Source organism: Peromyscus maniculatus, chromosome 12 (genome assembly GCF_049852395.1).
Source record: "Peromyscus maniculatus bairdii isolate BWxNUB_F1_BW_parent chromosome 12, HU_Pman_BW_mat_3.1, whole genome shotgun sequence".
Taxonomy (NCBI): Eukaryota; Metazoa; Chordata; class Mammalia; order Rodentia; family Cricetidae; genus Peromyscus; species Peromyscus maniculatus.
In genome coordinates this window covers 41831838-41976016 of record NC_134863.1, presented here as the reverse complement: position 1 = coordinate 41976016, position 144179 = coordinate 41831838, and the positions used below count along the sequence as shown (strand labels likewise).

Here is a 144179-nt window from a genome sequence, read left to right as displayed (position 1 = left end):
TCAATAGGACTCCCATGCATTAACTGTACAAGTATTCAATGGACACAGAGGATCACTAAAAGAAATGTTACAGGGAGTCCTTATGAAAATGGAAATTGCAATGGATGGGCACAAGATCTACACAACGAAATGGACGCTACTGAAAACAACTGGGTAAACATAAGATAAAATCCCTTATTATTTAAGGACCTTAAACAGTATCTGTTAAAAAGCAAAACAAAATATAATGTAGAGTTTATAGCAAAAAGTAGAATATGTGAAAGAAGCATACCACTGTTTAAGAGGATGGATCTATAAATATAGCTTGGAAAGTCCTTATCCTCTACCTGAGTTGATATGTAAACCATTGAAGCTGACCATCATTTGAAGATATTTATTATAAAGCTTAAACAATAACTAATATAATAAAATAACAAGTTATAGCTGATGAGCTAACAGAAAGAAAAATAAAATACTATGCTCGCCCAAAAGGGGAAGAAATAATAGGAGCAAAGACAGATAGAACAAATGAAAAGCAAGAGACGAGATGACAGATAAAAATATACAAGATAAGTCATTGTAGACCACCGCCTCCAGAGAGTGAGCCAGCTGCTGTGTCCAACATTCTTAATGACTCATTTCCTGTATTACTCAAAACAAGCCTGTCAGGAGATGGCTCTGTTTTCACATTTTATAAACATTTAATGAAATGATATTATTTTTATTTCTTTTTGTGGGAAGTAATTGGCAAACCTAGCTCTAGATTCAGAAAAACAGCTGTCAGATGCTGTTAAACACTGCTGAGTCAGTTTCTCTGAGAAAATGGATTTTTGCCCCACTGTACACATGAATAGTATATTTCAATAAATGCAAACCCTGTGGGAAACCATTTACTCTTACTGCTCCATCTACTTGACGTAATTTCAAAATGATATGGCTAAATGTTTAACTCTAAATTTGTTATCTACACACTCATTACATCCCTTGATTCAGGTTTTCACATTGAATATAGTTTCCCAAATAGCTGAGGTCAAAAACAACAAACTCAGAAAGATCATCTACTATCAGACTACTATCAGTGGTCACATTCCAATCACAACCTGCTCATGCATAACACATATCAATCCCTATTATTCGTTGTAAAAACTGAAGCTGATCTGGAAAACAGAATTGAGTTTAAAAGTATGTGGTTTAGGTAAACAGACACATCATTAAGTGAAGACAAAAAGATAGCACACAGATCATCAGGAAAGATGAAGATGTAAACCGTGACACAAGTACAGACTTGACCAACAACCCAGTTAGAGCATTGGGGTTTGCTTTGGAATAAATACTTTGTTAAGGTTCATACTAGTCCTTTGTGGGAAGAAATTTCTCTTATTGACCAGTTGCAGATGTACCCACAGTTCCTGAAATACACACACACACACACACACACACACACACACACACACACACACACACCACACACTATATTTATTTATTTATTTATTATTTATACTATATATTTATTAACATACAAATAACATTTTAATACAAATAAAATATCACCATGTTTTCCCTTTTCTATTTTAATAAAAAGATAAAAGGAAAAAGCTTATAACAAACATAAGCAAAACTATATACAAAAGTACAATAACTATATACAATATATACAAGTAATAAATGCCTAAACAATGCCTAGTTCATTTGCATTTGACAAATTCAGAGAAAATAATTTCATTATCTATCCTATTGTATCTAATTCACTTTCTATCCTAATTAATCTTCAACTATAACTAACTAATCTCCAACTCCCTCAGTGACCCAAGAAGGAAATAGTATTAGCTAACAAAAATAAAAACAGAAAGTACATGCAAGCAATATATATATATATATATATATATATATATATATATATATATATATAAGCAAACCAAACTTCTAAGCAATTCATAGAAAGAATAAGCAAAATTGATTGATTGGAAAAGATAGAGGATGTCATGAAGTACTACCAGAGAAACCTTGTGCACTATACATCATGAAAGAAAGCAAATATGGAACTAATGTGCTTGAAATTTGTATTAGTTGGATAGTTTTACACAGCACACAATTTCTCAAATAATTTTAAAAGTAATTAGGTCATGAATTGGGAAAATTTTATTGTGAAAAGCTAAGTAATAATACTTGAGCTTTCTAGACCTTACACTTCCTGTCCCATTTAATTAATTTTGCTATTGTATCATGGAATCAGTCATCTATATACAATGTGTTAAGAAAATCAGTGTGTCCACCCCCTTTTCATAATAAACTTTAGGTGCAAAACCAGATCCTGAGTTAGATTGGAACTTTAAGTCCCAATATTGTAAACTATTAAGTAAAGAATAGCTTTCATAAATACTGAACAACACTCAAGGATGTGTTCTATGTATAAGGCCTACTTTCATGGTATTCTCTTAAATATTTTTTTTTATTATTTTGGTTGACTAAATACATTCTCAACAGAATGACATCAACAGACATGCCAACAAGAAAGGGAGGCCTCAGCCCTAGACCAAGCACTACAGAAAGCTAAGGGATCCTGACAGCAGACACAGTCTCCTGTAGGTTATTTTAAAAGTTAATTTCCCTAGTCCTGAGAGTGGACTCTACTGTTTTAATAAAAGAGAAGATTGTGAGATCCAATGTTACTTTATGTTAATAAAAACTTTACATCAAAAGTACATAAAATAGTCTGAAATTGAAGTTGATCTGTAATCATCCATTTACAAATGAATATTCCAAATAACCAAGGGTCTGACACATATTAAAAAGGGGGTGTAGCATAATCAAAATGAGTTCATTCACAAGGATGCGGAGATTAAATTGGAAACTCATGGGAAAATGTCAAAGTGCAGAAAAAGAAATCTGTGATAAGAAAAATCTTACCAAACCTAGAATATAAACACGGTAAAATATTAACTTAATAAAAATAATAAGCAAGATCCCATGAAAAGTTTATAGTTAATAACAGAAGTATAAGGTCTTCCAAATAACAATAAATCAGAAATACAATAGAGTTGTTACATATGTATTTTACTGGAAAGTCTGGCTAAAACAATGATGCAAGAAGAAATGGAGAGATAAAGATTTGAAGGAAGGAAACAAATTATCATAACACCCCAAGTATGTGCAGTCAACAAAGAGAATCCAAGAGAATCTGTAGATGAATCTTGAAGAAGGGAGACAGTTCAGTAAATTGGCATGATGTAATCTCAACCCACACAAGTGATTAGCATTTATTATATCAAAAACATCTAACTTGAAAATGTAACAGCACTTTTTAAAAAGCACCTCATTTGTAATGACCTAAGACTACAGGGATCCTTGGGATGAATGCGAAAATATTAATAAAAGACAATTTTTGAGAATATTATAAAACTTCACTGAGAAGTAAAAACAGTTTGCATGGAAAGAGATTTCATTTTCAACATGAAATAATGGAATCTTTTAAAACAGCCAAATATATAAATATACAAAAGTAGATCTGAATGTATTTTAATGGTGTGGAATGCTCATAGATTTATTAGTAAAATTTACATATTTACGATTTGTGTTTAAAAAACCCGAAAAAGAATGTTTTTTCTCTATGTGTGTTTCAAGAAGGCCACAACATCATATGAACAGTATTAAGATACGATTCTCCAAATGGAGCTCAAATTTCTTAATATTTAATTCAAAAGGCATTGATGGCACTGTCAATCTGAACATTCAGTATTTTTCCAATTATGAAGTGATACATGCTTATCATAAAGTACAAAAATAAAAACAAGAATAAAGATTTGAAAATTCAGAAAAAAAGCCAATAGCAAAAAATGTTAAAGAAAGAGAATGCATAATTTTGTCATTATTAGAAGCAGTGTTACTATTTGGTGCATATATTTTGAATATTATTCTAGGTGCATTTATCAGGTAATTTTTCCTCATTTTAATTTCATATTCTGTAGATAATATCTTTGGATATTCTCCTCCTTTAATGTGTTTACTACAGAGGCATTAAAACATTTTTGTGCATTTTTGCTAAGAATGTCAGCAGTGTATGCCCAGCCTTCTTGCAAAGCATGAAATGAGGAATCTGAAAAACAAAATCTAATACTAAAGCCAGGTCTGGTGGTGCACACCTGTAGTCCTAGCACTCAAATAGACAAGAAAGGAGAATTGTGACCTGAGGCCCTAATGGGCTACATATGGAAACCTCATCTTCTAAAAAAACAAAACTCAAAAACCAACTGTCAGAGTGAGATGCACACTGAGCATTCATGTATGGCCAGCTCTGGCTATGCAGGCATATTTCTTTATTTTGTTCTAGCTTGATTCTTATTAGCAGCTTCCTGTTTGCCACTGACTTGGTAGAAAAGAATTTGTCTTCTGTATAACATGAAAATACAGCTAGCTCACTAAATTCATTACTTTTTTATTTTTCAAGTTAAAAAACAATTCCCTGTTATCACCCATTTAAGCAGAAAAGGCCAAGTTCTACAATCTGTCTTGTAAACAAGTGACTAAGCCTTCCATTTAATAATGCATCCAGGAGAAATGGTTTGTCATAAATAATAGCTTAAGGGAACTAATACCACCTGAGTGCACTTCAGAAAACAATACTGCTATCTTGTGCTCAACCATGAATTTTACCCATCATGAAAGGACCAGAAGTATGTACAACTTTACAGCATGGTCTCAGTCTAATTCCCTCTGGCCATTTTATTACTTGTGGCAGCAGAGGTAATTTATGATGTGTAGTTGACAGATTATGATAAAGGATATTGGTGCTACCCTAATATCTTCAGACTCCTCACATTTCCCTACACCAAGGCTTCTAGATGGGATGAGAATATGCCACTTATCCTCAGTCAGCTAAAATGGAACAGTTCCCCAAGCTCACTACACATCACACTCCACCTCCACAGTCCAGTTCAAAAAACAGTTCACATGCTTCTAAGCAGAAGGAAGTCAATTCTCTAATTACTGAAGGACAATTGCCTTACAGACCCTTCTGTTCTGCATATGAGAATGAGCATGATTAGCAAATAAGCCTTCGTTTTTGACCAATCATCAAAAGATTGTGTTTCTAAACCAGCATGATTTTAAAAAATTAAAAAGCATCCTTTCCTTTGTTGAGTTTTATGTATTCTGACCCGTAAAAACACGAAATGAGAAGCTCTGCTAGAAACCATTGTGGCCACATTTTTAATTTACTTTTAAATTTTTATTACTTCTTTGAGAATTTCATACAGAACGTTTTGATTGTATGTACCTGACCTTGATCAATAGGTCATTCTTCTGTGTTAGAGTTCTACACAGGATGGCCAGGAGATGGGAAGATAAAGGGGAGAGACAGGAAAGTTGGGGTCAGTAGGTCTTGCACCAGTTGTGTCTTATGCCAAGCAAGCTTATTAAGAAGTGTAGCATCTTCTATGCTATTTCCAAGGGAGAAACAGAAGGAAGTAAGCAGAAATTATCATAGAAGGGGATGAAGTCAGTGGAAAGCTAATCAAACAATGTTGCCCAAGGGGAAAACTAGATAACTTAAAAACATTAATGATGTAGCACACAATGGCTTTGGGACTGATAACCAAAGCCCCATACAGTTAGAAGAGTTGGGTTCTCAGGATCCAGAGCCATAGCTTCCCCAAGGCCCTGGCCCCAGGCCATTAGCAGCTCTGTCAAATATATACCTGATATAGAGAATGAGCATCAGGGCCTGGGGGAAAACCATGGAGCAACCCAATCTTCAACATTTATCCCCTCATTTTAATCAAAATGAAAAGCATACAAATTCAATTCATTTTGATAGTTAAAACAATGGAATTTTTTAAAACTATGTTTCATAAGGGTATATTTTCTTATTATACTATAAAATATATTTCAAATATATTTGCTTCTTTTCATAATTTTTTTGGGGGGTTTTTCGAGACAGGGTTTCTCTGTGTAGCTTTGTGCCTTTCCTGGAACTCACTTGGTAGCCCATGCTGGTCTCAAACTCACAGAAATTCACCTGGCTCTGCCTCCCAAGTGCTGCGATTAAAGGCGTGTGCCACCACCACCCAGCTCTTTTCATAATTTTGTCCATTGCTGAACTTCATGGTCATGTTTATGCTTCAATATTGTGTGTACTGTGTGGTCATCTTCTATGATTCGGGATGTCAATAATATCCATGTTACAGTTACCATCAGAGTAATGATTCCTGTCCTCATGAGTTGACATCTTGGATAAGAGTCAAGAAGTGAACAATGGTAGTTATGATGTACAATGACCAAAGCCACAGTAATATGAAGTTCCCTGGAGGTTAAGGGGTGAACAGTTGAATACCATACTAATAAATGTATAAGTTAAAGACAAGACTATAGACAGAAAGACAAGCTGAAATCCAGAGAGGAATAAGCAACATCTATGTGACAGTGGCTAGTTGGAGTGACAGTGGAGAAGATGAATGTTACTACAAGTAAATTCCTGAAAACAGATACTGCTTCTACAGAAGACCCAAGGTTGGTTCCCAGCACCCATGCCAAGGGTGGCTCACACCCTCCACTAACCCCAGCTCCAGAGCATCTGAAACCCTCTTCTGGCCTCCTCTACTACACACAAGACACAAACTAATTCGTGTACATGAATATTTAAACAAATACATGGTTCATTTAATACATAAATACAAAATTTAAAAACTTAATTTGAAAAAGAAATACTGAGTATCTAGTATAAAATAAGTGATCCCTAAAGACTCAAAGATGGAGCTAAATCATCTATTTTTAGCTGTTTTTAATTTTACTCTCAAATACTCATTAGTCTAAGGGGCTGTCATTTTGAAATTTTCTATTTCTAAAGAAGAAATTTACATGCTTCGTTTTAAAGTATGTAAAATTAAAATGAATATTGGTTTTCTCCAGTGTCTTTGCTTTGATGCATTTGTGTACATGATTATAAATATATAATATAATATAATATAATATAATATATATATATGAATTTAATTTGCAAAATATTGAGAATTTTCTTTTCCTTTCTCCTGCTTAACAGGGAAGAGCCTTTCCCCATTCAGAAATTGGGCCTACACATAGGCAAAGGCTGCATTTCTGCTGAATCAGAATTGTGCTCAGTCTTCTTACTAACAAGTATGGACTCACTGATTATATGCAGTCTTCATTATTTAAATTCTTTTTTTTCCAGACCAGATTTTTATTTTCATATTTACCAAACGCCACCACTGTTTCTTTTATTATAGAAGCCTGTGACTTCAATTATCATTACACATGGGTCATTATCATCTCCCTGATGTTAATGTTTAATGTTGAACATTCTTAGCCAAATTATATACATTTAATCTGGAGACAATGATTACAAAAATCATTACTAAAATGGCCTTTCATCTTTCTTGTCCCTGAGTCTATAACCTTTACAATGTGATGCACTAGGTGAAGCTTATTTCTCCACAGTTGAGTCTGGATGGGAATTTTCATTTGCTTTGGCTAATAACATTTTATGCCAGTTCTGAGCCAAGAACTCATGTAGGCTTGCATGCTTGCACTGAAAGTCAGTACCATTTCAACAATCTCAGGCTTGCCTGCTCTACTGTGTAGGACAAAGTGAGATGATGAAGAATATACCAGTTGAAGTCTGGATCTTCCAGTCCTTAGCCAACTTGAGAACTGAATGCTATCACATGAGCCCATCTGAGACCAGAAAAACCACATGGTTGAACACTGCTCAACAACTGTTCAAACATACAGTGAGACAAATAATAGGCTTTCTTTTAAGTTATTAAATTTGGAATGGATTGCACGCAACCAAAGACAATTGGTATATCTAATCTATGCTTCCATAATGTTGTCTCTTAGAATATTGCAGTGTTTGGTGTACTATAATAACTTTATTCATTTAGCTCACATTAAGACCCATGTTCTGATTTAAATGTCTAACAAATAAATTGTATTTATATTTTAAAGTAAAGACATGTTGTGGAACAAATATCAGCAAATATATCTATCCAGATGACTATCTAAACATCTATTCAACTTGTTTGAGACTTCTTTTTCATTCACAAACATACCCAACCACCCTAAATAGCTATTCTAGTTTTACCAGTAATACTAAAACATACTAAAGACCCTATTAGAAACTATGAGAAACAATTTACAAATATTTTATAAGGTGAAATTTAGAATGCTCTTTATGGTGTAATTGATAGTATTACTATTTTTTCTTTCACAGGAAAGTGAGTCTTGAGATATTTTACTGATGTCTTCCAAGAAGAAAAGGGGATATTAAATGAAGACTGTCTTTATTACTCCAGAGCCGAAATTTAATCATAAAATATATGGAAGAGGCAGGTTTTCATGTAGTATTAAATGTTATTAATTCATCAAGTTCAGTTGAAAAAAGACACACTACTTAAAGGGCATGATTCTAAGCTAATGCCCTCAATCAACACAACTCACTATGCTAACCTATGCAGGGATATTCTCACAATAGAGACAAATTTAAATGCTGAACTATGGATAAACACAATAATGGAAATTGTTCATCTTTGGTTTACTAACTTTGAAAAACTAATGTGCTCCATTGGAGAAAATGAAAAAAAGAATGTAATTCAAGGTATAAAAGAGAAAAATAATCAGTAGAGAAATTAGTGTGAATAAATTTGTAAGATAGTAAACTATCTCTATGCAATGCTGCATATCAAGTGTCTACAGCTCCAGATTTCAAGGATTCTGAAAAGGGGGGAAAAGGTTCGAAAGTTGATATGTACTCCAGGACAGCAAAATCCCATTAACCTAATATGAACCTATTTATCTTATTTTTTCACACAACTTAGTGTAATTATTTGTACATTTATTGAAGAAATATATCTGAGCATACAGTTCTGCCTGAATCATTGTCAGTAGCAAAAGAGAATAATTTGTAATATATGATGTATTTACTGAGTAAGTTTTCAAAACTGTATGAACAGACTAATGGTGAGTAGGAAGAGACGAATCAGTAATAAAAATCCTCCGATTGAAGAAAAACCCAGGACTAAATGCATTATGACTGAATTGTGCCCATACTTATGTAGAATTTATATCAAATTCTCTCAAACTCTTCTAAAACATTGAAAAGAATAGAATACTTTCAAGTTTATTGAATGAAGCCAGTAATTCCCTGATATGACATCCAGAGAAGAAACTACAAGAAAGACAGTGACAGGGCACTATTCCTAATGAACAAATATGTTAAAATTCTTAACAAAATGCTAATAAACCAAAAAATTTAACATCACAGGCTTTATAACAAATTAGTAAACATGGTTTTCCCAAATCTTCAATGAAGAAATTACATTAATTCCTTATTATATTTTGGAGTCTAAAAACAGAAACCGTAGTTCAGAGTTCATTCTATGAACCAAGCATTACCAAAATACTGTCTTAATGAAGACATTACAGGAAAGATAGAGTCTGGTGTCTCTCAGGAACATAGCTGTGATAATATTAATTAAAATATCAGAGAAACAAATCTAGCAATTTATAAACACATACTGTCCTACTGGTAGGTGGAATTTAAGTATACAAGACTATTTTAATATTTAAAATTCAGTTAATACCAACATCATATCGACAGATTGAAAGAGAAGTCAGCCCCTGGAATTGGTAAAGGACACTCTCAGACATCAAATTCTCAGCACAAAGGAGATGTATTACCCTGAAGGAGCAAGTGGCAAGGGGACTACCATGGCTGTGGCTCCAGCAGCAAACAAAGAAAGCAAAAGAGGCAAGAGACGCAAGAGAGTGTAAAATTAGCGCCCAATGTGGGGCAAGAATTTCCACATAAAACCTGAGAGTTTTATTTAAAAAAAAAAAAAGGTTCTAAAATGGAGCCAAGGGCAGCTTCCTAGTTCATGTCACTCATTGCAGCCTCAGTACAGAGATGTGCCCCTACCAGCCATGCAAACGGCTTCAGTGGCAACATGGTGGACTCCAGTGATCTCTCATGGGAGGTGATACAGAGGGGCTCTCCCAGCAAGCTTGGTAGCACAGCTGTGGGCTTGAAAACACCGTTCACTCTACTTAATACTGCTTCCCAGAATTGGGAAGGTAAGCGTGACTCATTGGTACCTGTGACTAATTGGTACCAGCGACATGTTGGAAAGCCAAGTGGGACAGAGCCAGCTACCAAGGCTGTGTGCTTCAACCCTAGCCATGCAGTTCAGCAGTTTAAAAACTCCCTGGTCAAAAAGGATGACAGATACACAATAAAACAGATTCACATAGAAAAAACAAAAACAAAAACAAAATATCCTCTAAACAGGTTACAGTGTGTGTAAAAATATAGATAGGCTTGGAAGAGAGAGGAAAAGGAGTACACACAGTTATATAAAGAAATCGTTTTAAAAAATAAAGGCTTTAAGAGAGTAAAAGTAACACAAGAGAAATAAGCCATGTAAAGATGGAAAATATACAGATAGTCTATATTATTGTGTTTTCTTTGAAATTTTTGACTGTTAATGAGCTAACTGCAGAGAGACATTTGATTGCAAAGGTTGCTAAGTTAAACCAACAAATATATTTTAAAGGTATCTTGACTTCTAAATTTGGGTTTAAGGATATGTTGTTTTGGAAAAGGGGTTCTGCTTTTTTTTTCCACAGAAGATGAGAACCTGTGAATGGCTTTCAGACTAATATGGTTCCATCAAGGAAGATCCCCTGAGAGGTCTCCAATGAAAGTAATGGCCCAGATGATCCAACATGCAGAACAGCTTCAAGGCAACTCACTGAGATGATACAGCCTTACAGACTATTACAGTCAAGACTTAACCATAATTCTAAAATTTCTCAGGATCCCCATAAGATTGTCAGCACTCCCAATCAGCAGGAAGTAGTATGAAAAAGCTATGCCTAAATTCCCTAAATATTGTCTGTGAATGTTTGTTTTTATTTAAATGGGGTTGGTTATAATAGTTAATGGTCAGAGTCAATCTCTTTCTAATGAAAAAAAAGGTGGATATGTTATGGAAATGATAAAAAGGGTAGATAATTGAATCTACTTTAATCCAAAAAAAAAAAACTGTTAATCTCAAAATACTTTACAATGGTATGGATTTTGGTTTATTGATACAAATTTAAGATCAATTTTGTTATATTGTATGTACATTTCTACTCTTGTTTAAGATATCATGTTTATGCAACTCATTTAAATATGTAATATATTATCAAGATATAAAGATTAATAATTCAATTAGGTAGGTAATCATCAAACACTTCAAAGACCTACAGAATATGGCATTTAAAATGTTTTAAGAACGTATACTTTTCTGGACAGTGAGATACATCTGCTCCTCGCAGCACCAGTTCACTTCCAAGAAGAAGATGGACATCGAAGACACTCCATAAGGTGTTTATCATCTTGTTGACAAAACTAGCTATTTGGGCAAGAAACTGCTCTTGCCTTGACTGCTTGATAGTATATTGTATAAAATGGACATACAAAACCCACAGTAAAGCGACCAATGAACTTTGCCAAATCAAGGCAAGATTATTCTTCAAGTTCCTGCTTCACAGAGGGAGCTGCCAGCATTCTGCAGGACACTGACGAACGTGACTGATGAACTTTGACAAAACAGGCAAACAGTTCTTCAAATTTCCTGCTTCACTGAAAAAAATCTGCCAGATACTCTAGGCCTGTAGGCTGAAGATGGATGCCCCAATGTTACAAAAGAACTTTGAGTGTAATAGAGAGGAGCTCATGATGTGCAGCAAGAGAGGGAGAGGTGACATCTTTACAATGGGTTGACTAAAGATGTAAGCAGAGTGCAAGAAAGGTTTTGGGGTTTTGGAGGAGGACATTTACAAATAGAGGCTGAGGAAAGGATGAGGACGGATGCAAGAATGTCATCTGTGTAAAAAGTAAAAACAAATTATTTGACTTACTGAAACAAAGTTGTGTTAGTGGTTACAGGGCTGGGATATTAAACAAGTGGGTTATTGATCTATGGAGCAGCATGAAGAGGTATAATTTACATTGAAAATACATGTTACAAAATTAAATACATAGGCATAAGTGTAGCTAAATATGTACAGGATTTAAATTAGAAAAACACAAATCTGATGAAAGAAATCAAGCAAACTAAATAATGCAAAGAGTATCCATTGACCTATAGGTTCAGTATATTGTCTGTCAAATCAGCAATCTATTTTGTGAATATTGACCAATAGATTCTAATCAAAACGTGAGACCCAGCATAGCAAATACAAAAATGAAAAACAACAAAGCTGGAACATTGAAAGGAATAAATTCCAATACATTCTACAAAACATACTAATCAAGGAAATTAGGTATTAGCAAAGCAATAGACAAATAGAGTACTAAGGCAGGATAAAGAGTCCAGAAAGGAATCCATATGAATATTCTCAGCTTGTCTTTAACAAGTAGTAAAGGCCATACAATGGAGAAAAGAAGATTTTTTTTAAAAAAATGATGCTGGAATTTAACTATGCAAGACTGATTTAATATTTTAAATTCAATTAATATAAATCATTATATCACCAGATTACAGGAGAAAACTAACATGATATCAATAAAAGCAGATAAAAGTCACTTGACAATACTATGACACCATTTAAGACAAAATCAGTAAAGTAGCAATAAAGGGAAACTTCCTCCCTTGATAAAGAATATCTATAAACCCCCACAATTCATTAGAAGCAATAATTAAAACTTATCGCCCTGGATAATACAGTCAACTATGTAAAAAATTAAAAAAAAAAATATATTGCATCCTACTGAAAGTTACTTTAGTGGTTACAGAACTAGGCTATAAAACATCTCCATGTAAAAAAAAATTTAAAAGGAATCAAAATTGGTTTCATTTGCTTCTTAAAATTAAGTCAAAATAGATCACAGGTGTAAGTGTAAAGCAGAAAACTATAAAATTGCTGTGTCTGGAGACATGGCTCCGCAGTAAGGAGATTGGCTACTCTTCTGGAGAAACTAAGCTCCATTCCCAACACCCATGTTCCTGTTCACTACATTCTGAAAATGCCAGTCCCAGCCGATCTTAGAACTTCTTCTAACCCCCATGAGTATTGTATGCACACAGTGCACAGACATACATACAAAACACTCATACATATAAAATAAAAATGAAATTAAAGCCTGTAAAATTTTTGGAATATGGAAGCAAACATAGATGACTTAGTGTGCATAATGATCTTCTGGATACAATGTTGCAAACATGATACATGAGATAAATTTTGACTCTGTGAAATACACTAATCTTCAGAGATGCTGCTCTTGCCAGGCTTCCCATGCTCCAGAGGACAGACACACAACAAGGCATATCCTGCCACCACCAAGTAGACTCAGTACATTAAAAAAAAAGTAGTTCATAAAGCTGCAGAGGAAAGTGGTGTAGGGTATGGTAGGAGTTGGAAAGGGGAGGATATGGGGTAGGTTTGATACAGTATGATATGACTGTATGAATTACTGAACAGTACATTTCAAAAAGAGAAAATCAAAATAGTCAAGTTCTGAGAGATAATACTTATAAAGTTTATAACTGATAGGGACTTTTGTCCAAAATATACAAAGAAAACAAATGACCCACAAAAGGAAAGATGTTTGTGTGACAAAAATCACAATGCAGCTAATAGATGTATAAAGAAGAGCCAAGAGGCCAATATCTTCCATATATCACAGGACTCCAAGGGAAAGGCCACTGAGAATATTGCATCTTATATAATATTTTAATGCAAACAATAGAAGCATGTATTAAAATTATTAGCTTTGCGGGAATAGAGGGAAAATAAAAATACAAGTTAACTAAGGTTTCACCTTCCAAAGTGGGTTGTAAATAGATATGACTAAAGGTGATAAATAAAGAGATAAACATATCATTTGTGGTTAAAGAATAATAAAAAGAAAGTATACTTTTTGAAATGTTTATGTATGGAGACTAAGATTAACATAAAGAAAGTTGGTCAGAAGCTGATTTTAAAATAATCTTGACGACGATTTTAAAAATGAAAAGTAAATAAAACAAAACTACTATGATGACAGTAGATTCAAGTAAACTTTTGTCCAGAAAATTATTGTCACTTCAGATCTGAGAGTGGCCTGGGAGTGGCTTGATTTACATCCAGGTGGAGGCTTGAAGAGATCCAGAGTCCCTGTGCTCTAGACAGACAATCTGCCCCATGCTCAGATGCTCATAGCGGCCAACTTGTCTTAATAGAAGCCTTCATGATCCTAGGAAAGTGGATTACATGAGAACAGGAGTATGGGGCAATTCCACAGAGCCTTATAGGTCACAGCATGAAGTCTGACTTATTTTATGATGAAAAAAGGAGATAAGGGATTTAAACCAGTGGAAAGACACTCAGCTTGGGGTTTAATAAGCCAACACCATACATAGAAGTCTGAAGGGGTAAGAAGAATGAAGCAGAAACATTGGGTTCCTATCATGAGTAATGGATTCAATTTTGAAATTCTGTACTTACTGTAACTAAATTAAGTATGATTGTGATGATTTGTATTGTCTACTTGATAGAATGTAGACTCACTTGGGTACATCTGTGAGGGATTATCTCGATTATGGTAATTGAAATGGGAAGACCCAACCACTGTGGGTGGGACCCCAGACTGGATCCATTGAGAAAGAGAACTCGGCAACAGAATTCATTTTTTCTCTCTGCTTCCAGATTTATAGATGCATGAAGTATGACCACTTGCTTCAACCAAGGTCATGCCTACTTGATTTCTCTAGATAGATTGTGTCCGTGACCTGTGATCCAGAATAAACCCTTCACCGCTCAAATTGTGCTTTGTCAGGGTGTTAATCACAGCAACAGGAAATGTAACTAAGAAGTTGATATTTAGAAATGAAGGCACTGTTGTGACAAGACAAACCTGACCATGTGACTAGTAGACTTTCAGAACTGGTTTGTAGGAAAAATAGAGAAGACTTGGAATTTCATTTTGGAAAAGCCCTCGAATGACATCAAAATGGCACAATGGGCCATTCTTGTGAGAGCTTGTAAAACAAGAATGCTGAGAGAAGCATTCATGACATTTCAAAGGGGAACGATGACTAAATCAGGAACTAATCAAGGGGTGATGTGTGCAATATTTTGGCCAAGAATCTGTCCTCATTCCACCTATGCCCTGAGACCTAGAGTGGAGTGGAATTTAAAGACAATGGGATGATTTGCTTATCAGAGGAGAGGTACATAAGCAAGCTGAGAGTTTCCACAAGGTTGCTACAGTCAAGAATTACAAGAGTGGCCCTAACGAAGTCCCCTAGTAATGGGGGACACAGAGATTAACCTGGCCATCTTCAATCCCAGGCAAGTCTCCTACCAGGGGGACTGGGGCATCAACCCAGCCACAAAACCTTCGACCTATAATCTGTTCTTCTGCAAAATGTGCTAAGAAAATGGTGGCATGGAACTCGTGGGGATGGCCAACCAATGACTGGTCCAACTTTAGGCCCATACCACTGAGAGGGAGCCCACACATGACAATTTCTGGATGACTAGGAACGAGAGGCAGAACAGCCCAGAGATACAGGATAGAATCAAACTGTTGGGGGAAAAGATAGTGAGTTAAATTATTTCTTGTTCCTATTGATATTCTGCTATACTCTTGGGTCAGTATCTAGTCCGTTGTCATCAGACATGGGTCATCTAGTAACGGATGGGAGCAGATGCAGAGACACACAGCCAAACACTAGGCAGAGCCAGGGAAACCCTGCAGAAGAGCGGGGGATAAGGTTTGTAAGAGCCAGAGGGGTCAAAGACTCCACAAGAACACAACCCACATAAAATCAACTAAGCAGGATTCATATGGGATCACAGAGACTGGAGTAACAGACATGGACCCTGTATGGGTCTGAGCTAGGCCTTTGCATATGTCTTATGGTTATGTAGCTTTCTTGTGGGACTTGCCACCATGGGAGTGGGGATGTCTCTGACTCTTTTGCCTGTGCTTGAGAGCCTTCTCCTCCTACTGGGTTGCCTCATCCAGCCTTGATAAGAGGGTTTGTGCCCAGTATTATTGTAACTTATTAGTCCATGTTCAGTGATTATCCTGGGGAGGCCTGTTTATTTGTTTGTTTGTTTTTTAAAGGTAAATGGAGGAGGAATGGATCTGGGGGAGAGAGCTATAGAGGAGGAACTTCGGGAGGAGTGGAGGGAGGGAAAACTGGTTGGGATGTAATGTATTAGGCAAGAGTAAAAGAAAATAAAGATAAAAAGAAGAAAGTGAAAGTGATGAAGCTCCTGTAGTTTTAAGGGGATTGGTACCATTAACGAGTAACCTAATTCTAAGCACTGAGGCAGTGAGAAGGGTGCCTTGAGGACAAGACGACCCATCAAATCCTCCAATTTGTAAAGTTTCACATGAAAGGAAAAAATAGGAACTGAAAATGTAGCTGTGGAGTTCCCCACTCCTCAAAAATAATCACTGGGGTAAGCACAAAGGATCTGAACTTGAACTATGTTCCAGTAAGGGCAGACTCCATCCCAAGCTGGCAGCTGAACCTGTCAGTGCCATGCATTTGGTACCAGGGTTTGGAGACATGAAGCATGTAAAACAGACGAGACCATGCTCTGTAGTTTCAGAGAGCAGTTGAGGACAGGAAATGTAGAGCAGGGTCAGAATCATTTCAAGGAGCCCCTCAGAGGCTATTAAATGAAGACCCCAATATGTTTCAGGATATAAACCATCCTCCAAGAATGACAGCTATAAGCACGGAGTAAAGCTGGCCCAAGGGATGGTCTACATAAGCAGCAGATAGCAGCGCTGGAAAGGTGTAACTTCTCAGACCCATTTGAGACCATTCAATTTCTTATTTATTTTCATTCATTCATTCTTTCATTCTTTCATTCATGCATGCATTCATGCATGCATATGCTTCTGTGTCAGGGTATATGTGTAGATGTCAGAAGACAACTTGCAGGAGTTGGTTTTCTCCTACTATGTGGCTTTCAGGGATTGAACTTGACATTTCTTGATTACATGAATTGAAGTGGGAAGACCCACCCAGCAAGGAGAGCATTATGCCCTGGTTGAGACACTAGTGTATAAACAAAACTGAGTAGCATTCTATATTCTTTTTTTTTTTTTTTTTTTTGATTTTCTGGTAGCCAATGTGATAAGCTATGACAACCTGTTTCAAATTTCTACTGCTGTGGCTTCCCCACCATGATAGATGTTCCATTCAACTGTGATCCAGAATAAACCCTTTTCCCCTTAAGTTTCTTTGGTCAGATTATTTTATCACAGTAATAGAAAAAGGTGGCCAAGACAACACTTACTCCTAAATTAGACATTGAAGATGAGGAAAAGGAAGAAACATCAGAGTCCAAATAGCTGGGTGATTATGACAATATTAACTAATCTCACAAAGACCAGTGACACTATATATTTTATTTTATTATTTTTGCAGCATAAACTCTGAATTCTCTTTTATTCATTCTCAGTGTGAAATAGCCATTAGAAACTTAAGTACAGTTGTCATACATGATACTGAGTAAATGAATCTAGAGTTGAGAAAAATGATAAAATTCAGGGTGTACTTGGTACTCATCAGTGTAGAAGTGATTCTTAAAGCTGGAAGGAGTTCACTTCAGGGGACAAATGTGTAACAAATCCTGTTGATGCTCATTAATGCTTGTGTGCATGGTATTTACCTAAAAACTCTTCGCATGTTTATGCTGGGTGTTCTCAGATCAGCCCTGCTTCTAAGCCTTGCTAGAAAGCCTCAAGAACTCAGCACATAGCCATATTCATGGTTATGATTCATTGCAACAAAAATACAAAACAAAGTTAGCAAAGGAAAAGGGCACATAAGGCATTGTTAAAGAAGTGTGTCTAGCCTTTTGATGCTACAATACTATGCTGTCATCTACAAAGTTCATACTTAAGAATCACACAATCAATTTATGAAAAACAAATCATCCAAAAGAATGTCATAAAATTTATAGCTATCGTCATCCTCCCCTACCAGGTAAAATGGGCGAGGGTAACCTCTCTCAGAAGGATGAGAGAACATGTCTAATTACTTCATCAGTGAGTTGTGATAGCAAGTGATGTGTTGGCATCCAGAGCCTAACTGTTAGATACCCAGTGCTGAAGGCTTCCACTGGAGTGAGAGACATGAACCAGCAGCTTCTGCTTGGCTTCTGCCAAATATCCAGCTGTGCTGTGTTCAGCACAGACCATGCTGTTTTCATAAATAGTATGGGCACATAGCTCTTGTTTAGGAGCCTGAGATGCTTCAGAAAGAAGCATCTCCATGGAGAACAGGAAGTATCTGGTTGTAAGAACCAAACCCAGGGAAAACTAGTATTTAATGGTCTAATGGACAATCCCTTACACATACTAACCTTACTCTAGTCTGATCTCTTCTTCCTCTATCTTGTAAATAAAAATTTCAAAAGCTGTTTTCTTTATAAAATACTATTACTTCTCCTAGATGGCATCACCTATTGTTTTCTGGAATGCTTTTCTTCATATGGGTGTTGCATTCTCCTTCTTACTAGTTTTATTGTGTGCTCGCCAAGCTTCCAGCTGCTGAAAGGCTGAAGGTGCACCTCATTAGCATCTAGCTCAGTCTCCAAAATACAGTAGTTGCTCAAGAGAGAGGGAGAAGAGAAGGAGAGGAGGAGAGAAGGAAGGGAAAGCTGGAGAAAGGGGAGAAATTCATTTGAGAAAAAGCAAAATGAAACTGAAAAAAATTTGGAGTGAATGTGTATAAACATTCCTTGTAACTTAAGGCACCCATGACCTCCTCAGATTGAAAAGATTTAAATCCTAGAGTGTACATATTTAATTTGCCTTGCCTGACTGGTGTTATGCAAGCAAATCTATAAATCCTGCTTTCTGTATCCAGAAGTACCTGAGAGCTGGAGAATGAAATCTCTAGATATTGTTTTGTTCCTCTCTCCACTGAAGGCTGTGTTGTACTAACTAAAATGCAAGATTTCCTGAGGGGAGAGTGAGAAAAACATTTTAAGGGAATAATGTCATTGTTTTTTATATAAAATCTTTATTTTTAATCTTTTCTTCATCAAATTGTCTTATTGAGTTGAGGGAAAAATTGATATAGAGATCTTGAGAATCTAATTTTATGTAACTAAGTGGGAGGGTTATTTCTATAACATGTGATTGTTAACTACACTTGCAAGAGAAATGTTGTATGCAAGATTCACCCAACCATTCTCAAAATTCTCATAAGACTCCAGATGAACTCTGGGTGAGAGGATTAATTAGGACCTGCCTAGAAAACATAGCAGAACTATTGAAGCTAGGTATCTGGCTAGGCTGGAGAGAGCCTCCTCTACTCACTCCATGTAAAGTGGTGTCTGGTAAAGAATCTTCCTCGGGCTGTGGTGAATGAGACATCGTGGAAAGTGGACAGAGTCACTCAACCTCAGCTCACAGTCCTCCTGTGCTCCCAGATGTTTCCTGCCTTCTGTACCACATACAGCCTGCACTGAAGCCTCTCTGTTTTCTTGTAAATGCATCTGCTGTAGTTGGATCCTGTTTCAGAATCAGTTTCTCCATCATTAAAAAAAAAAAAAGAAGAAGCCATGAAGAATTTATTAGAGAAAACACTGAACATAATTTAGTGGCTACATATGTCTCTATTGCTATTTTTTTCTAGACATTATTTTTATCATTGATAAATTGATTTTGCCTAACTGGCAGGAAAACAAGGATGGGACAGGGAGGAAAGTGGGAGGGATTCTTCACATCAGTAGGCTCCTGGGTATCTTTGCCAAGCTCTCCCCTTGTCACTGTGAAGTTACAAGCTGAAGAGACTTGTGCCAGACACAATATGCTCTTTCTTCACAGTCACCCTGAACTTCCTGCTCACTTTAGAGAACTGACTCTATCTGAGATCACACCACTTCTTTATTTTTTTTCATTGTTGGAGAATGTAAACCGACTCAGGTCTTCCTCAGATTAAGAGGCACTGTATTAGTTACAATTTTTTTTTTACTGTGTTAAAACACCATGACCAAAGCAACTTATAAAATATGGAATTTAATTGGGTTTACTATTTTAATAGGTCAGAGTTCATGATGGCAGAGTGAAGGTAGGAGAACTGGAACAGCTGGGAGATCATATCAACACCACAGCAGGAGACAGGGAACACCCCTCCTCCAACAAAGCTAGCTACACCTCCTCCAACAAGGCCACACCTCCCAATCCTTCCCAAAATGTTTCACCAACTGGAAACCAAGTCAAAGACATGAGTCTATAGGGGCCACTCTTATTCAAACCACTACAGGCATATACAAGCAGGCTCTGTTATTACCTTATCAAACTACTGAAAAGAAAGGGTTTCTGAACTCTATCTGTGTTGCCATGTCAGAGCCCTTGTTTGTGCTGAGCATTTCCTAATGGCCCAACATGCCTTCATAGGCCCTAAATGCCATTTCTCTGTCTCATGTCCTTAATAATATTAAAACCATATTTTATTACATTTATTAAGTCATAGTACAGTCTGGATATGGATGCATTGTGCCATGATACTGTTTGTCTACTTAAAGGAATTTGTCTTCTTTATCTGCGTACTTACTTAGACCAATTCTAAACCCTCACCTCTGAATGTGTCACTCTGGTTGAGTAAAAATTGAAATGTGATACTTTCAAAGGCCTTTTGTGGCTGAGGATGCTGCTAGTTAATCATTCTATGTTCAACATCCTATTGACTACAATGAAAGATGGGGGAAAGGCCTGGATCAGGTTCTTTAAGCACTATGAGTCTTAGGACTGGCCTAGACTTCTGTTTGGTCCTCCACAGATGACGTAGGAAATATTTTCAGTTTCTTTTTTTTTTTAGTCTAGAAAGCAAAGATCTTTCACATAAAGCTCAACATTTCACTTTTTTTCCTTAAAAAGTGAATAATCAAAGTAGCCGTATATTCTCACACACTACCAGCACACTTGAGCTGGTTGTACGTGCCCTCTTCAGAACCTCACAGCTGCTCATCTTGCCTTCTTCTCTGTGACTGTTCCCAAGCTGAAGTAAATCATCTCCTCCTGTCATCATCGGACATCTGTGTCCTTTCACTTACTTTGACTACTTGAGTTCTGTCTGGAAGGTCCAAATTTCAGGTCATATCACCCTAAACCCTCCGAAGCTAATATACTATTTCTTCTACTAAGATGGCTATTGTAAGTTCTCCTCCCAGATCCATGACTTCATTCGCCCTAGGATGTAGGCTAGGTTACCAGTATCAGCAGGATTTCTCTGCTTTTGAGTGAGCCTTAAATATACCATATAATCAAGCTATACCACTTCTTGGTTTATGTCATTCTATTTGTCATTAAAAAGGAAAGAACAAAAGGAGAGGGCCCAAGGAATGGAGGGGAGAATAAGAAGACAGGGGTCTATACAACCTACTTTCTACATTGCTCTGTTGCTCATTAGACCTGGATTCCAATAGGAGGTCTCATGGGACTGGAGGATAGTTGTTTTCTGGTCATAAAATGCATATCTCATAGAATATATAATATGAAACACACTGATAATATTTATTTGTTGGGATCATGTTTGTCTACAGCAAAAATTCTGAAGCCAAAAATAAGTGAATTTGCAGGATGCAATCCTGCTGCTAATAAGACGGCATGTATCCACTTTACACGCCTGTGTCTTCTTAGCACATTTTTAAGAGGATCTAATGATTCTTTCCTGAGGATGCTCATTTTGGCCTCTTGAGCTGTGAAAATCAGACGAAAATGCTTTGCAGTTTAGCAACTTGATTTTTTACCTTTCTTTGAAAGAGAAGTGTCGGGCCTGGTACAGGCACTGCTGATGGAAAAGTAAGGGGTAGCTTCTCCCTAAGGAAACTCTCAGTTGGATGTCCATCACCAACAGGCAGGGTAACAAGGATAATGGTACAGGAATACTAAAGGAACACAACATCAAAGCAGACAGTGCTCTGTGATCTCCTTTCCACTTTTAAAATATGTACCTTATTATTATGTGTGCACTGTGTGCGTGTATGTATGCGTGTATGTGTACCTATGTATCTCTCTGTGTGCTTCTGTGTGTTTTTCCATGCGTACACATGTGTGCATGTGTGTTTGTATATCTGTGTGTGTGCTTATGGTTCTCTCTGTGTGAATGAATGCATTTGTTCCTGATTGTGTGTGTGTGTATGTGTGTAGTGTGTGTGTGTGTGTGTGTGTGTGTGTGTGTGTGTATGTATGTACAAGCACCAGTGTGTACAGGTGCCCACTGAGACCAAAAGAGATCAGAGCCCCTGTAATTGGAATTACAGGTAGTTGTGGGCCTCTGAATATGGGCGCTGGAAACTAAATCCAAGACTCCAACAAGGATATGTACAACATTCAGTTATTACTGAGGATGATTCACAATAAAACCAGAAAGTTACCTAAGTTTCCTCCTACTTATATTCCTCATTCTACACTTTAAGATGTTCTTCCTACAAAGCTTTGTAAACTTAGGTCATCATAAATATTTTGGGGACAGATACGAACAATGCATCAACAGGTCAAGAAGGCTGCAATAGTCACTTGAGCTCCCAGTGAGTAAATAGATGTGGAATGTGTACTTCTAATCAATAAACAGCAAGAATGAGCAGTTCTTCAAGACTGCCAAGCATGGGACTGTCAGTGGGAACTACAAAAGCCCAGGCCCAGTGTCTTCAGCTTTCTGGTTTCCATGAACATTCTTATACTTCTGATGACCATTAGAAATTAGTGTCATTTTTTTGGAACCTAGTGCCTATGCTGAGACACTTTGCTCAGCCTTGGCGCAGGAAGGAGGGGATTGGACCTGCCTCAACTGAATGTACCAGGCTCTGCTGACTCCCCAGGGGAGACCTTGCCTTGGAGGAGGTGGGAATAGGGGGTGTGATGGGGGAAGAAGGCTGAGAGGTGGGAAGAGGCAAAACAGGGGAATCCATGGTTGATATGTAAAATGAATAGAAAAATCTCTTAATATAAAGAAAAGAAAAAGAGGAAATTAGTGCCAACTACATGGAATTTGAGGTTTAAACACTAAATAATGAACACGTAATGTACCTCCTTAAACATCCCTCATATTTCCTTTACCTTACCTCAGACATCTACACATTCTTGAAAATATCTTTTCTTGCTTCCTAAAATAGCCTCCTGAGTCTCACTTGAGATAAAGGTGTGTAGTGAGGAGAGTCAGAGGTCTTCCATACATGTCACAGCCTGCTGAAGGGCTATAGTGGCATGAACCACTAAATAGCCTGAGTGTCTGCATGCCTGTGTTTGTATTTAGTCAGCTTTCTGCTCTTGAAAACACATGTACCATGTGAGCCATAAAAAGGAAAGGGTAAAGGGAAATGGTAAAGACCCCTAAAGTTAATATACAATGGCTTATGAGACACCAAGATCTGACCTGCCTCAATGACAGCCCATTCTCATTTCCTCTCTCATGCTCCACTGCTCAGCATCAGGGCAGGGACCGAAACTGAAAAGCAGCTGCTTGCCCAGCCTCTGCTCATTAATTTCATCTTCCTGAAATGTATCTACTCATCAACTATTGTATCATACCTGCCCATTCAGAGAATGCTCCAGCTCCAAACCCACTCTATCCTTTCCTTTGGACAGAACCGATTTTATCTTAAATATTTTTTGAACTTCTGCATAATTTATTAATACCTATAGATGTGGCTTTACAAAGACAAGACATCTGTAAAAGGTAAGAATTTAGAAGCTAAAATAATGCTGAAGCTAACTGTATACTCTCCTAGCTAGCTTCAGCTATTAGCTGAACACAGCCCAGAATTGTATGAGGGAGTCTTAAGTGGGGTATTTATTGCCTAGATCAGTGTGACCTCTGTGTATGTCTGTACAGCCTTTTTTGTTATTAAGACATTGTTTATTCATTTTACATACCAACTACAGATCCCCTTCTCATCCCTCCTCCTGCTCCCCCCAGCCTTCCCCTAAAAAAGTCCCCTTGCCATAATAATCAAACCACTAAACATGCAGAATAAAGAAAGAATATTAAGATCAGCAAAGAAAAAAGGCCAAGTGACTTATAAAGGCAGACCCATCAAAATAACACCGGACTGCTCAGTGGAGACTCTGATATATCTTAAATATTTTTAAGACAGCATATCAGTGAAGGGGAGTGAACATGGTATGAAGGAAAGCTGCCCACCTCACAGCCAGGGAACAAAGGAGCATGCTCCCTCAATGAACTGAAGACCTCTGAGTTACAAGCTAGAGACCAAGCATGGGAGCTTTTGGAGAAGGTTCAAGATCTAACGTATAACACTGTGTAAAAATATTCTGATCCTGAGGACTATTAAAAGCAAAAATTCTAGACAGACTGATTTTACCAATTTTAAAAGAAATGACAGTTATATATTATTTTCATGCAAAAATCTATGTCAAATCAATTACCACGTAAAATGGTTACAGGAATAATTCTTCTAACATAGTAGAAATATTTCAATGATGAAACAGTCATACACACACACACACACACACACACACACAAAGAGACAAAAATCCTTCGGACTGTTTGGAATTTGGAATTCAGATCTTTAGTAGAGCTTTGAAGGCTTTGTGCAGAAAGCATTTGTTCCCTTCTCACCTAAGCTGTACTGAATGAACTATTTTATTGACAAATAATAACTATGTACTTATGGAATATGATATCACATTTTATACATGTTTACCTTGTATAATAATTAAATCGAACTCGTTATTACACCCATTACCTCTTAAACTCATTTTTTATTGATGAGGGATGTTTAAAATCTACTCTTGTGGGAATTTTGAAATAAATGAATGGTGATTAACTACAATCACTGTGCCGTGGAAGGGATATTGAATGCTTGCTGCCATCTAGCTGGAGCGTTTTTCCTCAGAGCCACCTGTTTTGCTGCCCAGCCACAGCCCTCATCCCCTGATGTTGGTGGTTGTGGTATTTTCATCTGTGACTCTGACATGCCTCAGATAACACATAACTTTACAGCAGGGATTTTATTCCGGTCTTCTGAGCATCATCAACAGAGAGGAGCGGATAAGCCAAAAGGTATTTCTCATGTCATCCAGATCTAACTAAAATTCAGCATTTCTCCCATTACAAATGTCAGCATCTACCACCCTTTTACCAACAGTATCCACCACTTCATAGTAAGGGAATCACAGAAAGTTGTATAGCACATTAACATTGTCACTTACATTTCAAAATATTATGTATGTGCATTAGTGCTTTAAAATTATGGTGGTTGTTAATATTTGCTGCTAGGATCTACGATTTTGTGCTATAATAAAGCAGCACACATTTTCTTTGAAAAATATTTTGACATGTGCGTTTTCTTATTCTTTGAGTCCCTTAAAATTATTCTGAGGAATCTAGGGGCTTCACTATTTTGCCAAACAAGTTGAAGACCAAGAGCCCTGAATGTTTTCTGTATGTTTGGGCTGTCAAGTCTCTTTAGATGCCTTTCTGTGTTTCCACGTGCCCTATGGGCAACTCCACTCAAGCTCTAACATGAGTTGCCAATGATTTCTTGTCTGCTCCCCTAATATCCAGGATGGTCACTGGAGTGAAAGTCACACACATGAAAACCATTTTGCAAATGAAAAGAAATGACAGAAGAAACGGGGTGCCTGAGGTAGACAGCAAACCAGGAAGTGGCCCCACTTTTTACTGGACTCAGTCCTCATCAACACCATTCAAGGGAGTGAATTCTGATAAGTTAGGTAGTTTTGAGGCCCAGAAAATTACATCAGAGTGTAAAAATTTCATATTTCCCCAATATTTTATATTTACATTATTATTATATTTGACTCACTCTACCTTTTATCAGAAGTGTTAGTTATATGTATACAAATATATACATGCAACCATATAGCATATACTAAGCCATTCTTCAGTATTCACAGGAATTGGTTCCCAGACCCACTAGGCACAACTAATTCCACTGATGCTCTTATCCATTATTGAAATATTGCAATATTTGCAGGTATGGCTTGCTAGATATAGCTGAAAATTCTTCCTCCCCATTATGGGGTCTTCATACCATAAAATAGATTATATAAAGCTATCAAAAGAAAAACACTTTGGGAAACTAAATGAAAAGGGTACATTTGCAAAGAGGCCAAATGTTTATTTCTATTTTTAAAGTAAAGGAATAGACTATTCAAAGGAGGTGGGGAACATTAACATTGTGAAGCTTTTTCAAAAGTGTTTACTTTTTTTAGTTGCATTTTAATGTAGACATTCTGTTGATGGGAAAGCTGATTTCCTCAAAAGAATTATGTCTTTAAAAAAATTTCCTAGCCATTGAACCCATCATAGTGCTTGTTAAAGCATTTTACATGTAGGAGATATTTAACTTTTGCTGAAATGAGCTAGTGGTTTGGTGGGTGAACCCACTTCTCATCACCAATGGACTGACATAGGATCAGATGCTAAACATAGAGGCCTCTGAGAAGCATGATTAATATTTCACATTCATCCCAATAATAAAACTAGTAGTAAAGGGTACTGGGATTGACCGAATTGACATGTTCCATGACTCATATCTTTGGCTTCAAGTGATCTTTTATCTGGAAAGTCATTTTGTTAGCTCTGTGTTTCCCCAGCCATTTGAATCTTATTTTACAATAAACTTTCCTTAAATACCACCATTGATGAAAGAAAAAAAAAAAACCTGCAGTTATCTTATACACTGAAAAGTGAACAGTTTCCTGGACCAGAAGCACCATGTCTTAGACTCTAATGTTGACTAATAAGTAACAACATTTGCACTGTTACAGACCTCCAAGACTCTCTAAACTTCTCCAACTCTATGAACTTGTGAAGTCAGAAGTAACAGATGAATTCTGACATCAACATGACTGTAGCAGACTGTTCTCTGACCTGGAATGGCCACAAGCATTGCTTCCATCTTCTTGAAGAGACCTACTTCAAAGGTTGCTTTTGACATCAAGTGGCAAGATGAATTCACTGAAATTCCAGATTACAACCAGCCAAGCATTCCTGGAGTATTGTTCCTTGCTGCATAAATAGTTGATGAGAGGAAGGAAGCATCAGTAACAATCTAAAAACATTATTTACATCTACTTATGTTGTATTGTTTTCTGTGTGTGGCATATGTGTGAGTGTGTACACGTGTTCATAGGTGTGCACACGCGATGGAGGTTGGAGGTTAGAGTGAGGTGTTTTCAATTGCTTCTCTACCTTATGTTTTAAGATAATGGCACTCACTGAACCTGGAATTCACTGGCCTGAATTGCTGGCCAGCAAGCCCAAGTGTTCTCCTGTCTCTGCCTCCCCAGCAACGAGATCACAGGCACCTGCTTCTGCGATTGGCTTTTTACACAGGAGATGGTAATCTATATTCAAGTCCTCATGCTTATGCAACTAAAACTGGCCGACCGAGTCATGTCTCCAGCTTTTTCTTTTTTGTTTGTTTGTCTGTTTATTTTGAGACAAGGGAGGTCTGATGTATCCTGGTATGGCCTCATACTCACTCCACAGCCAAGGATGAGTTTGAACTTCTGATCTTGCCACTTCTAGAATGCTGGCACAACAGGTGTGAGCCTGCATGCCTCATTAATGGAGTGCAAGGATCAAAACTAGGAGTTGTGCATACTAGGCCAGTATCCTACCGACTGCACTACATCTCCAGGCAATTGTTTTTACTTCATGTTATTGCTTGAAATTCTCCTGAATGCATTTTGAGCAAATCTTCCCCCTCCTCTTCCCTCCAACTCCCCCCACCCAAACTTATAACCATATACACACTTAGCCCTCCCAATTTCATGTACTGTTGTGTGAGTCCATTTATAGCTGTCTGTGCATGGGTGGAGGACCATACTAGGGCATGGGTAGCTTTTCAAGGGCTGCATATTTGAATTAATCTGACTTGTCCTCCCCAGCAGCTATCAGTGGCCCTAGCTAGGGGTGGAACTTAGGAGCTCCTCCCCCATCCATGCTGGGAATTTGGATTTATCTTGTGTAGGTCTTGCAGCTCAGGGTCTTGAAATAAAGCTGGAAATCAAACATCACTGTTGTGTTGATCATGTGAACATGGAATCCAGCCAAGGGTCTGAAAGTGATCATACTCGCACACATCAACACAACAGAGCCAGAAGCAGTATCTTCTCTCCTTGGCAGGGTACAATAACCTGATATTTCTCATATCGATGTGTGCATAAAAATCAAGTTGGGAGTTCATTTTAAGTGTTTATTTCAACAAGTCCTCAGTAGAGATTCTGATTTGAGAAATCTGAGCTAAATGTCAGAATCTTCATATTTTAAAAGTTCCCTGGGTAGCTAGTCACAGAAACCAGGTGCCCTCTTTTAAGAAATGCCACACCATTCATTATTTGGTTCAAGGAGGGCTGTCATGGATCATTTATATTGTTGTGCTCCTCCACATCAATATCATCTGTTTTTTGTTTTTTTTTTTTTTTTGGTGGTAATTATTCTGGACATCATCTACCAGTTCTATTTCTAGATAGACAGTGTGCCATGCAGATGTACCAGGAGAGAGCAAACATTTTTCAAAACCAAATTTACCTCTTTGCCTCATCACTTTATCCATAACAGGCCCCTCATAAGGCCCTGCAGTTCTTGGGGAGCTAATGAAAGAACAGTAACATAGGTAACATTGACAGAGAATGGGTGGAATAAATTTCATTTGAAAGTGTCCACATCCAAGAGAAAAGTTCATGAGACTGACAAAACCTTCAGAGTGACTCTATTTTAGACACACCTAGGCAAGGATTTCCTTTCTTCTTCTTCATGATTGCCTTGTCCAAGTATACAGGTGTGCCTCTTAGAGAAGCCATGCCGCAAGCCCCCACCTCCTCATCTTGATGACAGGATAGTGCAGTCTGAGAGTCTAATTTCCAAAATCCAAATTCTGACATTAATGGCCACTGTGTCTGGAGTCTTTCCATGTATTAGATTAAATAACTTTCTCAAAATGTTGAAACCTCTTTGAGAAACCAAGCCTAATCCTTTCTAATTTAAACTCTTGTTTCTTAGGCCCATTTCCAGTAGTAGATAACCAGGAAAGCCAGGATCATTGATGTACTGCTCTCGTTGTTATTGTGGTGTTTCTGAAATCAAGAGCACTCTGTAAATGATTAGCTCTAGGAGCTAAATGAGTCAGAGCCCTTACCATTTCCACAGCTCACTCCAATAGAATAGATAATGCTCCAGAATCAGCTGATACAAAATGACAAACATATCTCAGGTTTGGGCCAAGTGGTGAAAGTCATCTAATGGGTTCAAAGTGATGTGGGGATGTCACATAGTCCACTGACATTCACAGGGAGTATCTGATAAATGCAAGTGCAGGAAGGTGATGTGCTTTCTCACACACACTGAATTCTCAGACGCCAGAGAAGATGCTAGTCTCAGCACACTGCTATCCACTCTGGCAGTGTTTACAGCACTGGCCATGCTCACACAGAAGAAAAATAATGCAAGTATTTTACAGCGATGTCCAGCCATGGTGAGTCCATTTGATGAGAAGAGTGCTGGAAAGTAGAAAATTAATATAATAATAAGGAATATATGATAGAGAATAATTCACAAAATATTGGAATTAAATGTTTTATGGTCAAGTAGGATTAGATTCAAAATAAGGGTTCTCTGACTCTAGTAGTATGAGCAAAAAAAATCTTAATAATAATAGACTCTATTGAGCAGTTTTTGGATAGACCATATGGCAAATGCTTTGAATTATGAGCTGGGCGGTTCTGCTTGCTAAAGTCAGCTCTCTTTTGGCTAAAAAATTTCTCAAAGTATTTAAATGAAACCGCAAGTTGGAAAGTGCTAAATACAATGTTTGAAATTCAGTAGTTCACACTATCAATTCTAGGTCCTCAAATACATTGTATAATTCTTTTTTCTATTTTCTTTCAGTGGTTTTTATATTGGTAAGCCATGTGGAATACGAAGTATTCATGAAGTCATTTCCAAAAGAAAAAATAAAAAACACCTAAGTATCTTGTTTTAGTCAATTTAATGAGGATGCATGACTGTATTTCATGTAGCAAGTCCAGCAGGGCAGGGTTTTAGAAGCAGAATGAATGCACAGAAATTTATAACATGTCTGAAGAGGAACCAAAATGCTTCAATTTTTCCTTGTAGTTCCACTATCACTCTATCCCTGTTGGTCGTCTTTATGTTACTGTAACAAAATAGCTGAGGTAATCAACTTTAAAAAGGGAAGGCTCATTTTCAACTACAGTTCATGAGATTTGTGTCCATGATACTGACTGTGCACCCCATTGCTCTGTATGGAACATAATGTTGGGAGTGTGTGAGGATCCAGTCATCCTTCAAGGACAAACTCTCAATGAATAGAAGGTCTCCAATATGTCCCAACTTTCAGTTTTCATTTCTTCCCAGCAATGGCTAGCTGGAGACTAGGCCTTCTGCATGTGGTTCTTGGAAGCCATTCAAGACTCAAATTTCAGAGCTATATAAAATAAACAAAATCACACCCATGCATATATTGAATTCACATTTACCAACTCTTCCTCCTTTACATATCATGTTACTCTCTTTCTCTTCCCTTCTCTTTCTCTTGTTGTTTTATTTCTTTGAGTAAGGGTTTCAAATGTTTCATCCTTAAAAACAAGTATATTTAGAAGAGTTTCAATAGCACATTCCTTGAATTACCTAAAATAATTTTTAAGAACTGATAATCAAAAACAATTTGTTCCTAGTATTCTGAAATGTACATGTAATCTTTAGCTATGTAGAACCAGATATATGTATTTTAAAATGTGTGTTAAAATATAGTGTCTGTGGGATTTGTCTTAATTTGTTTCATTTGTGTATGATTTTCCTCTTAAAAAATTCATACATTTCTTAATCTATATCATAAAATACTGTTATGATGTTTTTAGCCTTTTTTGCTTTAGAAAAATTTAAAGAATACGGCAATTAAAGAAAAGTTGATAAAACACCAGTCAAATGCAAAAACTACATTAGTGTAGATAATCATACATAGGAAATAAATGTATTACTGGTGACAAATCTAAACAAGTTTTTTTTTTTTTCAATTGACAAATGACTGTAGAGACTTTTGTTTTTCTCAGTAGCATTTACATACACTAAGTGTGTTCTCTTTCAAATCAGCTGAAAGTGACCGAGGAATGAACGGCAGGGAGCAAGCACATAGTGCCTTGCAGGAAGGGGTATGATGTTGCTTCTGTGGTGCAGTCTACCTTGTCAATCAATTGCTGGGCAGCCCACCATGCCTTCTTCCTTCTAGTGATGAACCAATTCTACTGATTTCATTGAGAAGTTCTACAACTATTGACTATATGGACTCAGCCTGGCATGGCATTACCATCTATTTCCCAGTGCTGAGGTGATCATATGGGCCATATATGTCTACTGAACTTCAAGGATTAAAAGTGAATACTTATTAGAGAGAAATGTAGGAGCCATTTAAAATTGCAGATGAGGACCAAAGAGATCTCAGTGGTAAATGACAGCAGAAGATATTAGTGACTACACATAGGTAAAATGCATAATCTTACTGACTTTTATTCTCTCCCTTATATGACATCAATATTGTTTAATTTTTTGCAGGTCTCCATTTATTTCGAGTTGTTTATGGAAAATGAGCAAGTTTAGCCTCATAGGTAGAATCTAACAATTTAAGGCAGCAGTTACCCATTCCATCTTTCATGCCAAGGCCAAGTCTAATCAGAATACAGATTACTGTGGTAAGTGATTTTACCCACTATGCACCTGGCTTCAGCTACAAGGTAAGAAGGGGAAAAATCAATATTTCACCTAGCTGAGAGTTGATAGTATACAAAAATAGATGAAAAAGTATGCTTGGTCTCCCAGCTGCTGCTAGTAATCATTGCCATAAATGGAGGAAAACATCTAAAGACCAAACTAAGATAGAAGCAGGACAGAACTGAAGGATGTTTGAGCAGATAGAATCACATACCACCATTGATTGTATGGTAATCTATTGGTTTTTTTTTCCTTTGAGACTCAAAGTTAAGGATCAATCTAATTAACCCCCAAAATGTATAGAAAAATAGCTAAAATTCAAATTATCTAACATATTTTTTAAAAAAATTTGTTTATGGAAGTCCATTTACACATAAGCATGCCATTAAAATAGAAATAGGTGGATATTCTTCTTGGTAAATAGAGATAGATGAGAGGTGAGCAAAGAAATAAATGAGAAAATGGGAAGTCAGAGGAGTCCACACACAAGCTGTGGCGAGCTGACTGGAGGATCAAAGAACAGATAGAAAGAGAGTAATTCAGATAGATAGATTGTCTCCTTAATAAGTAGATAATTATGTTCTAAAGGTAGATACATAGTAATTAATGGAAAAAGCCAGGCAGGAAGAGATGACCCCAAGAAGAAAGACTAAAACTAGGCATGGTTCTTTAAGGCAATGTCTGCATGGATGTACAAAAACACTTGGTGGTATGTATTTGAGTTTCCTTCATACATCTAGAATGGAGGCAAAGTAGTCTGCAAGAGTTTACAGAGTCAGCAGTGGTAGAACAGAAAGGTGAGCCGAGTGTGCGGACCAAGGCCATAACCAGATGATTCTGCCTTTCATTGGACATAATAACAACACAAGGAGATTCATATGGTGATATCACAGCTGTGCAAGGGTAATACAACAGTGAAATCCAAATGACAGCACACACAACAGAGCAACTGGGCAATAGTCAAATGTTTTATTAGTACTTTTTAAAATTTATTTTTAATTTTAGAGATTGTAATATAAAATGACAGCATTCTCTTCTTGGCTTTCCTCCTAAACCCTCCCATACAATATATGATTTTATATATGTTCCCATATATGTGATATATATTATATAGAATATATTAATATATATTTCATATATATTATATATAAATATATATTTCATATTATATATATATATATATTTTATGTGGCTAGCTGACTGGAGGATCAAAGAACAGATAGAGATTAATCTGTATATATGAAAATGGCCATGCAGACAGCTATGACAAGGACCAAGATCAAATAAGAAAATGAAGCACCTGTGTATTTCACTCTTGTAAGTAATTTCATTAATGCTATGATATAGTTAAACAATGGAATTTCATTTTAAGAACGATGGGATAGCTAACACATTCAGTTATATACCATATCAGAAGAATTTCTATCCTAGTATTACTTTCTCTAATAACATTGCTGCATACGGTCCATGCTGTTAGAAGCAAATTAACCTGTGGTTTAAATAAGCATTGCATAAGCTAATTACCGAAAGTACACATTTGATTATACACCATGAAACAACGCGGAGCTGAAATGCAATTGGAAGAAATAGTTGCTCTGCATCCTGTGGTTTCCACTCTATCTAATGATTCTCCCAGGTTTCATATCAACATTTTCCCCTCAGTGGCCAACAATACGTGGATTACCATCAGTTTAGCTATGAGCCAATTGCCATAGAAAGCCACTGGCTGTTACAAATACAGAGCCGGGCCTCTCATTACAGAGCCACGGAATCCATTCTACAGACCTTTTGCCCTGCTGTTTGAAAACCTAATAAAAGGGGGCTTATTACTGATATTCCATACCTTTAAGCAAAATTCTAAGAAAACATGTTGAGAAGTTAGATTGGGGAACCATGCAGATGTGGATGGTGATGTCCTTCCAAACAATCCTTTCTGAGATTTTCAATGCTTTTGAGGATTCAGCATATACAGCAGAATACCTGGGAATGAATGTAGCATTGCCTGTACACACCAGATCTTGGTGGAGTCATTTCCTCCAATACTGGAAAAGTACTGGGGCCTGAGGGGTATTGTTGGGGGGGGGTTGGTCGTTTGGGGGGCCCTCTACTCAGCTCCAAATAAATCATTCACAGGGGCTTATTCTTACTTATAAGTACCCGGCCTTGCCTTGTCTTAGTTTCTAGACACCTTTCCTTAAATTAACTCATCTACTTTTAACCTCTGGGTTTTTCCCATTCTCTTCTGTAAATCTTATTCTTACTCTGTTGCTGGTTGTGTAGCTGGGTGGCTGATTCCTGGAGTCCTCCTCCTTCTCTGGCTCCTTGATCTCTCCTCCTAGATTCCCCCTCTATATATCTGCTCTGCCTGCCAGCCCCTCCTATCCTTTCTCCTGCCTTGCTATTGGCCATTCAGCTCTTTATTAGACCATCAGGTGTTTTAGACAGGCACAGTAACACAGCTACACAGAGCTAAACAATATAAACAAAAGTAACACACCTTAAAATAATATTCTACTACAAGGGGAACTGAAGTATAAGGTAGCCAGAAAGTAGCATGGAAGTCAATTTGCTTCTATCTTTTGTTATATTTATTATCTACTTCCTATAACAGTACAGGACCATAAACAGTGGTACGGCCCAGATATGGTGCTTATATACAATTTCTTCCCTGTGGTCAAAGTTCAATCATTCTGTTTTCCAGAAAAATAAACAAACATACAAACAACAACAACAAAAATGTAACACTATGCAAAGAGTGAGAGTCATGTGCATTTTCACAATAAGAATACTTTCAAAGCTTTAGTTCTATAACCAAGGTTACTTCTGTGTGTATGTGTGTGCCTGTGCGTGTTTCAATGTGTTTTTAATCCCCTCCCCCAATTGATCTATACTTAATCTCTCATTTTCATCTAGTCCCAGGACTTTACATCTATTCCAATGGTTTCCAAATTTCTGCCTGTAGCATAGGGCTCTTCCAAATGGGTGATTTGAACAGGCAGTTGCCTAACCACTCTCTCCACTTGGATATCTGTTCCACACATCAAACTTAACACAACCAAATAAGATTTGATGTATCATTCTGGAGGAAGTATCTGCTGTAGGTGCCAGGAGTATCTTCACTTCAAAGTAAACAGGAGCACTGTTTCCCAATGGTTCGTGTCCAAAATGCAGAAAACATTTTTGTTCCTCAAACCCTGTTCTCTTTTATGTCCTACATTTGGCTGCAAATCTTGTAGTCTGCACTTGCAAAATTCAGAAGCTAATTTTTCACCCCAACTATTACTGCTACTTTGTTGCACCATCATTTATTTTTCTTTTTCTTTCTTTCTTTCTCTTTCTTTCTTTTTTTTCTTTCTTTCTTTCTTTCTTTCTTTCTTTCTTTCTTTCTTTCTTTCTTTCTTGTTTCTTTCTTTCTTCCTTCCCTCATTTCTTTTTCCTTCCTTCCTTCCTTCCTTCCTTCCTTCCTTCCTTCCTTTCTTTCTTTCTTCCTTTCTTTCTTTCTTTTTTCTTCGAGACAGAATTTCTCTGTGTAATAGCTCTAGCTGTCCTGGAACTCACTCTGTAGACCAGGCTGGCCTTGAACTCAGAGATCCACCTGTCTCTGCCTCCCAAGTGCTGGAATTAAAGGCTTGCACCACCACTGCCCCACATTTACCATCGTTTCTTTCTGTTGTGTATCATTAAATTGATAAATACAAAATGTATACATCTATAACACAAAACATCTTGTCTTACAATAAGTAAATATTACAGAATTATTGAATTGATACAATTAACACATGTTACTCACACATACTTACTTGTGTGTGTGTGTGTGCGTGTGTGCGTGTGTGCGTGCGTGCGTGCGTGCGTGCGTGTGTGTGTATGAGAGAGAGAGAGAGAGAGAGAGAGAGAGAGAGAGAGAGAGAGAGAGAGAAAGAGAGATTACAACACAAAATGAACTTTTTTAGCAATTCTTAGGAAGCCATCATCATTTCTTCCCAGAGCTTTCTAAAAGTTATTTCTATTGTAGATACAATTTTGTCTTCTTCAACAAAGGTACAGAAAGAATATTTAAAAATGAAAGTTTGGTTATGAGACTGCTGTATTCCGGTATCTCTGAAAGCTTCTCCTAGCATCCAAAGGGAAAAAGCAAAGCTCCTGTGGCTTACACGTCCCCATACACTAAAGTTCTGTCTGAACTTTCTGACCCCGTACACTATGAGCTTCAGTCAGCACCATCATGTTTTTGTCACCCAGTGTGCCAGGCTGACATGGAGAAGATTTGGGGCATGTTGCTGCTTATTGGTTTATTTCTCCATGCCTTGCAGACATTTGCATAGCTAAGTCCTGTCACATCTCTCAAGGTTTCACGCAAATGTCACGTTCTCAGTTGGAGCCACCCTTATCCCCTATGGTCAGTCCAATATTCCGTCCCTGACAGGCATAACCTCCACTGCAGTCCCTCCACTCTCCCTTCATGCGTATTTCCATCCCCTGACCTGCCATGTTATTTGTCTTGTTGTATAGTCATCAGTTTTTCAAAATGACCAATGGCGTCTGGGGGGAACACGGACATTTCTGTTTTGATCTCTGTCACCTTTAACTTCAAAGGTGTCTGGTGTATGATGACAGATCAAGATCCCTCAGAGGACAAAATCAGCTGATGACTTCTTATGTCCCAACTGTTGATGGAAAACCCTGTCCTATAAAGAACCACGTGTTCTATTTCTACCATCAATTCTGTATAGTTTTCCATCATACACCAGTTTTATGAAATCTAAAAGCACTTCCTATTACTAGTGATATTATAAGTCATAATGTAAAACTTATCTCAAATTATCATTGCTAGCATACAAATAAAAGTTTTGTTTTCTGCATTTACTTTGCCTTTCACAGCCTTGTTAAACTCATTTATTAGTTTTACAACTACACCCAGCATTTAATTTCAAATCTGTATTTTTTCTCTCCAATTGCCCTCTTTTAAACATAAGTAATAAAAAAATACCTTTCTCTTTTTAGATGTTAGAGGAAGAAAATTTGGTCCACTGATAACAACCAAAGATAGGCTTTGCTTTCATAATGAGCCATTCTTGGTTAAATAAGTTTCATTCCACTCTTAATTTTCTGTTTATTGTAAGTAGATGAATGGGAGTAACTGTTCAGCACAGGAGGTTCTTGAATTTTCTCACATACTATTCCAGGCATCAACGGAGATGATCCCGTAATTCTTCTTAGCCTGTTGGGATGAATGCCTTTGATTGACTGTTTTATATATTGAACCAGCCATGCATTTCAGGAACGAACTTTACAAGGGTGCTTATTAGCTTATTATATGATCTAGCTTTTAATTGCTAATATTTTATCAGCTCTCGTATATTAATGTCCATAAGACAAAATATTCTCAAATTTTCTTATTACTAAAAGAGAAATGCAGTATGAAGTATGCAGTTCTCAATAACTTATAGGGATATGGAATATTTTTTCTATAAAGTAGATAATTTCTGGTTATGCTAAATGTGTGTCATTAAGATGTGAAATAGAACTATGAATTAGGGAGTTTCTGTCATAATAAGTCTAAATTCATAATGACTTAGCTGAGTCCCGTGTTTCTGTCTCCATTGCATTTGATGGTTACTCTTTCAGGAACACTTGTTTTAAATGGTGACCCCACTAGAGTCTAGGCTTTTCTATCTTGTGTGTCTTCTCCTCTCCATCTATTCCTCACAGTCCTATATAGGATTTCTTCTACTTGTCTAGCAGATAAGAAAGAAGAAAATAGGATGCTAGATTTTAAGATAATTTAATAATTTTAAAATATGCCCTAAATCTTCTCTTTAAAAGAAAGAAACCATTTGCCCTCTGCCAAATGTAATCATGAACTGGTGACTGAATTTCTAACAAAGTAATAGAGAAGAAATTATTGTGAATATCTTCCAATACTAGGTCACAGAATCTCAATCCCTCTCCCCTCTCTCTGTCTCTATGTTTCTCTCTGTGTATCTCTCTGTCTCTCTGTCTCTGTCTCTGTCTCTCTCTCTCTCTCTCTCTCTCTCTCTCTCTCTCTCTCTCTCTCTCTCTCTCTCTCTCTCTCTCTCTCTCTTCCCTTTCTGAAGATGGCAGATTATGAGAATGAGGCTGGTTTCATGGTGTGAATTATATAGGCTTATATGACTCACACTTGGCTAAACATTCAGTGGATACTATCTTACTAGTTATCAATATTTCTCACAAGATGTCACACATTTTCATGTTGTATTGAGCATCTGTGTGAAGATGCTAAATATTGAAGCTGTCTTATGAAGAAGTCTATGTAGTGATGAACTAGATTCTGCCAAAAGCCAACGGAAAAGTAAGAGTTTCTCCTAAATCTCTTTTGTATGGTCCATGTTGAAATTATTCTGCCATCCTCAGTCAAGTTTGGGTTTGGTGGCAGCCTACTTAGTAAATGAGTCTGAGTAAGAAACAAGCCCCAAGCTACTTCCTGAGTTGACACACACACAAATCATGACATAATATATAAAGCCTTCTTTTATATCACTAGGTTTTATGTAGCAATAGTGAAAAAAATAATGGAAATCACATTCCCTTTAGGCCTCATTTCATTAACTAAAGTCCAGCTATGTGAATACAGCCAACGGGAAAAAGGTTGAGCCATCAAGCACTTTTATTTCTCCCTGAAGAAGGAAAGACCGATCGTTAGAGAGTCCCCTCTGATATATCATAAGAAAACAGGTAGATCTTTATCCTCACAACTCAGATATAAGGCTGATGAGACTGTGTAGAATGGGAGTGAGTCACAGCTGCAAAGTACTGGATCTAAGACAGCAAAGGAACCCAGCAACAGAATTCAAACATTAAATAGATTTTTAGCTAATATAGCTTCCCGAGAAGTAGACAAGTCTCTAGTATCAGCAGTTTTTACCCTCCACGTTTAAATGTACTCAGTGAGTTCCTATTAAAACAGCTACAGACTGCACTTCAGCATTTTGGTTCTGTCATGCTCTCCTGTGTTAGTACTTGATTTGGGACAAGCTATTTAATCATGAAGCATTTTCATCTTTAAGATGGGAAGCAAATGAACCTAATCTCAAAAGATTTTTGGTAAAATTATATATAATGACGTCTATGTTTTAGTTATCATAATTCATACACTCAACAAACATTAAGTATCACTTTATAAAAACCACTTAATCATATTCACGAAGCTAATAGTTATGGCAATGACAAGAAGGAATCAGAAAAATAGAGCTTTGCTAATAATATTAAAATCATTTTAATAAATGTTCAGACTCATATCATTCATTCATCAGATATTTTTAGTAGCTAATACATACTGGATGCACATGAGTTCAGGGACAGATGTATTGCCATTCTCTCAAGCAAATTGCTTAAATAAAATGGACACTAGTATAGATAAGACAATGTGTATGCAACTTCAAAAGTAAACATCTGTGAAAGGGAAAGAAAAGAACTTTGGTGGAGTATATAAAGGGAAGAAATAGGCCCCTAGAGTAATTTCAGAATGGATTTCTCTAAAGAAGTAATAGCTAAAACCGCATATTGCAGGGGACAAATATTTTTCTAGAATAAGAATGTGTTGGAGAGAGGTAGGGGATGTAACAAAGAGAATGGACTGGAAATGAATTTGCAAAAAAAAAAAAAGACATTTAAGCTTGTATGAGCTCTGAATACCAATCAAATAAGAAAACACAATTTATAGGTATCAGAAGCCAAACTGGTTTAGAATTGATGCCTCAATGGGGCATTGATGGGGAGATGAAAAGTTATATACTTTTAGGACTAGGTTATGGGGAAGGTGGATGAGGATGTTTGATGGAATATGTAGAAGGTCATAGAGTCGATGCAGATCAACTATATTAGAATTGAAGATGTCCAGAGGAAAAAGGAGTAAGTGTATCAGACAGAAGGATAATAGCAGTGCTGTATATGAGATGATGAAGAAATATTGCACAAGAAAAAAGTTCTGTGTCTTAGCCTCATGAAGGGCTTGAGATGGAGAACACTGGGAGTCAAGCTACGAAATATTTCCAGATAACTCTGTGGAACAGGGTTGAAAACAGTTTGGAAAGAACAGAATTTGTCTACTTTTTATTTTGTTTTGTGGTTTATAAGAGAGGAAATAGACTAGCGATTGGGAATCACAGCCTGCCTCTGGGATATACAGAGTTTAAAGAATTGAGTAGCCTTCACCAAAGAGGAATCTAAGCGTAAAATACATCCTGTAAGTCCTGTAAGTCTTTAATGTGAAACAAAATATTTTGAAGTCAAAATGTTCCCAATTATTACTAAGTTACTACCAGAGGAATAGAAAGGGTTTGTTCTGAGGAATTAGCTCTCAGCAGGTCAGAGAAACTGGAGAGGAGGCATGGAGTCTGCAAACTACTGGACAGAAACACATGCACACGCGCCCACGCACGCACACAGACTTTAACTGAGGGGCAAAGCTTAACTCTTTCTCTTGCTATTTCTACTCTACTGTCTCTGCTCTGTTTTTTCCCTGTTGTTTTTCTCCTCCTCTTCCTCTTCTTCCTCCTCTTCCTCCTTCTGTTCCTCCTCTTCCTCCTATTTCTCCCCCTCCTCTTTCTTCCCTGTTGTTCTCTTGAATCCTCTGTTATCTTTCTATTTCCCCTTTTATACATCCTAACACAAAAATTTCCACATAAGAAAAGATTACCTCACAACCATATGTTACATATTTTTCCAAAGACAAATTAAAATCTTTACACAGAAAAAAAAATCATATTATGATCACAAGTTACATGTTTTTCTTAGAAGCCCACAAGTAGTTAAACATTCTTTTTTTGTTGTTAATTTTCCCACCATAACATCTTCATCCCAAAGTAATGATTCTTTTATAACTGACTAACAAAGTTTTACCCAGTTCCTTTTGTACTATAGGTAGCTGTTTGCGGTTTCAGTTTAGCGGATTCCTATCCTGTTTCTACAAAACTTAAAACAAGTGATCAGCTAACCATCTATTTTTCTTTATGCACAATAGGGTCATTTAATTTCCCTCTACATTTTGTTTTTTCAAGGTGTATACTGGGGCCTGTGATTAATTCTATAAGCCACATGACCAAGAAAATCAGGCCTAACCTTGGGTGTAGGGACATAATTGTTTTCTTTAATTATGTGCCTGTTATTCTCCAGACAGAATTCATGGGTCTACAGTGCATGAAACTTCCTTTTTCTTATTTTCTATCCTCTGCAAATCTCACATCTAACAAAAGGGTAGGTGATGTCTAGCGTACTTTTTTTTTCTCTTCCTTTGCTTGCTTCTCTCATTAGAACAATTGGCAGAATAACCTATACCATCTCCCTAATCCTCTTAAATCTTACCCACCTGTATCTTTTCAGCTAACTCAGAGACTTCAATTAAATCATAGACTCAACTAAGCATCATTGCTCTTCTAAAAGTCATCTTTATTATGATCTGCAAGTAAACTGCCCAGTGACGATTTGGATTTTTCCCAAGAAACAATCACACTGCGCTAGATATAGCGGGATCCTTTCACTTAGTAATCACACCATGCCAAATACAGGAGGACCACCGCAAGAGCAGTAAGCATGAGGAAGCACAGCAGAACAAGGGGCATCCTGAAGACAATGCCAGGGCCTGGGGGTGGGGGGAGCTTTGCCTCTCCAGGTTTTAGCTTTGCTATTCAGTGAATCAAACCCCATGAGCTCCACTGCTGACTGCAGCTCCTCTGTCATGGCCACCAACGGGTTTGTTAGTCACCTTCCCATGACTATAACCAAATACCTGAAATAATCAACTTCGAAAGAGAGAAGTTTACTTTAGCTCACAGTTTTAGAGGTCTTGACTCATGATGTACTGTCTCCATCGCTTTGTACCTTTGGCAAGGAAGACATCACAGTAAGGAGGAATTTTGGAATGAGACAGGACACAGGAAAAAAAAAAAAAAAGAGGAAACGCCTAAAGCTGCCAAGCTGTCATCAGTGCCGGTCTGGGTCTTCGATCTTTAACATGGGCCTTTAAGAGACATTTATCTTTTCCATCTATAACAGAAGGTAAAGTACTTCAAATCTTACGTTGTAACAGCATAAAATATGTCTGTATATTATAATATTTATAATAGATATCACTTGACATATGGATAATTTCTTTCAATTGTTGTGATAAAACACCATGCCCAAGGGTGACTTGGGGACCAAAGGGTTTGTTTCAGCTTACAACTTTCAGGTCATACTCTATCACTGAAGCAAGTCTAGGCAGGATTCTGAAATCAGAAACTGAAGCAGAAACCATGGAGGAGTGCTGCTTACTGGCTTGCTCCTCTTGGCTTTCTCAGCCTACTTTCTTATAGAACCCAGGACCACCAGCCCAGATAGATGTGGCACCATTCCCAATGGGCTGGGCCCTCCCACATCCACCACTAATTAAGAAAATGAACTTCAAACTTGCCTACAGGCAAATCTTATGGAAGCATTTTCTCAATCCAGAGTTCTTCTTCCCAAATAACTCAACTGTCAAGTTGACAATAAACTAGTCAGGACTACGCAAACACATACAAAGTTAACATGTGAAGGAAACAGAGTGTAGCTACCTAGATGTGCAACTTTAACAAAATGAACTCCTCCATTGTATAAATAATAAATAAACTTGGCTCAAAAAGTAACCAACTATTGTCCAGAAAGTAATTTAAAAATTGGTGCTTGTCATAAACATTTATATTTATACATACATATGATTTGTGTGTAGAAATCTAATACACAGACAATTATAAGGAAGTTCGTTTTATAAAGGAAATAGGGAGCACTGTGACTTACAAAGTGAGAATCTTAATCTTGCTACCTACATGCACCTTTGCACCTTAGATTGCACATTGTTCAGGAGGCTGTAACATGTACGTGTGTGTACAGTCTGAGAGTACCTAAAGAAAAGGATTCAGACAAAAGCAATGTTGCAGTTTGGATTGAATTCCCTTTGCATCTTTATAACAAATACTTAATCATTTAAAATTTTAATGATATTAGACTCCTCCACGCCACTCTTCAAAGAGTAATTTGTGTGTGTGTGTATGAGTGTTTGTGTGTGTGTGTGTGTGTGTGTGTGTATGTGTGTGTGTGTGTGTGTGTGTGATAAAGTTCTATTATGTAAGCTGCTACATCTTCCTCCCCAGGTTAGGAGAAATGTGTAAACAGTTATAAACATTCCTGTCATGGAACAGCTCCGATCTCCCAAAGCTGACCTGAAAAGGCCTGAAGTCAGCAAGCAATCTAGTCATCTGCGTGGGAGTAGAAACCAGATAGCAAAGGAATGTCTTCGGGTCAAAGGAAGCTTATTGGGCTTAGGAGAAACTAATTTAGAAGAGAGCAAGAAGGTGGCGTGGGATTCGGGAGGAAACAGACCTGGAGGCAGCTCCAAAGGAGTGGTTACTATCTCCGTGAGCTCGCTGCCTACTACGGCTGTGTGTCTGTCTGCTCATCAGCTTTGCAGCCCTGTGCCTCCACGTCCTCTAGGTGTTGCATATGAGGGTGTCAGCCTGCACGGGCTATTCTATGATATCTGAGGGAAAGGGGTAGAGATCAGGCAGGCTCACAAGGCTACCATGACCCATGTTTTTCAGGGGGTCACAGAAACAAAAAAACGCAACGGACCCTGACCACTATTAGGCAGGGTTTCCTGAAGGACTTGAGACAACCCAGCCCCCTCCCGGTCGCTCGTGGTTCCACGTGCAGAGAAACCACAGCTTTATGTGGGTGGGAAGAAATTCTGATTAAAGAAGGCAGGAGACAAGAAAAAAAGGCTTTCTTCCTTTAAACTCTCTAACTATAAGCTTTGGGGAAGTGTGAAACACGTTTTTAAAAACAACCTGTGATGGGGGGGGGGGGACGGGACGGGCTAAGCAGATTGCACTATGGCCTCTGATTATTGTTGCTTTGAGTATCTTAGTCACACCTCATGGAATTATCGCCAATGCGTTTAATTGCTAGCTTCTTTTATTTCAAGCCTTCACATCAGACATCAGTGTTTCTTTACGTTTCCTTCAGTGGTTACTGCCTTTGCTGTTAATTTTTCCCTCCTCGCTCGGAGCCTCCAGAGTACATATCATACAGATAATTAGAGCTTCTCCTCTAATATTTTAAACGTCTCTGATGGAGGTCATGGGTATTTGTTCTGCCTTCCCGCCCCCCTTCTCTTTAGCTCCTTTTTTGTCTCACCTCATTAAATCTGAACGAACATATCCGGATTAGTTCCTTCTGGTGGTCTACATGTCTTTGATCATTAAAAACCGGTGTCCTCATATAATAGCAAAACAAACAAACAAGCAAACAAACAAAAATAAAAACAAAAACAGTCACCAGGAAGAACCTGGACACCCAAATGCGGTTTCAGTCTTCTCTCGTTTTACAAATTTCAGCCGGAGTCTGGCTTTAACAAAGTATTAACTTTGAACACAGTCCATCTATAGGTTGGGGTGTGTGACCTAAAATGGTGGAGATTACTCACTTCTCTCCTTCTGCTGGGTTCTGCAGAGACTCTATTTTAACCACTCTCTGTCTAAACACGAACTTCTGAGCATTTGTTTGCCACGCCATCCTGCCCATTCAAAGTAGAAGAGAGCTGCTCTAACACCGAATTTTTAAAAGCCCAAGAGCAGTGTTGACTAAATCACCAGTGCCCCCTAGTGTTTGGAATAAGCAACATCTTGGAAGCGGACGTGCGGTTGGGGTTTGCTGATGCAGTTGCTGGAATCTTACTGGTATGAAGAGAAGCAATCATTTCCAGTATGCCTGGGGACCACCAGCTTTCCCCAACAAGTCTGAGGAAACAAAATGCTACACCTTTCAGATCATATTATATTCATGTCATAGTTATAAATAGCACAATGTAATGAAAATCTGCACGTGTATAATTTTTTTAGGGGAATGAGAATAAGAAATAGTTTTTAAGACTTTTTATTTTCTCTATATTTAAATAATTATAATACCAAGGAATTTATGCAAGCCCATTCTCTGTATCAAGATGAGCATTTTTTTTATTTTAATTGTATTAAATAAATGTGAATGTGACCAGTTTTCATTAATGGGATACTTGATTCAATTTCTAAAAGTCTATGGAAAAAGAAATGAGTTATCCTTTTTGTCCTAAAGGGTAAATAAATAAGACATTTTTTGAGATATTCCACAGCCAAAGCCATCAGCTTGAGATCAGTCTGACTATAGAAGCAGATCTTTTCCAACCTGACAGGAAGCAGCTAACAGTGCATTTTTTAAGGTGATACATCTTCCCTGATGTCCCTAGAGACTTGAAAGGGAAGATGTTTCCATTCTGTGTGAGCATCCTCAGTATCTACCTCTGCACTCAAGTCTAAAGGATTGTGCATATTCCCTGAGATTCATCACCACTCATACCAGCGCTAAGAAAGCAATGGACCTTGGAATGTAAGTTAGAAGCACCACGATAACATTAATCAGACATCAGAGTGGGAGACTAAAAAACCCATATGAAAACATTGAAATTTGTTTTATTGGGGCTGAAAGAGTGATAGCAATTGTTGAATACATGAAACATGAAGTTGTTTCATAAAGGGCATGCAACAAAGAGGAAAACTGAATTGATGTACAGAATGATTTTCTGGAACTCTCTCCCAAACTGAAATTCAGGTGACTAAGGAGGTGTTTCCAAGAAGAAGGGGAAATGTAAACTCCATGTGATCCAGAAGCAAGGGTCACCATACTCATAGCCAATTCATTGCTGGAGGAGACCGTGAAGATATCCATTATGCTCTGACCTCTAGCAAGTGACCCACCCCCTTTACACATTTGTACGTATTGCACCATAACCATAGTGGAATCCCACCCCATTTCTACCTTTTCTGTCATTACCTGTTTCTGTTTTAGCCAACTTGAATGCGTCATTCACCACCATCACAGTTCTCCTGAGAATGTTCCTCCCTTGCTCGTGCTTCTGTTCCCTAGGCTGATGTTACAGTTCTTCAGTGAGTATCATACATGGCCAATGGGTCATGACACAGCCTCTGGAGCAGAGCCGCTTCAGCTTCAGTCTTTCTGAGCAGAGAGGTGAATCACTTCAGCTCCCTGAGTCTCTGTGTGTCAATGGGGAAACCACAAGGTGTTATACACATTTATGAAACTGTCAAAGAGAAAACGCAATAGAAGTTGCATTAAAATGATCAAATTACTATGATATACAATGATTTTTGTAATATTCTTTTATATTTCCATGACAAATTTTGATGACGGCCCATCTAAAATCTTTTTCTTTTTGTCTCATTAATGTTTTTTGGCCAACAATCTGAAAAGCAAATCTTAAGCTATGACATGAACCATAAAAGGTTTCTGGGACATAAGGCAATTGGTGTTCCCAGGCATCCACAGCATTTCTGACAAGCAATTGGCTCTAGCATTTGGTTTTATTATTGTAAATTCTCTGTCTAAGCACATCCTCTTCCCCCCTGGAAGGAAGATTGTTTCTCATTCATAATGGTATCATCATCAACAATGAAAAGATATAATAACAACAACAAAAAATACAAAACAAATGTAATCCTATCATCTTGTCAGTTGCCATTTTCTAAAATAATCAAGTGATGGAAGTTTCTAGAAATTTATAGGGTGTTTGGTTTTTGGGGGGCAGAGGGGGATAGCATGTGGCCCCAGTACTTGAGCAGTGACAAGAACATTTAGATTACAAATGTGCTCCATAGTTTTTTTGTGAATATAGTAACAGGCTGTCTCTCCCCTTCCCTCTACAGCATCATGGTGATCAACTATACAGAGACTTCGATGGCGGTATGTGAGTTAGTGTGCACGCAGTGTTAAAACAGAGGATACCAGTGTTCATAAATAACACTCAATGAAGCCCATTTTCTGAAATACATGTTTATATGTGTATAAGTAATGAAAGATTATTTCTTTACTTTTTAAGTGGCTTTCAAGAAGGACAAGTAGATATTAACCTCAGCTAGTGACTAAACTATGTTTTCTTTTCCATTGATTTCTCTTGTTATTTCCAAATTCATAAAAAAAATAAAGATTAAGCAATAACACTCAAAAGCAGTGGAGGCATACTGGTAGCTAACCAAGGAAGAGCCAATGTAACTATTATAATAATAAGTAATAATAACATAATAATTAATGAAAATTAGTCCTGGTGAATATGGCCACAAATGCCCTGCAGATGTTTGCAGGCAGACCACATACTGGCTTTTCTAATAGCTCGGGACAGAGACACATGGCCTTCAACCCTAGACGACAATGCTTCCTGCTCTCTCCCACACACACTGGGCTTCAGGTCTGCATAGCTCTGAATAGGAAAGAGACAAAAGCACCAGTATGAGTAACAGTTAACTATAAAATACATTCCTCAGGAACAGTTTTCATTTTCATTGTCTCATACTCAGCGTACACAAAGATAGTTTAATTCCACAGTTGAAGCTCTGCTGACTGAATACTCCACAATGACTATCATTTTCCCATCACAACGGTGTGTTTTTCTGCCCTTTCCTAGAAAGTGCAGCCCCTTCCCTCTACCTGGTATTACAGATTCCAGGAAGATAAGTGATATTTAAGAGTGACTTCAGTGGCTCTTAAAGATTGGTCTAGTGCTAATTACTGCCGTGGGCTTCAAATATCCTGCCGGTGACAGCTGCTGTTCTATTCTGCTTTATAATTATAAAGATGGCCTCCATCTTCTAACAAGTAGTCAAACAGTTTTGCTGAATGTAGCCAATTCTCAAAGCCTGAAAATGTAGCACCTCTTCAGATTCTGAACCTAGGCATGAAATGAAGTCTAAATAATGAGTGAATGAATTCACTAATGCTAAATGGGCCCTGGTGAATTCATTGTGTAATGTGGGGCATCCGACCACGTGTTTATAGCTTGGGGTAGATTATGTCACAGCAACTAATAGTTGCCAGCTCTCCCCAGCTTAACATAAGACAAGTTTGCTTGACACATGTTCCAGTTGAGTTTTCTGCTCAACAAAGTTGATTTGGAATTTATCTCAACACACATTTCCATGATTGCCATGATTGGCAGCAGGAGTTCATATCTCAAACCTTAACACCATACACGTGAAAGCAACACAGGCCACTGTGCTCAGTTCATTGGCTAAAGAAAATCATGATGTCAAATCTCACTATAGGGGGATGTGACAGCATAAAACCACTGGATACCTATAACAAGAATGGGAAATACTTAGTAAATAATAACTCTAATAAATTTTCTCACATCAATTTATTTGGTGACCAAGACCTGATCACTGATATCTCATTTCAGTTTGTGGGTTCCACCAAATTTTAGTTTATAATATTATCACTAAGTTGGTTTATAAAAGGGCCTTTCACCTGGAGTCAACAACCCCAGACTCTACAACCGAATATACCATATACTGATAAGTACGTTTAAATTTCACACCTTCAAGATTCTTCTCAAACTTATTTCTCTATCATCTATATCTTTTTTTTCAAGACAGGGTTTCTCTGTGTAGCTTTGCACCTTCCCTGGAACTCACTCTGTAGACCAGGCTGGCCTCAAACTCACAGAGATCCGCCTGCCTCTGCCTCCAGAGTGCTGGGATTAAAGGCATGCACCACCACCGCCCGGCTCTATCATCTATATCTTAATACCCACTTTTTCTTAGCCATCATAAATTTCATTTTTATATAGGTTTCTCAGCCTACACACGTCTAACCCATGCTATAGTTAAAAACATTGGGATGTATAATTTTTCTGTATATATATATATATATATATATATATATATATATATATATATATATATATCTTTTATTGCAGTTACTAATATGAAATGTCATTTTTATAATAAGAATATCCCTAAAAGTAAAAATACTGACTATAGAACCAGTGATTCAACATTTAATAAGTATGTCCTTATAGGTTCTCGTATTTAGTCCATTAACTAAAGTTTTACTAGAGGTGACATTGGTTTCTTTTTAACATTGAGATAAATTGAGTCTCATATTGTGTTTGTATATTTGACTAGCAATAGTTTTTTGGTCCCTAATGTCTAGGATAATGTCTAAGTGCATATAAAACTTATAAATTTCACTAAGAAAAATAACTAGCAGGTACTCTTAATACATAGTACATTCTAGGATGAAAAAATATTTAAAACAAGACTGATCTTTTACTTCATATAGAATGTATAAAAATGGTGCAAAAGATATTTAGTAATACTATGAAAATGTGCATTGTAGTTTCGATATTGTTCTTACTGAAGCTAAATGTGGCTATTTTTGGTGTTGTAGGATGTAGTCTGAGTTGTATTGCTCCTTAAAAATCTTCCCAGAATAGAATTTTCTTGACACTAATAATTGAAATAACCCTACATGATCCAGTTCTCCACTTTCACGGTTGATAGAATACCCAAGATTACAACTTTTATGAGTCTACTGATTTCCTTAGTTTTCTTAGGTAAGTCACTAACTCTGCAGCAATGAAGACAGAAGCCATGCTCCAACCTTCTGTGGGAATTTATTCTAAGGGGTTAGTATAGTATCAGAAACTTTGTCTGTACTGTCCAGGAGTGTATGTATTCCTGATAGACGAAGGTGTTCCTGAGAGTGTGCCTGGTTTGCACCTTATAGAATGAAGAAAGCTGTGTGTACTTGGTGTCTGGGTCCTGTTCTTAATCAGTACTTGTCTTAGCACCCCCAGGCCACTGATGTGGCCCCTGTTTTGAGCAGTGCTTACTTGTATGGCAGTAACATACCCATGAGATGTGAGGAATTTAAATATTAATATACTTCAAGAATAAAAAATGCAGGGACAGTTCCAGTTGTATGTCAAATCAATTATAGTCGCTCCACTTATTCCAAATTACAAGAAAATCCATTCTGTTCATAGAAATTGAGAATTTGGACTATATAGGAACACATTCCCTCATTCTATTTTTATTTTTTTCTTAATTACTTTGGTAGTTAGAATACAAAGTAATGGAACTTATTATGGCATCTTCATACAAATGTGTTCTCACACTTCCCCTCCCCACCTACTGTACCCTAGGCTCCATCCAGCTTAGCCATTTCCTCCCCAATTAGTCTCCCCTTTTGCTCTCTTGTTACAGGTACCCCATTGTCCTGTCTGTATCACACCCCTCTTGAACATTTTGCTCCATCAATTCTTGTATTCTGACTAAGGTCAAGTACAGATTTCTTCTTCTTCTCTCTAAGAAGCACCTTTCTAGTTTATGCACACACACACACACACACACACACACACACACACACACACACAAACACACGCTGAGCTATAAACAGGATTGTGCACGTATCCACTTGGTATGTTGACTTAGTGCCTGCCCTTCAGATGTATACACATCTGAAAGTTGTGTATAGAATTATAATGGTTTTCTTGTTTTTCTGGGTTTTTTTTGAAAAGCAGTCATACTGACTTCCGTAGTTGCTCAACCAGTTGACATCATCACCAGCCGTGTATTAGTGTTCTTATTTCCCCACATAGTCATAGCTTTTACTGCCATTAGTTTTTGGTTTTTGTGACCAGCTGTTCTTACACGGACTAGTATGACGTGAAATCTCAAAGCAGTTTGAATTCCCTTTCTCTGATGAAGATTAGAATGTTGAATCTTTTATTCAAATATTTATTGCCCATTTGTATTTCTTCTTTTAAGGATATTCTATTCAAAGATATATTACAGTTTAATCTGTAGTCCTACTTACAGTTAAAGATAACTCTTAATGATATAGTCTTTATATATTGTTTCTTAAACCACAAAATAAGAAATTTCTGAAATCATTTACTAAATTTTTCTATAGATAACACTAGCTTCTTGTTACAATAGAAGCAAATTGAGGCCCATTTAGTCTGCATTTGTATCTTTGAAATGAGATGAGAAATAACTAGCCCAGACCATTTCAAGAGGAACATGAGAATTTGCTTAGGACATCTAACTGGAGGAAATACTTGGTTTTTCCTCCCTATTCACTAAAACTATATTGTTTATGCATAAGCATGACCCTGAAATTAGTCCAACTCTTAATAGTTTCTTTCTTCCATCAGGACATACTTTAGTGAATTTAGAAACATTCAAATATTAACTCTAAAACCAGTTGTTCTATGCATTGCTAGATCTAGGTTTCTGGGAATGAGAGTATGTGAGCTGTGCCTGCCAGAGGAAACTAAAAAACAAAAACAAAAACAAAAACAAACAAAAAAAAAAAACAACGTTTTTTTTAAGTGTATTTACAGATGTCTTCCTTTCTAACAGAATCTAAGGTTTATCTTATTTTTGTTTATTTATATATATATTTATGTTGTTGTTGTTGTTGTTTTGATTTGTTTTCCAGTCTCTGTTCCCAACACGTGCCTCATGGGAAAATGATGTTGTGCCTGCCTCCGTGAGTGTATCACCATTAGATTATATACACAGTACCGTTGTTCTGGAAATGATTAACTTGTAAGAGAGGAGAAGAGAGATCCTGCAGTTCTGGGACCGAGTTTTCATAGGTTTCTGCAAAGTTTCTATTGTCCTCAGAAATTATTCTTTAATAAAACCATTTGTTTATCTTCTGCTCTGACCATTGTCACCCATTGATGTAATCTCAGACCTGTGGTAACTATCTGCACATGGGAAGGGAAGTATAGCACGAATCTTAAAAGGTCTTATTAATAAAAACAAACCCGGAGCCAGGTATTGGGGTGAACGCTGAAAGATCAGAGAAACAGAACAAGCCACAGCCACCTCACCTCGCCATTTCCTCAGCTGATCCTGTTTCCTCAGACTGGAAGTCTCTGAGTCCTCATCCGAATGGATCTCAGCTGAACTGCTGCTCAAAAACCTAAAAGCTTAACTAGCTCTAGTTCTTGGTTTTCATGCCTTGTCTTATATACCTTTTTGCTTCCCTCCATCACTTCCTGGGATTAAAGGCATGTGTCTTTACCAAGTAAGACATGAGATCTCAAGTGCTAAGATTAAAGATGTGTCACCAGGCCTGGCTCTATTTTCAGTGTGGCCTTGAACTCACAGAGATCCAGATGGATCTCTGCCTCCAGAATGCTAGGGTTAAAGGCATGTGCTACCAATGCCCAATCTCTATGTTTAATATAGTGGCTGTTCTGTTCTCTGACCACCAGATAAATTTATTGGGGTGTACAATATATTAACCACATTTCCCCCTTTTTTGTTTAAAATAAAAACATAGTCAAGAATTTCATTAACAATGTCCAATCCATTAACATTTGACAAATTCAGACAAAAAAATATTACTTATACTATTTAAAACAAGTAGTTCCTGTTTAAAAGTAGATTCAATAATCTACCTTTTTATCTTATCAGAGAAGCCTGAGAGTGATAGAACCCTGAGAAAGAGGAACTAGGCTCCTGATGCTGCTCAGGTGGACAATCAGACTGCATTTATGGTAGGTCTTAGTATTTTGACTTTTAACTGTGTGAGGAAAGAGTCTTTTTGTCATTAAAATGTTTTGAATCAAGTTCAGGACAATTTATTCTTGTCCCAGTGACCTCTAGGATTAATTTGGTTGTCCATCACATGAACAACAAAACTATTTCTCCCTGATTTTACTTTGTGTTACAACATAATACACAGAAAGTCTCTACATTTGACTTCAGAGGAGCAATTAATGATTATTTTGGATAATTATGGACTGTGTAATGTTAGAAACATACTACTATGAACAAATACTTGTCACTTACAAGAAATACAAATTCATCTGACTGTCATATATTTATATTTGTGTTGTCCAGTCTTAGCAGAATAATATTAGGGAAAGGGCTGGAGTGGTAACTCAGCAGTTAAGAACATATTTTGTTCTTGCAAATGATCCTTGTTCAGTTCCCAGGTCATGTGGCTTGCAACTGCCTGTTGCTCCAGCTCCAGAGGCATTGATGCCAGTGGTGTCCATCTATATGCATATGCATATTACCACATACATACACATAAGTAAAAGTACACTAGAACATATATTTCAAAAATAATATTAGAAAATATGTAAAGTTATTTTTCAATAGCCTTTGTGAAGTATCATAAACCTGTGAGTAAGTTGACCAGACAGTTGATGCTATTCACATGACATTTGAACACTACAGAAAAGTTCTAATTCAAATTTCCTCTAAAATTAGAGGTAGCATGTTTGTCTAAATACATGTAGAAACCCAAATATAGCTTGGTATAGCACAGAAATAAGCAAACAGAAAAGATTATTTTTTGAAACCAATTGTTCATTGCTACTTAAAGCATTCTTATGGATGGTATTAATTTTGAGCTCACTTCTGTCTTTTGTGTTCCAGATGAACAGCTTATAGCTCTTCATGTAACTCCATGGATTCAGGATTCAAGATTTGCAGATATAGTATCTTGTCTGCACTGACTGGGAGGAATTTACAAGCTGTCATATTGATGAGAGCTCTGGGCTCTCCATTACAGACTCAGAAAACAAAAGAATCTAAGAAAAGGATAGAGTAATTCCCTTGTTTTTGGAGATTTTTAATTAGCATGCTTAACTTTAAATTATTAATATATAAAACAAGGACATTACTTGTTTACAATATAGCATTTTCATGGGTTTCAAAACATTTCACAAATAATAAATCTCAGTAAAATATTAACATTATGAGTGCTCTAATTAAAATGGATCCCATAAAAATCAACTCCAAAACATCTCCATTTCTGGAAACATTCTCACTACTGCAGTCCACAAGTATTTGATTTCCACATTGCATTCCTTGCCAAGAATTCATTGCACATCATGGCTTTCCTCTAAATATGCCTCATTTTTCATACAATCTAGTTATGACATTCTCTCCTAATTCAGATGCTCTCAATAGAATGTTAGTGGTTATTATTACCTCTGAAGCTATTTTTCAATAAGCAAATTTGGACTTGATTTTTTTCTGTAGTGATCAAATGATTTGAAACTTTCTTGCAAGTTTAGCATTTGAAGATTCTTCAACTTTGAGCTTCTGGTTTGATTATTTTGACTTCTAGTATTACTCTGTAGACATGTTGCTAGATCAAAATGCCTTATTTAAAGCAATTCTCCGGCCATGAGGGAAATACGAGTAGAATGAGTTATTAAGCTCATTATAGATCTTGGATTATTTTAGAATTAAAAATACATGTCATTGAAAAGCATAGAGAAGGTAAAATGTTTTTTGAGATTTTTCTGAGAGAAGGTTTATGGGAAGAAATGTTTGTAAATTGTTAATCAGGAATAAACACATTCCAATCAAACACATAGAAATTTTAATTGTTCTTTAAAACTCTTACTTTCAAGATGTTGCCAGAGTAAATGATTATCTTCTAATTATACAATTGTTCTTGCTGTGGTGCTTCAATTTCCAATCAAGACTGCTATGGTTTGCAGATACTGAGTAGAATGAAATATTCTGATGAACACAAGCAATCTATGGGGCAACGGCCATGGTGGCTTTAGTTCCTGGACCTTTGTCGCCTTTTGCACACAGAAGAAAAGTTGATAAATTTCAAAAGTATTTGAATTGAAAGTTGATTGTCCGAATAGTACAATGTCATGCAACTTTTGGCTATAAAAACTAATACAAAACCATATAAGGTTTTGAGTGGAGGAGTTTTGAGGAGAGGTGGGGAGAGAGTGAGAGAATGGATATGTATAAAATCATTATTGGTCACATTGATGCTAATGATTGGGATAATAACTTTGCCTCATACAAGCAGAGGACCCCTAAAGCCATGCAGTATGGCTCCATGGAATTGTGATTTCCCAGATCACCAGATCTTATTAAAAATGTTTGTTTTGTGGTCTGAGGTAGGACTAAGTTTTTCTGCCTTCAAGATGGCTCTTAAAATTATTCTGCCACAGATGGAGGCAGATGCAGAGATCAACAGCCAGGCACCAGGCTGAGTTCTGGGAATCCAACTGATGAGAGAGAGGAGAGATACTGCAGGCAAGGGACATCAAGATCATGATGGGAAGATGTACAGAGATGACCGGCCACACTAGTGGAAACCCATGAACTGTGGACTGGTGGCTGTGGAGCCCCCATGGGACTGGACTAGGCCCTCGGGATACGGAAGACAGTTGTTTGGCTCGAACTTTTTTGGGGGCACCCAGGCAGGGGGATCAGGATCTGTCCCTGGAGGAGCATGGGCAGGCTTCTGGGAATCCGGTGCCTGTGGTGTGACACCTTGTACAGCCTAGGTGCAGTGAGAAGGGGCTTGGACCTGTCTAGGCTCAGTGTGCTGGGCTCTGCTGACTCCCCATGGGAGACCTCGATTTGGGGTACTTGGGGATGCGGGGTGGCTTGCGAAAGAGGGCTGGAGGGTGGGAGAAGGGAGGAGTGGGGGTCTGTGGATAGCATGAGGAGTGAGTAGAAAATTTCTTAATAAAGAAAAAAATGTAAAACCGTCTTAGTTCTTGGAATTCAGAAAAAAAAATTCTGTCACAAATTCTCTGTTTTTTTTTTTTTTTTCAAATCAACATTTGGAAACAGTGATAAAAAGGCAAGACTGTGGCTGAATTTTTAACCTCCATACATTTAATACAAGTATTTATCATTCCCTAATCAAGACATATTAATCACTCTTTAAGGATCAAATTCTCAGGGAAAAAAAAAAAAGTCAAATAGTTGGATGTGAAAAGCTACATGACTCATGACTCCGAAAAGTGTTAAAATGAGTTGATTTTGAAGTAGGAGGGAGAGGGGAAAGCTGGGAGGGAGGGAGGACCACTTTTAATTTATGAATATGAGGAAACTATTGGCTTCAGGGAGATGAGTGAAGCAGGTGGCTGTGATTACTTACAGTGCTGATTTACCAAGTATTTTTCTAGGTTGTGATTACATGGTTTTCTTACCAAGTATCTTGCTCTGCAATGAGAAAGAAGGAATAAGAAACTGAGTGTTTGCTTATTTTTACAAACACAAATTCTGGGTGGATCTATCTGAAAAGATTAGCATTGGTTATCTATGGGTAGTAGGTGAAAATGGTAGAGAAATGGGCTACAGATGTGTGATATCTGAATATACTTTTCTGAATGGTTTCTGCTCCTGTCGCTATGTTAATATAATGCAAATTTGAAGAATCGATAAAAATCAATGAGAATGCTTGAAAGATACTTGCACTCGGTTCATATATTTTGATGTGCAGGAGACCACCAAGTTGCTACAGAGGGGTGAACTGTCATAGGCCATGAAGTGACCAAGTCAAAATTCCATGTTATTAGAAATAAAAATGATGGAATATATCCAATTCATAGGGGATAGAGGATGATCATAGAAAAGTGTTTATATATATATGTAAGTATATATACATATAAATGTCATATGCACTTATAAATTCTTACATGTGGTACATGCAATATATGTAAATGCACATTCATGTGCATAAACAAGACTTTCAGGTATATGTGCATATGTATGTATATAATGTAACACAATATACACACATACCTGGAAGTTCTGTTTATTAAAAAGGCCTAGTAGTGATGATATTCCCATAACAGGGAAATTTAATACTGGCTTCTAATATTGTAAGTCATTAAAATAACCTAGGACTTCTTGAAGCAATGACTGGATCTCTTGTTAATTCGAGGGATGTATAAATGGAACTTGAACAACCTTTATGCTTTAGAAAGTGCTAGAACACTCAAAGCATTGATCAAATATTAAGGACTTAGTAATCAGCTCTAATGGGCTTCCACTGACCACATCAGGGGAAAGAGGAAACTAAAAACAGATAAATTATACAAGAGTACAATCTATATACTAAAAGGAAGGCATCCACTAACAGAAACAGAAAGTCATGTGTTTGTAAACATCACAGCAACGATGACCCAGAAAGCAACCACCATAAATACTATTAACTAGCATGTGGAAGTTGTTGCCAAGAAGTATATTTAGGTAGTCTCAGGGTATTTTCTTGTCCAGACTTTAATGGTCACAAGGGAAACAAAGTGACATTTCATTGAAAAAAAATTGGATACACAACCTTAAGGCAGTGATCAAAATAACCAATGGATTAATGATACCATACAAAGAAAAGTTAAGGATAACAATTGGTCCTTTTCATCTCTGTTTCCTCACACAGAATACTAAAGGCAGTGGGTGCCACAAAAAAAGTGCACATATCATAAAGTAAGATAAAATGATTTTAATCTGCACATCATTCCCATTGTTCAAATAAGAATAAAGCACATGCAAATGCTAGCCATTAAATATGAATTGAGTGATTTGGGTGATTATAGGAGTGGTTTAAATGCTTTTACATTTGTGTTCAAAATTAGTACCATACAATGTAAATATTTGTAACAAAAGATGCTAAAATCACAGAGGCTATTTTTCTTTGCTTAGCACATTAAATAGCAAATGTTTCTCACTTGACTAATCAAGAAAGAAACTGAGAAAGAGAGTCATCTTTTAATGTCTCCAGTAGCAATATTTTTCTTGCATTTTAGGAAAGCAGCATTATATTTTTATTTTGTACAGGACCTGAAAGTGTGCACAGTAAAACCTTCCCCAGGAGAAGCAACACTGTTGCTCTATGCAAGCATCCCAGGCTTGCTTCTCTGTCAAGGACACCATCTTCTTTTGCTCTCCTCAGAAGGCACACGTGGTCCCACAATTCTGGCTGTGGGATAACTTGATTTATTTACTTTAGCTTCAAGCATGACATGAAGGTGTAAGTATGTGGTGTTTGTAAGACGCAGAGCCAGAAGGTAAGCCTGGATCATCTTGGATTCTGAGCCTTGAGTCCTAATGTCTACACCGTGGTCTCAAGGCATTCATTTTTCAGAGCAGCTGAAGAGGCAAATTGAGAAAAATGGCTAGCAACTGTTGGCAGAAAGATTTGCGCTCAAGATAAAAACACAGATCACTTTTATGGCTCATACTTTATAGAACAACATTTAAAATCTGGATGAAATCTAAGGAAGTAAACTCAAATAGGTGAATAAAAGCACTCTTGCCGAAGGAGCTTCTAGAGCCTATGAAAGGGTCAAAGCTCTCTTAAGGATTCAGCACATAGAATATAACCTTTCTTAAGGAGACTTATTTTCACTAATGATATCAGACACCAGCTTGATTGAACTTTGAAAAAGCCATGTTAATGATAGTAATGGAGTTTAGAAGCTAATATCACAGTTACTGTAAACAAAGAAATTGGCTTGGTTTCTGGTCTAGAACTATGCCACAGTGAGACTTTAGAAAGCAACTTAGTTTCTTACAGACTTGATTTCTTCATCTACACAACAGGAATAAGTCTATCATATATGGTGGTAGAGGAGATTGAATGGCCCATATATGGGATGCCTGTCATTGTATCTTGAATAGAGAATTCTCACCAAGAAGAATCACAATTATTGTATGTACACCTCTGTGGCAGAGAGAGTGAGAGAAAGGGATATCCAGTTTAAGCTGAAGAAATCTCTAATATTAGAACTTACATTAAAGATGGATCGATACCTAAACTGTGGATTTGGCAGACACAAAAAGGCAGGAGTAAATGTAGATATAAAGATAGTAGCTGGGGTTTGAACTGAAACTTCAGACACAGATGGACACTAAAGACAAGATAGAAGTACCAAATAATATAGCTCACCTTGGGGACTCTGGTACTGTGCCTCAGGACAGGTTAAAAGTCATGTGTCATGTGTCTAACTTTGCGTCATATGGTAACCACTAGAAGAAAGTGGCTGTTTAAACTACTTAAAACTAAAGAAAACATTAAAATCAGATCCTCAAGTTACTAGCTACATTTCTAATTGTGCACCTAGTGGCTATTGTCTTTGATAGAAAGCAACACAGAACTTGTGCCACTACAGGAAGTCCCGGGGACAGTGTTACTTCCTGAAAGGGCATGCTACTCCATATTTAGTCCTGTGGTTTTAGCACTTGCAGTTCCTAGGTCATGGGGAGACAGAGCCCCCACCATCACATCTATTCATTTAATTTCCCCTCCTATAGTAAGAAGTTAGATGAGAACCAAGACCATATCAGTGGTCATCAGAATTCAAAGAGAGCTTCTGAAATCACCGTGATTCCTGAATCCTTCGTATAGTAACTACCTGCCACTGAATGGAAGTGGGACCCAATCTGCTCAAGAAGGCCTCTTTAAAAGAGAATCTAGTTGTTGTTGTTGTTTTTTAAAGGAGCTAGTGGGGAGATGAAATACAGGGAGACATTCTCATGCTGATTGGGAAGTAGAACATGGCTGTATTGTAGAGAAATACACATGACAACCAAGAGCAGCAAGTGTCTATGAACATTAATTAGCCCTGGTCAACACAAAGAAGAAGGAAGTTGACTAGATCTGATTTTCTAATGAAAGACCTATCCTATCTCACACTTGGATATTAGTCTGGCAGGATCCTGAAAAGGGAATAAAACTAACCTTGTCCAGATTTTGGACCTATGGAAATATGATAACATAAATTGCTGCTATGTGAAGCTGTTAAGTGTGTGATACAGCAGTTACACAGTAATAGGAAGCTAACATACCTCACACATATGCAGCTCGTTTGAGTTAAGGGAGAGAACATATTCTGGCACACAAGTTAGAGCTAGAGTTTATTACCTACAGATGAACAGCAATGGACAACTAATGCCTATGAGGGGAGTACTCCAAGCCCTGAAAGCTCATTAAATATGCTAGAATCACTGATATGCATCCCCATTTGCACTGCAGACTAGGGGAAACTTTTGGCAGAGTTAGGCTACCTTGGGTATATAGTCATATACCCTAGGTGCAACATAGTATGTTGGGTTTAAGATTTGAAGGACCTGATGGAGGCAGATGCAGAGATCCATGGCCAGGCACCAGGTTGAGCTCCAGGAATCCAATCAATCAGAGAGAGGAGGCAGGAGACGTCAAGATCATGATGGGAGGATGTGCAGAGATGACCAGCCACACTAGTGGAAGCCCATGAACTGTAAACTAGTGGCTGTGGAGCCCCCATGGGACTGGACAAGGCCCTCTGGATACTACAGATGGTTGTTTGGCTCGAACTGTTTGGCATCCAGGCAGGGGGATTGAGATCCATCCCTGGTACATGGGCAGGCTTTTCGGAGCCCAGTGCCTGTGGTGCGACACCTTGCACAGCCTTGGTGCAGTGGGAGGGGGCTTTGACCTGCCTAGGCTCAGTGTGCTGGGCTCTGCTGACTCCCCATGGGATACCTTGATTTGGGGGATGTGGAGATGTGGGGTGGCTTGGGAGAGAGGGCTGGGTGGTGGGAGGAGGGGAGAGGTGGGAACTGTATGTATAGTGAGTAGAAAATGTCTTAATAAAGAAAAAAAGACTTGAAGGACTTTCTGTTTCTAGGGTAGAAAGGAACAAATGAGATGATGGGTTACCCATCCAATGCCTCTTTGTCTCAGGATCTTGTGCCTCCAGTGCCCTCTACAGTTACTCATGATGATAACTGGTAAGAAAGAAGAGAAGCTATGTCAGTCTGAGGACACTTGAAGAAATGTCCTGGAACACAGAAACACATAGAGAGAAACAACCCTCACACCACCCTGACACACATCCCCTTTAAGATACAAAATAAAATCACTCTTTCCAAACGTGTTCTGTTTTACCGGGATCAAAAGTTAAGAGGTGTGTTCAGATTTCTGCTCTTACTTGTGGCAACAGAGCAGAAAGAAAGTGAAACCCTTACCTAACACGCCAACATTTTTCCTTCTTCACATAAAATCCAATTATTTTCATTCTCAAAAGCGCTGAGAAAGTGAAGAGTAAATGTTCATGTGACAGAGGCAAACCTGAAAGTTCTGGCTGATGACTGTTAGGGAATGACTCCACGTTGTAGCTGGAATTCTTTTCTAACTTTATATTAAATTTCCTGACGCTCTGAAGTGCCTGTTGAAATATCCAGTGTTGTGTGGGTAGGTGGGAGAAAGAGTGGGCGGGGGGGGAGGCGGGTCTCCTGAAAAGTTATCATTGGGCCTGCCTCTCAACTGAGTGTACCAGGCTCTGCTGACTCCCCATGGGAAGCCTTGTCTTGGAGGAGGTGGGAATGGGAGGTGGGTTGTGGAGGGAATGGGGAGGGCTGGGGGTGGGAGGAGGGAGGAGAGGGCGATCTGTGGTTGATACAAGATGAATAGAAAATTTCTTAATGATAAAAAAATAATTATGATCGTGCTTCCAGGAACTGGTCCAGGAATTTCTAATAGAGAACAGACCTGCAAAGATGGCAGGACTAATGGGTTTGATGAGGTTTGGGTATGAAGAGAGAGGACAGGAGAGATGACCTCAGCATGCAGTTTAGCGCAAACCCATGGGAAACAACTCTCATGGAGGGCGGGAGGCATGAGAGCATGCTGGGGGACCCAAGTGAAGGGATGAAGTTTCCAAAAGAGGAAGTGAAGAGGACTGAGGCGATCTGTTCCTGCTTTATAATTTTGCTCTCTACCTCCTGTTGTGTAAACATCACCTTTCAGTCACATACACATTATCTCCTCTGAGGAAGGAAGCATCACAGGCTGCCCTAAGTGGCTCTTGACAGGAATTTGAGGAATCCCTGAGGAGAGGAGACATTTTTTTTAAGAGAGCAGAAGAATCCAATTAACTTTCCCCCAATGAACTTTGTCACAGCTCTTTATCAGAAGGGAAATGGAAGGCTGGGATAAGAATTTAGACATGAAAAAATGTGGCTGGGCAAATAGGCTTCTAATGGCTTCCTGTCTCCCGCACCTTTTGGAAAGAGTAACATCGTTGAAAGAGAATAATATTTAAAGAACAATATTATTTCCATATAAGGAATAGTTTCTCAACAATGATATTATTGTTCCAAATAACTACATCAGAAGTAGCAAGGGTGAAACATTACTGTTTAGTCATCTGAGATCAACTTGGCTTTTGAAATTCTGGAATATTCACAGTTGGAAACCCTATGTTCAAATTTAGTTTGTTACGGTTTTATAAAGGTAGAACATTAGAAAACTGCTGTTCTTTAACTTTCCTGAGGTGAGTTGGCCTTGCCTGTCTATGTGCACCTTTAGATCGGGAATAATTTTTCTTTTGAATCCATTGCATGGGCAAGGTGTTAGATGGCCAGAGATTAGCTGCTGGTTATTTCGTTGTAAACGACAACATGAAGAACCAAGATCAAGGACAACAATAGGCCCATGAGATACAGCAGCTCATGTACGAACACTGACAAATACACACTTCTCAGTCATAGAGCTAAGTGGAAGGATGGATCTGAGGCAGGTCTATGTCCTTTCCTGTTCCTAGAGGATCTCAACAAGAGGCAAAGCAACACCTTCTCCCAAGCCTTCTTTTGCTCTTGCCTTCACACCATGCTGCTGTGGGATGGTCTGTATGGCAAATGTGTTGCTCTGATTGGTCAAGAAATAAAACACTGATTGGCCAGTGGTCAGGCAGGAAGTATAGGCAGGACTAACAGAGAGGAGAATTGAGAGAACAGGAAGGCGGAGAGAGACACTGCCAGTCGCCACCATGACAAGCAGCATGTGAAGATGCCGGTAAGCCACGAGCCACGTGGCAAGGTATAGATTTATGGAAATGGATTAATTTAAGATATAAGGACAGTTAGCAAGAAGCCTGCCACGGCCATACAGTTTGTAAATAATATAAGCGTCTGTGTGTTTATTTTATAAGTGGGTTGTCGAACTGCCAGGGCTTGGCAGGACCCGGAGAAAAAACTCCAGCTACACCATGCTGTGTTCAATAATGCCACCTTGGATTAGCAGAACAACTTTTTCCTTGGAGTGCAAATGCCAGCCTAAAATAGCATTTGCTTTGTAAATTAGGTGTTGCTTGTCCAACCACAGGTACCCATAGCTTCTTGGTGATGTGCCAGTCAAGGGTATCTTCAATGTTTAAAGGACATATCTCACCATACATCAGCCAAACAACTTCTGTCTGACAGTTTATCATATGTAGATTGAATATAAGATGATTAGGGGCAGAGAGATCAGGATAAAAAAGGACAGGGTTGAATTTTCAGAATCAGATGGGGAAGGAACTCATGGGTACCAATGTCACACACTGTAGGATGTAGAGACCGCAGAATGCCAGCTTAGCGATATCTATCTTGCTTGCCCCAGAACACATTTTCTTAATTTAAATAGGACAAGACTGAATTTTCTAGTGCAGCTGAACCCATGCTGGAAATGAAACATGTACAAAGCTGCTTAGTATAAGCATTTCACATACATTAAATATGGTTCTTTAAGTTTCCATAAATCAGTGTATAAAGGTCACACACACACACACACACACACACACACACACACACACACACACACGTGTGTGTGTGTGTGTGTGTGTGTGTGTGTGTGTGTGTGAGAGAGAGAGAGAGAGAGAGAGAGAGAGAGAGAGAGAGAGAGAGAGTTTTTGAGACATGGTTTCTCTTTGTAGCCCTGGCTGTTGTTCTGGAGCTAAATCAGTAGACCAGGCTGGCCTCAAACTCAAGATCCACCTGCCTCTGCCTCCTGAGTGCTGGGATTAGAGGTCTTCATCACCACCACCTAGCCATTTTAATATTTTTAAGAATACATTTAGTGCCCTTTGATGTTTAGGAAGAAAGAAAGGAAATTTGGAATGGAAGGGTTTCATCATATTCTTTCTTCAGCATGAAGTTCTCAAAATACAACACTGCCACCCCATACATACACACTTATATTTTATGGCATCTGTTTGGTTTTGTTTCAAAGCATAAAATATACCAATTCATGCTTTAGGGAAGAGTCACTGAGGAGACTCACTCTGGTGACTTGTGGAAGATTCAGCTGGATAGTTATCATGCTCTCATTAGGGTTCACTCAGATGCCTAATGAGCTGAGGGCACTTTGGTTTCAGACAGCTCCAGCTACAACATTCCTCTTTGTTCTGCATGTTCCCTTGTCTTCTGGAAGGTCCTCTTAGGCCATCCCTAGGGAAACTGGGCAGATTAAGAGGAGGCTGAGGAGAATGATTCTTCAGCCCATGTTGGGGTACAGTGCATTTCCTCTGCTACCACCAACTGTGTAAAGTAAGTAATAATGCCCTCTTGATTCAAGGAATGGTTGAATAGACTGAACCTCTCTGTAGGAAAAAATTAAAAGGCATATTGTTACCACATGACAACATATCACATAATAAGGGAAGAATAATTGCAGCTATTTTAACAATCTACCTTATGCCTCAGGTTCTATATTATACACTGGCATTCCCTTGAGTGAGTCATGCTCATTTTACTTCCATACCTTGCACATGCACAATACCCTCCTGCCTCTCCACTCCCCTTCTTCTCCTTCAGCTTTCCTGTTGGTGTCAAAATTATGACAATATTATTTCCATCAGGATGGTTTCCCTGTTCTGTGGACTAGTTAGGTTCCACTCACCTGTGAATTTCATAACCATTGGCTTATGCACCGTTACAAAAATCTGCAGCTTTCCAATGTTGCAATGGCTCCCACTCTTGAAGATAATGAAGAGATTTTCATTTATCTATTTCAATAACCCGGATCAGTTCTCATATATAGTAGATACACAGAACTGTTTGTGTCCACAGGAGGTATATTAGAAATTTGTATATAATTACCAAAAGTGGTAATAGGAATATCTTTTCTAAACATCATCTTCAAATATTGTCTCCCTCTCAGCCAACCAGAAAATACATGAGAGTTCATAAAATGATTTCAAATAGCCAATGCTTTTAAAGAGTCAGAGCAACTGAACTATTGTATCCAATAACTTTTTCTCCAAAAGATAAAATTGAATCTTTAATGTTATCAACTAATTCAGACACTATAACTTATACAGAGTGTTAAAAAAGTAATGGGCCTGGAAGTCAGTCCTGAAGGCCTCCATTTGTCACCTCCATGAGGATTTGTTACAATTTATTACTATCCTATTTTTTTTTTAGGCTACAATCAGCTTTCCACTGGTTGGCACACAGAGCAAAGTCTAGCATTTTGCTCATTAACTCTCCTATGATAGGCTGTCACAAGTCTCACCCGAACTCCTGTTAAATTGCATCAACTTCTTCACCCTCATATAATTACTTGGTTGCTGCCACACAGAGCTATAAGTTCTCTGATAAGACCCAATTTTCCTTTTAGCAACCTGAGATACCATCTCCTATTCTGTTCCTTAAATGAGCCAAATTGTCTGTTTCTTATAAAGGCTTTCAAAATCTTAGCTGTTTTAATCCCATTCCCTAGCTCCTTATCTTTCAAATGCAATACCTATACATATTTTACATGATTATTCCACTTTCCTCTCCAAATTTTCTGCCACCCATTTACTAGCAGTTTAATAACACCAATTAAAGCCATGAAGTGCTTGACAAAAGCATCATTCTTTTATGTCTCCAAATAAGTGAAATACATTCAATTGTCACATCTGGTGTATGGATTTCTACACCAAGTTTTACTGTAACAGGAAAAGCTCTCTCACTTTAAGTTTCTTAAAAGTATACTCAGTTGAGTGAGTGATAGAAAAGTCTGATGTCTACAGGAAGTTTTTGTTAGCTTCTCCTTTAGCTAAATCTATATCTTGAAAGTATTTCAGGGACATAATTTTATGTTGGGTTGATTATAAGATTTATTAATGACTTTTTCATATTGTTCATCATTTGTTGTGTAGGTTTTGATCTTTTGGTTGTGAGCCTTAGTCCACCATGCCGGGCTCTGTTGCCAGTGTGGCCTTGAACTCATGGAGTTCCAGATGGATCTCTGCCTCCTGAATGCTAGGATAAAAGGTGTGTGCTACCATTGCCTGGCTTCTATGTTTAATATAGTGGCTGGCTTTTTCCTCTGATCCTCAGATAAGCTTTATTGGGGTGCACAAAGAAAATATCACCACAATCAATATTAGTTTCCCCCCCTCATTTTAGCTTCTCTCATTGGTTTGTAGATAGTTGTAGTGTCCTCTTATCATCATACAGACTTTCCTGTGTGTATGCCCGTGTTTTAATATCTTTAGAAAAACACCATTCACATTGGATTTGCACTTATCCACATAATTTCGTTTCACATTAATTGCCATTGCAAAACCCAGGTAAGATCATATCTTAAGATTCTGGAAGTTAGAATTTCGACAAATAAATTTTATAGGCACACAATTTGGTCTGTAACCCTTTAAAAATGCAGAAAATTTGAGATGGCTATGTTGGTGCAAATTTCATGAAGTCATTGTTTTTAATAACTGAGTAATACTCCATTGTGTATATGTACCCCAATTTCTTTATCTATTCTTTGGTTGAGGGACAGCTAAGCTGTTTCCAGTTTCTGACTACTATGAATAAAGGTGAATTGAACATGACTGAGCAAGTATCCTTGTTCTAGGATACAGCATCCTTTAGGTGTACATGCTCAAGTGGTATAGCTGGGTCTTGAGGTAGATCAATTCTCAATTTTCTAAGGAACAACCATATTGATTTTCATAGTAGTTGTACAAGTTTTCATTCCTACCAGCCATGGAGGAGTTTTCCCCTTGCTCCACATCCTCACCAGCATGAGCTGCCTCTTGTGGTTTTGATCTTAGCCATTCTGACAGGCGTGAGATGGAATCTGGTCATTTTGAATTGCATTTTCCCTGAAAAATGGCTAAAAATGTTGAACATTTCTTTAAGTGTTTCTCAGCCATTTGAGAGCCCTCTGTTGATTATTCTGTTTAGATCTGTATTCCATTCTTAATTCGATTAATTGGTTTGTTGATATCTAGTTTCTTGAGTTCTTTATATAATTCGGGTATTAGCCCTCTGTTGGATGTGGACTTGGTGAAAAAATTTTCCCTTTCTATAGACTGCCAATTTGTCCTATTGATGGTGTCCTTTGCCTTACAAAGACATCTCAGTGTCATGACGTCCCATTTATTGATTGCTGTTCTTGGGGCCTGTGCTTTCAATGTTCTGACTCTTTTCCTCTTACTGATTTGCCATGTTCAGCTATGATATGAGAGTTTGTGCCCAGTCTTATTGGGTCTTGTTATGCCAGGCTTTGTGGTGGATATCCGTAGCAGGCTTGCTCTTTTTTTTTTTTTTTTTTTAAGAAGAAAAAGAGAAAAAAGAGGAGAGGAGAAGTTGGGGGAGGGAGTAGGTGGAGTGGTGAGAGGGGAAACGGCAGTCTGGAGGTAATGTATGAGAAAAGAATAAATTATTAAACAAACAAACAAACAAAAACCCTCAAAGTCTACCTGCTGTGACTCACTTGCTCTAGATAGCCTCGTATCCTAGAAATTCAATAAACTTTCCCAACAGTGTCACCTGCCAGAATCCAAATGTTCAAACACATGAGCCTATAGAAGGCATTTCATTTCATATTCAAAACATAACTCTCTGCCCTTGGCTCCCATAGGCTTATGGACATCTAACAGTGCACAATGCATTCATTCCAACTTCAAAACTACTCATAGTCTTACCAGTTCAAGCATTGTTAAAAACTCCATCATTCAAAGTCTCTTCTGAGACTATAGGCAATTTCTGAATTATGAACCCTATAACATCAATAACCAATTTCTAGCCCTGGGTAGTTGCCTAGATATTTAGTGCCAGGATGATTTTCCTCTTGCTGAAGAGGTCTTAAGTCAGTTAAAGACTTGTTAGTTACCAATAGACATGTTAATATGGACAAGGGAAACCTCACAAGGTAAAGAATTAAAAACAAATAAGGAATACTGAGATCTGTAAAAATAGTCTACCCTAGGGAAGAGCACAAAAATAGGTTATTGCGGTGATAATCTAATTGTACTGAATTATTATTTTGATTGTATGTTAATAAATAAAGTTGTCTGGGAGTCAGAGCTATTAGAGCCATAGCAAGAGTGTGGCGGTGGTGGCACACGCCTTTAATCCCATAGATATCTGTGTGTTCAGGGATACAGCCAGCATTGGAGACATATGCCTTTAAGACCTAGGGGGCTGTACATTCAGACAGTGACGAGGCAGTCATGTGTTTGGGTTTACAACCAATGAGAAGGCAGAACAACATACTTTAAAAAAAAACGAACCGACAGGAAGTAGGTCTCTCTTTTCGCGAAGCTGGGACAGCAGGAGGAAGGGTGAGATTTTAGCTCTGAGCTCTGACTTCTCAGCTTTCTCTTTTACATTGTTTCTGTGTTTCTTATTTAATAAGACGGTTGGTTACATCTACAGGTTATCCAATATCATATGGTCAGCCCTGAAAACATATATACAAATAACATGGCACAGAGGGGATAGGTTTTATTTATGTATCTAGGAATATATATGTATGTATACACACATACACACACACACACACAATTGTAACAACAGTTAATGGAATAAAAAGGCCATGAATTTGAAAGAGAGCAGGGGGGTGGGGTACATGTGAGGGTTTGTAGGGAAGAAAAGGAGAGGGAAGATAATATCGCTCATAACAAAAAATTTTAAAAATTATACAGGTAAAGTATACAATGGTATCGAGTGATCATTCTCATCGCAAAAATGATTTGGCCAAAACAAGACTGAAACTCAGGAAACACCAAACCACATAGCACCATGTCTGGCATCTGGGACTTGGAATGGAATATTCTAGGCTCTATAGAGCTTAGGTAGGTCTTGCAACTCTGTGACTTGCATCATAGGACTTGGTAACAGTTTATTTTATTTATTTATTTATCCATTCATTTATTTATTGTACATGTGTATGTGTGTTTATGTGTGCAAGTATGCATGTGTACATGTGCATGTAGAAGCCAGAGGACATCTTAAGCACCATTCTTTAGGCACTATCCACTTTTATTTTTTGACAGGATCTCTAAACAACCTAGAACTTGCAAAGAATGCTAGCCTGACTAGATAAGAAGTTCCAGGGACTCACTTGTCTCCACTTCCTTTGCATTAGGAATAAAGTGTATGGCACAACACTTGGCTTATTTTTCATTGTTGTTCTGGGAATCAAATTCATGTCCTCATGTGTGGTAGAATAATCCTCTTATCCATTGTAAAGATTTGTCACTCAAATTGGTTTAATAAAATGCTCATTGGCTGGTAGCCAGGCAGGAAGTATAGGCAGGACAACCAAACTAAGGATGCTGGAATGAAGAAGGGCAGAGTCAAGAGAGACTCCAGCCAGACACCCAGGAAACCAAACATGTAGAAATGAGGTAATAAGTCATGAGCCATGTGTCAGAGGATATATAAGAAATATAGGTTATTTTAAATGTAAGAGTTAGCTAGTAACAAACCTGATCTATGGGCTGAGCATTTACAATTAAGTCTCTGTGTTGGTTATTTGGGAAGCAGGTGGTCAGGACAAAAAACCTCTGCCTACATTTACAGATGCCAGAAAAGCACTTTGGTGACTGAGGTACCTCTCTAGCCCAATAAGTTTTAATTTACTCATGGATTATTCATGTTTCTCAATTATAACTTTGTAATCAGATTATTACTCATTTTATAGCATTCCCTTGAATTCTGCATTTATCAGCGTAATAATTTGAATAGTGCTTCTTAAAATGTATGTCCTATCTATGTCATCAGAAAATATCATTTGATTTGAAAATTGTATTTTTAAAAATATAATAAGTTAAGCAGGTTATATGAGCTCATCCTGAATTTACAGAGAGTTTTGAGTCATAAAGGAAAGAAAAGGAATATTGGTTACCCATAAAAGCTAATGCAAGGGTAGAAATAATCTTCAAGTTACATGTGGGTTCACAATTTTCTGAATAGTTGGGGAGTCTACTAATAGTCCTTAAGCATAGGGTTCTGGTTATAGTTAGAAAAAAAATATAATGTGATGAGCCTAATTCCTCATGTAGCCAGTATCTGATAACGAAGTGGCAGTTTTTCATTGTAGTTATTGTTGTTTTACATTGCTTAATATCTGGCCTCATGATATCTTTGCAATTAAATTTCTAGTAGGCCTGCCTGTTCATTGGACAAACTACATATGTTAATGTGCTTAAATATAATTAGCTCTAATGGAATATATTGCATGATGGTGAGAGAAATAAATCAGAAAGGAAGAATTAAGAGTAATCTGGAAAAATATTCCAAATATTACAATTTATGCCACATACTTCTAAGTAACCACAAGTTAAGGAAATAACAAGATAAATTGGAAAATATTTTGAGTGAAATTAAATTAAAATAAAATGCATCAAAATAAACAGAATATCACTAAAGAAGTTACAGAGATAGAAAACTACAGTTTTATTTATTAATATTAGAAAAAAGAAAAGTTTAAACAAAATAACCATATTCCAAACCTATTAAATTTTCTTACATTCTTTAAATTCAATTTATGTTACATTATAACCCCATCTCTGATTAAGCATAGAACTATAAGATTCCTAATTTATTCATCTCAATTTTAAGCATAAACAACGTAAAAATGGGCAGAATAGGTTATAGTAACATGTATCTGCACATACCCTTCTTTTCTTTCCCATAACAACTATACATCTTTGTATGTATATACATACATGTGCAAAAATACACTTACACATACGTATTTTCTGGGATAACATGGAAGAAAATTTGCTTTGCAATTATGGTTAAAAATGAAAGTCTACTCTAGCAGTCTCTCCTTTTAAGCTTGATATTCTTATGTCAGTTATAGTTTGAAATCTCACACTCTTCAGTGTCTTGTGTGTTTATAGGGAAACAGGATTTGGATATGTGGATGTAGTCTCACTCAGGCTTTCCGCTACTACTTTCTCCTCAAATAATAAAAATACAACCATAGGCATTGTCTCGGATTTTCCATGCACACTTGACTGGCTCCCGGTATTTACAAACACAGGCTAAGTTCACCCAAATCATAACAGAATAGCAATGAACTTTATAACAGAATTGCCTGTTAGCAGGACTCCCTTCAAGGATGTTGGATGAAATGCTCACTTGCTATTTCCAACATCTTTTACAAAAAAAACCAAAATTCACTTTTTAATAGTTTAAAGTTAAACAAGTGTTTTTACTTTTTAGTTTGTTTGTTTGTTTGCTTGTTCTTTGAGACAAGTTCTCTCAACATAGCCTTGGCTGTCCTGGAACTCACTATGTAAACCAAACTGGCCTCCAACTCAAAGATCTACCTTCCTCTACTTCCCACATGCTAGGATTAAAGGGGTGTGCCACCACCACGCCTTGGTCTACAAGTTTGTTTTTTTTTTAATGAGTAAACTGAGTTGTCCTGAGGAGACCTGTAGATGTAACCAATCGTCTTATTAAAATAAGAAACACAGAGCCAATGTAAAAGAGAAAGCCGAGAGGTCAGAGCTCAGAGATAAAATCTTACCTCCTGCAGTGCTCCTAACTTCCCTGAGAGAGAGCTACTTCCTGTTTGTCTGTATTTAAATAGTCTTTCTGTTCTGCCTTCTCATTGGTTGTAAACCCAAACACATGACTGCCTCATCACTGCCTGTAAGTACCGCCCTCCAGGTCTTAAAGGCGTATGTCTCCAATACTGGCTGTATCCCTGAACACACAGAAATCTACCTAGCTCTTCTAACCACCACGCTCTTGCTATGGCTCTAATAGCTCTAACCCCAGGGCAACTTTATTTATTAACATAAAATTAAAATCACATTTCAGTACAAATAAAATATCACCATATTTCCCCTTTTCTATTTTAATAAAAAGAAAAAAGGCAAAAGGTTATAACTAACAAAAGAAAAACTATATACAAAAGTACAATAACTATATACAATATATACAAGTAACAGAGACCTGTGCTTTTCTGAAGAGAAATGGAGGAGGAGTGGATCTAGGGGAGAGAAGAGTGGGTAGGAGGGATGGAGGGTGGGGAACTCTGGTCAGGATACAATATATGAGAGAAGAATAAAAAAATAGCGATTCATTCATGTCAAGGGAGCCATAATGTTAGTTTTCTAAACTTATAGTATAATTCATGAATTTCAAAGTTCACATAAAATATTTTAAATCATTTTAGAAAACTTGGCTATATGTTATAGGTCAAAAGTATAACACATGGTTATAAAAGGTCCTAAAATACAACATTTTGCTAAAATGTTAAGGATTTCATTGTTTCTCAAAATTAATTCCAGATAAGGTTGATTTTTTTATGTTAATAATGAGTCTGAATATGTATAATTTAAGTGGGTGTTCTAATTAAGTAGGAAGTAATTCCTCCTGTGCTAACTAAAGAGGGAGTTTGTGTTGTGTCTCATTTTGATGTGATTCACTGATAAACAATGTAATGAGCACTCAGTATCTGGATAGTCTGTGGCTGCTGCTTAGCAAAAGAAAAAAAAAGAATATCAAGCAATACAAGATTCAAAGTTATGTGTTCATTCATTTCAAATTCAATTTTTTTTCATTTCTATGAATTATTGTTGTATGAGTAGACTCTCTTATAACTCTCATAATGAACTCCACATTTGTATCAGTCTATCTAAACATGTGAAAACCATGAATTACTCAGGTGGTCTACCTCAAAATGTTAAAAAAATCATCAAACACTCTCATTAAGGTATTGGTCATGAGATTTGAGAAAGAAAGTCTGAAATATAAGGAAACAGAATATATAAAGCAGTTTCAATGTTTTATTTTTACTGCACTATGAGCAATGACGTTTTGAGTTCATTGATGACTCACTCCCATCAAATGGTACAAAATATGAAAGAAACATAACATCCTGTTTCCAATTCCATTCTATGGGATTAAGTTGTAAATGTGATTTCTGTGTAAAATACAAGTTCTTCAATAGATATATAATGTAAACTACTGAAGGAACTCTGCTCTTCTAGACAGTTGGCTTTGTAATCTACCTCTTCACCTCTTTTTTTTGTATTATCTTTTACTTTCTCTATTCACAGTCAATGTCTGGTTCATAGAAAAATATCTCTACCTGTAATATTTTTTGTTTTTTTCACTGTTTTTTTCACTCCAATTTATGCAAACTAGCCCATCTACTTCACCTGTTCCACTCGCAAAAATATCTTCGGCTTTCTCCATGATGCGATTTCCTTCTTTGTCACAAATGCTTCCCAATCTGGATCAGCTATCCTAGAAGATAGTTCCATGTCAGCTTGGATGTCCGTCTTTCATGGCATGAAGAATAATATTGCTTTAATCTCATTACTGTATCTCTGGATCAGAAGGCAGAAAAATGTACCTCATATATTTTCTGTGTCAAGCTCCAAACTGTTATGTATTTACCTAATGAATGATGACAGGTACACCACAGATGATTGCCTGATCATTTGCTGTTCACGAACATAGGCAACAGTACAAATGGGATTGGACAAAGGATAAAATTATCCAAGTCACCAAAAAGGGATATAATTAATTGAAAATATCTGTTTTGCTAAACAAAATGAAAATGTGAGCACTAAAGTAGTTTTGTGTTCATGATTTTCAAAGAAAATATATAATAATGACATTCTTCAAAGTCAGTTTGCCATGAGATAAAATATTATAGTCACATTTTAACATAAAAGAAAATAAAAATTTATTTTTATAAAAATATTATAATGAGAATGGAAACCCAAGAAATGGTTCAAGACCATTTGACCCATTTTTGAAATTTGTCCCCCCCAAAAGAGAATAGCAAACGAGAAGAACAAAGAAAGGGAAAAGTTCTATGTCGAACCCAGGGCTCAATGCTAGACTCCAAACACGTCCACACAACTGACAAACAGCTGACTAGGTCGTTTGAGAATCATTTGAATCCAACACACTTGAAATTAAACCTGTCCCTCCCTGGAAAGTATGTTTTTGTACTGAGCTGGGACTCGGGGATTTTTGTGGCCAAAATTCAATTGTTTACACAATAAACCTGGGGACTGTCTTTAAATCCCACTTTATTTGGTTCATCAATTAAACACAAAGCTCTTCCCATTTGCTGATTCCAATTACCTCTTTTTCTCTTTTCTTCTATTTCCTCAGCCCAGGGATCTAGCATCCCTCATTTGAAATGCTTCAACAGCCTCTGCTCTTAGCCAACTGGTTTTTGCATAATACAAACCAAAGATCATTCTAAAACAGATTTTCTTATCTTGTTGCTTTCTTGAGAAAATCACTTTGGTGTTTATGTTACTGCTCATTCTCATTGCTTTCTAATTTGGCTTCAAAAGCCAAATGATCTTTTCAAGAAGTTTCCATACTTCCCATGCTATACACTAATCTGGTTCTCAGGACCTGATTCTTTCCTACATAACTGACCTGCTTTTTAGAAGTATTTCCAGCCCATCCCCCTGCTTCTTCAGTCCATGATTCCTATACATTTAACTGCTTTCTTTGCTGGTATTCTTTCCTCTATTGGAGCTTAACAGACAGTAGTACATAGCACCATCCCTTGTTACAACTGCAATAATGAATGCATTGTTTAATTAATAATAAAGTAACTTCCTAGCGTATTAGATCCCAGCAAAGGCAGCATCATCACTATCTATTTATGAATGCATAGATATTGTCTAGTAAACTGAATGGAATAGTTGAATAATGTATGAAAAATGCAATGGAAAGAGAATTAGCTATGTATTTGTGAATATTTATAGATATGTGTGAATATGTGTATATATATATATATTCAGATACATATACAAATATGCATATAAAGAGAAATATAGGTAAGTAAGCATACTGTTATCAGATTGATAATAATAATGACAATTTGTCTTGGCAATGAAGCAAAAATGGGTGTTGGTATGTATCATGGTAAATCATCTCTTATCTTTAGATTAAGTACTTTAGCAATATATATAAAAATAAAAATTCTATTTACATCAGTATGCTTAGTTTGGAAATAAATCATGTAGTCATTAAAGTTCTACTATGTAAGAACCCATGTCTAAAAATTTCATAAAACTGTTAATAGTGTCTATAAAAAATAGAAATTATAATAATAATAAATTAAAAATAATTAATCTTAGAAATACACTTGTGTTCACCATTAAGCCAATCATTGAGTTATTTTTGCATAAACATGTGACACTATATAATAATGACAAGAAACAGAATGTTACAGATGTGAATGTTACAAGACATATTACAAATAGGTAAAACAAGTTGCTAAAACCAACACTCCTGAAATTGTTCCGAACAATAGAAACAGAGGAATATTGCCAAACTCTTTTTAAGATACGACAGCTACCCTGGTACCCAAACCACATAAAGACCCAACTAGTAAAGAGAATTACAGACCAATGTCCCCCATGAACATTGATGCAAAAATACTAGTAAAATGAATCCAAGAACACATCAGAAAAAAATCATTCACCATGATCAAGTAGGCTTCATTCAGAGATGCAGGGATGGTTTAACATATGAAAATCTGTCAATGTCATCCACCATATAAGCAAACTGAAAGAAAAAAAAACACATGATCTCATTAGATGCTGAAAAAATCTTTGACAAAATCCAATACCCCTTCATGATAAATGTCTTGGAGAGATAAGGAATACAAGGAACATACCTAAACACAATAAAGACAATTTACAGCAAGCTGACAGCTGACATCAAACTAAATGGTGAGAAACTCAGTGATTCCACTAAAATCAGGAACAAGACAAGGATATCCATTCTCTCCATAACTATTCAATATAGTACTCAAAGTTCTAGCTAAGCAATAAGACAACAAGAGATCAAGGGGATACCAGTTGGAAAGGAAGAAGTCAAACTTTCAGCATTTGAAGATGACAGGATAGGATACATAAGTGATCCCAAAAATTCTACCAGGGAACTCCTACAGCCGATAAACTCCTTCAGTAATGTGGCAGGATACAAGATTAACTCAAAAAAAAAAAATTAGTGGCCTTCCTATAAACAAATGAAAAAAGGGCTGAGAAAGAAATCAGAGAAATATCACCCTTTACAATGGTCACAAATAATATAAATACTTTGGGGTAACCCTAAGGTAACTTTAGGCAAGTGAAAGACCTGTATGATAAGAACTTTAAGTCTCTGAAGAAAGAAATTGAAGAAGATATTAGAAAATGGAAAGATCTCCCAGGCTCATGGATAGGTAAGATCAACATAGTAAAAATGGCAATCTTACCAAAAGCAATCTACAGATGCAATGCAATCCTCATCAAAATCACAACACAATTCTTCACAAACCTTGAAAGAACAATACTCAACTTCATGTGAAAAACAAAAAACAAAGGATAGCCAAAAACAATCCTATACAAAGAAGATACTTCTGGAGGCATCACCAACCCTGACTTCAAGCTCTACTACAGAGCTGTAATAATAAAAAGAGATTGGTACGGCATAAAAACAGACATGTTGATTAATGGAATCAATCAAAGACCCTAACATTAATCAACACACCTACAAACACCTGATTTTTGACAAAGAAGCCAAAATTATACAATGGAAAAAAGAAAGCATCTTCAATAAATGCAAATAGATCCTTATCTATCACCCTGCACAAAACTCAAGTCCAACTGGGTAAACTACCTCAACATAAATCCAATTACACTGAACCTCATAGAAGAGAAAGGAGGAAGTACCCTTGAATGCATTGGCACAGGACATCACTTCCTAAATACAATACTAGTAGCTCAGACACTGAGAGCAACAATTAATAAATGGGACCTCCTGAAACTGAGAAGCTTCTGTAAAGCAAAGAACATGGTCAATAAGACAAAATGGCAGCCTACAGAATGGGAAAAGATCTTTACCAACCATACATCTGGCAGAGGGCTGATCTTCAAAATATATAAAAAACACTCAAGAAACTAGACATCAAAATATCAAATAATCCAATTTAAAAATGGGGTGCATATCTAAACAGAGAATTTTTTTTTTTTTTTTGGTTTTTCGAGACAGGGTTTCTCTGTGTAGCTTTGCGCCTTTCCTGGGACTCACTTGGTAGTCCAGGCTGGCCTCGAACTCACAGAGATCCACCTGGCTCTGCCTCCCGAGTGCTGGGATTAAAGGCGTGCGCCACCACCGCCCGGCTTAAACAGAGAATTTTCAATGGAAGAATCTCAAATAGATGCAAGATATTTAAGGAAGTGTTCAACATCCTTAGTCATCAGGGAAATGCAAATCAAAACAACTCTGAGATATGATCTTATGCTGTAAGAATGGCTAATATCAAATACACTGATGACAGCTTATGTTGGAGAGGATGTGGAGAAAGGAGAACATTCCTCCACTACTGACAGGAATGTAATCTTTTAAAGCCACTCTGGAAATCAGTATGGTGGTATCTCAGAAAATTGGAAATCAACCTATCTCAAGACCCAGAAATACCACTCTTGGGCCTATACCTAAATGATGTCCAATCACACCACAAGGACATTTGATCAACTATGTTCATAGCAGCATTATTTGTAATAGCCAGAACCTGGAATCAACCTAGATGCCCTTCAACCGAAAAATGGATAAAGAAAAGGTGATGCATTTACACCTGGGAAAAACAATGTCATCATGAAATTTGTAGTTAAATGGATAGAACTAGAGAGAATCATTTTGAGTGGGATAACCAAGACCCAGAAGGACAGACACAATATGTACTCACTCATAAGTGAATATTAGATGCAAAGCAAAGGATAACCAGGCTGCAATCCACAACCCCAGAGAAACTGGGTAAAGAGGAGGACACTAAGAGGGAAATTCCTGGATTGCCCCAGGAAGAGGAAAGGTTTAAGATCTCCTGGGTAAACTGGGAGGGGGGAGTAGAGGGGAGGGGATGGGCAGTGAGAACATGAGGGTTTGAGATGGCTGAGTTGATGGAGGAAAGGAGAGGGAGAGCAATGAAAGAGATATCTTGACAGTGAACCATTAAGGGGTTAGGGAGAAATCTAGAGCTAAGGAAATCTCCAGGAACCCACAAGGATGTCCCCAGCTAAGACTCATAGCAGTGGTGGACAGGGTGCTTGAACTGGCCTTCTCCTGTACTCAGATTGGTGACTACCCTAATTGTCATCATAGACCCTACATCCAGTGACTGATGGAAGCAGGTGCACAGGCCCACAGCCAAGCACTTGGCCAAGCTACTAGAGTTCAGTTGAAGAGAGGGAGGAGGAATTACGGGAGCAAGGGGAGTCAATATGATGGGGAAAACCACAGAAATAACTGACTCAAGCTAGTGGGAGCTCAAAGACTCTGGACTGACAGCTGGGAAACATGCACTGGACCAAACTAGGCCCTCTGAATGTTGGTGACAGTTGTGTGGCATGCTGTTTTCAGGTTCCCTGGTAATGAGACTAGGATTTATGCAGGGTACACAGATTTATTAGAGCCTATTCCCTATGGTGCCTTACTCAGCCATAATGTAGGGGAGAGGGGCTTGGTCTAGCACCAACTTTGTATGCCAACCTCTGTTGACTACCTAACAGAGAACTTACCCTCTATGAGGAGGGGATGGAGATTGGATGGTGGGGGAGGAGAGGGGAGCAAGAGAAGGGGAGGGAGGGGGAACAGGGGTTGGTATGTAAAATGAAAAATAAATAATTTTAAAAAAAGAATCCTGAAATGTTACAGTAATAGTACCACATATATCTTAAAAACTGGAGACATTGTAAAACGGTGAGATGTTTTATCTCTTTTCACAGCAATCCGAACCAGATCTCTAAGACCCTCTATTTATTTATCACAATTTTGCTCTCATATTGATCCACAGAGCCTTTTACCTGATCCAAACATGTGTCTTCCAAGTGTTCCCCTTGGTGTCTTGGAACCTCTTAGTTTGTCTTGATTGCCTGGTTCTGAGCACAGGCTGCTCTGAATTTGGCTGGTGTTTGGCATTTATTCTCCCTCATGCTCTGTGCTCAGCTGACAGAGGGAAGACACGTTTGACTTGCCACTGGCTGCTTCTACAGGTTTGTTTTTCCTAAGGAGAAAAAAAAAAGAGTGGGGGAAGGAAGAAACAAGGAAGAAAAAAGACACCTATTAGAGTTTCATGGCATCTTGCTACAAGTCCATGTTCATCTTCTCATGTTTTACATGTTTGGTCAGCCCTCTTCGCTAACTGAAAACTTGAAATCTTAGCTCCAGTTTTCTTTTATTATTGTTGTTGTTAGTTAGCTTCTATTTTTTCTTACATTCAAATAAAACCTAAAAACACATTCTTTTGTTTCATCCAACTCATAAGACCCTTCTCATATTTTCATATCCAAAGTGGTATAAACAGATTATTGAATCCTTACATACATTTTCTATTTCAAAAATCTTCTATATCTATCTCAGCTAACTAATACCATTACCAGAAATGTTATCACCTCCAAAATCAATCACACACACACACACACACACACACACACACACACACACTAACGCACACTAACGCACACATACACAAATCTTTATCCTTAAAGCTCACTCTACCATCACCTATCACTAAAGCCTTCTTCCAATTTGGGAAGTTCAACACTCAGATCACCCACCATTCTTTTCTTCATTTAACTTTCCTTATTTAACAAGGTATACAAGGCCAATTTTTATAAAATTGGCTGTGAAAATACCTCCAATTTCCCATGTTATTTTCTTCTGTTTCACTGATCAGGGTGAAATTGCAGCCCTAGGTGATGTTCAGTTATCTTATTTCTTCCTACATCTCCGCAGTCGATGAACAACACAACCGTATGCTTCAACTACCTGAATTTTGCTTGGCCATCAGGGATAGTCAGTTACACAGAACTACTTTTACTGCTCAGTAATAATTTCAGACTACTAATTTAAACATAATCTTCTGTTCTTAGGAGACAGTTCAGCAAAACTCAGCACTGTTGACTATCACCTCCATCCTGAAATTTTTATTCTCCTTGGTTCCCTTGTCACGTTCTGATATTCCCCTACTTCACTAATGGCATCTTCTCAGTCTTCTCTTTCTGGACCCTCTTCACAGACTGTGATTCAACTTCTCAACTTTTAAATCTTGGTTATCCTCTTACTCTGGGCTCCTTTTCTATAGGATCTCAAGCATTTTCACAGCTTTAGATAAAATTGAAATGCAAACAACTCCAACACACTTTCACTTAAAACATGAATATCCAATTTCTTACTTCTAGATCATTTGTCAGTTCATTTGATGTTTCCTAAGTGAAAAAGTCTTCTATCTAATGTTCTTTTATCCCGGTATCCTTATGTGGTGATTTGAACATAGTTGGCCACCCATAAAATCATAGGAAGTGGCACTATTAGGAGGTGTGGTCTTGTTGGAGTAGGTATGGCCTCCTTGGAGGAAGTGTGTCACTGGGGAGTGAGCTTTGAGGTCTCATATATGCTCAAGCCATGCCCAGGGTGTCAGACTACTTCCTGTTGCCTGTGAGACAAGATGTAAAACTCTCAGTTCCTTTAGCAGCACTATGTCTGCCTGCATGCCATCATGTCACACCTAGATAATAATGGACTAAACCTCTGAAAATGTAACTCAATCCAATTAAATGTTTTTCCTTTATAAGAATTGCCATGGTCGTGGTGTTTCTTCGGAGCAATAGAAACCCTAGGGCACATTGTATCAGTAAACAACACTTGGATCGACCCTGTTGTTCACATAAAATATTGAAACATTATAGTGTCTTCATAATTTTCCTCATCCAATTCAACACTACTTCCAAATTATATCATGCTTTCAACTTACTGTAATAACTGATACTATATTACATTCTCTGTCCAAAGTCCTACAGAATTATCTATATGCCTTCTTTAACATGCTCTTTTGTCATATGACTCCACTAGAATAGCCAGATTTTATTTTCTCACTTATGTGCCTGGTTATGTGATTTTTTTTTCTAGCTAGTGATATATGAGTTGATACATGTGGTATAATGTACTTACATGATTAAACTTAGACTTTTGAACTTGTGTTCACTTTCCTGTGAAGAACACACGGAAAAGTTACCAGTCCCACAAGAAAGAAGACATACATGGAACAGATATAGTCCCAGTGTTCTAGTCAAGCCCTTAAGCCTCTAAGTTTCCCTGAGCAGGCTAAAAAGAAATGATTTTGGAGGGGGCTGGCTGTTATACAAATGAACTGCAGTAGATAGAGTATGCATCACATACTCCAGTCTCATGTAACAGTCTTTCTTCTGGACTATTAAACAACAGTCACTCTGCAGCTACTTTCCAAGAAGCAGCCAAAGCAGGTGTTTTAGAAATACATGTTCAATCATATCATAGTCTTTAGCTACATTTAGTGGTTGCCTACTGCACTAGACTCTGATCTAACCTGGTAAAATTGTGATAATCTATTACCAAGGATGAAGTACAAATCACATCTTAATATGTTAAATAATTTTAAGAAAAAAAGCCTTTGTTTCTACTCACTAAAATCAACACAGGCATGCCCTCATTTCTCCCGGGTTTTAGTTAGGCAGAACTCTGCCTTTGTTAGAGCTGGCATGAGACAGAAGCTCTATCTGGATCTGTCTCCTGTCTCTCATGGTCTGGATTTTATTTACTGATCCAGAAGTCAGAAACTACCTGGGGGTTCATTTTCTTATTATCATATGTGATTTTCCCCATCATATCATTGGACACTATTTGCAATGTCAAATATGTGTTTATTCACATGCTGTCTGTTGGTTTTCTTCTAAAATACTGACATTTTCACAAGAATACAGCCTGCATTTTGATCACCCTTAAGTCCAGCAAATCTCCTCAGTGTTTGTGTCTGAGTTCCTGAGAGTATTTTGTCCTTACTGAGTTCTTGTAATTATATTCATTTCCAATTAGGGATGGATGGTTTTAACTAGGATAATAGCTAAAAGATGAACTTGCATGACATGCTGTTTCTCAATGGTTAAATAATAGAATGGTAGTGACTAATAAAGTATCTAAGTTCAGAAAAAAAAGTCTAATTCGATGTTTTAAAACATAAATAAAACCTGCCTCAACTGAATGTACCAGGCTTTGCTGACTTCCCATGGGAGGCCTTACCTTTTCAGAAGAGGAGATCGAGGATGGATTGTGGGGGGAGGTTGGAGAGGGATGGAAGGAGGGATGGGAGGGTGATCTGTGGTTGGTATGCAAAAATGAATAAAAAATTCTTAATAAAAAATAAAATAAAAATGAACCTAAATAAATGTTTTTCCAATCATATAAATACAGTTCGTGTAAGTAACTTAAATTTAACATTTTATCAAGTAATTTAAGACATCTTGAAAGTATAGAATAGTAAACATTTAGTATATTCTAAAAAAAAAAAGAGTAAGCCTTGCTTATAAGAATGCATTCTACAAGCCTATGATTTTCTATCCTGGATGTGATTATCCTCTGTCACATGCTCCCTGGGGAAGCTAGTAATGTAAATGTACCAGTTGTGGCTTATTTGAAAGTTTATCTAGAAGTATTTCGTGATTGGGGAAAATCAGCAGGGGAAATGCTTAGGCTGAATTATTAAGTGCCAGATGGTTCTTAGGCCTGGCAAACACATTATAGATGTACTTGTGCGCATGATGTTGATTCAAATCTAGCCCATCCCAACTAAAAATGATTATTCTTTCACTATTATCAGCTCACAACATACATACAGGGATGTTATTGAACCTATTCCTAGACCAAGTGGAACTATACTGCAATCTCCTCTCCTCCAAGAACAACATACTGTGCAATTTATGGCCATAAGGATGAATTACCTAAACCGCAAGATATAATGGAAAGCACTGAACAGAAAACCAGAAGAAATTTTACTTTATTATTGTTTATATCCTTTGCCACTTCCATACCTTTAGTATTTCTAAGTCTCAATATTCATATTTAAAAAGATAAAGAATATGTCATTTATTTATATTTGAAGTCTCAATATTCTTATTAAAAAGATAAAGAATATATACTTTATTTACATTTTTTATTTTAAAAGACACTTAATGAGGCAAAACATCTAAAAAGTATATTGCAAAGATTGCTAGTGCATTATTATGCATAGTGAGTTTATCTATCTCTTTGTCTCAGCTAGGTTGTGGTTCAGATAGGCTAACAGAATGAAAACAATAGAAAATATATACATTAAGAATCAATATTTTCTGAATTAGCATGACTTCAACAGGACATACTAATATTTGTCACATTTAATAAGAGATAAGTAAGCTAGTAACTACTAGCCTGTGTGCCTATGACATTTTTGAAGTGATAATTAATAATAAATTCACATTTCAAGAGAAAAAGTACATAAAGACATACTCTTGAAAATGATTTTTCCTCACCTCATTGAGGCATGTTTTCTATTACTATCTCTACCAACACAACATTGAGTCTGCAGTAGTACTTTCTCATTAGGGTTGCCAGCCTACAAATAATAACAGAGTGACATATTACTAATTATGAAAACTCAGGCTCAGCTTAGGCTTGTTTCTAACAAGTTCTTATAATTTAAATTAACCCATATTTTTAAATCTATGTTCTTCCATGTGGCTTGTTACCTCAAATCCATACTTTCCATCCTGCTTCCTCCACATCTGGCTGGAAACTCTGCCTTTCCTCTTCTTAGAGTTCTTTCTCTGCCCAGAAGTTCTGCCTACACTCTCATGCTTAGCTCTTGGCCTTTAAGCTCTTTATTACACCAATCACAGCACTATATCTTCACACAGTGTACCAATACCCCACAACAAGAGTCTTCAAAGAAATAAACTCAGTAGGAAAATAATACATACATACGTATGTAAGTGGGGGAAAGGAGGAGAATAAGGGAGACATAAACTGTGATTGCTTCACATGATTATAAACATAAAGTGCCTGGATCTTCTATTTGAAACGTGAAAATCCAAAGCTATAATTCAGTCAAGAGTTTGATGGCCTAAGAACCAAAGGAGAATAGCTGTGTAAGTTCTGGTCTGAGTATGGAAACCCATAAACCTAGAGCCAGAAATGATGTGATTAGTCAGAAATTGGTAACAGGAGTAGAGGACATTTTTTCTGTTTTTTTCAAGACAGGGTGTCTCTGTGTAGCTTTGGAGCCTATCCTGGAACCCGCTCAGTAGCCCAGGCTGGCCTCGAACTCACAGAGATCTGCCTGCCTCTGCCTCTGCCTCCCGAGTGCTGGGATTAAAGGCATGCGCCACCACCGCCTGGGGACATTTCTGTGATAGATCTAAACATATGTATTTATGTTTGTGTGTTGGACTGTTTTATGGGAGTAGTGTGGAATGATTTGACAATTTAGGGTAGACAAGTAGTTAAATGATGGGGATAGAGGTTCATGGGCTCTTTTAGTAGGAGCTTGGAAAATATGAAATGCAGAGAGATTTGGGAACAGTTGAGACCTGGGTCATGGGGTTTCAGAGAGGATACAAGGATGAGGGTGTTCATGTGAGATTTTGACTAAGAATCTGTGTGTGATAACCAGGAGAACCAAACTACTGCCACATTGTCTAAGACAGCGTGATTTCTGACTGTATTCTAAACATGTATCGTTATGCTCACACATAAGTGTAGCTCTCATCCTTAACCAAGAAGCTTCTTTTTGCAGCCAATGGGAATCATCACAGAAAACCACAATTGATCACAATGCAGAGAACAACTAACTGACTTCAGTGTGTCCAACCACAATTGACACAACTACAGTATAACCCCTACTCCTAAGGCTCATGAAACATCACAAAAGAGGAATCAGAAAGACTGTAAGAGCCAGAGGATCAGGAAGGTCTGCTGTGAATTTGTATCTTGTACATGTAACCAGGAAGCTACACCCATGAAAGTTCAACTGCACAATTGCCTAAACAAGACCTGCATGATGAGAATAGCAGTGGACATGCAAATGTGGATGAGGGAAATCTCACAAGGCTTCACCCCTAGAGGAAGAGCTAGAAGCAATTAACGGCTGTTGAGGGAAGTAGAATCAGAACTCTGCAGGGACAAGACCATGATAGGTTGTCCATTCCATGTGGTCATCCCTAAATACATGCATGTACGTAAGAGCAACACTAGGTGGACTCAAAGGTTTGCATTTATAGATACATGTTCACATATACATAGGCAGCAATAATGATTAAAGAAGGTTGTGATTTTGAGAAGTAGTGTGGGATACATAGGAGGAATTGAATATATTATTTCTTATTAATCTATACAGAATATATTTGTCTCTATACAGGAAATTTAATGATATATGTTGAATTTACTTTTTTTTAAAAAAATGATTAGGTTTCTTATAACATTGGTTATAGATCACCAAAAAAATTATGAGGATAGTATACACAGGGAGTTCCACATATCCCACATTATTGTATCCAATTTTATTAACACTAGTTAATAAAGTTTATAAACACTAGTTTATAAAGTGTAGTTTATTATAGGCTGAACAATAACAGCATGTCAAAACTGCAATCTTTCCCATAAATATCTTGTATTAATAAGGTGTATCTGATACAATTAATGAGGCAATGGTAGTATGTATTAGAGAACTAAGGTCTACTGATATTTGTGCATTTTTCTCACTTTGTACTACAATCTGCATCTTTTCTCTATGCCAGAGTATTATGAAATTTACATTTCATATTTAATCTTTATTTTTACTCTTGTTTTGCATTGGGTTTGTAATTACAAACATTGTTTATTGTCTTTGTGTTTTTTGGCTAGAATATCTTTTACTCACTAGAGAATGCTAGCACCTTTCCTAAAGAGATCTTATAGAAACAATACTCCCTGAGTACTTACATAAAAGTCCCACTTTGTAGCCTTCATGTTTAACCTGCTTGGACAACAATTTCCTTGCCTCATATGCTCTCTGATTTTTAAAATGATTCTTTTATGTTACAATAGGTTACTGAGCCAGTTATTAAAAATGGATTTGATAAGCAACTTTGCCCACATATTACATGTCAAGCACAGAGTGAGATGATGATGTTATTTAACATGAATGGAAAGCAAAAATTAATTCCAGACTAGTTTTATAGGCTGTGTAGTCTAAAAGAAAGATAAAACTTAAAAAATTACAGTAAAATCCAAGAACAATCAATAATAGTAGGAAGCAAGAAATGTTGGAAACACAGATAAGAGAACCAACATTACTATAAATAAAGTCAGTCTTCACATTACTTAACATTGTAAACAGTGAAATGATGAATTTTTTAAAATGATAGTATGGCAAATACCCAAATTTATTGTTATGCCATGTATATCTATTTTGAAACCCAACACTGCATATTTTATACATGAGCAATTATTATGTAATTTAATATTAAAATAATACTTTTATTATAATTTATATGTGAGCACCATTTTTCATGTAGCAGCTTGGTTACATAGGCATCACATGGAAAGACATTTATGTCTATGTGGTCTTTCTCTCCCTCTCTTCTTAAAAGTCCCCAGAACCCAGTGATGACGCTTCTACCCTGATGATCTTATTTAATTCTAAATACTTCCCATGGTCCCATGTGCAACACTCTACATTCCAGCTAATTCTCTATCCTTTTACTACTCCACAATGGGTTTACATTTTGGCATACAAAGTCTTAGAGGAAATTCAAACCATATCTAAGCTGTAGCAGTGATCATATGCTCACTTTCAAAGAAATAAAATAAAGAGCAACTTGAGAGCAATGGATATGTGACTGTTTAGAGATCCTATTTTTTTACCTTAGTAAGAGCAAATTTTGTAGAATGGCATGGATAAAAGCCTGGGGATATAAAGAGAATAAACACATACTGACAATACTTTTGAGTTTCATTGTAAGAAATGGGTTCTGTGACTTAATGCTGAGCACTCGGAATTCTGAGTTTCATTGTAAAAGGCAGCAGAGGAAAAAAAAAACTGACCACTTTTGTTATTCAAGAAAAAAATACCACTTCAATCACTAAAATGTAGTGCTGTGCATGATGAAAACCCCCCAGTCTAGAACTGCTTTAGCCCTAGAAGTGCATCAGCGACACAAAGGGGCTGTGGCTAATGTCTTTATTTCCTCGGTATCTCTCTTATTTCTCCACTCCATTACTACAACTACAAGTGGGTCCTTGGCAGCGAAAAAACAAGCCGGGCAGCAACAGAGTTGCGGACACAAGTATTAACATGCATTCACTTGTCTCTGCTTTAAGCTTGTGAAATATTTACCTCTAATTCCTTAACTTGGGACACATTAAATTTATCATTATCCTTGTGGGTTTCTGTGGGCCTCTTTAGCTCTTTGTTTCTTCCTTTTCTCATGTGGTCTTCATTTACCATGGTCTCCTATTCCTTGTTCTCCCTCTCTGTTCTTGATCCAGCTGGGATCTCCCGCTCTCTTTCCCTTGACCCTTGCCCTTTATTGCTCCCACTCATGTCCAGGCTGTTCATGTAGATCTCATCCATTTCTCCGTGTCTTTCTTGGGGTCCTGTTTTCCAGGTAGCCTCACTGGTGATGTGAGTAGCAGTCCAGTCATCCTTGTTCCACATCTAGCATCCTCCTATGAGTGAGTACATATCATATTTGTCTTTCTGAGTCTGGGTTACCTCACTCAGGATGATTTTTTCTAGATCCATCCATTTATTATGTAGAACTGAATAGTATTGTAAAATAAAAAATAAATAAAATATAAATAAAAAAATTTATCATTATCCTACCCCAAACTCCTAGCCCTGACCCCTGTTTTGGAATAAGATCCATTTTCCTTGATTCAGGCAACATGTCCACTTCTAGTCTTTCGTAGCATCCAGTAGCAACCCTAGACAAGCCTGTTGAGTGCTGATTCCCATCCAATTACTTTCTTTGCACTAGATCCCTTTTACAACACAACCTGGACAGAGCCCATATGGCCTTTCATCTAAAATGTTTTAGGGAAAGTTGACTTTTCCTGATGCAAATACTAATGATAGAACAGATAGGTAGTTTTAAGTTTCTCCATTTTCCTGGGGTAAATCTGGTGCCAAAGGCATCTTCTGCTACTGCCTTTGCGTTATTACTTCTCAAAGAGCAAACTGTGAAGTTGTGCTTTTGAGGATGGGTTGCGTTTGCTGTGGGATGTCTTTTTGTACACTGTGAATATATGCTGTTACCATTGGTTAGTAAATAAAGCCGCATTGATCTATGGCAGGACAGGATGGAGCCAGGGAGGAAAATCCAAGAGAGATAATGAGAGGAGAAAGGAGAATCCAGGGAGACACTGAATTGTCAACCAAGGAGCAACATGTAATGGGAAGCAGGTAAAGCCACAGAGCACGTGGTGACACATAGATAAATAGAAATGGGTTAATTTAAGATGAAAGAGCTAGCTAACAAGAAGCCTGCCATAGGCCATAGAGTTAGTAATTAATATAAGCCTCTGAATGATTAATTTATAAGGGGCTATGGGACTGCAGGGCTGGATGGGACCCAGAGAAACTTCTGCTACACTGAATAATGATAACTTTTATTTCATGCTTATAGTGCCAAGCACTGTTCTAGGTCTTTACTAGTATTAAATGATGTGTTGCTCGTAGTATACCTATGATGCAGAAATCCAGTTAAGTCATAGGAAAACAAAGAACAACAAAGGAGAATTTAAACCTCAATATTCTGGCAATAGAACTATACACTTAAACAAAATACTTGTCTATAGCAAATGAGATAGGACTCAAATCAACACAAGCATTAAATAACACTGAGAACAAGAAAACTAGCTTTCTGGATTTAGAGCATGTATTTGATGCATTATTTGATAGGGTTAGGTTTTTAAAAATCTTGTGTCTCATGCCGGGCAGTGGTGGCGCACACCTTTAATCTTAGCACTCGGGAGGCAGAGACAGGTGGATCTCTGTGAGTTCGAGGCCAGCCTGGGCTACCAAGTGAGCTCCAGGAAAGGCACAAAGCTACACAGAGAAACCCTGTCTCGAAAAAAAAACAAAAATAAATAAATAAATAAAAATCTTGTGTCTCTATTAATGCCATATTACCATTTAAAAGGCATCTGGTACTGTCTGTGTAAAAGCAGTAACACAACCTGGGCAAACCCAGAAACTGCTAGAGCTCTCTTGGGAAGCATGGTGGGGAAAAGTTATTAGATTTCCATAGCCATACACTTTAAAAGTATAGACTACCTTAGCAGAAGAATTATCTATGAATCAATTACATGATTCAAAATAAAGGGTGTGGGTAGCTGAGTTGTGGTATAACATATAAAGGAAACATTTTAGTTTTTTTCACAAAACAAAAAGAAAAAAACATTTGAAATAATACACAAGAATATAGGATCTCTCAACCTATCATCTATGTATGTATGTATGTATGTATGTATGTATGTATGTATGTATCCATCCTTCTTTCTATCTATCTATCTATCTATCTATCTATCTATCTATCTATCTATCTCATCTATCTATTACTTATCTATCTACATATCATATGTCAACATACCAATATACTTACCATATCTACTCATAGACCTATTTAGGCATATTCCCTCTTATAAGGTCGTTTGAAGAATTTTCAAAGATTATTTGTACAATTTTCTGAATCTTTTTACTTTATTCATACTTTAATTAAATGTCTATGATTATCAAAAGTACATATATAAGCATAGTGCTTAAATCCATTATTACTCTAATTCCATCAAATAAACTATACTTTTTAAAAATTAAAAAAAGCAAGAATTGACATAGATTAAATATATACATTTCACATGCAGTTTAAATTCACATAAAAATAATGTGGGACATCTCACAGGCTGACTATCAGATGATATCATACATATGTCATCAAGGGTACATTTAGTTTCACATCATCTGTCTTGAGGTTTCTACATATTATCTCTGCAGGTAATGATTCCAAGGATAACAATGGTCTGTCACACACAGACAAACATGAAAGTGGAGAGAAGCACTGCTGTCTCCCTTTAAGACTTACAGAATTACAGAAAAGCATTATAATTACAGATGGTTTTCAAAAAATAAAGACATGGAAGTGTCAAGTAGTGAATAATAAAGAATAACCCTTTACCTTCTCTTAAAAAAAATCTGTTTCAAGTCATCAGAGTCATGAGGATGGCTCATTCAAAATGCAAAAAGATTTTAATTGTTCCAGAGACTCCAATTTCTGAGATCTAAGGTATATTCAAGATGTAATCACTCATATACTCTACTTTTGTTCCCTACTGAATTTTGCAAGTGACTAGAACACTTGCTTTCTAAACTTCAGTCTCTTTATTGTCTAATTATTATTAGACAGTTAGATGATAGATACATAGATAAAAGATAGATAGATGTAGATAAATCGATGGTAAAGATAGGAAATACTGTCTATTTAATCTTACATAGCAATCATGACTTAGGGAAATATTTTATTAACTGCATCATGGTTTTATATTCATTCATTTGGTTTCTAATCTTAAATACCATTACAATTCAACATATGTTTCACTCTGAAACACAGCAGCATAAATGATTTATGTTTAACAAATCATAAAATCTTTCAGAGCATAAATATTTCCAATGAGAGGTTATAAAAGAGCATGCTGTTAACTAAGAGAATACAACATGTAAAAACAATGTTGACATTGTTACACACCATACTAGTAAATAAGAAATATATTTTTATATAAATTCTTAAACAGACATGGAGAATAGGGAACCAACCTTAGCTGGAGAGATGGCTTAGTTGATAAACTGCCTGCCACACAAACGTAAAGATCTGCAAACAGGTCCCAGGGCCCACATAAAAGTTAAGTGCAATATCATGTGTCTATAATGCCAGTACTAGAAGGAAGGTAGAGTATCAGTGGAGCTCAGTGATCAAGAAACCTAGCCGAGTTGATGAGTTCCAGCTTCTGTGAAAATGTCCTGTCTAAACAATGAAGGTGGGGAGTGATCAAGAAAAACATCCAACTTCACATGTTCACCACATGAATAAACACCCAGCTACATGTGTACTCAGGCTTACAGGTGTGCGCGTGTGTGCATGCGTGCATGTCTGCACACGCATGCATGCATGAGAATGACTCAGGTAGGATGCTGAAGCAAGGGAACAGAACTTTAGCAGACGACAAGTGTAAAATGAAGGAATATTAACTTCTGAACTTCTGGAGAAATCCATTCTCTCTAAAACTCAGTTATGAAATTTAACTACCTTACTTGGGAAACCTACTTTTACAATGTTGATCAGTTATAAATAATGTAATACCTGTAACTATGTAGAGCATAGCAAATTGTAAAATTGATCCAGGGCAGCCTATACATTTTAAACTATGTGCCTCACCCATTCAGTCAGCATGCCCTGGGATTTTCAGGAAAATGTATTCCAATTCATTTGTGACTAATTGCCAATGCCCTCATTACACAAAAATGTATCCTTTTAAGCTATTTTTTTTTCAACTGTTCTTAACAGGACAAATGTCTTCTCCTACCTGGAATCCATTTTTTTTCTGTTTGTTAAGTGAAACCTTGCTTGCCTGCTTTATTTTGCTGCTTTTCTTAGGAATAAAAGCACAAGAAACTGATCAATAGAGCAATCAAGGTAATTCAATAAGACACCTTTTATTTACTAGCTACAGAGACAAACACTACCATGCTGGAAAAAGCTCTAAGGCAGTGTGTGAGATCATTTGGGGGCTTGTAAGTTGACAAGCTTGTTCTTTGGTCCATACGCATAGATCACAATGCTGTCAACTGAAGCTGTTCATAGACAGGAGGAAATGTCTCCTTTAGGTTAATGTAATCTTAAACTCACAATGTGACTTCTCTGTTTGAAATGTGGCTAGTTTCATCTAGTCTAAATTGAGGATGTGCATCGTTGCTTCTTTTTGCCTTGGGACAGTAATGGAAATGAGAAGTTTCATTTCAATGCATTTTTCCCAGTTGAAATTGTGTAAATAAATAGATTGGGGAAGACTTAATGAAATCATCAATAGCCTGGAGCCAACCAGTAGCTTTGTGCTAAACATTTGGCATAATCAACTGTCTAAGAGTTAGAAAGTCTTGCTTTGGAGATTGAAGTTTATTGTGAAATCAGAGAGGTGGACAGCTGAGAAGGTGCTAACAGAGTATCCACATCTGCAAAGGTTAGATCAAATGAAATAATTACAATTTGGGAACTTTTAACCAATAAAAAAGAACCTTATAGTTTCAGCAGGTAAAAGTACTAGCCTTGAGAGCCAGAATACTCTAGTTTAAGCCTCTGAACACCAACAAAAAGCAGGATGCATTGATGCACATCTGTAATCCCAGCACTCATGCTGAAAGATGGGAGGCCAAAGACAGGAGAATCAGCCAGAAGATTGCAGGTCAACTAGCCTGGAGTATAGGAACAGAAATAACAAAAGAGATCCTGCCTCAATAATGTGAATGGCAAGAACAAACTCCCAAAAGTTGCCCTTTGACCTCCATATGCACACCATGACATGTAAGCCCTGGTGGCAACTTGCCACCAACACTCATGCACATATACAAACACATATAACCACACCAACAAGTAATCAAAACAAGTAAACCATGTGGTTGATTTATATTTTTCTTATGATTATATTACCAGCACTTTAGGTAAGACAAATAATTTCTCTCTACATCAGCTTCCTTGCAGGAAAAATATATGGTTGTGGAAGAATAGCAGCTTCTATGCTCATACCCAGGATAGAAGATTTCCTGGAGCACAATGGTGAAGTCATAAATGATGAATGTGAACACTTTAACCCTGCATTCACGTAATACTGCTATTTTTATTTTCTAATGTGCTTTGCATTTTCATGTGAAGGAGTCTTGTTGCAATAAAGACAAATTGTAAAAAATACGTAGTTTCTGTGAGGCTTTCTCAGATGGCTTCTAAGTTTGACACTGCCATAGGTGTTCAAGAACCCCTGAAAGAACAATGAAGCAAAAAATTATAGCAAATATGTTACTTTGCTAACAGGCAATCCACTAAGAACACAGACATGCACCTAAGCACAACTACAGAAGAATGTGACTTTTCACAGCCTAGAATACAAAATGAAAGGTAGATATGAACATGAAGAAACATTTCCCTTGTATTAATGACTAACACCTTGAACGATTTCTAGAACTTCTTCTTAGAATTAAATAAACTATAATTTTGTACAAGAATCTTGAAAATATCAGATGATTTCTTGACACAAATACTGTTTTATTCAATGCTGTTTGAAATAAGTTATATTACCACCAGACCCCCACCATTGGGGGTCAGGGAATATCTTAGAAGAAGGGTGGGGAGAGATTGTAAGAATCAGAAGTTGGGAAAGATTACTGTGAAATATTATCTTCTGGACACAACAAGGCCATTGTAGTTATGAATTCGCAGAAGGTGTTGTTACCTTCTCAAGGCCTGAACAAGATCAAAACTGCCAATACTCAAGTATGGAAATGGAATGGGGTCACGAGGCTCCATTCCTTTTTTGAGAAGCTATTGGCAGTTGGTTGTTACAGAGGGAGGGAGAATCAGTATTCTTCAATGGTGGGCACCTATGCTTTGGTGTATAGTGCCTTAACCAACGTGAACATGGGCAGCACTAATTGGACTTAATGGTTCCTTTAAAAAGAGGAAGTTAAGTTGGAAGCAAGATGTTGAGAGGTGGGGGACATGTTGTACACATGATCTAAATATATTGCATTTGTGCATGAAATTATGAATGAAAAAAATAACTTAAAAAATGTAACTAGTGAGTTTATTAGAAACATTTTTGTTTTGCCCACTTTCATTGACATGACATTTTATATGTTTTAGAAAGGCAACACAAAGTTCTGAAATTTAGTTAGTTACCTAGTGTAGAATAGGGTTAAGCATTCAGATGAAAGGAATTCTATTCAGACTCTTTTATGCATCATCCCATTTTGATAAATGGAAATATTACATCTAATCACATTAATTAAACCAAGACAAGTTTTAGAAACACAACCTAATCCTTTCCAGCATCTGAAAAAAAGGAATCATTCAAAAAATGTTTGCAATGGAGGGTACTGAATAAAGATACGGAGAACATTAACAGAATGGAAAACTGTACCTGAAGCTACCACTCATTTCTAACTAGGTTCAATATCTAAAGTATGTTGAGGAATCTTTTTTAATTGTTATCTATTTCAGTAGAAGATCTGATGTTGTTATTTCAGAGAAGCAGAACACACACAAATAATTAGGTTTTGTTGACTCTGTATAGGCACCATGTAAATTAACCAAGTATAATTCAGGGTATATTACAAAAGAATGGAAATTTTGTTTCTGAGTGTTTTGGAAGTTTCCACACAGCTTCTTGAAACAAAATTACTTTTCTTATTATCAATTCCTTAGGACAAATGTGGGCAGGCAGAAGAATTTCATAAAACAATCCCTCATCAAAAGAGATCACAGAATTTGGTGACTCTCACACAGGTGACTGAAGATGCATTGTCTACATTGGAACATGAAACATGTTTTCAATTGGAATTCCTACATAAGATTTATTAAAACTAGGTATGGTAAATTATAACATAGGAAACATAAAAGTCACTGAAGAATGGAGAAGCAGAAAGCGGCAAAGAAGTATCTTGAAGAAGGAGAAAAAAACTAAAAAGTCCAGGAAGGCAATGAATTAGACCAAGTAAACCAAAAATGGCTTCCCACCTCATCAGTCAACATACGCTGTCATAGTCAACAAAAGATTCACTGTAATGTCTGGGAAAGAGGTGATGATCAATTAAGAAAAAAAAATGCTGCTTCACATTTAGAAGAAGTGATTCACTTCAGCTACCCAAGAAGAATGTTATCAGGTTAAGTCAGTGGTCTGATTTTCAGTACTGTGATATAATGATTAATGTCAGAATCCTTCAACAAATTTTGGGAATTTGATTGAAAGAAAAAACATCTAGAAAATACAAGCTAAAGATGGAATGGTTCTTGTACACTAATGCAATCACAAACGAGGTTCCACACACTCTTCTGACACATTCTGATTTATTTTTGTGGGTTTTTTGTTTTTGCTTGTTTTTCTTTGAGATATTCAGAAGTTTCCATGAATTCAAACAGCAACTAAACAGTCCATTGCTCTAAAAAGGTAATAATAACACTATGAACTATCATACTTTTCTTTCTAACAAATTTGATTTTCTTTCACTCACCTAACAGAGAAACCACTAATTCCAAGTAAGGATCAGGTACCACTGAGCTCTAGTGTTGATGTACTCCGAAAGTGGCAGAGAAAAGGGATTTTTTCCTTCCCTCCTAGTGGAGTTGGTCTCTAAGGCAGATGGTTAATTCATTGCACCTGTAACCAATTAGCCATTCAAAACAACTGATTCTTCACAGTAAATTGTTGCATTGCCAATCTGAGAAGCAGGTGCATATTCAATGGCTAAACTGCCAAGTGCTTGGGTACACAAGACAAAATCTTCCAAATACGAAATTCTGTTAGATTAATGTGGAGAAAAAATATAACCAGTTATAAGAATTCTATTCTAAATTAAGAATTTAATTATTTCAAGTTTTGAATCACAAGTGTGGAATTTTTTCTTCCTTCTAATATTTGACAACTGAATTGGACAGATGTAGGTCTTTTTTTCCTATGAGAACTAATTTGTTAAAAAATTAAGACTTAGAACTTTGTCTATCATCTTGAAATAATGAATTTTGAGTATAATGGACATACTATGTAATAATCTATTTAACATGTCTTCTCCAAAATAGATATCTTTATAGTGAAGATATACCTTCTAACCAAGGCACCATAATCAGGTCCATTACCTAGGTACAAATCAGTCACTTTTGTGTTCAATAGAGTGAAAATCTTTTGCTGCAGTGCCATTGTTATGGACTTCCACAGACTTGGATAACTATTCAATTATTTAACTAGGACATTATTCAGTCAAAGATTTCCTTTAAAAAAAATAGATGTTGAATCTAGAAACTTGAAGGCAGAGAAGGGGTCCAGAGATAAGCTTTTGTGGCTGCTGACTACTTTTAACATAACTTGAAAATCCCAGTACTTTCAATTTTCCAATAAAATTCTAAGACATTAGGAAACTGCTAAGATGGGTATCAGACCCTAATACTTGGCATAAGATCTCCCACACCTTTCCACCCTATAAATCACCCTGTAATGTGTGTGTGTGTGTGTGTGTGTGTGTGTGTGTGTGTGTGTGTGTGTGTGTGTGTGTGTGGTTTGTGATAAATTTAAAGAATTAATAAGTAGTCTATAACACTTCAATCAAAACTTCCTATAGAGATAAGAGATTTCATGTAAGAGAAAGCCAAGCTATACTGATCATTGCAGAAGCAACTCTATTTTAGTAGGTATCTTCTGTCCTTTCCTGCAGTTCACTTGTCTCCCCCTGGTTGCATGTTTTTTTAACACTTCCTGAAATTTCCATTCTTCTTGTCTTTGTTCTTCTAGCAATCAGGATAACTAGCTAATTTTCAAAATACTGATATATTGATTCATTTACTATCTCAGAATAAATGTAGATTAAGTATACAGTAGCAGTGAGACCAGAAGGATCAGAGACCAGGGCAGGAAAGGGATGAATTTTTGATGGGACTTGATAGTCTAATTCAGGAGTGTCCATCCTTTCGTCATTGAGACATGGAGTTATCATCTACAGTGCTCATGCTCCACAACCAAGCAACTGAATTACAAAAGAAAAGCAATTGCAAAACTGTACAATATCTTGCTAGGCAGTGGTGGCTCACGCCTTTAATCCCAGCACTTAGGAGGCAGAGGCAGACAGATCTCTGTGAGTTCGAGCCCAGCCTGGGCTACAGAGTGAGTTCCATGAATGGTGCCAAAGCACATGGAGAAACCCTGTCTTGAAAAAAAAAGCACAATATCTTAAGTTGGTTTACAAGTTTACACTAGGCCACATTCATTGCTATCTTTTAATGAAAAATTTCAAAAGGCATTGATAATTGCTATTCAGTTATACTACAGGTCTGAGGAACAGGAAGACTTTCTTGAAGAAGTGAATGTCTGAGCCCCGAACACATAATGAATCTCATGTCACACTCACCCATTAAGCAAAGTGAGAAGGAATGTCTTTGTAGGCAAGGATGGCGATTTCTTTCTTTCTTGACTCTCAGTATCACCTATAAAGCTTATAGAATGATGTTATTAGTAACACTTTACCTCACTACCCTCCTTCACCATCTTCCTCTATTTAAAGATGCCCATTGTCTACAGAAGAAATTACAAACCCGAGATGAGGTTTCAGTCTCATCTTTGCCAACAAAGAGGCTATAGCTCAGTTTCATTATAGTACTCATCTTCTGCTGGACAACAGGAACAGATACCTATTTTCTTTTGTGGCTTGTGTTATCTACTTAAACTGGAAACTGCACCCAGTAATGTCTCCTCCTTCGATTGAATTCCTGCTTATCCTCTAAATCTCTATTAAAGGACCAACTTACCTGAAATGTTTTCCCCTGTTCTCCGTTCAGAATCAAGAGCTTATATTTTTGACATTCCACAGCCAATTCAACCCTCTACTTTTATATAGCAGCTATTTTGTTCTGCTTCATATGAGAGTTCTTTGTTTATAGGTGAAATGTAGGTTATGCTGGCCACACAGAAGCCCCTACATCACCCTGGTAGGCTCCCTAGTCTCACACTACAATCTGCAGAGGCATTTTTACCATTATCTGCTTCACATCCACAGATAAAATGAAACAGCTCACCGCCTTCTGCTGCCTTTGAATCAGTGAGGTACCTGGTATCTGTCATGGTGTTTCCTGCTCTCCAAATTCCCCTTTAACATATACAACTCAGTCTTATCTGTACCTTTTTTCTCTTCTCCTTGCCAAGGTCCTCTTTCCTGTCATCACTTTGCTTCTCCACACTGACATTTCCAATCAGAAATAGTCCCACCTGAGACTGTCAATCCTCCTGTTTGCAGGAGCAAAATTTTATTCCAGATATGATAGAGACTTCACAGAGATGGAATCATTGTTAACATAGTATAGAATCGATTTTTAATTTCCTTGTGGGATATTTGCTGTTTTAGATTCAGAGCTGTCTTTCACAAGAAACTCCTACCAGGTTAAGGCAAGCTTGGCTCTTTCTTTAACTCTGCAATTTAGTCCCTTAGATATTCCTCAACCTTTAGAACTGTCACAGGGAACAAACTCATAGAGTGTTCAGAAACACTTCATCTCAGCTTGCATCAACCATTAATATTTAAAGAAAACTAACTCCTCTTATACTATCGCCTTCACACTTGCCCTGAAGAATATTCCCTGACTGCTCATGACTGGAACCCTGGGGGATCCTGCGATTATGGCAGCCACCAAGCAACACTGGATGCACAGTTTGTTTATACTCATCTCCCTGTAATTAGATAATACCTAACATGAATGTAGTGAAAACTTGAACTAAGGTGATGCTTTGTGAACAGTAGGTACTTAATAACCGTACGCTGACTTGAATTCACTGACGAACAAACATATGGCACAGATTAACAAATAAAAAATCACCTCCAATGTCCTTCCCTGACAGCTAAGGGGTGGGGAAAACTCATGAAAGGTCATGATGACGAGTTACATCCTAAAACAGGAGATCTGACTGGCTTTTTCATTTAACCCTTATAATTATCAGTTTTCTTGATGGTCATAAAATTATCAAGCCTATCTTGAAACTAGACCCTGTTGACCTCTTGTGATTATAGCAGTTTAAGTATATACCATGTCAGGGTGTTACTTGACTAGGGTTTGGGAAAACGGGGGTTGTGTTGGAGGAATTCCATGGGGGTTTTCAGGGATGGAACATCCTGGGTACATTTTCTGCTGATGATAGCAAAGAGCAGAGTCTTTGGCAAAAACCTTATCTGTTTTGCAAATCATGGACGCATTTGTTGTATGTCAGTTCCCCAGACACCTGCTGCTCACTGGAAACACTACCAACATATCACATGAGAAGCATACTAATTTAAAGATACATTGAGATTTAGAAATTTCATTCGAGTTCAGTTTTCCTAGAAGAAGGCTGAAATAATTTATACAATAAATGCACTAAGTGAATATAAATAACTAAACAAGTAAAAATGGGAAATCAGGTAGATAAGAAAGGATATTCAGCAAGGTTGTCCCCAAATGTACTTGAATTTCACTAAATGCTAGTATGAATTTGGCTCTGAAAATCCTAATAACCAAGGCCAACTGAAAACTGCTATTATTTTATACTTCACTGAGTTTGGAAGGAGGTTAAATATGCTTGGTCAGAAAAATCATAGTTAGTGCACATATAAAAGCACCATATTTTTGGAAGATGTGAAGTTATTTAAGCACATTGCCAATTTTCTACATATTATTATTCTTTTTTCTTAGAAATGATTGTTTTCCAGGACACGTAAGAAAAATTTTAAACATCCCATTACTTTAGAATTGCATCTCAGTTCTACGATAACATGCTTATCATGAATAAACCATAATATATGGCAGACTCACTTCAATTGAAATTCAGTTGTGCCCAACAACCACATACAACTTCAAAGTCTGTGAATATGCCACGATAAATGATATTTAAAATGAGACAGATGCTGAGAAATTTTCCAACGTGTTCAGAAGAATTTTTGGCAATGTAGTTCAGCAAAAAGATGGCATCAAGCACTTGGAAGAATGGACTCTGCTTCCGTTCCCTAAAACAGCAATGAACTGCCCAGTTCTCCTATCACACTTTACATGTATATGTCACTTCAGAGGAAAAACGTGTCTATGTTTTGAAGGTAGATATTTGAATGCTATAAATGCTTGCTAGGATAGATTTTTACTTTTATGTATGCAAATGATATTATCAGATCAGAATGAGAGCATCTACTGTATAACCTTTAAATATCTTGAAAGATATTAACGTTTGTTTTCCAAAAAGATTATTAAGCTTGTGCATGGCTCTCTGTGTACATGTGCATTTCCCTCTTTTGAATGGAATAAGATTCAGCAAAGAAAACATGATTGGGTTTTATTTTTACCCTTGTCAACTAGAAAATTTTCTGTATGAGGCCAGCAACCACTTGGATGAACAAACTCTGCTGTCATCCCCAAAACAGAAAGTTGTCACCTCAAATCACAGCCCCAAATATTCTTTGTTAGGCATGCAGCATGTTAATAATAAGGGGTGTTTGTGAAATATACCAAAGATCTTTTAATCCCTATCTCCAATGTTGTGTGATGCTAATCTGAGATGCTGTAATCTGAAAGTCCAGTCAAGATTGCAGAGCACAACTTGGTGATAGTCTCTTCTCCAGCTATGAAATGCTGCCCAACCTCTTCAGTATATTGAATGGGAAGATCATGTTCCCATCATTTCATGAAATTGGTAGTGTCACGTCCTAACAATTTGAGAAAATAACAGTATTTTGGAGAACAAGGAAAAGCAGAAGAAATACCAAACAAGAGACTATCCATGACCTCAAATAGAAATGGTAATATCTGTCATTTGAGGAAAACAGTGAAAATAAGGTCGCTATGATTTATCTAACTAGCTGTCTTTTAAGATCCCAACTATTTAAATGTTAACCTTCTTCATGTTCTCATAAATGTACAGTTTCTCCAGGATCAGGGGCAGGCTTATCTGTTGCCAGTGTGAGTTTTCTTTGAAAGTATTTAGAAAACAAAAGCACTATGACTGAGGCTTGTTCCATGTCTACTACAAAGAAATGAGTAGCACAAAGGAATGTATTACACAGACAATATTTTATTATGCATAAGTGGAAAATGCTAAAAGATTGTTGTTTGTTCTCAGTGCCCCTATTATTGTTGTTGTTGTTTGTTTGTTTCAGCAAAAGTATGGTATGATATAGCCCAGGCTATCTTGAAATTGGCTATACAGCCGAGGATACCCCTGAATTCATGATCCCAAAGGCTAGGAAAACAGGCACATGTAGAGGAGAAAACATAATCAGAATATATTGTACGAAAAAGTCTACTTTTTATTTAAAAAAAAAACTAAAAAGTACCAACCATACCCTAATTCCAACATCCTTTCAAATCTTAATTTGGAATCTCTTAGAAATATCAAATACTAACAGTAGATTCTAAGGAGTTTCACTTTGTTCTTTTAAATGATATACTACTAGGTAGGGTATAATAAAAAGATGAGAGGCTGGGAATTGGGTTCATTTTAACTCTACAAAATAATGTAAATTAATTAGTATTAGCATTAATCTAGTAGGAAAACATTAAATGCTTATTTCTAGGTCCTTTGACCAAGGTAACAACATCATCTCAAAAATATTTTCTGATTTGTGATAAAGGCCATAATGTAATTCTATTTCAATTTTACAACAGTAAAATATTTTTGTTTGATAATATTGTTTTATTTTATGTGATATATATTTTATCCAGTTATAATATTTCTCATCTTAAATTTTCTATGGTTTCTACAGAAATACAATGTTTTAAATCCTAAGCATAAAATAAAATAAAATAAACCAATGCTCTGGGCTCATGTCCTTTTTTGAAGGGGACATTTCAAGAAACATGCTTCTGGAAACCATTCACTTTTTCTAATTAACAATGTGACTAGAAGAGAGATGGTAAAGCATCCTCCAGTCAAATGTCCATTCTTAGCTCTCGTAGCTTCAGTGGCTTAGACAGATTTTGAATGTAGACAATAAACTTTTTGGAGTGACCCTGAAATAACCATGTCTAGGAGCAAATACTGTTTCTTCAGAAGCACACTTGTGAAAATATGGGGAAAAATTACTACCAGATTCTGATACTCCAGCACCTGAGTCAGAACTGACAGGCTCTCCTATGATCAATGAACTACAGGATGCATAGACTGTCCCTGAAGATGCACTGTGGGACCCTACTCATTTGCTGCCAGAACGCAAGGCTCCATGTGGCCAAAACCCAGACACCAAAGTTTGGTTGACTTGTATCTGCTGGGTCTGCAGGGACTGTCTATTGCATGTATTTTCCAGCTAAGCTGATTTGGTTGTGAATAAGTGAATCATTGGTCTGTCCATAAAGTTTCAAATTAGTTTAATATTATCTTTCCTATTTTTCAAATCTGTCTACAGCTGAGATTAGGAAGATTCTATAGAATGTTTTTATTTAGCAGTACTCTCAAAAAGAAGCCCATGCTTTTAAAGAAGGTCTCATTCTCACAATTAAAAGAATAAGAATGTGAGTAGAAATCAAAGATGGCTGAACACACACCTCTTTAACTTCTGTCCATTATATAATACACTTCAGTCCTCTTAAGTATGTATGCTTTAGCAGCATGACAAAGCAGTGTTTGATTATCTAAATGTAATTCTTACAGAATAGGTCCCATTTTGTCTCCTCAGGGGCAAACAGGCTGATAATGAAAACATTTTGAAAGGCTCTGAATCCTACAGTCAGAATCCAGAAGTGATTGACTCTAGTAATTCAACAGGGAAAATATTTCCTAGGACAAATATGTAAGAGTGAGGTATGGGAAAATTATATGAGAAAAAAAATTCTTTTTTTTAAATTAAGAAATTTTTTATTCATTTTACATACCAACCACAGATTCCTCCTTTCTTCCTTCCTCCTGTTCCCCCAGTCTTCCCCCAACAACCCACTCCCCATTCCCTCCTTCCAGAAGGTAAGGCCTCCTATGGGGAGTCAACAGAGAAAAATTTTCTAATTAAACTATTTACTTTGAGATCATTGTAGTTTCACATTCATTTGTTAATAAAATAATAAAACACAAAATAAAAGAGAGATCCTGTATCTCCCTTATTCTGATCCCCAATTTGAAGACGTTTTTAAACTATGCCATCATCAATACAACAAGCTGCCATGAGTGGAGTCAAAATCAAGCAACCCAGCCTCCAGATCCAGGAGAGCTCTCCATTTTGATGTCTGCAGATATGAGCAAAGGTTGGGTGAGCCAAGTGATGACTGGTGTTTCTGGGTATTATGCAACTAATAGGTAGCTCCACACCCAGAACCTAATACTAAAATAGTAGTCAAGCAGATTGAAGAGAATGCCCTGGGAACTAGCACATAACTTTTTACCTTTCTTTTAAGATTTGTTTCAAATTATGTGTTAGATATTAGATAAAACGACTGTCTATAAATATTTAAACACCAGTTGCATGTAGGACTCCTCATCAAGACTATCAGGGAGGGAATTTATTTGGGAGAATTACTGGAATAAATATTTGTAAAAAGGAAGAGGGAAGAAGATATGTAATATGGAACAATGAAGTAAATTGATCTGTATACAGTGTCAACAAAGGCTTCAAGCCCATTCCATGTGGCCCTTCCTGGATGCATTAGGTTATAATGAAATTGACAGACCCTTTTATTCTTACATTGACTCTTCATTTGATACAAGCTCTCTTTATTAGAAGGGTATGTGACTTTGGTCTGGGTACTTCTACCCAAATAAAGTCATTTGCTCTCCCACTCTGTCCCTCCCCTAGCTCAACCATCTCATTCCCTCATGTTCTCACCCCTCATCCCCTTCCCTCTAGTGCCCCACATCCCCAGTTTACTCTTGAGATCTCCTCTGTTTACCCTTCCCAAGGTGATCCATGTGTCCCTCTTAGGGTCATCCTTGTTTCCTAGCTTCTCTGGAGGTGTGACTTATAGTCTACATTTCCTTTGCTTTACATCCATTATCCACTTATGAGTGAGTACATAACATGTTTGTCTTTCTGAATCTGGGTTACCTCACTCAGGATGGTATTTTCTAGTTCTATCCATTTGCCTACAAATTTCATGATGTCATTGCTTTTTGCAGCTGAGTAGTACTCCATTGTATATATGTACCACATTTTGTTTATCCATTCTTCAGTTGAAGGTCATCTAGATTGCTTCTAGGTTCTGGCTATTACGAATAATGCTGCTATGAACATAGTTGAGTAAGTGTCCTTGTGGTATGATTGAGTATTCTTTGGGTATCATTGAATCTTGAGGTAGATTGATTCCCAATTTTCTGAGAAACCGCCATACTGAATTCCAAAGTGGCTGTACAAGTTTGAACTCCCACCAACAGTGGAGGAGTGTTTCCCTTTACTCCACATCCTCTCCAACATAAGCTGACTTCGGTGTTTTTTATCTTAGCTATTCTGACAGGTGTGAGATGGTATCTCAGAGTCGTTTTGATTAGCATTTCCATGATGACTAAGGATGCTGAGAAATTCCTTAAATGTCTTTTGGCCATGTGAGATTCTTCTGTTGAGAATTCTCTGTTTAGATCTGTGGCCCATTTTTTAATTGGATTGTTTGGTATTTTGGAGACAATATGGGGTAAGGGGGAAACCTGGGGCAAGGGAAATTCCAAGAAATCCACAAGGACAACGCCAGATTAGACTACTAGCAATAGTGGTTAGGTTATCTGAACTGGCCTACCCGGGTAAGCAGATTGATGAATACCCTGTCATCATAGACCCTTCATCCAGTATCTGATGGAAGCAGATGCAGAGACCCACAACCAAGCACCAGGCTGAGCTCCAGGAGTCCAGTCGAAGAGAGGGAAGAGGGATTTTATGGGCAAGGGGAGTCAAGATCATGATGGGGAAAGCTACAGAGACAACTGAGCCAAGCTCATAGGAACTAATAAACATTAGACTGACAGCTATGGAACCTGCATGGGACAGGATTAGATCCTCTGCATACAGCAGAGAGATGTGTAGCTGGGTCTGTTTGAGGGGCCCCAGGCAGTGTGATCAGGATCTATCCCAGGTTCATGAGCTGGCTTTCTGGATCTCATTACCTACGGTCGGACACTTTACTCACTCTTGATGTAGCGGGGAGGGGCCTAGTCCTGCCTCAACTGAATGTACCAGGTTTAGCTGTCCCCCCCATGGGAGAACTTACATTTTTGGAGGAGAGGATGAAGGGTGGGTCAGGGAGGGGAAGGGGGAGTGGGAGGAGGGATGCGAGGGTTATCTGTAGTTGGTATGTAAAATGAATTAAAAAAATTTTTAAAGTCATTTGCATAAAAACCAAAAACTAATACTTTTCATTTCATAGCATTTCCAGAAAGAAAGAGAATAAATACCTTAGCTCAAAAAAACAAAACCAACTAAACAAACAATGACAACGAGACAGAAATGCACAATAGTATCGCTGCCAATCTATTCCTCAAGTTTCTCAGATCTCTATTCCTTTGTCCATGTTCTGACTGGGAGCAGCCAGAGCTGGGGCAATGATGTGCTCTTAATTGGGTCAGGCATACTAGATGAATACCAGAATGAATAAAGCCTGCATTGCTGTAGCTGACCTTAGGGCTGAAGTTAACATTCATTTTCTCCCTCCTGCTAAATCTACAGTTTCCCTTCATTCTGGATAAGCATATGTCTTAGTCTTGAGGCTGTGATAATAGTGTTCTTCCTAGATGGTTGCTGCTATATATGACCATTTATTGTCAAAATAAGGTAATAGATTCCAAGAACCTTGCAGATAAATATCCGAGAGTCGAATGATCTTCATTCTCTTAAAAAGTAGCAGCAGCTTTATCTGCTCCTGATTATCACAATGAACCTGCTGTCAGAACAGCGATGCATTGCTCATGCTTGGTCCTTAGTCCAAAGATTCTAAGTGCCCAGATGACAATGATAGCTTCTATGCAATAGGACTCTTGGTGAGTCCTTTGGTAAACTGTCAAGCTTTGGGAAGCAAGATTTTTAAATTTAAGCCAGGGCTTAATTTGAGAAAACAGACAGCACAGATTTTCCAGGAAGCATAAACTGGAGTGATAATAAACATATAAGGACAAAAACTAAGCAGTTGTATAAGCAAGACCAGCAATGCTTCATCTCCTTGATTCTTATGCCTGGTATTCTGCCTATTAGGGGCACAGCCTTTTACGTATTGCATCCTCCATAATAGAGGGTCTGGTGGCAATATGCAAGATAAATTTCACATTTTGTGCCCACTTGTGTTCTTTGCAGCTCATGGCCATCTAGGTGAGTATTTACGTTTTCATAAATCTCTGTGTATGAGGGTATTTCTAAGCTTAGGGCATTTTTCTTTCCCACAAACGCATGAGCATGTTTATGCGACACAGCGTGACCTATCTTCCCCACCCTTGTCTCTTTGAAGCCCTTTCTCTTCTACAACCATTTGAGTTGGAAAGAAGCATAAACAACATTTTTTTTTTTTTTACATAACCAATGTGACACTGATACATTTATGCCTCTTTTTTCACAAATCTCCACATGGCCAGAAATAAAAACAGAGTGAGAGGTAAATCCAAGTGCAAAAGCAAATTGCAGGGTAGCAGGTTTAGTGGTGTAGTAACTGATTAAATGGTTAGGATATGGTTGCAGAGGGGATCGCTCGGTAATTTTTCTAAAATGCAAGCTTAATTTGTATTTTTCTGATATTGCTTATGTATGACAAAGATGTTTTAACCCAAATATCACAGTGAATTCCGGAAGGGCCTGGTCATCTTAGTCAAAGATAACTAGCTAAGCAAAGCTCTGTCAAGCTGGCCATCTGTAGCCCCATGGTAAAACTGCCCATCTCTATCAATGTTGAGTAACCAAAAAAGAGAAATTTTCCAAAAGATGCATAATTTTCTATAGCAGTGTAGATCCTTGCTACCTTTTCTTATTCTACTGGGAGTTACCAGCCAGCATTTCTCCCAAGAGACACCTTTCAGACAGGAAAAAATTCCCACAGTGCACAGCTACTTATCCTGCAACCTGAATTGACTGCAGGTCACTCCTTCTCTTAGTCCTGCCAAACGCTGGCAGCTTTACACGTCATACCTACCCAGGTAGAGCAGGATGTGTGCAGTTCTTTAACAAATGACTCAAAGGTTGAAAATTGAAATGTTTCAATATATAAAAGTGACTTGTTGCTGGACAGTGTTGGTGCACACCTTTAATCCCAGTACTTGTGAGGCAGAGCCAGTTGGATCTCTATGAGTTCGAGGCCAGCCTAGTCTGGTCTACAGAGTGAGATCCAGGACAGGAACCAAAACTACATGGAGAAACTCTGTCTCGAAACTCCCCACCAAAAAAAAAAAAAGTGATTTGTCTTTTGTGACCTAAATACAAGAGCGTATGAGTACATTATTTAATAATATGTACTAATTCAATATGATTATACTTATTATTAACATTCCTCTTTTTTGAGAAGATATTGTGGAGTTTTACCATCCATTACAAGTGGGGGATGATAACAGAGATGGATGGACATGTGGGCTTCACTCAATCTCCAAATAAAATGATTCACAAAAATACTTAAGTTCTGCTCTGAACTTGACAGAAAATCACCACATTATACAGATTAATCCAAAATGTTTTCAGAATACTACATAGCAAATATGATTTCTAAGCATATAAATCCTAGAAATCTTTTTTCCTATTGGTTATATGGAGGGACTGATGGAAGACCTGGAAAAGACATCAGAACAAATGAAAAGTTAGTACAATGGAGTATTAACTCCTTTCCATAAAAATAAGAAAGAACAATGAGAAACCAGAAAATTTTAAATACAAAAATATAAAGTCATGGCAAAAGAATAAAGTTATAGTCTATGTAATTCCTTTTGAAAATCAAAAATGGTAGGTTATTGAGAACGTGGAAAACTATGAATTGTTGAAATTTCTTTATAAAATAAATGAAGGAAGTTAATGATGTCTTGAAATAATAATAAGGTAGGGAAAGCTCTAGAGATAACTCTAAAATGTGCTGTGTCAGCAAGTAAAATGATAAAGATTATTATAGACTTGGATGAAAATATGAAATGTATCAATAAAATTCTCCACATAATCACATCATAAAGCCTCCCCCAAATTATCAAATGTATCTATGTTTATGCTCAAGAATTTTAAGGATCATTAACTTAATATGTATAGTCATAGTTCTTAAAGAAACTGGTTAGTTCATTCAATGCCAGAGCTGAATTTTGACTTTAATTTTTATTCATAAACTAATGAAAATACTTGCTTTTCATACAACATGGATACATTTTAACATTAAGGTAATACATTCTTAACTGCTAAGATAGTTTTGAATGTTGAATGGGATTATATAAATAACTTGGTTAAAATGAGAAATTGTCTTCTGTAAGCTAAGCATCAGAGATGAGCAGTGTTTTGGTCAGAGTGCCCTTTAATTTATACTCACATATTTGTTATTCTTACTTGGAAATAAATTGCCTTTGTAGCATGCAGACCTCTCCTTTCCCTCGGAGAAATTGGAAGAAAAGAGTTTGTGATCTTGATGTTCTACTCAGTTATTCTTAGAAGAGAACTGACAATTCCTATAGTTATTCAAAGAAAAGTCACCATCCTTTACATCTTCACATTTAATTATTAAGTGTCAATCAAAATCAACAGTAAGACAACAAAGCCACAGAACTACACAGAAGGATATACTTTAAAATGTCATTCAAAATTTATAAAATTGTATGGTTTTTCCAGCCCTCTTATGAAAATGTCAAAAAGTTCCAGCCATAATCTTTCCTGTGAACAGTGAATACAATAAATTCCCAACCTTAATGCATTTGCCTTTATTCCCTCCCATTGACATGGATAAATCTTGAGGTTAGTTCTTGTCTTTTTAAATTTTGAAGTAAGGGTATTTATTTCATGTATATCAGCCTTCTCTTATAACTAAACAAAATTATAAAAGTAGTAAATTAAACTATCCTCATATTAGTTAATTATTTTAAGACAATTTATTGCATAATATTCTAAAAATACAAAAGTTATCATAGAGATTAAAATCCAGCCTACCTCTAAGCTAAGGCCTCTATTTCCCAACCTCTAAAATCATTTCCATAGCTTTATTAAAATGGCAAAATTCATTATTAATCACTTTACACTGATTTAGACATATTCTGTGAAGTTCAGGTATACAGGTATTTATAAATATGTTTGTGCATAAGCATACACATTGGTATATACTCACCTATATTACTTAGATTATATGCTAGTATATATGTTGTCTTTATACATATTAAAGCAGAAGATAAATCAACTTCTATACCTCTCTTAACTTTATAAATCAACATATTATATTATTCTTTAATTATCACATATTAGGCTCCATTTCTCTTCTAAATAACTACATAAGTTTTTACTATCTGTTATTATTATTATGATCTGTTTCATGAGACCCTCTTGAATCTTTCTGGTTATGATGTTGGAAAAAACTGTTTCCAGATGTTTAATATCACTGATCATCTATTTTTGTATGATTCTACAAATACCTACAGAGAACCAATTCTTACCTGGGAAGGCAGTTTATATAAGCATTTTTTTTTATTTTTTCATATATTACATCCTGACTGCAGTTCCCTTCCCTCCCATCCCTCAAGTCTCTCCCTCCACCTGCCCTCTCCTCCAGATCCTGCCTCATTCTCCCCTCAGAAAAGAACAGGCATTCCAGGGACATCAACACAAAGCAGCCTAATACCTACTATAAGACAAGGCACATATTGTCACATCAAGGTTGGATGAGGCATCCTAGTAGAAAGAAAAGGGCCCATAAGTAGGCAAATCCCCAGGGGAGACCTTGCCTTGAGGAGGTGGGAATGGGAGGTGGATTGGGGGCGAAGGCTGGGGGGTGGGAGGAGGGAGGACAGGGGAATCCATGGCTGATATGTAAAATTAAATTAATCATATTAAAAAAAAAGTAGGCAAAACCGTCAGCGACAACCCTTCCTCCCCGGGTCCCACTATTAGGAATCCCAAAAAAACACCAAGCTACTCAGCCATAGCATATATTTAGATAACCTAGCACAGACCCATGCAGGCTCCCTGAACTTTGTGAGCTCCTGATTTCTTGTCAGTAGAATCTATGGGCCCTTTTCTTGTGGTGCCCCTGAACCCTTTCATTCCTCTGATCCTTCTTCCCCCCACTCCACACCAACTCCCCAAGTTCCACCTAATGTTTGTCTATGAGACTCTACATCTGCTCCCACAAGTCCTTACTCCCAAGTATTTAGCCCTACCCCCCACTTGATCCCTCCTGTTCCCAAGCCCACCCATACCCAGTCCACTGGCAAAATATTTTCTATTTTCCCTTTCCAGGAAGATCCTTGTGTCCCGCTTAAGTCTTCATTGTTACCTAGCCTCTCTGGGTTTGTGGACTGTAGCATGATTATCTTTTACCTCACAGCTAATATCCACTTATAAGTGAATACATATCATATTTGTCTTTCTAGGTCTGAGTTATCTCACTCAGGATGAATTTTTTCAAGTTCCATCCATTTGCCTGCAAATTTCATGATACCATTGTTTTTAACAGCTAAGTAACAGTCCATTGTATAAATGTACCATGTTTTCTTTATCTATTTTTCTGTTCTTAGCATCTATGACCCAAACAGAAAGGTGCCTATACTTGTAAAAGAAACATTACTAAAGCTTAAATCACACATTGAACCTCACACATTAATAGTGGGGGACTTCAATGCCCCACTCTCACTAATGGACAGGTCATGCAGACAAAGACTAAACAGAGAAATAATTGAAGCTAACAGACATTACATACCAAATGGACCTAACAGATATCTACAGAACATTTCATGCCAAAACAAAAGAATATACCTTCATCTCAGCACTTCATGGAACATTCTCCAAAACTGACCACATACTTGGTCAGAAAGCAAGTCTCAACAGACATGAGAAATTTAAAATAACCCACTGTCTCTATCAGAGCACCACTGAGTAAAGTGGATGTCAACAACAGAAACAACAGGAAGTCTACAGACTCATGGGAATAAACAACTCCCTAGTGAATAACTACTGGATCAAGGCAGAAATAAAGAAATTAAAGACTTCCTCAAATTCAATGAAAAAGAATGCACAATATACCAAAATTTATGGGATGCATTCATTGGTTCATAACTTAAATTGAACTGATCAATTTCAGTTACATTAGCTAAATATACTATATTATTAGTATACTCTTCTCATTATACATTTTAAGAGTTTGAAATTATTAAATGACCAAGCACAAAATAATAATCCTTGCCAAAAATTGCAACCTGAAAGAAAAATGACATGGGAAACTAATAGTCAAGATTGTTAGTGAATTTTGAAAAAGCATGACCTAGCCACAGTAACAATGAGTAATTTCTGAAGTCTTGAATGAAGAAAAAATTAGAATTTTAACTACATCTGCATAGTAAATTAATAGGAAAACATTAAGGGACAGAGATCTACATTTCTTAAATTTGCATCATTATAAAAGAAATCAGAGATATCTGAGGCCAAATGAGGTTCTACATGTCATCAGTGAAGATAATAGTTAGCTAAACATCTGAAAGATTAACATTAAAATCCATTAAATTTCAGACTGATCTGGAATTTTTAAGTAATTCTGTAAAAATGTGAATGTTTCTCCTAATTACTAATCCCTGTTGTTGATATAGAACAAACATGTGATTCATTAAAATGTACTATTTTTCCTTCATTCTTCCTTCGTTCATAAGTGAGACTTCAGATATTGCAAAATCTATCCTCATTATAATTAATTATTTTCCCTTTCAATAAACACTACAGAATAAATCCAATAGGAATAATTTGAGATTTAGTATAAATAGCCTTAGTAATTGTGCCATAGGCAGTACATTTTACAAACAGTGTTGGCATTTATGAGCTCTCTTAGTGAGCAATTTAACTAACAGGAGACTGAAATTGGGAAATGCTGGACCTCAGGAGCATACAGGAGGTGCAGACTATTTTTAAGTCTTTTGAATAGATGAAAAATTAAGACATAATTTTCTAATATTTACTGTTTCCTTTAAAATGTGTTTCAAAGTAAATTCTTTTTTATTTATTTAATATTTTTATTTTATAATTAACCTAATTTCACATATCAGCCATGGATTCCCCCATCCTCCCTCCTCCCACCCCCCAGCACTCTCCCCCAATCCACCCCCCAATCCTACCTCCTCCAAGGCAAGGTCTCCCCTGGGGAGTCAGCCCAGCCAGGTAGACTCAGCCAAGCAGGTCCAGTCTCCTCTTACCTACACCAAAGCTGAGCAAAGAGTCCCAGCATAGGCCCCAGGCTCCAAAAGGCCAGTCCATGTGCCAAGGACAAATTTAATTCTTTAAGAATTATTTTAATCAAACTTCTTTTAGAATGTAGACTTTATTAGAAAATATCCTTCCAATAGTCATTATTAAATTTTTTGTGTTTTATTTCATATGTGTAGATATTCACAGGTAGCAGGAAAGGGCCATTTAGATGCTGTTGTGTCTCTGTTTCTCTTTGCAACTCTGCTTCTGCCTCTCTGTCTCTCTGTAACTACAAACACACACACACATACACACACACACACACACACACACACACACACACACACTTTCAACATTTATAAAAATTGCAGTTATCCAAAGGATCCCAATCATGTTAGATTATCAGCATCTGCCTGTTTCCAAATAAAGTTGCAGCAATAATTCCTAAATGGGATTCATAAAGATTACTATCTCTTTAATAAAACATCTTTCCCAGGACTTTCATTATCAATGCCTGAATGATTTAGTGTCCTTGCTCTTTATTCTCACACATGTCTGCAGTACTGTCTGAAGAATTCACTTGTCACTTTTGTAAGATTAAGTTTAATGCATACAATGCATGGATCATTGTATAAAAAGAATAATACGTTGATAAAAATTCAAGCCTGATTCTCTGCCAAGTTCTGGAGCACAAACTGAGAAATATGGGCTTTCATTTCTTAGAATATTCAAAATACTCAGGGATCAGTGACCATCAAAGCAAATATTAGGCACCCACAACACATGCTACATTGAAAATGAGTGGGAGGGCAATGAAGGTTTTATATATATATATATATATATATATATATATATATATAAATTCTGCTCATTGTATACATATAGAAATCATTGCTTCATACAAGATATTTATCCAGAATCAAGCTTTAATGATGAACACTATTCACACTTAAAAAGGAAAAAAGGAGCCAGGTGGTGGTGGTGCATGCCATTAACCTCAGCACACTGGAGGAAGAACTCTGAATTCAAGGCCAGCCTCTTCTATAGAATGAATTCCAGAATAGCCTGGACTACACAGAGAAACCCTGCCTCCAAAAAAGAAAGAAAGAAAAGGAAAAAAAGATAAAAATGGAAATTTAGATATCATGGTGTGAGCACAAGAAAATAGACTACCTGAGGCACACTTGATGAAGATCAATTTGAAGTAGACTAAGAAGTGATGTATATCCATATATAACTAACTGGATTCTAGGTTGTAGTCTACAGGAACTTTCTAGCCAAAGTGGACTTTATTATAAGTCTAAAGGGAAAGGCACTTTATTTGGTGTAATACAAGGAATGAGTCATAAAAATCCATGTAGATATGAGGCAGAATATAGATTATGAGGTTGATGGTAATACTAATTTCTAAAACATGCTCAGACATTATTGGATAATAGGCTTTGTTTCAGAGAACATGGATTCTTTTGTTTTTAAATGCTTATACAGACCAATACCATAATTACCAACTCATCAGGGAAGAAAATGAAAGAGAAAAACAATTTCTCAGAGAAACAGAAATTTCCCTAGGTAGCCCACACCTGAGCCAAAATTTAATCCCTACCATTAGTTAAAATCATTGTGAAGTTTACAAAAAATGATGTTAATAATTTATGAAAACAAGTTTCTATGATAAAATAGTACTCCCATATGGCTACAGCAGAAATAAAGGGGAATGAGTCAGAGTTAAAGGTCAAGTGAACAAAATCAGTTAACCAAAACCTACTTGGAAGGGCAGCATGCTTAAGAAATACAGGCTTTTCAGTACAACTCTTGCATTGGATGTACTTTCCTTCCCCAAATTTGCTTCATTCCTTTTGTAAATTGTGTGGTCATGCTAACAATACCCAGTTATCCTAGATTGGTCTGAATGGAAATTCAAGATGAAAACAATTTGTAGATATCTGAGAATTGGCTCATTTTGTCAGATTGCTCTCTTGGTGACGGTTTGGTTTTGTCTGAATAATGTTCCCCCAACATCTGTTCAGCAGAAATGATATAAACCATCTTTGCAAATCGATCCCTTAAGGAAAATTTACCATTGTCCTTACCTGTGTTTCCCTGAGGCATCTTCATGTCTGATTATTCTTCTTTGGTTTTCTCTTAGAATAAACAAAATGTAGCACAAAAAAACAGAGCCCAGAGTAAATTGTCAGAGTCTCATTCCAAATAGGCTCCTGTGGAAATGTAATAGTAAGTAATTCATCTGATTTTTGTCATCTCACCTACTTTCTTCAGAGATAGACTTAAATAGCTTCACACAAATAAGAGCTAATTAAAACTATACATATCTAAACTTGGAGATGCTTGAAGACCATGATAGCTGGCATAATGTTTTCCTACCTTAATATCTTGTTCTGGGGCAGGCACACAGAGTGTTTATGATGAATATCTCTTGTTGAATGAGCAATGTAACTTTCAACTAATCCCCTCCCCCCCACGACACATCCTGTGACTAATTTACATAAGATTTATTCTGAGATATTGGGTAAAAACAATTGTGGCAACATCATTCAGGTGAACACCTTAGTAGAGTATAAGGAGCTGATGTCACTCTGTTTATGACTGAGCATGGCTCTGCACTTCACTGTATGGCCAAAGCCCTCACAGTCATCTTTCCTGCCCTGGCAGTGGTTACTTTCCTGATTCTAACTCTAAAGCTAAAGTCCAATTTGTTCCTTTGCTCTTCTTCAAAAGAGCAGGTACATCCTGTGTTCAGACATTAATACTACAAAGAACTCTTTCTATAGAAAAATGTATAGGTTTCCAGGCAGGTTCATAGAAAGGAAGCTCAGATGAATTTCCCTTTTGATATGTCACTGGCCATAGGCATCTCTATGATGGGGCTTTGGAGAGGGAGAGATTCCCCTCATGTGTTTTCAAGTCCCAGAAATAAAGGGAGTTTCTTGCTCTTCTAGGTTTCTGGGGTAGGAGGAAGATTTCATGATGTATTATCTAGTCTACATTCTAGAAGTCAGAAAGGCACTAATAAAGACCATCTATGGCTCAAGGCCACATTGGATCTCTCTTTTCAAGTGTTTTTAGAAGTCTAAGGCAAGCACTGACAATTCTACATAAATATAATATTCTACTTCTCTTTATCATCCACTTAATTCTTTGTGATTGATTTTCTAACACAATAGAAAGTGTATATAGTATGTTCCCTGAATTTTCCTAAGAAGATGCTTTTGGCTAGGACATCAATTACAAGAGAAAGCAACAATCCTGTTCAAGTCCAGCTGAGTGAACCAGTGAACTTATTGGTGACTTACTGAAGCATGAGTTACTTAAAGGTACTCAATCACAGAAAAGTACACCAAGCATTGTTGACAACTCATAAACACCGTGTTCCTGGAAATCCTACATGATTACAAGTAGCCGTTCTGACTTGGGAGTATTCCTCCCCACAGAGATTGTCTACTGCTTTCTCGGCCTTGCCAAAATGCTTGTGAATCCTGCCTGAGCTCTGCAAGCTTCATTAGTTTCCTAAGTCTTCCAATATCATTGCTTCCTTGAATTTCAACAGACTCCACTTCCTTCAATTCTCCCATGAAAAAATTGTTTTAGTCTTCAGTAAAGAGTAACACACCAGGTACAGCTTATGTATTCTTCTATTTTTCATAGATCTATTTTATCATTTTCCCCTCTTCCAACTCCTCCCCACATCCCTTCATATCCAACTTTCTATTCTATTCTATCTATCTATCTATCTATCTATCTATCTATCTATCTATCTATCTATCTATCTATCTATCATCTATCTATCTATATCTCCCTCTTTAAAAAAACAAAAATAAGCAAGAAAAATAATAACAGGTTAAAAAAACAATAAAACAAAACAAAGAAAGACAAAACAAAATGTCTGCAAAATTACCATTGAGTTCATTTTATGTTGGCCAACCACTCCTGGGCATGAAGAGTGTGGTTGGTATGCTAAGTAAGACTCAATTGAAGAAAAATAATTTTCCCTTTGCCAGCAGGTATTTATTGAAGATAGTTTTTGGTTACAGGGTGAGATATTGTCTGGCTTAAACCTATGCAGGTCTTCAGTATGCTACCATAGTTTGAGTCTGTATGTGCCTTATAACTGGTGGGCTTACATAACAATGTTTCTACAAATATCTTTTTAAAATTTCATACCCACCATAAAATATAAGCTCCTGATTAGCAAGAATGCTTGGTTTGTTCATGTTGAATGCCAACTTCTAGGGGAGTGCCTGAACAGTCAGTATTGTTTTAATGTTCAGTAACTGAAAGAATGAACGAATGAAAATATTTCACATTCTCCAACTAAAATTTTTTCTTGTATTTTTAAACTGTAGTGTGAAGAATCAATGACTTCTCTCAGTATCCAGTCTTCCACCAGAGAAACATTAATGAAAGCAGTTTAGTCTAGGCATAAGTTTCTGAGTGTTTAGGACAATGAATAATTTAGTACTACTACATTCGTTGTTGAAGTTTCATGAGTGCTACCTTATAAAATCCCAAACAGGATGAAGTAGATCGCCTTTCAAGTCATTTCTCATTCTATTATATTTAATAAATCAGATGCCAAAAAATGTGTCTCTGAGATGAGAATAAACACAATTATCTGACATTGATATATCCTTTTAAACTTAGAACAAGATACCTCAGTATCTTGGCACTTAAATATTTGTTGAGACAAAGATGCTTTTCAAAGATGTCTTTCTCCTAGCATCCTTGTAAATGCCAAGAACTTGGACTGCAGTTGAGATTTAGAGAAATCTCTGGTAATTTCACATCTCTTTCTATCCAATGGGAATTTTGACAAAGTGACTTCAGAGCTCTAGTTCTGCCATTTTCTACTATTTTTCTTTCTTTTTTTTTGAAATTTCACTGTCTTTTACTCCTTTAATTCTCAATTTCATATTAAGCAATTTATATAAGTAAAAGGATTTCTACGATATTCAAGGAATTTCAGGCCTGCTTTTTTCAATAGGTAATTAATTGATCCTTCAAAAGTTCATGTTTGGTTATTTAAATGGTTATAATAATAAATAATAAATCATAGTGTGATTCTTAAGTTCTAAAAAAGAAAGAGTTTTCATTGGAATATGTTTTATTCTTATTGAAAATAGATTATTCTTTTATATAATGCATCCTAACCACAGTTTCCCTTCCTTCCGCTCTTCCCAGCTCTCCCTCCCCTTCCCTCTCCCCAAAACCCACTCCCCCTCTATTTCCTCTTCAGAAAAGAGCAGGCATCCAAGAGACAGGCCAGCAAGAGACGAGAACCAAACAAAACAAAACAAGATACAATAAGACAAGGCAAAAGCCCTCATATGGAGGCTGGTCAAGGCAATACAATAGGAGAAAAAGAGTCCCAAGAGCAGGCAAAAGAGTCAAAGACACACACATTCCCACAGTTAGGAGTCACACAAAAAACACCAAGCTAACAGCCATAACATAGATGGAGAGGTATTACCATCAATCCACATGAGTCTAGTAAAATGGTAACAGAATTTATTAAGATATAAATTGAGGAAATAGACTCAGGATTACAGAACAGAGTAGACAGCAGAAGTTATCCTCTGATCTGACTGGAGCGATCCACCTCATCAGCAGGAGGGGGAAGCAGGGCATGTGACTCTTTTGCAACCCTTTGTAAGAGGTCACATACAATGGCAGGAAGCACAGCCTCCTTTGGGCCATATAGCCCAAGGCCATGGGTGGAACAAATACCACTACAGAGAGAGCCTGGTACAGACCCATGCAGGCCAGGCCAGGTGCTTGCTGTTTTGATCTCTATGAGCCCATGTGAACACTGCTTAGTTGATTCAGTGGACTATATTCTCCTGGTGTCCTACATCCCCTCTGACTCCTACAATCTTTTCTCCCCCTCTTCCATAGATTTCTCCAAAGAGGCAGCCTGCAGAATAGGAACATAATTTAACCAACTCCATATCTAATAAATGCCTAATGCCAAAATATATAAATAACTCAAAAATTTAAAAAATAATCCAATTAAAAACTGGAGTATAAATATAAACAGAATTCTCAATAGAGGAATATCAAATGGCTGAGAAACACCTAAACAAATATTCAACATCCTTAGTCATCAGGGAAATGCAGATCAAAACTACTTTGAGATTTCATCTTACACCTGTCAGAATGACTAAGATCAATAACACAAGTGACAGCTCATGCTGGCAAAGATGTGTAGCAAGGGGAACACACCTCCATTGCTGGCAGGAATGTAAACTTGTACAGCCACCATGGAAATCAATATAGTAGTTCCTCAGAAAATTGGGAATTGATCTAACTAATGACCCAGCTATACCACCACTGGGTATATACCCAAAGGATGCTCCATCCTACAACAAAGACATTTGCTCAACTATGTTCATTGAGGCTTTATTCATAGTATCCAGAAACCTGAAACAACCTAGATATCCCTCAACTGAAGAATGGATAAATAAATTTGGTACTGCTACACAATGTAGTATTGATCATCTTTAAAAATATGGCATTATGGAATTTACAGGCAAACGCATGCAACTAGAAAAAAAAATTCTGAGTGAGGGAACCCAGGCCTGGAAAGGCAAATATAATATGTATTCTCTTATAAGTGAATATTATCTGTTAAGTAAGTGATAATCAGGCTACAATCCACAAACAGAGAGGTTGGGTAAAGAGGAAGATTTAAGGGGTGACTCATGGACATCTTTTGGAAGGTGAAATACAATAAAATATTTTTTTTAATTTCTTCTTGATTTGAGAATGCTATGGATAAGAAATTATTATTAGAAAGACTAATGTATGCAATTTTTCTTAAAATTGAAATATTTCTCTTTAATATGTGACTTAAGGTATTCCCTCCATTTCAATCAGACTGCATGCATAATGCTGAAACAATGCCATCAGTTTCTTCTTCTCTCTCTCTCTCTCTTTTTTTTTTTTTTTTGGTTTTTCGAGACAGGGTTTCTCTGTGTATCTTTGCGCCTTTCCTGGAGCTCACTTGGTAGCCCAGGCTGGCCTTGAACTCAGAGATTCGCCTGGCTCTGCCTCCTGAGTGCTGGGATTAAAGCTGTGCGCCACCACCGCCAGGCTTCTCTTTTGATGTTATACTCTAATAGGAAACTATCCTATTCAGTGAGCAAATATTAAATGACTGGCTGATTTTCATCAATGATTAAAAAAATAATAGATTCTGGTTTGGGGGTGGTGGTCTATGACCAGTTTACAGCATTATGTATTGAAGGGTATTATTATGCCTAAGGGGACAATTATAGACTAAATATGAAATTACAAGCCTTGAAGTTTGAAGTAGATCTTTCACTTTTGGTAAATATATATATATATATATATATATATATATATATATATATATATATGTATATGGAAAGCCCCTATTCAAACTGGTATTATTTATATATCACCAGCAGTAGAAAATATCAGGATACTAGTGAAAGGGCAGGGAGAAATGCCTTTCTTCAGCGACACCTAATAATTATCACCTGCAGTGTGCATGCATCTATTCTTGGAAATGCACTAAGATGGACAGAAGGTGGAACACTCAAAGACATCTTCCCATGCATCCCATGACAAAATAATCTGCTATACCTTGCCATCTGAATGGCATTAACAGAAATAAGAATGCTAATTTTAAGTCCATATATATATAATTAAAGTTAAAGAATGAAAACTTAATAAAAATAACTGTTGAATATTCATTGTATTCCATCCATTTGCTGTTGTCTTAAGTGCATACACCCCAGTCAAAGCTTTTTCCTCACTTGTCATGAGTCAAAGTATCCGCTGTGGTTTAACTCAAGCTTCATGTCCTTTTGTTGTTGAATTTTTCAGTAAAGTTCATTGAGATGTGATTTATTGAAAATCCTACAGTTGGGCAACTGTGGTGTATGCCTTTAACCCCAGTACTCTGGAGGCAGAAGTAGGTAGATTTCTGTGAGTTTGAGGCCAGCCTGGTCTACAGAGTGAGTTCCAGAACAACCAGGACTGTTACACAAGAAACCCTGTCTAAAAAATAAAAAAAAAGGAAGAGAAGAAAGAAGAAAGAAGAGAAGAAGAAAGTCCTACTACAGCCACCCTATCACAATTTTTTTATCAGAGTTCAGAAGGCCTCATATGATTATATTACTAGGATATGATCATTTGTGGATACATTTCTGGTCCAGGAAGTAGGCTATGTAGGACGATAATTCTATCAGGTCTTTCCCCAAATATCAGCAATGGCGAAAACCATTAAAAGTGCACAGTTCCTCTGTTGGCTTAAAATAAATAGGATTTGTGATCCTCCAAACATGGACTAATAAAGGAGTTAATGGTTATTACTTTTTCCAGGAACTATGCTAGTTTCCCCAGCAGAGCATTTAGCAATGACTACGTTGTGGTAAATCTTCACTGACTATTGAATAAGCCACATAACTGCCTCTGAGACTATTATGTAATCAGTGTAATGAAGAACTTGAACATGTAATTTGAATTAATTTAAACATAAACTTACAAAAGCTAACTTGTACTTGAGAGTATCATGCTAGACAGTATAGTTCTGTAAATGAAGACAAGATTTTTTTCTGGCAGAGTGATCATAATTTAAGGAGCAATTTAAATAGCAGAAAATGAATATGGTAAGTATATGGAAAGCCCCTATTTCAACTGGTATTATTTGTATATCACCAGCAGTAGAAAATATCAGGATACTAGTGAAAGGGCAGGGAGAAATGCCTTTCTTCAGCGACACCTAATAATTATCACCTGCAGTGTGCATGCATCTATTCTCGGAAATGCACTAAGATGGACAGAAGGTGGAACACTCAAAGACATCTTCCCATGCATCCCATGACAAAATAATCTGCTATACCTTGCCATCTGAGTGGCATTAACAGAAATAAGAATGCTAATTTTAAGTCCATATAAGGAAGTTATTCATAATATTTATAACATTAACAATGCAATATTGGCATTGCCCACCACTTTAAAAATGTTCAAGGAAAGATCCAATAGTAAGTATGGAGAATTCTTTAAAACATGTTACATAGCAAGCACTAGTAGGCCATACATTTAGCAAATCATTTACCATTGCCTACTTGAGTCTTAACTTCACCATATATGAAATGGTAATAGCAGTCATATCAAAAGGAAGGATCTTGGTCTCTCGGAGCTAAAGGCTGTGACTATTTTTCATCTTTAATATTAACCAACCCATTTCATGTATTCACAAGAACTAAAGGAAAGTTCGATTTTTTTCAATTTTTATTAATGATATTCATCCTATATATGAATAACTAAATGAAGTACTCATATTTCACTAAAAACAAAAATTTAAGCTAAAGCTTGAGAAAGTATGACATTATAATCAAAGTATGACATAATAGAAAACAAAGAATCAGGTACACAAATATTCATTAATATATAAGAAATAAAGAGGTAGAGTCAGAGATGTGACTCAGCCAGTAAAGGCACTTGCCATAAGCAATTCTGAAACCTGAGTTTAATAGCCAAAATCTTCATAAAGGAAGAAGGAGAGAAATGACATCACAGATGTGTCCTCTGACCTGCACAGGTACACATGACCCCACCCCACAAAATAATCATTTAAAAAAGAAATAGGCAACACAAACCTTTGATTTTTTCTCCCCACTGTGATTTATGTTTTCCCTTTGCTGTGGTTTTATTTTATTATTTACTTTTCCTCCTAGGGTAACTGTGTGCATACTGCACCCAGCTATGTGTGCACCCAGGCTCACAGTTTGTTTGTTTGTTTGTTTGTTTGTTTGTTTGTTTGTTTGTTTTTTTTGTGTGTGTATGTGTGTGTTCCTTTTCTTCCCTAGGGTATTAGAAGCAAATTCAATTTTAACTTTGTGTTATACAGTGCTGAGAAGTCAAAACCCATATTTTCATCAGCTTATAAGCAACTTTATAGACCACAGCCTGAGATACAATGAGAAAATAACATAGTGAATCTTAAGAATTATTTGTTCACTTGTAGAATGGTAGTTAAGGCTGTTCTTATATTTAGATACCAGTAAATGTCACAATTTGTCTTCCTGCCCTGATTTTCTGTGAATTCATGGTTGAAAAGCCTCAATTACCCAATGAAATCATTTGGAAATTATTTATTGAAAAGAATACATTTCCACAAACACTATAGTCTTCCTTTTTTTATATTGTCAGAGGAAATCTGTTTCCCACCAAGCTTTAATGTACATCAGTGAATAGCCCTGGAGACAGTTCTTTGCCCTTTGGGCAATTTTTCATAGCAGAGGGTATTGCTGTTTGAATTTAAATGATGTTGTGCTTGAGGCCAACAATAATAAGCAAGTCCTACAAGATATTCATTATTTTTTTATCATCTGATTATAATCATAAGCACTTATGGCTAGCTCGCTCTCACAACCTTCCTGTGAATTATAAATAGCACATTTGAGTTTCTCTTTGTAAAACAAACAATATTTCTGCTGTGGATGAAGAGAAGTAAATACAGTTAAGTAGCATGATATGTTTACCAAAGGCTCTGACATGGGAAGGAAGTGAAAGGCTTGGAAAATGGGAATTGGCTTGACAACACATTCCGTGAAAGAAAAGAAAAAAAGTCATTGTCTACACCAGCGATGCATTCCCTAATACAGAATTAACCTATTACTCCACTGTCAAAATAAAGTTTCCACCTGAATTCCCAATTACTCATTCAGGAGATCTTCACATACTATATGGGCAGAAATGCAATGGATGGCAATACTGTAGCAAGGAGGAAAAGTAGTTCACAGATTCAAGGAACTCTCCTCATTATATCCTCATCTGAAACACAAGGACCCCTTTAAAACTGTAACTAACTCCACAGTGACCACAGTAGAGGTGATTCTCCCATTTGGCTTTCGGGAAGACCATATGCATCACCAGCAGAATTTATTCTTTCTAAACCCCAAGCTGCCCCATGAACATAGGAAAACAAGCCAATGGTGAATAAATGACCCACTGGGAGCAGCTGGCCCAGATTTAGGTGATTTTCCTAAATCCTGATGTAAGTAATTATTTTATGTACATGACCTCTAACTAAAATGGATAGCTGAAATGCAGTCATGGAAAGACCTGGTAATGCATCTAATTTCAAGAATATACGCATCATCTGATTGCAGGTGTGCTCCTGCTCATCTGACTTTATTTATTCACATGTACAAAATATACCAATGAAAAATAGTTTAAAATATTTAAATTAAAATACTTACGAATATGAATTATTTCAATTTTAAAAACTGTAACGAATCCACTCAGTAAATGGAAAGAAAGACAGAAACCCACAATTTATATGTTTTACCAATTACAAAGCAACATATGTTCCTAAATATAATCTGCTCATTCAATATAATGTCACTTGTTAACTTTGCTATTCGCTTTTTGATGATAGTAGGTAAATGACAACCTATTGAAGTCTCAATTCTTTGTGTCTGGAGAAAGGATAGCAAAAATGCCTATTTCTAAAAAGAACCTGAAATTTGTGAGGCAACAACTCTTGACTAATCAAGGATTAGAAGGACCAAAGAGATCCTACAAAGGTCCCCGGTAAACAGCATATACAAACTATGCACATAATTTTTTTTCTATTTTGAACTGGACAAATCCAGATATTCTAATCAATGTCTGATGTTTTGTTACAAAACCTCTCCCATTGGGTATAACATTCTTGGCTACATTTATTAATACTAGGTGTAAAAAATCTATGTTAGAGGTAAGTTTTAGTCAATCATAAGGATTTAAACTGTAGAACATTTTATGTTCTAGAGACCAAGCACTGTCAAAGTTTTTATTTTCCTTCCTACAAAGCTTTTGTTAAAGTAGTAGTTCCTAATGCTGCTACCCTTTAGTAAGTTCCTCATGTTGTGTTGACCCCCCAACCATGAAATTACTTTTGTTGCAACTCATAACTCTAATTTTGCTACTGTTATAGATTGTAATGCAAATATCTGATATGCAGGATTTCTGCTTTGTGACCCCAATTAATGTATCCACACATTACACACACACACACACACACGACCATTTTCAATAAAAATTTATGGAAACAATTTGAATCTATTATTGTTTTCATGCTCAGGTAACATTTGTTTTGTTTTGTTTTCAAAAATTTAAAATGAGAAAAATAATCCCTAACCTTTAATCACTGGTAGTTCTTCTGATCTATTACTTCCAGAACAATATTAAAATGATGAACACACATTTTAAGAGGAACTCATACAAAAAAATGCTTTCTAAATTATTTGGAGGGGGGTATTGGGTATTGAGTATTTTTTAAAAATAATTTATTTATTTTACATCCAGAACACAGTTTCTGCTCCCTCCTCTCCTCCCTGTCACTCTCCCTACCTCCTCCCTATGCCCACTCTGTCCTCTCCTCCTCCATTTCTATTTAGAAAAGGGCAGGCCTCCCATGGATATAAAAAAAAAACATAGTATATCAAGTGGCAGTAAGATTAAGCACCTCCCCTTGTATTAAGGCTGGGAAAGGTGAACCAGGAATGAGGAGTAGGATCCAAAAAGCCAACAAAAGAGTCAGAGACAGCTCCTGCTCCCATTGTTAGGAGTCCGACAAGAAGACAAAGCTATACAACTGTCGCATACATGCAGAGGTCCTAGGTCAGTCCCATATAGGTTGCCTGGTTGTCAGGTCAGTCTCTGTGAACCCTTAAGAGCCTAGGTTAGTTGGTTCCGTGGGTTTTTTTGTGATGCCCTTGAACTCTCTGGCTCCTATACTCCTTCCTCCCTCACTTCTGCAGGATTCCCCAAGCACACTTTGGGTGTGGGTTTCTGTGTCTGTTTCCATCAGTGGCTGGATGAAGCCTCTTTGATGACTATTGGGCTAGGCACCAATCTAGGGGTTAGAGTGCTGGCCTGGCATCTCTCTCTCTCTCTCTCTCTCTCTCTCTCTCTCTCTCTCTCTCTCTCTCTCTCTCTCTCTCTCTCTCTCTCTCTCCCATTCTTCAGACTATGGGATATTTTACACATCAAATATTTCTTTATTTTCTTGTTTCTGAAAGGGTATTGTATTTGCATCAGGCGATTTTCCACAAATAGTATGTGAATTTCATCCATGAAAACCCAAAGTCAGCCAGTTACTTCATGTCCACAACCAGTTATTTTCTCATTAATATGTGAATTCATGCCAGACATGATGACATATGCCTTTAATCCCAGCACTAAAGAGGCAGATGCAGGTAGAACCTCTGTGAATTCAAGGCCAGTCTTGTATACAAAGTGAGTTCTAGGACAGCCAGGGCTGTTACACAGAGGACCCTGTCTTGACAAAACAGAAAATGTGTGTGTTTGTGTGTGTGTGTGTGTGTGTGTGTGTGTGTGTGTGTGTGTGTGTGTGTGTGTAAGAGAGAGAGAGAAAATTCACATTTACAGTGGGCACTGCAGCAGATCAGAACATTCTCAGCACCAAGAAAATATAGTGACCCCAAACCCCTTTTCATAAGGCACTGCCAGAGCAAACATCTTAAAATTCTTTACTACTTACTTGTCAAATTAATTAAGATGACACAATTAATTGACTAATATAGTCTATTGGTCAATTGTAATAGTTAATGATATTAAGTATTCTGCCTCCCTTTAGTCTTCCCCCCCCTTTTTTTGCTGAAAATGGATTCACATTGTGGTAGGATTGGAAGCCAGGACCTCTATGGGATGCATAGGTCTTTTGCAGGATTTATGCCTTTCTTTTGAGTGAATTCTTGCAGCCACAGGACTGGAGTAGTTGCTATAAGAGTGGGTAATTGTTGAGCCATGTCACTCCTTGTATAATCCCTTTCATGTGTTCATGTCTTGTTTTTATTGTGCCATTTTATACTACAGCAAAAAGATCTCACCAGTAGCCAAGAAGATGACAGCCATCATGCTCTGGAACATCTCAAAGGCCAGACCTCTACACTCTATTCTTTATAAAACCCTGGGTTCTAATATTCTGTATTTGCAATAAAAAGTGGACCAAGACAAAATTATAACAATTTGCACATATCTTATTTTATTTTTCCTTAGACACAAAAACAAAGTAGATATTAATACTGTGTTAGGTTTCTTGCTATACCATAGAGAATGTGAATCTACTTCACAGATTTAATGAAATGTTAACTCTGCAGGTGGCAGACTTGACAACAAAGACTGTAATTAGAAATTAAAAACTCTACTCAGAAGGACAGAATGATCTGAACCAAGAAATGGAAAAATACTGGATGTGAAAAATGCAATTGTACATGTCAACTTTGGTATCTAAGAAAGACATGATTAAGTAATTTTGTTACATTATCTCCTTATTTTAATTGTCAAAAATTGAAAAATTAACAAAGATAAATAGCCCAATGGATAAAGGAACTCTATTTCTTTATAGTTCTGTTCTTTGTGATGTCTCTTGAGGTTTGGGTGAATTTATTAGGTTTTACCTGATATTTATATTATCTGGGAGTACTTAAACATGGAAATAGAAAAGGCGATGAAAAGCAGCAAGACAGAAAATGGACAAATGCAAAGAGTTCTCTCTCTCTCTCTCTCTCTCTCTCTCTCTCTCTCTCATACACACACACACACACACACACACACACACACACCTACCAGAGTCTGATGGCTATAAGGACTATTAAAGAATTTCCTTTTATCTCTGCTGGATATTTGGAGGAGCTGCAAGCTTCAAGTATGGATGAGCTGTTCAGAAGTTTCATAGTTATAATTTGCACAAACATCCTGGCAAACAGTAGCTGGGCAGCTAGATCCATTTGTCTTTCACTTATGTACTGGCTATGACAGCTTTGCTACAATAGCAGAATGGACTGTGTGTGACTGAGTCCTCATAATCCACAAAGCCTAAAATATTTGCTATCTGCTTCTATAAAGACAATGTTTGTGGCTTCCAATGCTAAAACCTTACTCCTTACTTACTTACTATTGTCCATAGACAACAGCATCTGCTTAGGAAGAAATGTCACAAGAAAAGTGTAATCTTGGTCTTACTTCACTCTGTTGACCTAGAATCTATTTTAACAACATCCCCAAATGATACAATGGCAGATACATGTTTGAGAATCACCTGCCTTTCTGGCCATTATAGCCTATGGCTGTAAGCCTAGCACTTGAGATTACAAGGATAGATATCAGTCCAAGATCAGTGCTACCCAGTGAGTAACAGGTCTACATAGTGATGACCTGCCTCAAACACACACACACACACACACACACACACACACACACACACACGCACGCACACGCACACACACGCACAGAGAGAGAAAAAACACAATACATACACACACGCATAAACACACATATATAAACATATATAAAGATATGCATTGACCTAAAGTATTTTTTGTTGTTATTTACCAATACATAAAACATGGAATCTTGGGTGATGTGACATTCATTATTTTCTGACACATATTTTTAATGTTTATTTTATATTTTAGAATTTCACACATGAGTACTATATTTATACAGCTACTACCCTACCTTCACACTACTTCAAATTTCTCTGTGTCTGCCTCATATCCTTTCAAATTCATGACCTCCTCTTAATATTATATACATCACATATTATATCAGGTGATAGATAATAGATAGTAGGTAAGGTAAATGAATAGATAGATGATAGATAAATAGATACATACACATACATACATACATACATACATAGACAGATATATATCACTTGTTGAGCCTATTTAGTGCTACTTATATTTATGTGAATGTAGGCTGACAACTGAGATTGGATAATCTATCAGAGGACTCATCCCTGGAGAAAAATGATTCCCTCTCTTTAGCATCCATTAATTGCCTGTATCTCTAGTATATAATTTTGAGCATGAAGCCATAATTATTTCCCCATGAAGTATAACTCTTGGTCTTCACAAAGGTTACACATCATAATCCATAACCAAGCTTCTGATGTAGATATTGTATTAAGAGATCAAAATGACGAAAGAAATACTTATATGAACAGAATATTGTGTATCTCACAATTTTCCCATTTTGGAGAGTCATAGAATATGTTCTTGAAATACTCAACAGGCTGTGAATATGCTACAGCCAGCATGCACTTCACTGTCAGCAAGCGCCAGATTTAAATGCTGCTAGACGACCATGATATATTTTTAAAAACTGTTGGCTGTTTTGTAGTTTCATCCGTCTGAAGAATTTTATCTGTAGGCTTCATTCTCTTAATCAGACATAAAGACAGAACTTGTTTCTCATCATCATGGGAATGTGCTTTAAAGGGTAATACGAAAATAAACTTTTCTTGGCTGATGGAAATGTAGCTCTTTTTAATAGATATTTTATATTTAGTATTTTATTATTAAGCTTAGTTTCACTATAAATGCACATCTCAATGGCATGAATGCATGGTCTGAATGATGGGAGAAGCAATTTGCATTTATATAGCACCTTTCAAAGGCTTGGGATAGCATAGCAAAGCATAAATGCTCCTGTAACTTTGCAATTAAGAATTCACTTCTAATTACTGCTACTTAAATGTGCAGTCTCTTTTTAATCACAGTTTTACACCTGTGGTTAAGTGCTCTGACAGAGCCTTAGCCTTATCTCCGAGGCAGGCAAATTGCATGACTGGGTTTTGTACAGAAGGCTGCATTTACCAAGGAGAAGCGATCACAGGCATGTGACACCAGCAACAATACCAAAGACAAGCTAAATTTGAAAGTGTCATTCTGCTAGATGATGTACTCACTCATCCTGATCAACACACACACACACACACACACACACACACACACACACACACACACACACACACACAGACACACACACACACACGAGTATCCAGCTATGAAACATGCTTAAGATTCAAGCTCAGATACTCTTCTGATACAACACCACGAAGTTAAGAGATGAGTTCTGAAAACCAGCTTGTTAATGTATGCTTGCCTGTAGTAAATCTTTAGCTACTGGAGCTACAATTGCTTGCATGTGTGAGATTACTAGTTTTCTTGTATAAACAAGGGACCATTAAATAACATGGTGTTAAAAAAAATAATGATACCCTACTGCTACTAAGGGAAAGCACCATTCCACTGTAACATATGGTTCTGAAGGGCCATAGACTCATAAATGGAGCTAAGGAAAGAAATGCAATCCTGGAAAGGTAGTTGTAACTAAAGGGAAGTCCCTGGTGACATCCATCTACATAACTGACTGTAGTAAAGCATGAAGTTCCAGTTTCAAAAGCTGATAGGAAGATTTATTTAAAAACCTATGTTGCCCTGGGGACCAGTGATCACAAATAGACAAGGCATCATTCTGGAACTTTGACAGCGCCAGTATGTAGAACCGGGAGGACTCTGAAGCAAACAAATATCAAAAAAAAAAAAAAGAAAGAAAGAAAAATATCCAGCCAGTTGTGAACAATCAGAAGTTAGCACTTGAGTGGGATGTGGTGGCTTGTACTTCTAATCTCAGCACTCAACAGGTAGGGGAAGAAGGATCCACAGTCCTGGTTCATCCTAAGCCACACAGTGAATTCTGGGTTGCATTCTGCCCTGTCTCAAAGCAAAGGACAACAACAACAACAACAAAGAAATTAGACATCTTTGAATTCTCAACAAAGTATTACTGTGTGAAAAATAATTTTAAAATTGACTTTGCATTTCAAATGAATGTTGAATCCTTTCAAGATGTAAGTAGGGTGCTCATCTATAAGGATTGAAATAGTAACTAATAGTAGTGACCATTGTCACAATAATCATGAGGGAGTTGTGGGAAAGATGAAAATTTCTTCTGTTGTAAGGAAGGTCTGTGGACTGGAGGCATGGGGTAAACAACTATTGAATGTGACCATGGGCATTGATTACAGCAGAGAAATATTTTACTCAGCTGGTCTTTAAAAAAGTTTCAGATAAACCAAAAAATTCAATCCAGCATGAAATATCAGTGGAATATTTTTCAGTCATGATATTATAGGAGAAGTAGTAACTATTAGAGAGTAGGGACATTCAAATACCATATTTACATATACATACAAAAATAGCCTGATAATGCCTGGTTCTACATAAAACTATTGCAGTTATAGGTTTTAATTAAAAGTATAGCCCTCAAAATCAAAATGTTCTCATCTATTTCTAAATGTATTATTTAGACAAATTAATTCACCTCCCTGAGTCTCAGTTTCTTTATCTGTACTCGAGAAAAATAAAATATCTCTCAAGTTGGATGGGATGGCTAAATAATGCTTTTTAGAATTTTATACAATATTTACATTATTTCAAACCCTCCCTCTCCACATCCCAACTCTCCTGTGTTCATCTCACTTCCACTAAAATTTTTGACCACTATTTTTTACATACACATTTGTATATAGCACACTGTGTCCATTTAGTGTTGTTTCTTTGTAAATTTGTTTAGGGCTGACCACTTGGAATGAGATAATCTGTCAGGGTCTTGTCCCTAAAGAAGACTGATTTGCCTCTCAGAAATCATTAATCACCTCAAACTCTTCATCTAGGGGAAGGGCTTTGTGAGATTCCATCCATCAATGCTGGAATGTCAACTGGTGTTTTCATTGTGCTTGTCACAGTAGGCAGTCATATTTCTGAGGTTTTGTGGGTGTAGTTTTCCTGCTATATATAAAAGACACCATTTCAAAGCAGATACCCAGGTCCTATAATCTTGTAAGTATGTTCCCCTTTTCCATAACTTCCTCGAGTCCTAGGTGTAGGAGATGTGTTATTGATGTGTCATTTGGAGATAAACACCTCACAGTCAGTTTTCTCTGCATTTTGACCAGTTGTGGCTTTCTGTTTCTCTTTGTATGTTGCAAAAAGAAACTTCTTTGATGATTGTTGAGGGCTACAAGTATTTTTGGGTACAAGGATAAGTATTTGGAATGCAGTTAAAACTTGTACTGTTTTAGAATATTGATGATACTAGGTTCTCCTCTGTGGTCCATAATCTCACCAGTCATGGGTAGTTAAATAGGTTTACATTACCAGACATGAATTCTCTCCTATTCAGTGGGTCTTAAGTCCAATTAGAGAGCTGTTGGTTGTTCCTACGATTTAAATGTCACTCCTGTATCTTTGGGGATGTTTGTCATGGTGGTCATCATTGCAGTTTGTAGGCTCTACAGATGGGTAGAACTGTCGATTGCTTTTCCCCCTTGGCATCATGCATAACACCTTCTGGTACTTTGAGAACTGGTTCTCCCGAAGAAGGCTTCCAGGTCAGTTCTAATTGATTCCTCTCAGTTATCTATCTGAAGTATGTGGTGCCCTCAGCAACAGAATCTTACCCTCAAGTTCTGGGAGTCAACCAGTAGAACGGAAATTCTTTGAAAAGTCTCTGGGATTCCCTTGACCAACAAAAGAGAGGCTTTCCTGGCTTTGACTTTGGCGTTTTTTGTTAGATAGTCTACCGCTTTTGGGTAGACCATGACCTATATAAAAAAAAAAAAAATTAGAATTTTGACACAAAGAGACATTCAGCAAATGTTAGCTGTTGAGTTTCTTCATTTTTAATTTGTGTTTTCTTTTAAGAAAAGCTACAGCCTATTTGTTGTGACTGAAGCTTAAAAATGAATTTTTGCTTTTGGAAGCCTCTGTTTCTAGCTACAGGAGGGGAAGGGGACCACACTCCTATTGAGATAACAAAATACAATACCTGTCCCCATGTTTAATAGTAGTTCTCATGTTATTTGTATTTATCATAAAACATATCTTTACAATTATTTTACAAGGCACAAAATGTTATAAATGTTATAAGTAGGAAAACTGAGGCTCGAAGATAAAGGGATTCCATAGATCAAATGTTACGGACTTTTGAAGTCATGATTAAAATGTAAGTGTTCTAGCTTCTACCTCTTAGTTCATTAAGAACACCTAAGTTTAAAGGGAGAACAGCCTTTGTAGATTGTCCTACAATATAGTTTTGCTCACAATAATTATACCTTAGGGTCTAATACACAATTTTCCTCTTGCTTCTACATACAGTAAGGTGAGTGATTTTGGAATTTTAAAAGGCTACACTAACTAAAATGCTAAAATTTTGTATTCAATAATAATTTCTTTAATCATGCATAATAGTTTGACACAAATGAAAGGAAAATATATAAGGAAGCAGGTATATGGACTATAAATGACCTTTGGAGTCAACCTTGAACAAGGAAATCTCAAAAGAATATTAGAGAGGTATAGTTTCCATTTTGACAACCACATGGTACAGATCAAATGTGAAGCCTAAGTCTACATGGAAAGTAATTTAGACCTCAGTGTAGACTAGAGAGCTAACATGAACTAATTTCTGACAACAATAAAAAACCCTGTAAACAAAAAACAATACCAAAGGAAGCATCAAAGTACAGCCTCATCAGCCATGGAGCTGATGTAGATCTGGAAATAGCCACTGCCCATTATTTTGTGTTAGGACCAATGTTCTTAATTTAAAGAAACTTGTGAGTTCATTTTGATTCTACATCCAATTTGGGCCTCATATTTTCTTGAATAAACAGTACCTCATGTTCACAGCAATGTCATTCCATCTCATTTCACTAATTAGACTGTAATCAAATGTATGACAATCCGTTCTTTATATATGTGTACCGTGTTCAGGGCTTAAATGGATCAAGCATGCTAACTGAAGAACAGTAGAGAAATGGGTGATTGAGAAAGTATACTGTAGGGGTCTCATTTGTCTTTGCAGTCCATTAAGTCAAAGGGGAGAAGCACCAACAGAGATCCTTGGATGGCCCATGAACATGACTGAGACAGCCCTCCTGGAGACAGACTTTGGGGAATCAGCTCAACTTTATTCCAGATTATAAGAAATATATAGGATTGAGGAGTCTGGGGATAAACCCTAATTTGTATCTAGTGGCATGCTTCTATCACAAGACTTCATATGTGGTAGTAGGGTCCTATAGCAGAGCTCCTAGCACAAATCTTCCAGCAGGAATCTGTGCCAAGGGTGAAGCTAAAGATAAATTGGGCATGTGTCTTAGAGACAGCTTCCAGCTAAGGTCAGTCTGCAGGGCCCAGGGACATTCTCCAGCTAAGGGCAGGTAGAGAGCAGAAAGTTTCTCTGGGGAGGGAGGGAGTCTCCATGTCATTGAGCTTTTGAAAAAAGTTGCCAGGCCATGATAGACTATAACCTCTGACCAGCCAGCAAGGCCTTCCAACAGTCTACATACAGAACTTCGTGGGCTAAAGAAGGGTCTCCCCATTAGAGGAGAGGAGGTGAGACAAGTAGTACATGGGGCAGAAGCCAGTAAATAAAGGAGGTGAAGAGATATAGAGAATAACCAAAAAATGCATTATCTTTTCTTATAACCTTATGGAAACAGACACATTACTCGTAGTGAAAATAGTTACATGTAACTCACTCCCCAGTTTTAAGAGCATAAAATGTTAATACTAGAACTCTGCTGGGTGTGCTCTTTCCACTCTCAATGTTCCCATATTGTTTCATTCCTAAAGTCATCTGATAAGGTAACTGACTAAGATTTGGATATCTAAGAAAGAAGTGTTTAGATATGAGAAGCCAGACAAAAGACAATCTTTTTAGCTTTCTGAATGAGTAGGCCGGACAAAACCAATGGAACACAAATATGTCAGAGGGAGTAAAATTCAGAATGGAAGCCAAAATTGCCATCCAGATTACAAATGTATTCTTAATTTTTCCCTATACTGAAGAGATGAATTGCCAGTTCTAAAGATTTGTTATATAATTGTATTTTTAAAATGTACCCTGATATTGTACCCACCAAGACATCAAACATGGGATGATCAACTACTGAACGTAAAAGTTATAATCAAAATTGACAACCATGTATGTATTTTTTCATGTAATATTTTAAACAAAACTCAGGAGAAACTTTTTACACCTTTTCTTCTGTGGTTGCTCGATTTCTCCAAATGGTTACTTCTAGTAGAAGTTTGAAGATGAAATAATCTGAACAAAAGTCAGATTGTGTATGTGCAGAATTTTCCAAATGGATCATAGTATGAAATTATAGAGTCAAAATGGCAGACATCTAATCCTCAATTTGTCACACTCAGCTGTAAAACCATGCCTTCCTCTGGTGAGATCGATAGCCTGATAGTTCATAAAAGGTTTTTCTCAGCTTTGTGTTCAAATATTTCATGAAAATTATGAAGTACAATGCCTGCCTGAGAAAACTCTCAGCAAATGTACATTTATTTCCTTTCTCAATAGTAAAGTAAAGGTTAAATCCTAAATTGGGAGTTTCAGATCCAGTGATTTTCTTGATAATCCCACATATCAATGGCTAAAATAGCTATTATTTTATTTTCACTAAAGCCATTAACTTGCTGTGTATGGGAAGTATTGCTATTTGTGAAATGTTATGTAGCCCTTGGCTATTTTAGAAATCATTTTGTTTCATGTAGAGGGTACAATTACTTTAAACAACAACAAGTTTTGTAGTATAATAATGAATTTCCAAAGACCAGGAGGCCAAACATAAATTGCAAAAAACAAATCATTCATTCTCACTACAGAATAACATCCCAAGGAAGCACAGATACTTTCAGATTTATACCATTCTTTAAAACAGATGCAAATCGATTTTCAAGAAATGTCTCCTGAATTTCTAACTGTCCCCTTGCATATTTATGTAGTTTTTTGTCATATAGTATTTTTCTGTGTTTGCTTTTTTCTTTTTTATTGTCATGCATGATGAAGCACGGGTTGAGCTGATCTGATTAACATGTGATTTCAGTTTCTTCATATGTAGATTATAGTTGTGAGAACAGTAAATAGCAAATTGTGAACATGTGCTTTCCACAGCGTCTGCAGTGGAGACAATATTCACTATGTATGGCCAGAGGTGTGACTGTAGGAAAGGCAAAACACCTGTGGTGTCTAAGTTCACATTCACATTAGTTCTAAACTCACTGTAGCTTCCTGAGGAAGGTCCATTAAAATATCTACTGAAAACATGCCTCATCATCCCAGACTAGTGAAGTGGAAGTAAGAAGATTGGGAGTTCAAGGCCAGCCTCTAATACAAGACTCTGTTTCAAAATAGAAAACAAAACAATGACATGGTACCCATCTCTCTATGTTGATGCAGTTACATGAGGAAATCCTGGCTTACAGGAGTCCAGTTCAAATGTTTTGTTCTCCACAGACAACAGTATTTGGGGCTGAATGGAATCCTAGAACTGGTTTGTATTTTTGAACACCACCTGGCCTAATCTCTCTTCTCTACACCATCCTCCACACATCTCATAAGCACAAGAGCAGCATTGTCAATATGTCTTTCTTGTGGGACTTAAACTTTAGATCTAAAGACATGTTCCCAGGGGACAGGGGAGAGTCGGAGGGAACTGCACCAAACATTTTTTTTTGTTTTTTACAAAGCATCCTGAAGAAAGAATACCTAGGTCACAGTGACACTGTGTCACATTGCTTGTGGCTCGGAAGTTCAATGGCATCAAGGAGAAAGATAATGGGAAAAGCTGGCCTGGAGTTCAGAGAATAGCAAAATCTCTGTGGTGAGAGAAGAGGGAATTAAGGACTCCACTACAGAAGCCACTTTGTTCATGAAGGGCCCTCCTCTTTCTTTAAAGCTTTTGTGTCTGAGTCCTCTCTTCAGACAAAAAGAGGCTCCTCGAACTTCCTATAGGAAGTTCAAAGAAGCACAGGAACCAAAGCACATCCCACTCAGCTACCAACCTGTGAGATATCTACCAAGTCTACCAACCTGTGAGATGTCTACCAAGGCTACCAACCTGTGAGATATCTACCAAGTCTACCAACCTGTGAAGTAGCTATCAAGTCTATCAACCTGTGAGATATCTACCAAGTCTACCAACCTGTGAGATGTCTATCAAGTCTACCAACCTGTGAGATATCTACCAAGTCTACCAACCTGTGAGGTGTCTATCAAGTCAAAATACTCTCTTACCTTCAGTATGACCCTTTTGTTAAATGACGGATTTTCTTTCATTTGAAACACCTATGATGAAATCAGCCTTCAGACAGCAGTTATTTCAATAATTAAATTAATGTGTTTACATTTGGAGCGTCTGAAGCTCTTCTTTGTTGGTCATCCCAGAATTTTGTAAAGCCATAAACACTATATACAGAACTTTGTAAATCTATGGATCAGTAATTCCAAAATCTTTTCTGACATAACATGTCAAATAACAAAGCCCATTTCATCTGTAGCCACAGCTGTTAATTCTTACAGAGTGGGATAGCTAGGTATCAAATACAGCATGGGACACATGTAGAATGAAATTGCATCCAGATAGCTCCAATATGGGAATCATTATTAGAAACTAAGTGTACTGATTGAAGAATAGAGGTTCAGAGATCTCTGAAGGGAAACATCATTGGAGTGGTCAGACAGACCATGACTAGCAGAATTAGAGATAAATCTGCTCTAAGAGGTTGTTGGAGCTTGCCTTCCCAACTAACCCTTTAGAGGACACAAAAGACTAAGGTAAATTAATTCTCTAAAGAAAGAAGTATGTCAATGAGGAAGGCTGCAGTGTTTACACTTTGTTAGTGTTTTTCTTTAATTAATAATAGAAGAGTTATTGACACTCGATTTAACAAGTAGAAAAGGAAAAGACTATGGAATTAAAAAAATAAAATTTCTTGCATGCTGAGCTAGGGTGTCACACATCTAGCAAACCTACTTAATCCAGTTTGTGAAGATGTATTGTCCTACCATCAGTGCTCAACAGAAAATCATTTTCTCCAAGCCAGTGACAATAGATGTATGATTTTTTTACATAGTTTTAAGGTCTATAATATGAGTCTCTGGAGGAGCATGTTTGCTAGTTGTGAGCTATTATCAGTTATTCTCATTTTCTGTTCATATTTATGTTTAGGTGAAATACCCAATTCTTTCCCTTTTCAAATTGTTGAAGGCTTTTATAAAGTCACCTCATTTCCATTCTGTCTATATTTCTACAAAAACTTACTTGAAGAACAATGTTTAAAGGCTATTTTTTTAAACAGAGTCCTATTCTTTAACTAAGCTATTCTAGAACTCAGTACATGAACAAGGATCGTCTCAAACTCATAGCAATTCTTCTGTCTCAGCCTCCCATATGCTGGGGTTATGGGGATGAACTACCATATCTGGCCTTAAATCACATTCATAAAGCTTCTAAAGTATCTATTAAAAACTCACAATTCTGGTGTTTTCCTGAAATTATATTAAGAAAAGTCTTCATAGTGTGTGCACATTTGTGCATCACTATAGTGGATAGCTGGCCTTGGCTTTGAAGAGGAGTTGGTGCCATTGTTTTTTTGTGTGGTGCAGGCACTGCTACGTGGAGCTGAGTGGAGAGCATGGGCGAGCTGGGAAGCCTGGACATGTTTAAACAAGGCACTGCAGATTTCTGGAAGATGACTACAAAACTGGAGTGAATGCCTAACTCTTTGCAGGAACTTCAGTAGAAACCTAAAGCAGTGACCTATGATGATGTGCATGTTGACTTCATTCTGGAAGAGTGGATTTTGTTGGATTCTTCCCAGAAGTATCTCTGCAAAGATGTGATGCTGGAGACCTATGATAGCCTCACTGCTATAGGCTATAGTTGGGAAGACCATAATACTGAAGAACATTGTTAAAGTTCTAGAAGACATGGAAGACATGCAAGAAATCAAACTGGAGAGAAAATCTTTGAAGATAATCAATGTGTTAACACCTTTGATTATCATAGTCATCTTCAAATATGTAAAAGAACACATACTGGAGAGAAACCCTATGAATGTAATCAATGTAATACAGCCTTTGCATATTATAGTCATCTCCAAAGTCATTAAAGATACATACTAGAGAGAAACCTTACAAATATAATCAATGTGGTAAAGCCTTTGCCCATCAGAATAATCTTCAAACACATAAAATAACACATACTGGAGAGAAATCATACAAATGTAATCTATGTGATAAAGTCTTTTCACAACAAAGTATTCTCCAAATACGTAAAAGAACACATACTGGAAAGAACCCCTATGAATGTAATCAGTGTGGTAAAGCTATTGTATATCAAAGGAGTCTCCAAATTCACAAAAGAACTCATACTGGAGCAAAACCTTATGAATATAATCAGTGTGTTAAAGTCATTATATGTATCAGTAGTCTTCAAAAACATAAAAAAAATCATACTGCAGAGAAACCCTACAAATGTAATTATTGTAGCAAAAGTTTGCAAGTCATGGTAGTCTTTATACAAGAGCAAAACTTTTAGTGTGTAATTGGGATGTTAAACCCTATACATGTCACATTAATCTTTGAGTATATGAAAAAAAATCGCATACTGAAGGACATCTGACTATAAAGGATTTGGCAAGATCTTTAGCCAATATACTTACATTCAGTTACACAAGGTTATTTATTCGGGAAAAATAAATGTCTGGCAAATGCCAATTATCTGTTCAAGCATTATGATGTTCCTCTTTATTCTGTTTTTACATGCAAACTCACATAGACAAAAAGTCTATGAATTTAAATTATAAAGTAACCCTTTTAGATTTCATACTTCTTTTCAATCACAGGAAATAAGAGATACATGAGTAATACCTTATCAATATGTATTTTCTGTGGGATGTCTTTCTGTACACTGTGAATGTGTGTTGCTCTGACTGGTCGATAATAAAGCTGTTTGGCCAATGGTGGGGCAGAAAAAGTTTAGGTGGTACATTTGAACTGGAGAGAGAGGAGAAGAAAGGAGAGTGGGGCAGATGCTGTGAGCCGCCAGGAGAAGCACAATGTGAAAGTACTGGTAAGCCACAAAGCTACGTGTCAATGCATAGATCAACAGAAATGGGGTGAGTTAAGTTATAAAAGCTATGTAATAAGAATCCTGAGCCATAGGCCATAGAATTTGTAATTAAAGAAAGCCTCTGTGTGTTTACGTGGGACCGAGCAACTGCAGGATTGGGCAAGATACAGGTAAACTTCCGTCTACACATCACTTTAACAATTTGGCATCTGTAAGTGTGAAAAGTCTGTGCTTTTTAAGTTTACAATATTACTATAAACAGGTTTTTTTCCTATCAAAATGCAAATGTAGCACATTGAAAAGATTTAAGGTGCTAACACAGTATCCAAGGCAAAATGAGTAGTTTTCCTCATGTAGTTCTCTTTATACTTATTCTCTCAGAAGGACATTCTCAAAAGGGGCATCTTTCTTTCCCACCATTGCGCCATTCCTTCCATCTCCATTTCTCCATTTGTTTTTGTTAATGAGAAGTGTTATGCTTTTGTTAATGGGCCATTTTAATTTAATTTTTTTTCTTCTCGGCATTGAATTTTGGTTTGATGTTTATTCTTCAGATTGTATGATAAACATTGCTGGCAAAGGAAAATAACCAAGAATATATATTCTTCTTCCCTCCTTCTAGAAAAAAAGTAGAAGTGCTCTTATTGCACAATATTAAGGCAGGTAAAGTGACAAGGACTTTAAAGTGTCACGGGTACATCTGGAACACATACATCAACTTGATGGGGCATCGTCTCATTGTTTTCTAAATGTCTGGGTTTAAGCAGGAGGCATTATTTCAGACAGAAAATAAAAGATTAATGTGGACATCAGTGGTGATAAATTGTACACACTTATGAAAAAGTCGATCTGCAGGGAAGCCTAGATCTTCTTAAGCTAATGAAGAAACATTTTCAAAGACCCAAGGCCCTCCTTTTAAAAACACAGCTTTTTCAATTTTTATTTTATGGGATTTACTTTATTTTTAGATTATCATTTTTAACTTGTCACAGGTTAAATTATAAAAGTTAAAATTTAAGAACTGTAAAATTTAAAATGGCTTGCAAATTTTGATGACATGATAGAAGAATTATATTTTTTTCCTTTTATGTTATTTTACAATACCATTCAGTTCTACATATCAGCCACAGATTACCTTGTTCTTCCCCCTCCTGCTCCCTTCCCCTTTCCCCCAGCCCACCGCCTATTCCCACCTCTTCCAGGGCAAAGCCTCCACCAAGGACTGAGATCAACATGGTAGACTCAGTCCATTTTTATTGTTATTATTCACAAAGGTTGAATTTTTTTTTTACAAAGAATAGTCTACAGGATTCCTAAATATTTATCATTCTAGAAGATGACTATAAAATGCCATTGTACAGCCTCATTGCTGTACAGTAAGGCACTTAAAATAGCAAACAAAAACAAAGATAGCTCAGTAGACAGTCAGTCTAGGTCAGAAGAGAAGTTATTCTGCTAGTCACTGAGAGAGGGATGGGGGGCAAACCATCACAACACAACCATATTAAGAAATAAATGGGCAAATTCTGCATTGCTGTTATTTCTGTGCAACTGGCTCAAAAGAATTTAGTAGCATTTGTAAGATTATTAAACACACAGCTAATACTGCGACCTCCACTACCTCTGAGGATACTCATGATTGATAATACTGATCAAACATCTATTATATGCATCCCACACCTCTGAGATCTTATAGCCATTCCTCCTACATAAACACTGATAAGAGTTATGAGTGAAGTATGTGTAAGAGACCCCATTGAGATTGTCAGGCCCTCACATTCCAATGCTGCTTTACCCTTATAGGAGATTTGGATTTTGTTGGTTTTCTTTGGGGGATTTTTTTTTAATAATAGGAAATTATAACACTTTATCCATTGCTTCAGAAATTTAGGGTGACTGGTCTCATTAAGTGGTGATAGCTACTTTTCATTTTAATCAACAACAACGATGTTTAGAGTCATCCTCAGTAGCTTAAGTATCACAAAACATAGACATGAAAAAAAATAATGAAAATAATAAAAATAATAAATGAAAGGAGAAGGACAGGAAAAAAGAAGAGACCATAGATTTTCCTGAAATTGTGTATCATGTTACATTTAGTGACTCAATAAAATGTGTCACAGGAAATAATATAAAAACTTGAAATGCCCAGTGGTTAATAGTGAAAACTTACTGAAAGATTCAGATAATAGGTAAAAGAATTCAGTCTTAGCTAGGGTTTCTATTGCTGTGATGGAATAATATTACCAAAGTAACTTGGGGATGAAAGGGTTTATTGGGCTTATACCTCCACATAACAGTTCATCATCAAAGGAAGTTACAGGAATTCAAACCAGGCAGGATTCTGGAAGCAGGAGCTGAGGCAGAGGCCATGGAGGGGTGCTGCTTACAGGCTTGCTCCTCACGGCTTGCTCAGCCTGTTTTGTTATAAAACCCATGACCACCAGCCCAAGGACAGCACTGTCACAGTAGGCTTGGCCCTCTCATATCAACCACTATTTAAAATGTCCTACAGGCTTGCCTACAGCGAGATCTTATGGAGGCATTTTCTCAATTGAGATTCTCTCCTCTAGAATGGCTTTAGCTTGTGTCAAGTTGACATAAAATTATCCAGCACAATTTCCTACTGATCAAAAGCTAACCATTTTGTTATCAACAGGCAAGGTGAAAATGACTCTTTTGAAAACATGGAGTAAAAGTTGGCCAAAAAAAACCCCTGAGTTTTACAAAGATGCTTATTAATGAAAAGTTAAAGGATTGCATTATCTGTGTATCCCCATAAAAGTAACATAGAGCATACATTATGCATACATTAATTATAATTTAAAATACATGCTTTTCTCTCCTATGGCTCCAACTGGAAATTGACAACATTTTATATTGCTTAAATTTAACCCACGTTCACTCTCTTTATGAGGCAACTTTTGAGTATCATGAAGAAAGATGACAAAGCTATATCATAGGCTGTTTTTGAAAAATATATTACCCAAGAGGCCATGTCCTAGACATAGAATTATTATACTGCTTCTCTGCAAGAGACACTCAATGTTCTTTCTATAATTCTAAAGGATATTTAGATTTATCATATCTCAAGGGCTCATTTTCAGATCCAACACTGTGTTTTTTCTTTTGCATTCTATATTGACTTTATCTTAGCTTGGAGTAGAATTATGTTGTATTTTTTATGAAATATTATTTCATATTTCATGTGCTTATAACAGATATAAATAACACATATAGCTGCCTACGCAAAAGTTTTTCTATATTTGTGACTTGCCTAATAATTACACTTATTTAGCAATAGTGAAGCCCGTCCTTTGTATATGGAAATATTTACAGTTTGAAGGGCTATTATGCAAACAGTATTACTGAGTGGAAAACACAGAAACACCAGGATTTTTCTTTTCTTTTCTTTATTTTTATACTTTTCATTTTGAAATGCTTTTATCTTTAATGTTTCCAATGTAACACACAGAATTGCTTTGAGATGGCCACTCAGCTTCCCTTAAAGCTAGCAGCATGTAGTCACAGTACAGTCCTCAAAGCCAGGAAACTAATAATGATGTACTAATATTGACTGACCTACAGACACTTTGCAGAACTTATCAATCTTCTACTAATGCCTTTACTTAGTCTTTTAATATGTAGTAAGCCACAATGACCACTATTTAGCTATCATTTCTATGTTTTTAGTCTCCTCCTGCTTGGCAGGCTTCCTTGTCTTTCATGACCTTGATCATTTTAAAGATGACTACTCAGTTGTTTTATTTGTGCTTGTTTTTCCTTCAATGAGACTGAGGTTATGTATGTTGGCAAAAATAGCCCAGAAATGGTCTGCCCTTTTCCATTCAACCTGTCAGCAAGCCCGTGGTATTGAAGTGGCTCTGTTCTAGTCACATTAACATTTGTCACTTGGTAAAGGTCTTGTCTGGCACACATCTCTCCCTACATTGTAATTACATCATAAATACTATCATTACTGAATTTTGTTACTCAAATCTTTTCAGCTTTGACATTTAATAGTTCCTTTTGATATTCACCAACTTTTATCATTTCTCAACACTTTATTTTCTGGCACCATAAGGTATTTCGGAAGTGTGTGTGTGTGTGTGTGTGTGCGCGCACACACACACACATGTGATTATATGTTTGTGCATGCGTCTGTGAGCATGCATTTGCATGTATGTGTGCTTGTGTGTTCTTGAGGGGGGTGTGAGTTGGGGGATGTGGGGGTGAAGTCTTGGTACAGAAATAAACGATTATTGCAGACAAGTCTGTTTTGTTTTCCATTATTGGAAAATGGACTTTGGAAACCGTCAATTTAAGCACAAGGAGGTATGCTCATTATACAGGGTTTCATGCTTCCTAGCCACATTCTCATAGAAAGGAAGTGGATGTGCAGACTCACTGGTGCATGCACACAGATCTACATTTAATTCCTTGTCTGCATATGTACAAACGTGTACACTACCTTGCATCTCTTTATCCATCCATCCATTTCATGAGCTGATACCTCCTGTTTCAATCTACAAGAGTTCTATTAAACTATCCATACTTCCTAACTCATAGCATTTTCCTCTAACTGTGAAACACCTGGTTCACATTATTTATAATAATTTGCTAATTAAACCCTAGTACACAGAAAGTACTTCCCCCATTAAAAATCCATACTCTTGTAAAGAAAAAGATGTAAGAATATTACAGTATTAAAAAAAAATAAAACAGTAACAGTTTTCTTCAGTCTTATGGAGTCAGAATGCCTTTCTAAAGTTTTATATACTTGTTATTTTAGCTGAGTGCCTTTCTTCCTGACCCCCAGGATGAATGTGTGTTATGGAAGACCTAAGTTAAGCTCAGCTGTACCTTTACATCTGCTAGACCACGGGCTCTCACTGCCAGAGCTGCTGTACCGTTTCCTCTGTGCTTCGCCCCAACACATGAAGTCCCTACCCACACCCCTGGTCCTCATTCCCATCACTGCATACCTACTTTCAGACTTGTGAGTCAGCCAAACAACCAAATGCGTCCTCCCATGAACACAAGAGAGAATCTACTGATTTGTGATTGTCATATTTTCCCTAATTTTTTTTTAGATAATTGGATTTAGCATTCTTTTTTTGGTCGATTGTTTTGGCAGACTTTTAAATTTACTTGGCTAGTGAAGAAAGGATTTGTGACTCTTTTCCTCATGAGAATCTACATTTTCCCTTTTTGCTGCTAATGTCTTCATCAATCAAATGTTACAAAGTGCTGCTCTCTACCTGTACAGCTTCCCTTACCCTCAGAAGTGTTGAAGATGTCCCTTTGATCATGTATAGTTTGTGATTTTTTTTAACTCTGTAGTTCATATGCTTAGCTGCTCATGAACATCTTCAGTGTTTTCAAATTGTAGTGAAATATTCTTCCAAACCCTAACATTAGACCAATACCAGGTCCCTTCCCCAGTTTCTCTTTTCTGTCACCCCTGGCTGCTTTAGTCCATCCACCTAAGAGGTTAGAATTACAGTAGGGGAGGAACACAGGGTAAACAATCATGGACTAGAGTTTGGTTGATTAAAATTATTTTGAAGTTTCATCACTTTGTCTTCAGCATCTCTGTCTTTAAGTTATTATTCCAAAAGGATGGTTTTGGCTTCCTTACTTTCCTGTAGTTTTGTCTTACCATCCACAGAAAATGGGAAACTTATTAGCAACAAGTTTCTTGCTTCCTATGTCATGTTATATACAATTTCTAAAGCACTAAGATTCCTTATAATAGATGTTGACTGTTGCCAACAGTTAACATCTCCACCTGAGTCCAACCCATTGAAATAGAGTAGAATTCCTATCTTTTCCTAAAGAGGCAACAAATGCGTTAACGTAAAATATCTAATAAAAAAAAAACAAGTATAGATATTGTAAACATTTGATCTAATGAACACTCTCTTAATAAAACATAATATAGGGAAATGACAGTTGCCACCTGAGTTAAAATAAAAAACAAGTTCACTTTCTGTCTCTGTATATTTTCTCTTTTGAGTACATGCTCTTGATGCAGGGAGGGGGAGAGAGAGAGGGGAGGGAAGGGGAGAGGAAGGGAGGGGAGGGGAGGGGAGGAGAGGGGAGGAGAGGAGAGGAGAGCAAAATAA

At 37.0% G+C, this 144179-nt stretch overlaps 1 pseudogene; it reads left to right on the top strand.

The window, feature by feature from the left end:
• Positions 1-46496: 46496 nt before the first annotated feature.
• Positions 46497-139960, top strand: LOC102924893 (zinc finger protein 431 pseudogene; annotated as a pseudogene).
• Positions 139961-144179: the final 4219 nt, after the last annotated feature.